A 142,048-nucleotide genomic window follows, 5' to 3' on the forward strand; every position below is an offset into this window, starting at 1 on the left:
CGCAATGCCCCTTGTATCAAACTGCGTCGAAACTTGAGTAGTTTTCTCCTTCCTAGTGCGTTTCCGCCAGTCTAAAGTACATTGACCTTACTGTGTGTCACACTTGCTGGGCACATGATCGAAATGCGTTACTAGTTTTTGTTTATATCCTGTTGGAATTCCGAAATGCAGCTTTCTAAAGCTTTTTCTCTGTCCCTTGTGCAGATGTGCCACTACATGCGGTCCTCCCTCCTGAATCACCTGGTAGGGATCACTAACCTTCCTCCTGCCACCCCTTTAAGTGGTTTCCATTGTAACCCCTGCAGTGCGCCTTCGCTGTGGCATCATCCACCTGGCTTTTCAAACTAAAAACGACCCACGTTGCCTGTTCCCCCTTCCGCTCAAAGACATGCATTGTGTAGGAACGGTGTGTTAATTACCGTAGATTGACTGTCATCTCTTTTTGCATTACATACTGACAGGCAAATATTCTCATAACCGCTGAATTATATTAGGTGTCATATTCACCTTCTCACTGCGATGTATAAGCTATCATGTAAGGTGCAAATTTGACCATTTATTCTGCCACCTTACACATGGAATGCTGTTCTGTTAACAGATGGTAGCCAACGGCTGTAATATTTTTGTATGTATGTTCCCTGAATCTGGTAGCAAAATCCCTGCCGGTCTGTCCCACCTACATCCAATCACAAGATCCACACCCAAGACGTTTTGTACTTGTCTGTCCCCAATCTGCGGAATTACACAAAATCAACCTGAGTTTTTTTTCCTGGCGCAGAAGCCAGCTTTCGTACTTGCCTTTCTGAATGCATTCAGAATTTTTTCGCAATACAGGCCCGAAAGTAGCTAATACAGCCGATTTACTTGCTCTATCAGAGTGGGCGCAGAAAATAGGTTTGAAACTTAACCCATCTAAAACGCAAGAAATCTTATTCGCTGGCAAAAGACTTTTTACCTCTCACTTCAGAGAATCTCTTCCACCATTAATCCTAAACGGCACAGAAACATATAAAAGACTATTTCCTTTCGAGCTTAAAAGGAAGCTCGTAGAGACACTAATAGTCCCCATATTTGACTATGGTGATGCTGTACTCCAAGGACTTCCATACGAAAGCTCATGCAGGCTGGAATGAATGCTTGTGTACGATACATCTGTGTCGCACGCTTTTCCGACCACATCACTCCAACCTACGAACAACTATAATGGCCACGTGGCGATACGATTGGAGACTATCGTACTCCATTGTTGCTCTATCGTCTTCTCGACTACTGCACTCCCTGTTATTTGTCTTAAAGTCTTACGCTACTATCTGAACGGCACAAAAGAAATATTCTATCTCAACAAAACAAATTTCTCTCTGTATCATCACATAGCACTGGCATGTTCCCTACATCATTTTCTGTATCAGAAACCCGAATTGTTAACAAAGCATCAGAGAAATTAAACTCCTACCAAACTTTAAAAAAGATAGCTAAGGTCCACCTCCTATCCCTCCCATATTGCGTGCAGTACACTGCTGTCGGTGCCCCTCCTTTACGGCTTTCCTCTGCTCCTTGTCGGCGAAGTTCTCGTTCTGTTTGCTGTTCTTCCCAACAGCCATTCTCACTGGTGTTTCAATCTTCTCTTCCTTTATCCCTTCCGCTTCTGATTTTACTATATATACACCGTTTCAAATCTACTAAGCCAACCTGTATTTTTCTAAACGGCCTTTACTACTATTATCATTATTATTACTGTGATTTATTATCTCTCTATATAAAAAGCAATGTCTTGACTGACTGACTCAACATAACCCAGCCCAAACAGCTAAGAATAGAAACTTGTAACTTGGAGAAGACGTGGATCTTATATCGTCGGCGTCGTTTAAGAATTTTTTTTTTCTTCGAGATTCCAACTCTAAGGGGGTGAAATAGGGAGGAGGTTTTTTTTTTTTTAAAAAAAAGAAAGTCGCTATTAAAGCAATTTTGAAGCTAGACCTACGATAGTTGGTGTTTGGTTTCTCTGTCAGAAATAAAGAAATACGTGTTTTAACATATTTGAAGATTTAACACTGTGGCGGTGAAATAGTGGGTGAACGCTTTTTTTGAAAATATATCATTCTTAAAGAACTACTAAATTATTTCTAAGCTATACCTCTGAGGAACGGGTTTTTGATTTATTGGTTAAAAAGAAAAGAAAATGTTTTTAGAAATTGAATCCCTAACGTGGTGTATAGGTAACGAAATTTCTTATGAAAATATTTTATTATAAAGCATATTTAAAGCAAAATCTATGAAAATTTGAAATTTACGTTTCAGTTGGAAATAAAAAAAATACGTGCTTCACTCTTTTTGAAAATTCTACACTATCGGGGTGAAATGGGTGATGAAAGCTTATACGGAAACGTTTCATTTTGCAAGCATTTTTGGAGCTAAATCTACTAAAATTTGTATTTGGCTTCTCTGTTAGAACTAAAATACATGCTTGTCACTGTTTTGGGAATTCAACCCCTAAGGGGGTGAAACAGAGTCACAGTGTCTCACCATCGCCCAGCCCCAACCGCTAAGGGTAGAAACTTGAAGTTCGCAGAGAGAGTGTCGATCTTATACGGTAGACACTGTTTCAGTATGGATTGTCCGAAATTCCACTCGCAAGAGGGTGAAATATGGGACGGAAGGTTTTTGCGAAGTATGTCGTTATTAAGGGAATTTTAAAACTAGTACTATGAAAACTGGTATTTGGTTTCTCAGTCAAAAAAGTAAAAAATGCTTGTTTCAGAATTTTTGGAAAGTCAAACAGTGGGTAAAGTTTTTTTGAAAATAGTTAATTACTAAAGAATTACTAAAGGATTTTTAGGCTACATCTTTGACAACTAGTATTTGACTTCTCGGTTAGAAATAAAAAAAAATCGTGTTTCAGTGATTCTGGAAATTCAACCTCTAATAGATGCAATATAGAATGAACATTTTTATGAAAATATTTCGTTACATTAAAAAAATTTAAAACGTCTTGGTTATATATTAGGAAATATACTATTTGGTAGGGGATGAAAGTTGCTATGGAAATATCTCCACCAGAACGCAAAAGGCATGATCAGAAAAAGCTTTGGACTGCAGCTATCAGAATCGCTTTTTGGTCATAACTACACTATGTGATCATAAGCATCGTGGCGCCCTCCATCGGTAATTATGGAGTTCAATATGGTGTTGGCCCACCCTTCCGTTGATGAGAGCTTCCACTCTCGCAGGCATGTGTTGAATCAGGTGCTGGAAGGTTTCTTGGGGAATGGCAGCCCATTTTTCACGGAGTGCTGCACTGAGGAGAGATATCGATGTCAGTAGGTGAAGCCTGACACGAAGTCGGCGTTCCAAAATATCCCACATGTGTTCTGTAGGATTCAGGTCAGGACTCTGTGCAGGTCAGTACGTTACAGGGATGCTATTGTCGTGTAACCACTCCGCCACAGGCCGTGCATCACGAACAGGTGCTCGATCGTGTTGGAAGATGCAATCGCCATCCCCGAGTTACTCTTCAATAGTGGGAAGCAAAAGGGTACTTAAAATATCAGTGCAGGCCTGTGCTGTGATAGTGCCACGCAAAACAACAAGGGATGCAAGCCCGCTCCATGAAAAACACGACCACACCACACCTCAACAACAACGCCTCGGAATTTTACTGTTGGCACTACACCCACTGGCAGATGGCGTTCACCAGGCATTCGACATACGCACACCCTGCCATCGGATCGCCACATTGTGTACCGTGATTCATCATTCCACACAACGTTCAATCGTCCAATTTTTACGCTGCTTACACCAAACGAGGCATCGTTTGGAATTTACTGGCGTGATTTGTGGCTTATGAGCAGCCAATCGACCATGAAATCCAAGTTTTCTCACCTCCCGCCTAACTGTCATAGAATTTGCAGTGGATCCTGATGCAGTTTGGTATTCCTGTGTGATGGTCTGGATAGATGTCTGCCTATTACATATTACGACCCTCTTCAACTGTCGGCGGCCTCTGTCAGTAAACAGGCGAGGTCGGCCTGTACGCTTTTGTGCTGTACGTGTCCCTTCACATTTCCACTTCACTATCACATCGAAAACAGTAGAGCTAGGTAGGGATGTTTAGAAGTGTGGAAATCTCGGTTACAGACGTATGACACAGGTGACACCCAATTATCTGACGACGTTCGAAGTACGTGAGTTCAGCGGAGCGCCCCATTCTGCTCTCTCACGATGTCTAATGACTACTTAGGTCGCTGATGTGGAGTACCTGGCAGTAGGTGGCAGCACAATGCACATAATAAGAAAAACGTATGGTTTTGGGGTGTCCGGATAATTTTGATCAGATAGCTTACATTCGGGAAAGACCATGCCTACATGGCCTTCATTAGTTTGAAAAACTTAAGAGGTGTTGCAATTTGTGAACAACATAAAAATTCGATTAAATAGAAACAAAAACAATCTCCATAGGCGAAACAGTCTTCGCGAGAGAAGCAGAAGGCGCTAAGCTAGTTATTACTATTATTATTGGGAATGTTTTGTAACATCTTTGCTGTGTGTTGTTCCTGGTCAGATGTAAGAGAGGGTCTAAGGCCACAATCTGGTCGATCTAAGTAAGAAATAAATAAAATAAATAAATGCATCTGAAAGGTTCAAGATTCTACTCGATAGAGGAGTTTCAGAAGGTTGTAAATAAGAAACTCTACATAGTTTCGGAAGAACTATCTCTGAGGTCTTGAAGAGACTGAAAACAGATGATAACAACGTACGGTAGTGGTTCGAAAAGTAACGATTCCTCTGTGAGGAAAGGTTTATCAAGAGATCAAAAAGTTACAGGAAGTGCTAACGTACAGTCGTGATGGCCATCGAAGCATTTGTTCCTTTGATTAAATCACTCTGTCGAAACTGGCATAAAAGAAATCGGGGTCCATGTCCAGAAGTCTCTTAATGACAGCCTGCTTGAACGTCGGCATCGATTCTGAAGTATCGATCAGCCAGGTGCTTCTTTAGCGTTTCGAAGAGATGAAAATTGCTTGATGGGAGACACGCAATGTATGGAAGGCGTTACAGCACAAGCAACCGGAAACGGCGGAGCAAAGCGCGAGTAACCGAAGCTGTACGCGATTGGGTGTTGCCGTGGAAACAGCGCCGCACTTTTCGAAAGCAATCCCGAATTGCCTACTGCAACCGTGGTCGAGGAAACTAACCAGAAGCGTACTCTGCATGTCCCAATATATCGTGTCCGTAACTATCCTCGCAATTACCGTTGCTCTGAATTTCTTATTGGAAAAAGACGAGGACTGCTTCCATGAGGTTTTCTGCGACATGAAGCATATAGGTATGATCCCCTTCGGCGATACGGTGCAGGAACAGCTTCCACCTTATATGTAAGTAAGTGCTGGAGAGAGAACCGCAGTCGCTTGTCTTTATTCTCGCCTGTGTGTGACCGTGGTACGCTGGCTGAACATTTCTGGCAGTCCGAAGTGTTGCGCACGCTGTCCACAGCAATGATGTGGGGATTTCGAGGTTGTGTGCGCTCTGCCTCCCATGAATGTCACGATCGGGTTGGATCGGCCATTCGACGTTTCATACGTTGTTGTCTGAGGTGACTGTGCTTGGCAGATGCGACCTTTCCTCGTCTGGCACATCTCTCCATGTTTATCGAATCCTTGGCTCTAAAATACCTGTGACACTACACTCCCTCCGTAAAATTTACATGACGCGATTTATTACGGAGATGGGTATTTTTCTTTAAACGCAGAAACCTTACTGTTCTTCGCACTTCAATCGTCTATTAGTGCATCCATAGCGCCTCCATCATCAAACCGTATTTTGAAGCCCAACGGCAAAGCCACAGCCTTCTACCGGCAGAGTTTTAAAGCTTTGATCGTGTCATCTGTGTAGGTATGGAATTTAATTCCCTCGAGGTACTGATACACCTGTGAGATCTCTTGCTGTTTTACTTACTGAATCATCCACATACAATGGTGTTCAGAATTAAAGCAACAAACCGCTATTTCCCCGTCCTGTGTGTAGTTCACGATATAATAACACAGACTGTCAACCAGATGTCTTTAGGATCGTGTTCTGCACTGAAGACGGCATTCCTCTCAAACGGACAACCACGCCAACCATGACGTCAGGGCACCTTGAAACGAGGTAGTGTTTGCCGCGTAGCCCCATTTCCACAATCGCTGTGTACACAGTCACAGATGGTACAGTGTCGAACAGAGAATATGTCTACCAGACCCTCTGCGGTGGAGGGCCATAGGAAGGAAGGAAGCAGGATAGTCGCACACTGATGTGGCCCGATGGCCTCATGTGAATCCTTATGTTTTTCCTCGGATGTGACGACAGTTTGTAGAGACCGAAACTGTATGCTGAAGAAGAGGGCAGGGTCGACCACGCGCCACTTCAGAACAGAGAACAGTTACATATTTGGCTGTAGCGGCACGACAGTACCGCCTCAGTACTGCACGGCAACCGACGTGTGAGGTCGCAGCATCCAACGGACGTGTTGCATCGAGGCAAACGGTGTGCAGAAGGCGAGAGTGGCCATGATACAGTGAAGCTCTTAACCAGTCCGCCATATCGCTTGCACGATGAAACTTACAGCGTACGGTACATTAAAGGTAAGAAGATGGGTTAGAGCCCTAGCCTGGCATGTATTTTTAACTTATCACGTAAATATTACATGATGTTAGTTCATATCTTCATGATAAACCCACCAATTTCTCTACTAAGCCTAGCATAACTACATTTGTTTTCTCACTTTGTTCAACTGGTAGCACAGACTATCGTTTCATTTATTGTATTTTGATCAAATTAATAAGTTAGTATTCATCTATACTGCTTGTTCTATACAACATGTAGTGTTTTAGTCCGTGCTCCTGAGTAATTATTTTTAAGTGTGTGTATTTTGTCTTTTTTAAAAAAAAATTAAGAGAGAAACTAATTAAAATATGAACTGAAGGGGGTATCATATTTGTGAAGCAGTGGAAGATCCATGACTGAATACTGACAATATTATGAGAAGGACAGACTGTTATTAACCATATAGTGCAGATGTTGAGTCACACACAGGAACAACAAAATTTTTGTTGCGCTATCTTCGCATCTACATCTTCACTATATATTGAGTAGCAATCTCTCCTTTCCATCATACTGTTATCATATTTATTATACATTTAATAAGACTAAGATATGTAGAACCATTGACTGGAAACTGCTGCATGGCACTGTCTACTCTCATAATGTTGTTTAGTGTTTGGGAACTTAACACGCACGTGTTCCCGGGTTCGATTCCCGGCGGGGTCAGGGATTTTCTCTGCTTCGTGATGGCTGGGTGTTGTGTGATGTCCTTAGGTTAGTTAGGTTTAAGTAGTTCTAAGTTCTAGGAGACCGATCACCATGGATGTTAACTCCCATACTGCTCAGAGCCATTTGAACCATTTGGGAACTTAATTTCCTGTATCCAAAGGAAAATTCACTCGAAAACACTATAAAGTTAGAAAAAAAGAGAATAACTAGTCAGTATTTATTATGTTCAGAAAGTGAAATTCCAGTACTTCTGACAGTCACAAAAAAAAGAAAAACACTATTTATAGCTGAATGAGATTTCCACTCTGCAGCTGAGTGTGCGCTGATATGAAACTTCCTGGCAGATTAAAACTGTGTGCCCGACCGAGACTCGAACTCGGGACCTTTGCCTTTCGCGGGCAAGTGCTCTACCATCTGAGCTACCGAACAACGACTCACGCCCGGTACCCACAGCTTTACTTCTGCCATTAACTCGTCTCCTACCTTCCAAACTTTACAGAAGCTCTCCTGCGTCGGGCACACAATTTTAATCTGCCAGGAAGTTTCATATCAGCGCACAATCCGCAGCAGAGTGAAAATCTCATTCTGGAAACATCCCCCAGGCTGTGGCTAAGCCATGTCTTCATAGAAGGGAACATCCAGAGTGGAGTCATCAAAATGCTACCTGGACGGTGGGCCAAAGTTGTTTTCACAGATGAGTCCTGACTTAGTCTGGAGAGTTGTTCTCGGTGGATTCGCATCTAAAGAGAACATGGAACACGATTCATTAACCCAAACACTGTGGAATGGAGGGGGATCCCTAATGGTGTGGCAGGGTTATGTTTATGACGCGAACCCCTCTTCATGTAATTGTACGGGTGAATCGGCAAGCTCCAACTGCTGTCAGTTATCTTGACCACATCTTCGGACCTCATCTGCCGTTGCTGCGAGGTGCTCTGAGCCCAGACTTCGTATTGATGGACGATAATGCTCGACCTCATAGATCACGGGTGGGTGATGTTTTCTTGGAAGATTTTGCACACATGACGTGGCCTGCTCGCTTTCCCGTTTTAAACCTCATAGAGGATGTCTAGGATGCGCTAGGGAGACGGCTTGCATCACGACAGCATCCACCAATCACTCTTCAAACTGCGAGCAGCTGTGCAGGAAGAATGGGCGTTATTGCCTCAACGTGAGACTGACAGTATCACCCAGAGCATGGCCCGTCGTTGTGAAAGCTGTATTGCTGCCAGAGGTGGTCACACCCCCTGCTGAGCACATTAACTGGTTGTCACAATGCGTGTGCAAATCTGTTAAAGTGAAAAGAACAAAGGACATTTTTGTCTACCGTTATGTATGCTACTGTCGTTTACGTGTTGTTTTTTTACCATTGTTTCTGCTTTACCACCACCTCTTTATACTGTCCTGTGGCAAAATATACGCAACCTTGCAAAATTTTCGTTTGTTGCTTTAATTTTGACCAATGTGTCACGTAAAATGACTTCGCTTTTGAGTAATAAACACTCAAAAACCATGCGCAGTTGATTTTTAATCTGTTATAGCCTTAATCCGTGAAGTTACGCATCACGGTATGTGCGAATATATCTTCAGACTGCAATCCGTGTTACACCGAGAATTATCTTCCAGGAAAAACGCAGTCGAAAAATGAAATTCGCTCGGAAAAGCGGGATTCGATTCATGTGGCTGGCTTAGCCGGCGGCCACCATCAGCCCTCATTAAAATGCAAATATAGGCGCCATATCAATGCGCTGTTTTTTGTTGTTGTTCATATAAATCTAAAACCAATACATACTAATTAAACTGAAATAATTAATTGCTTCAAATTGATATCGTATAAAATTAATAAAGCTCAAAACCTGTCATGCGGTATAATACGGTGATGCTGTCGTTACGTCATCGGGAAATATGGTGGAAACTCGTAACCGTGGGCGGGAACTGCTGATTCCATCCTCGTGCGTGTACCAAAAAATACTGGCAGCGTGGGAGAAGCGAACTTCGCATCCAAAATCGCTGTGACAGCTTGGCGTCTACCAGACGTGTAACTGACGTGTGTTTGAATCTGACAATTTTAGTATGGGGTTTGAAACAACGGAAGGTAAAGTTATTCATCTGCTTTAGTTACTGTGCGACGCCATTGTTTTATCTCTTTGCAGTACACTGAGGTCCGATTCTTGGTAATGGTTCAAATGGCTCTGAGCACTATGGGACTTAACATCTATGGTCATCAGTCCTCCAGAACTTAGAGCTACTTAAACCTAACTAACCTAAGGACATCACAGAACACCTAGCCATCACGAGGCAGAGAAAATCCCTGACCCCGCTGGGAATCGAACCCGGGAACCCGGGCGTGGGAAGCGAGAACGCTACCGCACGACCACGAGATGCGGGCGATTCTTGGTAACTGAAAAACATTCACAGCGTGGATTTCATTGTGACATTTATGTCTTCCACGGACTGATTTGGTTGTAAAGGGAAGGATAGTATTGCAAGGGCAATCATACGCCCAAGTTGAAGCGGAAATGGACTTGTTCAGTGCTAAAAGCGTAGATGAACAGCTAGCAGAAAAATATCTTTTCTTTATAATTCACAGAAGTTTCCACATTCTTAAAGATTTTCGATGGTGACAATAATGAGGCGAAATTTTTCTCTTCTTGACGATGAATAACTATCATTCTAAACTAAAAAATGAAATTATCCTTTATTTACGAACAGGCACACAATTCTGGTGACACATAAAAGATTCAAACCTAACAGTTGTCACAGTGTGAGAAGCATGCTATGAAGCGTCCACATCATTTCTGAAACAGATTCATACATTTCAATTATTACCCCCTTTATATAAAAGAGTGTACCATGATCTGAGCAATGACTGGTCGTTGTGTGATGCCCTCAGGTTAGTTAGGTTTAAGTAGTTCTGCGGGACTGATGACGATAGATGTTAAGTCCCGTAGTGCTCAGAGCCATTTGAACCATTTCCTTGTAACCATCTGAGCAGGGATGGAGTTTGGGTGGGCAGACGAGTGCTACTGTGACGCAGTTGTTTTGAGGTTTCACGACGAATGGTTGCTGGGAAGACTTTCTACTTGCTGCTAGTCAGTCTTCGTTTTATCTTCCGCCTTTGTACAGACTGTCTTTGTCTGAGTAGCCGTGCGGAATACGAGTTCTGCAGGAGAGGATGGGGAGGGCAGAAGGGGGGGGGGGGGGGGGGAACACAGCTATCAACCCTTGCCCCTCCATAGTCTCGCTCTTGTCTAGACACTGATATGAATTTTTGATGACAAGCAGCAGTAGCCTACCGAGACAGACGCAGCAACAGGGCAGTAACCGCTTTTGTGACATTTACGAGTTCCTAACCAGGAGCGAATTTTAGTATATCATCTGTGTGCTTTAATAGTTTAGTTTCTTGAGTTTCTGGTGTAAATTTAATATCTAATAGCCACAGTTCTCGCGTTTTCGTTTGCATCGGAACGTAAACAGATTTTATGACATATTACAAGTTCCAGAATGACATGTTCACTCTGCAGTGGTGTACGCTGACATGAATCTTTCCCGGCAGAAAGTAGGAGACGACGTACTGGCGGAAGTGAAGCTCTGAGGACGGGGAGTGAGTCGTGCTTGGGTAGCTCAGTTGGTAGAGCAATTCCCCGCGAAAGGCAAAGGTCCAGAGTTCGAGTCTCGGTCCGGCACAGAGTTTTAATTTGCCAGGAAAGTTTCATATCAGCGCACACTCCGCTGCAGAGTGAAAATCTCATTTTGTAAACATGACCCAGGCTGTGGCTAAGCCATGTCTCCGCAATATCCTTTCTTCCAGGGGTGCTAGTTCTGCAAGGTTTGCAGGAGAGCTTCTGTGAAGTTTTGAAAGTAGGAGACGAGGTACTGGCAGAAGTAAAGCTGTGAGGACGGGGCGTGAGTCGTGCTTGGGTAGCTCAGTTGGTAGAGCACTTGCCTGCGAAAGGCGAAGGTCCCGAGTTCGAGTCTCGATCCGGCACAGAGTTTTAATCTCCCGGGAAATTTTCCTATTACAACTTCCTAATCAGGCGCAAATTATTTAGTTTCACCTGAGTGCTTCAGTAGTTAGGTTTTTGAATATCTGCGTATTACTAGACACAGTTCGTGCGTTTTCGGTCAGGTTCTACAGTAGAGTTGCGCATCACGTGCCGATAATCCGTTTATCTGCATAGTTTAGTTTACCACGGTCTGTAGTATGGACAGGGGCTGCGATTGTTGTGTGCAGATGCGAGCCGAGTTGGTGACACTTAGCTCTCAGCTCCAGGCTGTGATGGCTTCAGTTACGCAGCTTGAGGGTGCAGCGGATGGGCACCACTGTTGTGGGCCGGCCGTGGGGGTCCAACGGACCTCCAGTCAGTCACAGTCTTCCTATCGGCCCTCACCGGAGGCCAGCCCGGTTACTACTCACACTGAGGCTGACTCCTCACCTGTGGCCGGAGCGAAGCAGGCTGCGAAACACTTCCCAGGCGGCCGCACGAAAGGCCTCCGCGGTTTGTCTGACAAACAGGTTCCGGTGCTGTCTGTCGCTGACACTACCGCTGAGCCAGACGCTGTCGCCTGTCCTGTTTCAGTGGAAACCACTCAGCCTGCAAGATCCGGGCAGTCGCAGAGAGTGGGATTATTGGTAGTTGGGGCCTCCAACGTTAGGCGCGTTATGGGGCCCGCTAGGGACTTGGCTGACAAGGAGGGTAAGAGGACCAATGTGCATACCGGGTCCTCCCATTTGCCATGAAGAACGCAGGGTTGCTCACGCCGGTTCCAATGATGAGTGTCACTTTGCATCAGAAGAGATTCTCTCTGGTTTCGAGCTGCTAACAGAAGTGGTAAAGCCGCCAGTCTTGCTTGCAAGATGAAAGCAGAGCTGGCCATTTGCAGCACTGCAGGAGGCGGCTTCACGGCTAGCAGGCGCTGTGTGGCGTGGACTGGGCGGTTTTTTAGGTTAGTGGGTCTCGGGAAAACACAAGAAGGGCTTCAGTCACAAAGGGTTCAGGCTGAACACAGGAAGAACGTAGATACAGGAACCATTGGTATAACAGTTGCAAATTGTCGTAGCTGTGTTGGGAAAGTACCAGAGCTCCAAGCGCTAATAGAAAGCACTGATACTCAAATCGTTATAGGCACTGAAAGCTGACTAAAGCAGGATATAAGCTCAACCAATATTTTTGCGAAGAACCTAACGGTGTTCCGAAAGAATCGGCTAAACACGGTTGGCGGTGGCGTGTTTGTTGCAGTCAGAAGTAGTTTACTTGTCGCGATATTGAAGTAGGTACTTCCTGTGAGTTAGTATGGGCAGAGGTCATTGTTGGCAACAGGAATAAAATAATAATTGGATCCCTTTACCGACTTCCCAATTTAGATGATACAGTTGCTGAAAGGTTCAAAGAAAACTTGAGTTTGATTTCAAACACGTACCCGACTCATACGATAATAGTTGGTGGTGACCTTAGTTTACCCTCGATATGTTGGCGAAAATACATGTTTAATTCTAGAGGTACGCATAAAATATCATCCGAAATGTGCTAAACGCATTCTCTGAAAATAATTTCGAGCAGTTAGTTCATGAGCCCACGCGAATAGTAAACGGTTGTGAGGACACACTTGACCTCATAGTAACAAATAGTCATGAGTTAATAACGAGCACCAAAACCGATTCAGGGATTAGTGAACACTGGGTTGTCGTAGCGAGATTGAATAGTGCAATCCCCAAATCCTCGAAAAATAAGTGGAAAATATACATATTCAAAAAATAAGATAAAAATTCACTTGACGCCTTCCTGAGAGACAATCAGCACTCATTCCAAATTAATAATATAAATTTAGACCAGATGTGGCTTAAATTCAAAGAAATAGTGTCGGCAGCAATTGAGAGGTTTATACCAAATAAATTAACAAACGACGGAGCTGATCCTCCTTGGTACACAAATCGGATTAGAACACTGTTGTAGAAACAACGGAACAAACATGCCAGTTTCAAACAGACGCAAAATTCCCAAGATTGGCGATCTTTTACAGAAGCTCAAAATTTAGCGCGGACTTCAATGCGAGATGCTTATAACAGTTTCCACAACGAAACTTCGTCTCGAAACCTGGCAGAAAATCCAAAGAGATTCTGGTCGTATGTTAAGTATGTTAGCGGCAAGAAAAATCAATGCTTTCTCTGAGCGATATCAGTGGAGATACTATCGAAGACAGTGCTGCCAAAGCAGAGTTACTAAACACAGCCTTCCGAAATGCCTTAACAAAAGAAGACGAAGTAACTATTTCAGTATTCGAATCGAGAACAGCTGCCAACATGAGTAACGTAGAAGTAAATATCCTCGTAGTAGTGAAGCAACTTACATCACTTAATAAAAGCAAGTCTTCTGGTCCAGACGTATACCAATTACGTTCATTTCGGAGTATGCTGATGCATTAGCTCCATACTTAACAATCATATACAACCGTTTGCTCGACGAAAGATTCGCACCCAAAGACTGGAAAGTTGCACAGGTCACACCAATATTCAAGAAAGGTCATAGGAGTAATCCACTAAATTACAGGCCCACATCTTTAACGTCGATATGCAGCAGGATTTTGGAACATATATTGTGTACGAACATTATGAATTACCTCGAAGAAAACGGTCTATTGACACACAGTCAACATGGGTTTAGAGAACATCGTTCCTGTGAAACACAGCCAGCCCTTTATTCACATGAAGTGCTGAGTGCTATTGACAAGGGATTTCAGATCGATTCCGTATTTCTGGATTTCCGGAAGGCTTTTGACACTGTACCACACAAGCGGGTCGTAGTGAAATTGCGTGCTTATGGAAATTCGTCTCAGCTATGTGACTGGATCTGTGATTTCCTGTCAGAGAGGTCACAGTTCGTTGTAATTGACGGAAAGTCATCGAGTAAAACAGAAGTGATTTCTAGCGTTCCCCAAGGTAGTGTTATAGGCCCTCTGCTGTTCCTTGTCTATATAAACGATTCAGGAGAGAATTTGAGTATCCGTCTTCGGTTGTTTGCAGATGACGCTGTCGTTTATCGACTAATAAAGATGACAGCAGATCAGAACAAGCTGCAAAATGATTTAGTAAAAGTATCTGAATGGTGCGAAAACCGGCAGTTGATCCTAAATTACGAAAAGTGTGAGGTCATCCACATGAGTGCTAAAAGAAACTCGTTGAACTTCGGTTACACGATAAATCAATCTAATCTAAAATCCGTAAATTCAACTAAATACCTAGGTATTACGATTACGAACAACTTAAATTGGAAAGAACACGTAGAAAATGTTGTGGGGAAGGCTATTCAAATACTGTGTCTTACTGGCACAACACTTAGAAAATGTAACAGATCTACTAAGTAGACTGCCTACACTACACTTGTCCGTCCTCTGTTAGAACACTGCTGGCGCGGGGTGGGATCCTTACCAGGTAGGACTGACGGAGTACATCGAAAAAGTTCAAAGAAAGGCAGCACGTTTTGTATTATCGCGGAATACGGGAGAGAGTGTCACAGAAATGATACAGGATTTGGGATGGACATCATTAAAAGAAAGAACACTTAGTTTCAAGTCTCTAGAGGAACGGAAAGTTCCTAATGATTGGAAAAGAGCACAGGTAGTCCCAGTCTTCAAAAAGGGGCGTCGAGCAGATGCGCAAAACTATATCTCTGACGTCGATCTGTTGTGTAATTTTAGAACATGTTTTTTGCTCGAGTATCATGTCGTTTTTGGAAACCCAGAATCTACTCTGTAGGAATCAACATGGATTCCAGAAACAGCGATCGTGTGAGACCCAACTCGCTTTATTTGTTCATGACACCCAGAAATTATTAGATACAGGCTCCTAGGTAGATGCTATTTTCCTAGACTTATGGAAGGCGTTCGATACAGTTCCACACTGTCGCCTGATAAACAAAGTAAGAGCTTACGGAATATCAAACCAGCTGTGTGCCTGGGTTGAAGAGTTTTTAGCAAACAGAACAGAGCATGTTGTTATCAATGGAGAGACGTCTACAGACGTTAAAGTAACCTCTGGCGTGCCACAGGGGAGTCTTATGAAACCATTGCTTTTCACAATATATATAAATAACCTAGTAGATAGTGTCGGAAGTTCCATGCGGCTTTTCGCGGATGATGCTGTAGTACACAGAGACGTTGCAGCATTAGAAAATTGTAGCGAAATGCAGGAATATCTGCAGCGGATAGGCACTTGGTGTAGGGAGTGGCAACTGACCCTTAACATAGACAAATGTAATGCATTGTGAATACATAGAAAGAAGGATCCTTTATTGTATGATTATATGATAGCGGAACAAACACTGGTAGCAGTTACTTCTGTTAAATATCTGGGAGTACGCGTACGGAACGATTTGAAGTGGAATGATCATATAAAATTAATTGTTGGTAAGGCGGGTACCAGGTTGAGATTCATTGGGAGAGTCCTTAGAAAATGTAGTCCATCAACAAAGGAGGTGGCTTACAAAACACTCGTTCGACCTATACTTGAGTATTGCTCATCAGTGTGGGATCCGTACCAGATCTGGTTGACGGAGGAGATAGAGAAGATCCAAAGAAGAGCGGCGCGTTTCGTCACAGGGTTATTTGGAAACCGTGATAGCGTTACGGAGATGTTTAGTCAACTCAAGTGGCAGACTCTGCAAGAGAGGCGCTCTGCATCGCGGTGTAGCTTGCTGTCCAGGTTTCGAGAGGGTGCGTTTCTGGATGAGGTATCGAATATACTGCTTCCCCCTACTTATACCTCCCGTGGAGATCACGAATGTAAAATTAGAGAGATTCGAGCGCGCACGGAGGCTTTCAGACAGTCGTTCTTCCCGCGAACCATACGTGACTGGAACAGAAAAGGGAGGTAATGACAGTGGCACGTAAAGTGCCCTCCGCCACACACCGTTGGGTGGCTTGCGGAGTATGAATGTAGATGTAGATGTAGAAAGGCGTTTTTCCTTGTGACGGAATCTTCTCACGAAATTCCTATCACCAACTTTCTCCTCCGGATGTGAAAATATTTTGTTGACACCCACCTACATAGGGAGGAACGATCACCACGATAAAATAAAGGAAATCAGAGCTCGTTCGGAAAGATATAGGTGTTCATTCTTTCGGCGCTCTATACGAGATTGGAATAATAGAGAATTGTGAAGGTGGTTCGATGAACCCTCGGCCAGGCACTTAAATGTGATTTGCAGAGTATCCATGTAGATGTAGATGTAGATGTGGATGTATGCGTGGCACATCTGGTTGTCGTATTTCTTGAAAAAGAATAATATAACTGACGCACATGGCTCGTTGCCCTACATATATAAAGTAATTTAAATTTTCAGCGTCTAGCACATTTTGGACGTTGCTGTCGAAACATGGAACCGTCGCCTTACATAGACTAGCCAGTCAGCAGTCACCCCTTCGGAACCAGAATGAATTTTCATTCTACAGTGGACTGTGCGCCAATTTGAAACTTCCTGAGAGTGTGTGCAGGTCCCGGACTCGAACCTGGGACCTTTTCCTCAGTTGACGGAGCACATTCCCACCAAAGGCGAAGGTCTCAGGTTCAAGACCCACTCCAGCGACCAGTTTTAATCACTTAAAGAATCTGTTACTGAAAAATAGTCTGGCCAGTCACATTAATCTGTCCTCCTGTCAAAAGCCTGAATAACCAGATTTTGCTGCGCAAACTGCTACGAGACGTGCAGGGAGACAGTCAGTGAGGTTCTGGAAGGTACCGACAGGGGTGTGCAGCCACGCCGAATCCAGTGCCGTGGGTCAGCTGCCCTTCGTTTCTCGATTGAGGATCCATGGTGCGAACTTATCGATTGGGTTAAAATGCGAGAAGTGTGGTGGCCGTGGCAGTATGGTGAACTCATCCTGGTGCTCTTCGAACCATACGTGTACACTGCTGTGTGACTTGTTGCATTGTCCTGCTGGTAGATGTCATCGTGCTGAGAAAAAGACAAACTCCATGTAGGGGCAGGCGTGCTCCCCAAGGATAGATGCATATTTGTGTCCCTACACTGTGCCGTAGATAACCCAGCGAATGACACGAATACGCTCCACAGACCATAATGCTCCTTCCTCAGTCCTGGACCTTCCCGACGAATGTTGCAGGGCGTATGCTTTTAGACGTTTCATTCCGTCCATGCCAATGGCCGTCTGTCCGATGGACTATACAACGAGATGTATCTGAAAACGCACTTGTTGCGATTCATTGTCAAATGGCTCTCAGCACTATTGGACTTAACTTCTAAGGTCAAAAGTCCCCTAGAACTTAGAGCTACTTAAACCTACCTAACCTAAGGAGGTTGGTGTTGACAGATGTGAAAATTACCGAACTTGCAGTTTAATAAGACACAGCTGCAAAATACTAACGCGAATTCTTTACAGACGAATGGAAAAACTGGTACAAGCTGGCCTCGGGGAAGATCAGTTTGGATTCCGTAGAAATGTTGGAACACGTGAGGCAATACTGACCTTACGACTTATCTTAGAAGAAAGATTAAGAAAAGGCAAACCTACGTTTCTAGCATTTGTAGACTTAGAGAAAGCTTTTGACTGGAATACTCTTTTTCAAATTCTAAAGGTGGCAGGGGTAAAATACAGGGAGCGAAAGGCTATTTACAATTTGTACAGAAACCAGATGGCAGTTATAAGAGTTGAGGGACATGAAAGGGAAGCAGTGGTTGAGAAGGGAGTGAGACAGGATTGTAGCCTCTCCCCGATGATATTCAATCTGTATATTGAGCAAGCAGTAAAGGAAACAAAAGAAAAATTCGGAGTAAGTATTAAAACCCATTGAGAAGAAATAAAAACTTTGAAGTTCGCCGATGACATTGTAATTCTGTCAGAGACAGGAAAGGACTTGAAAGAGCAATTGAACGGAATGGACAGTGTCTTGAACGGAGGATATAAGATTAACATCAACAAAAGCAAAACGAGGACAATGGAATGTAGTCGAATTAAATAGGGTGATGCTGAGGGAATTAGATTAGGAAATGAGACACTTAAAGTAGTAAAGGAGTTTTGCTACTTGGGGAGCAAAATATCTGATGATGGTCGAAGTAGAGAGGATATAAAATGTAGACTGGCAATGGCAAGGAAAGCGTTTCTGAAGAAGAGAAATTTGTTAACATCAAGTATAGATTTAAGTGTCAGAAAGTCGTTTCTGAAAGTATTTGTATGGAGTGTAGCCATGTATGGAAGTGAAACATGAACGATAAATAGTTTGGACAAGAAGAGAATAGAAGCTTTTGAAATGTGGTGCTACAGAAGAATGCTGAAGATTAAATGGGTAGATCACATAACTAATGAGGAAGTATTGAATAGGATTGGGGAGAAGAGACGTTTGTGGCACAACTTTACCAGAAGAAGGGATCGGTTGGTAGGACATGTTCTGAGGCATCAAGGGATCACAAATTTGGCATTGGAGGGCAGCGTGGAGGGTAAAAATCGTAGAGGGAGACCAAGAGATGAATACACTAAGCAGGTTCAGAAGGATGTGGGTTGCAGTAAGTACTGGGAGATGAAGAAGCTTGCACAGGATAGAGTAGCATGGAGAGCTGCATGAAACCAGTCTCAGGACTGAAGACAACAACAACAACAACAACAACCTAAGGACATCACACACATTCATGCCCGAGGCAGGGTTCGAACCTGCGACCGTAGCGGTCGCGCTGTTCCAGACTGAAGCGCCTAGAACCGCTCGCCCACACCGGCCGGCCATTTATTGTCACTAACAGTATTCCGTATTAGTCCGTTATGATATGGACTCCACCCACTTAAACAATATTCAAGGATGGACCGGACGAGTGTTTCGTAACCAATCACCTTTGTAGAATGCTGCCATTTTCTGAGTATCTTACCAATGAACGGAAGTGTACCGCATGAGACTGTATTGTTATTCCATTTAATATCCCTGTAAGTTGTTACAGCCAGGAACTCCAATCGTACCTGAATGATTTTTGCAGATGATAGGATACTACATTTTTTGAACGTCTCAAACAATCAGCGTCAGCGTCGTGTTTCTAAAAACCAGTAACAATCAGTTATGTCTGTGACTGATATTCATGTAAACTGACATAAAACAACGCTACCAGACGTTTTTCCCTTTTGTTTATATAAATCTTCCAAATTTGTGTTAGAAACAAGAGATATGTATCGCATCTTATTAAAATAAAGTGCATATTTAAGGTTCTGCAGTGCAGTAATTCTTAACAAGTAATTGACGATGAAAAAATTAGAAATGGGCGTTCTCGTTGGATATTAAGCAGTCTGATTTGTTGCGAATGGTGCATTAAGTGTTTTCATTGGGGGAGAGAAAGGGGGGGGGGAGATCCAGTGCGCAGACAAGTGGAGAAATCTGGCACTGTCTCATATGTCAAAGGAACAAATTGATAGAGGAATAACAAGGAAAGATGTCACCCTTCAGGCGCATCTGGGAATGAAGTATGTAGGATTATGAGGGGTGAGTGGCGTTGGAAAATTGCCACTGCGGAGATTGTAGGAAGAAAGAGAACGCAGCTGTAGTTTCGACCAAAAAACCAGGTTTCATTAGTAGTCAGAGCTGAGTGGAGGGTTAAACTGCTAAGGAGCAGAAACAACAGATATCAGTTGTGTTTCAGAAAACCTACTTAGACAAAGATGTTGAGGGAGGTACTGCTGCTGGGTAGTAGTCACGGACGAGATGTGGGTACAGAGTGCGAGATAACCAGAGTCTTCAAATCTACTGCAAGGCTTAAAAAACGTAGGGGCTCTACGTAAGGAAATCATAGAGGAGGATCAAGTAGTAGCAGCTGGCGAGGCGGGCAACAGTATGTACCAGGCCAGGGTGAACAGTATGGACCAGGACAGGGTAAACAGTATGGTCAAGACAGGGTGAACAGTATAGACTAGGACAGGGTGATCAGTATTGACCAGGACTGGGTGAACAGTATGTAAAAGGACAGGGTGAACAGTATGGACCAGGACAGGGTGAACAGTATGGACAAGGACAGGGTGAACAGTACAGACCAGGACAGGGTGAACAGTACAGACCAGGACAGGGTGAAAAGTATGGACCAGAACAGGGTGAACAGTATGGACAAGGACAGGGTGAACAGTATGGACCAGAACAGGGTGAACAGTATGGACCAGGTCAGGGTGAACAGTATGGACCAGGACAAGGTGAACAGTATGGACCAGGACAGGAAGAACAGTATGGACCAGGACAGGGTGAACAGTATGGACCAGGACAGGGTGAACAGTATGTAAAAGGACAGGGTGAACAGTATGGACCAGGACAGGGTGAACAGTATGGACCAGGACAAGGTGAACAGTATGGACCAGGACAGGAAGAACAGTATGGACCAGGACAGGGTGAACAGTATGGACCAGGACAGGGTGAACAGTATGGACCAGGGCAGGGTGAACAGTATGGACCAGGACAGGGTAAACAGTATGGACCAGGATAGGGTGAACAGTATGGACCAGGACAAGATGAACAGTATGGACCAGGACAGGGTGAACAGTATGGACCAGGACAGGGTGAACAGTATGGACCAGGACAGGGTGGACAGTATGTAAAAGGACAGGGTGAACAGTACAGACCAGGACAGGGTGAACAGTACAGACCAGGACAAGGTGAACAGTATGGAACAGGACAGGGTGAACAGTATGGACCAGGCCAGGGTGAACAGTATGGACCAGGACGGGGTGAACAGTATGCACCGGAACAGGGTGAACAGTATGGACCAGGACAGGGTGAACAGTATGGACCAGGACAGGCTGGACAGTATGTAAAAGGACAGGGTGAACAGTATGGGCCAGGACAGGGTGAACAGTATGGACCAGGACAGGGTAAACAGTATGGACCAGGACAGGGTGAACAGTATGACTAACGAGAGGGTGAACAGTATGGACCAGGACAGGGTGAACAGTATGGACCAGGACAGGGTGAACAGTATGGACCAGGACAGGGTGGACAGTATGTAAAAGGACAGGGTGAACAGTGTGGACCAGGACAGGGTGAACAGTATACACCAGGATAGGGTGAACAGTATGGACCAGGACAGGTGAACAGTATGGACCAGGACAGGGTGAACAGTATTGACCAGGACAGGGTGAACAGTATGGACCACGATAGGGTGAACAGTATGGACCAGGACAGGGTGAAGAGTATGGACCAGGACAGGGTGAACAGTATGGACCAGGACAGGGTCAACAGTATGGACCAGGACAGGGTGAACAGTATGGACCAGGATAGGGTGAACAGTATGGAACAGGACAAAGTGAACAATATGGACCAGGACAGGGTAAACAGTATGGACCAGGACAGGGTGAACAGTATGGACCAGGGCAGGGTGGACAGTATATAAAAGAAAAGGGTGAACAGTATGGACCAGGACAGGGTGAACAGTATGGACCAGGACAGGGTGAACAGTATGGACCAGGAGAGGGTGAACAGTATGGACCAGGACAGGGTTAACAGTATGGACCAGGACGGGGTGAACAGTATGGACCAGCACAGGGTGAACAGTATGGACCAGGACGGGGTGAACAGTATGCACCGGAACAGGGTGAACAGTATGGACCAGGACAGGGTGAACAGTATGGACCAGGACAGGCTGGACAGTATGTAAAAGGACAGGGTGAACAGTATGGGCCAGGACAGGGTGAACAGTATGGACCAGGACAGGGTAAACAGTATGGACCAGGACAGGGTGAACAGTATGACTAACGAGAGGGTGAACAGTATGGACCAGGACAGGGTGAACAGTATGGACCAGGACAGGGTGAACAGTATGGACCAGGACAGGGTGGACAGTATGTAAAAGGACAGGGTGAACAGTGTGGACCAGGACAGGGTGAACAGTATACACCAGGATAGGGTGAACAGTATGGACCAGGACAGGTGAACAGTATGGACCAGGACAGGGTGAACAGTATTGACCAGGACAGGGTGAACAGTATGGACCACGATAGGGTGAACAGTATGGGCCAGGACACAGTGAACAGTATGGACCAGGACACGGTGAACAGTATGGACCAGGACAGGGTGAACAGTATGGACCAGGACAGGGTGGACAGTAAGTAAAAGGACAGGGTGAACAGTATGGGCCAGGACAGGGTGAACAGTATGGACCAGGACAGGGTGAACAGTATGGACCAGGACAGGGTGAACAGTATGACTAGCGACAGGGTGAACAGTATGGAACAGGACAGGGTAAACAGTATGGACCAGGACAGGGTGAACAGTATGGACCGGGACAGAGTGAACAGTATGGACCAGGACAGGGTAAACAGTATAGACCAGGACAAGGTGAACAGTATGGACAAGGACAGGGTGAACAGTATGGACCAGGACTGGGTGAACAGTATAGACCAGGACAGGGTGAACAGTATGGACCAGGACAGGGTGATCAGTATGGACCAGGACAGGGTGAACAGTATGGAGCAGGACAGGGTGAACAGTATGGACCAGGACAGGGTGAACAGTATGGACCAGGACAGGGTGAACAGTATGGACCAGGACAGGGTGAACAGTATGGACCAGGACAGGGTGAACAGTATGGACCAGGACAAGGTGAACCGTATGGACCAGAACACGGTGAACAGTATGGACCAGGACAGGGTGGACAGTATGTAAAAGGACAGGGTGAACAGTACAGACCAGGACAGGGTGAACAGTACATACCAGGACAGGGTGAACAGTATGGACCAGGACAGGGTGAACAGTATGGACCAGGCCAGGGTGAACAGTATGGACCAGGACAAGGTGAACCGTATGGACCAGGACAGGAAGAACAGTATGGACCAGGACAGGGTGAACAGTATGGACCAGGACAGAGTGAACCGTATGGACCAGGACAGGAAGAACAGTATGGACCAGGACATGGTGAACAGTATGGACCAGGACAGGGTGGACAGTATGTAAAAGAATAGGGTGAACAGTATGGACCAGGACAGGGTGAACAGTATGGACCAGGACAGGGTGAACAGTATGGACCAGGAGAGGGTGAACAGTATCGACCAGGACAGGGTTAACAGTATGGACCAGGACAGGGTGAACAGTATGGACCAGGACAGGGTGAACAGTATGGACCAGGACAGGGTGAACAGTATGGACCGGGACAGGGTGAACAGTATGGACCAGGACAGGGTGAACAGTATGGACCGGGACAGGGTGAACAGTATGGACCAGGACAGGGTGAACAGTATGAACCAGGACAGGGTGAACAGTAAAGACCAGGACAGGGTGAACAGTATTGACAAAGACAGGGTGAACAGTATGGACCAGGATAGGGTGAACAGTATGGGACAGGACACGGTGAACAGTATAGACCAGGACAGGGTGAACAGTATGGACCAGGACAGGGTGAACAGTATGGACCAGGACAGGGTGGACAGTATGTAAAAGGACAGAGTGAACTGTATGGGCCAGGACAGGGTGAACAGTATGGACCAGGACAGGGTGAACAGTATGGACCAGGACAAAGTGAACAGTATGGACCAGGACAGGGTGAATAGTATGAACCAGGGCAGGGTGAACAGTATACACCAGGACAGGGTGAACATTATGGACCCAGACAGGGTGAACAGTATGGAACAGGACAGGGTGAAAAGTATGGACCAGGACAGGGTGAAAAGAATGGACCAGGAAAGGGTGAAATGTATGGACCAGGACAGGGTGAACAGTATGGACCAGGACAGGGTGAACAGTACGGACCAGGACGGGGTGAAGAGTATGGACCACGAGAGGGTGAAGAGTATGGACCAGGACAGGGTGAACAGAATAGACCAGGACAGGGTGAACAGTATGGACCAGGACACGGTAAACAGTATGGACCAGGACAGGGTGAACAGTACGGACCAGGACAGGGTGAACAGTATACACCAGGGCAGGGTGAACACTATTGATCAGGACATGGTGAAAGTATGGAACCAGGACAGTGTGAACAGTATGGACCAGGACAGGGTGAACAGTATGGACCAGGACAGTGTGAACAATATGGACCAGGACAGGGTAAACAGTATGACTAACGACAGGGTGAACAGTATGGACCAGGACAGGGTCAACGGTATGGACCAGGAGAGGGTGAACAGTATGGAGCAGGACAGGGTGAACGGTATACACCAGGACAGTATGAACAGTATGTACCAGGCCAGTGTGAACAGTATACATCTGGACAGGGTGAACAGTATGGTCCAGGACAGGGTAAACAGTATGGACCAGGACAGGGTGAGCAATATGGACCAGGACAGGATGAACAGTATATGCCAGGACAGGGTGATCAGTATGGATCACGACAGGGTGAACAGTATGGACCAGGATAATGTGAACAGTATGGACTAGGACAGGGTGAACAGTATACGCCAGGACAGGGTGAAAAGTTTGGACCAGGACAGGGTGAACAGTATGGACCAGGACAGGGTAAACAGTATGGACCAGGACAGGGTGAACAGTTTACATAAGGACAGGGTGAAGAGTATGGACCAGGAAAGGGTGAACAGTATGGACCAGGACAGGGTGAACAGTATACACCAAGACAGGGTGAACAGTATGGACCAAGACAGGGTGAACAGTATAGACCAGGAAATTGTAGAGAGTATGGTCCAGGACAGGGTGAACAGTATGGACCAGGACAGCGTCAACAGTGTGGAACAGGACAGGGTAAACAGTATTGACCAGGACAGGGTGATCAGTATGGAAGAGGACAGGGTGAACAGTATAGACCAGGATGGGGTGAACAGTATAGACCAATACAGGGTGAACAGTGTGGACCAGGACAGAGTGAACAGTATGGACCAGGACAGGGTGAACAGTATGAACCAGGACAGGATGAACAGTATTGACCAGGACAGGGTGAACAGTATGGACCAGGACAGAGTGAACAGTATGGACCAGGACAGAGTGAACAGTATGAACCAGGACAGGGTGAACAGTATACACCAGGACAGGGTGAAAAGTTTGGACCAGGACAGGATGAACAGTATGGACCAGGACAGGGTAAACAGTATGGACCAGGACAGGGTGAACAGTTTACATAAGGACAGGGTGAAGAGTATGGACCAGGAAAGGGTGAACAGTATGGACCAGGACATTGTGAAGATATGGTCCAGGACAGGGTGAACAGTATGGTCCAGGACAGGTAGAACAGTATGGACCAGGAAAGGGTGGACAGTATACACCAGGACAGGGTGAACAGTATGGACCAGGACAGGGTGAACACTATAGACCAGGAAATTGTAGAGAGTATGGTCCAGGACAGGGTGAACAGTATGGACCAGGACAGCATCAACAGTGTGGAACAGGACAGGGTAAACAGTATGAAGCAGGACAGGGTGATCAGTATGGAGCACGACAGGGTGAACAGTATGGACCAGGATGGGGTGAACAGTATAGACCAGGACAGGGTGAACAGTGTGGACCAGGACAGAGTGAACAGTATGGACCAGGACAGGGTGAACAGTATGAACCAGGACAGGGTGAACAGTATTGACCAGGACAGGGTGAACAGTATGGACCAGGACAGAGTGAACAGTATCGACCAGGACAGAGTGAACAGTATGAACCAGGACAGGGTGAACAGTATACACCAGGACAGGGTGAAATGTTTGGACCAGGACAGGATGAACAGTATGGACCAGGACAGGGTAAACAGTATGGACCAGGACAGGGTGAACAGTTTACATAAGGACAGGGTGAAGAGTATGGACCAGGAAAGGGTGAACAGTATGGACCAGGACATTGTGAAGATATGGTCCAGGACAGGGTGAACAGTATGGTCCAGGACAGCTAGAACAGTATGGACCAGGACAGGGTGAACATTATGCACCAGTACAGGGAGAATAGTATGGACCAGGACAGGGTGAACAGTATGGACCAGGAAAGGGTGGACAGTATACACCAGGACAGGGTGAACAGTATGGACCAGGACAGGGTGAACACTATAGACCAGGAAATTGTAGAGAGTATGGTCCAGGACAGTGTGAACTGTATGGACCAGGACAGCATCAACAGTGTGGAACAGGACAGGGTAAACAGTATGGAGCAGGACAGGGTGATCAGTATGGAGCACGACAGGGTGAACAGTATGGACCAGGACAGGGTGAACAGTATAGACCAGGACAGGGTGAACAGTGTGGACCAGGACGGGGTGAACAGTATGGACCAGCACAGGGTGAACAGTATGGACCAGGACGGGGTGAACAGTATGCACCGGAACAGGGTGAACAGTATGGACCAGGACAGGGTGAACAGTATGGACCAGGACAGGCTGGACAGTATGTAAAAGGACAGGGTGAACAGTATGGGCCAGGACAGGGTGAACAGTATGGACCAGGACAGGGTAAACAGTATGGACCAGGACAGGGTGAACAGTATGACTAACGAGAGGGTGAACAGTATGGACCAGGACAGGGTGAACAGTATGGACCAGGACAGGGTGAACAGTATGGACCAGGACAGGGTGGACAGTATGTAAAAGGACAGGGTGAACAGTGTGGACCAGGACAGGGTGAACAGTATACACCAGGATAGGGTGAACAGTATGGACCAGGACAGGTGAACAGTATGGACCAGGACAGGGTGAACAGTATTGACCAGGACAGGGTGAACAGTATGGACCACGATAGGGTGAACAGTATGGGCCAGGACACAGTGAACAGTATGGACCAGGACACGGTGAACAGTATGGACCAGGACAGGGTGAACAGTATGGACCAGGACAGGGTGGACAGTAAGTAAAAGGACAGGGTGAACAGTATGGGCCAGGACAGGGTGAACAGTATGGACCAGGACAGGGTGAACAGTATGGACCAGGACAGGGTGAACAGTATGACTAGCGACAGGGTGAACAGTATGGAACAGGACAGGGTAAACAGTATGGACCAGGACAGGGTGAACAGTATGGACCGGGACAGAGTGAACAGTATGGACCAGGACAGGGTAAACAGTATAGACCAGGACAAGGTGAACAGTATGGACAAGGACAGGGTGAACAGTATGGACCAGGACTGGGTGAACAGTATAGACCAGGACAGGGTGAACAGTATGGACCAGGACAGGGTGATCAGTATGGACCAGGACAGGGTGAACAGTATGGAGCAGGACAGGGTGAACAGTATGGACCAGGACAGGGTGAACAGTATGGACCAGGACAGGGTGAACAGTATGGACCAGGACAGGGTGAACAGTATGGACCAGGACAGGGTGAACAGTATGGACCAGGACAAGGTGAACCGTATGGACCAGAACACGGTGAACAGTATGGACCAGGACAGGGTGGACAGTATGTAAAAGGACAGGGTGAACAGTACAGACCAGGACAGGGTGAACAGTACATACCAGGACAGGGTGAACAGTATGGACCAGGACAGGGTGAACAGTATGGACCAGGCCAGGGTGAACAGTATGGACCAGGACAAGGTGAACCGTATGGACCAGGACAGGAAGAACAGTATGGACCAGGACAGGGTGAACAGTATGGACCAGGACAGAGTGAACCGTATGGACCAGGACAGGAAGAACAGTATGGACCAGGACATGGTGAACAGTATGGACCAGGACAGGGTGGACAGTATGTAAAAGAATAGGGTGAACAGTATGGACCAGGACAGGGTGAACAGTATGGACCAGGACAGGGTGAACAGTATGGACCAGGAGAGGGTGAACAGTATCGACCAGGACAGGGTTAACAGTATGGACCAGGACAGGGTGAACAGTATGGACCAGGACAGGGTGAACAGTATGGACCAGGACAGGGTGAACAGTATGGACCGGGACAGGGTGAACAGTATGGACCAGGACAGGGTGAACAGTATGGACCGGGACAGGGTGAACAGTATGGACCAGGACAGGGTGAACAGTATGAACCAGGACAGGGTGAACAGTAAAGACCAGGACAGGGTGAACAGTATTGACAAAGACAGGGTGAACAGTATGGACCAGGATAGGGTGAACAGTATGGGACAGGACACGGTGAACAGTATAGACCAGGACAGGGTGAACAGTATGGACCAGGACAGGGTGAACAGTATGGACCAGGACAGGGTGGACAGTATGTAAAAGGACAGAGTGAACTGTATGGGCCAGGACAGGGTGAACAGTATGGACCAGGACAGGGTGAACAGTATGGACCAGGACAAAGTGAACAGTATGGACCAGGACAGGGTGAATAGTATGAACCAGGGCAGGGTGAACAGTATACACCAGGACAGGGTGAACATTATGGACCCAGACAGGGTGAACAGTATGGAACAGGACAGGGTGAAAAGTATGGACCAGGACAGGGTGAAAAGAATGGACCAGGAAAGGGTGAAATGTATGGACCAGGACAGGGTGAACAGTATGGACCAGGACAGGGTGAACAGTACGGACCAGGACGGGGTGAAGAGTATGGACCACGAGAGGGTGAAGAGTATGGACCAGGACAGGGTGAACAGAATAGACCAGGACAGGGTGAACAGTATGGACCAGGACACGGTAAACAGTATGGACCAGGACAGGGTGAACAGTACGGACCAGGACAGGGTGAACAGTATACACCAGGGCAGGGTGAACACTATTGATCAGGACATGGTGAAAGTATGGAACCAGGACAGTGTGAACAGTATGGACCAGGACAGGGTGAACAGTATGGACCAGGACAGTGTGAACAATATGGACCAGGACAGGGTAAACAGTATGACTAACGACAGGGTGAACAGTATGGACCAGGACAGGGTCAACGGTATGGACCAGGAGAGGGTGAACAGTATGGAGCAGGACAGGGTGAACGGTATACACCAGGACAGTATGAACAGTATGTACCAGGCCAGTGTGAACAGTATACATCTGGACAGGGTGAACAGTATGGTCCAGGACAGGGTAAACAGTATGGACCAGGACAGGGTGAGCAATATGGACCAGGACAGGATGAACAGTATATGCCAGGACAGGGTGATCAGTATGGATCACGACAGGGTGAACAGTATGGACCAGGATAATGTGAACAGTATGGACTAGGACAGGGTGAACAGTATACGCCAGGACAGGGTGAAAAGTTTGGACCAGGACAGGGTGAACAGTATGGACCAGGACAGGGTAAACAGTATGGACCAGGACAGGGTGAACAGTTTACATAAGGACAGGGTGAAGAGTATGGACCAGGAAAGGGTGAACAGTATGGACCAGGACAGGGTGAACAGTATACACCAAGACAGGGTGAACAGTATGGACCAAGACAGGGTGAACAGTATAGACCAGGAAATTGTAGAGAGTATGGTCCAGGACAGGGTGAACAGTATGGACCAGGACAGCGTCAACAGTGTGGAACAGGACAGGGTAAACAGTATTGACCAGGACAGGGTGATCAGTATGGAAGAGGACAGGGTGAACAGTATAGACCAGGATGGGGTGAACAGTATAGACCAATACAGGGTGAACAGTGTGGACCAGGACAGAGTGAACAGTATGGACCAGGACAGGGTGAACAGTATGAACCAGGACAGGATGAACAGTATTGACCAGGACAGGGTGAACAGTATGGACCAGGACAGAGTGAACAGTATGGACCAGGACAGAGTGAACAGTATGAACCAGGACAGGGTGAACAGTATACACCAGGACAGGGTGAAAAGTTTGGACCAGGACAGGATGAACAGTATGGACCAGGACAGGGTAAACAGTATGGACCAGGACAGGGTGAACAGTTTACATAAGGACAGGGTGAAGAGTATGGACCAGGAAAGGGTGAACAGTATGGACCAGGACATTGTGAAGATATGGTCCAGGACAGGGTGAACAGTATGGTCCAGGACAGGTAGAACAGTATGGACCAGGAAAGGGTGGACAGTATACACCAGGACAGGGTGAACAGTATGGACCAGGACAGGGTGAACACTATAGACCAGGAAATTGTAGAGAGTATGGTCCAGGACAGGGTGAACAGTATGGACCAGGACAGCATCAACAGTGTGGAACAGGACAGGGTAAACAGTATGAAGCAGGACAGGGTGATCAGTATGGAGCACGACAGGGTGAACAGTATGGACCAGGATGGGGTGAACAGTATAGACCAGGACAGGGTGAACAGTGTGGACCAGGACAGAGTGAACAGTATGGACCAGGACAGGGTGAACAGTATGAACCAGGACAGGGTGAACAGTATTGACCAGGACAGGGTGAACAGTATGGACCAGGACAGAGTGAACAGTATCGACCAGGACAGAGTGAACAGTATGAACCAGGACAGGGTGAACAGTATACACCAGGACAGGGTGAAATGTTTGGACCAGGACAGGATGAACAGTATGGACCAGGACAGGGTAAACAGTATGGACCAGGACAGGGTGAACAGTTTACATAAGGACAGGGTGAAGAGTATGGACCAGGAAAGGGTGAACAGTATGGACCAGGACATTGTGAAGATATGGTCCAGGACAGGGTGAACAGTATGGTCCAGGACAGCTAGAACAGTATGGACCAGGACAGGGTGAACATTATGCACCAGTACAGGGAGAATAGTATGGACCAGGACAGGGTGAACAGTATGGACCAGGAAAGGGTGGACAGTATACACCAGGACAGGGTGAACAGTATGGACCAGGACAGGGTGAACACTATAGACCAGGAAATTGTAGAGAGTATGGTCCAGGACAGTGTGAACTGTATGGACCAGGACAGCATCAACAGTGTGGAACAGGACAGGGTAAACAGTATGGAGCAGGACAGGGTGATCAGTATGGAGCACGACAGGGTGAACAGTATGGACCAGGACAGGGTGAACAGTATAGACCAGGACAGGGTGAACAGTGTGGACCAGGACAGAGTGAACAGTATGGACCAGGACAGGGTGAACAGTAAGAACCAGGACAGGGTGAACAGTATTGACCAGGACAGGGTGAACAGAATCGACCAGGACAGTGTGAACAGTATGGATCAGGACAATGTGAACATTATGGACCAAGACAGGGTGAACAGTGTGGAGCAGGACAGGGTGAACAGTATGGACCAGGGCAGGGTGAACAGTAAACACAAGGACAGGGTGAACAGTATGGACCAGGACAGGGTAAACAGTATACACCAGGACAGGGTGAACAGTATGTACCAGGAGAAGGTGAACAGTATTGACAAGGACAGGGTGAAAAGTATGGACCAAGACAGGGTAAACAGTATGGACCAGGATGGGGTGAACAGTATGGACCAAGACAGGGTGAACAGTATGGACCAGCACAGGGTGAACAGTATGGACCAGGACATTGTGAGGAGTGTGGTCCAGGACAGGGTGAACAATATGGACCAGGACACGTTGAACAATATGGACCAGGACAGGGTGAACAGTATGGAATAGGACAGGGTGAACAGTATGGACCAGGACAGGGTGGACAGTATGTAAAAGGACAGGGTGAACAGTATGGACCAGGACAGGGTGAACAGTATAGACCAGGAAATTGAGAAGAGAATGGTCCAGGACAGGATGAACACTATGGACCAGGACAGCGTCAACAGTATGGAACAGGACAGGGTGAACAGTATGGACCAGGACAGGGTGAACAATATGGACCAGGACAGGGTGAACAGTATGGACCAGGACAGGGTGCACAGTATGGACCAGGACAGGGTGGACAGTATGTAAATGGACAGGGTGAACTGTATGGGCCAGGACAGGGTGAACAGTATGGACCAGGACTGGGTGAACAGTATGGACCAGGACAGGGTGAACAGTACGACTAATGACAGGGTGAACAGTATGGACCAGGACAGGGTGAACAGTATGGACCAGGACAGGGTGAAAAGTATGGACCGGGACAGGGTGAACAGTATGGACCAGGATAGGGTGAACAGTATGGACCAGGACAAGGTGAACAGTATGGACAAGGACAGGGTGAACAGTATGGACCAGGAATGGCTGAACAGTATAGACCAGGACAGGATGAACAGTATGGACCAGGACAGGGTGAACAGTATGGACCAGGACAGGGTGAACAGTATGGACCAGGACAGGGTGAACAGTATGGACCAGGACAGGGTGAACAGTATGGACCAGGACAAGGTGAACAGTATAGACCAGGACAGGGTGAACTGTATGGACCAGGATAGGGAGAACAGTATGGACCAGGACAGGGTGAAAGGTATGGACCAGGACAGGGTGAACAGTATGGACCAGGAGAGGGTGAACAGTATGGACCAGGACAGGGTTAACAGTATGGACCAGGACGGGGTGAACAGTATGGACCAGCACAGGGTGAACAGTATGGACCAGGACGGGGTGAACAGTATGGACCGGAACAGGGTGAACAGTATGGACCAGGACAGGGTGAACAGTATGGACCAGGACAGGCTGGACAGTATGTAAAAGGACAGGGTGAACAGTATGGGCCAGGACAGGGTGAACAGTATGGACCAGGACAGGGTAAACAGTATGGACCAGGACAGGGTGAACAGTATGACTAACGAGAGGGTGAACAGTATGGACCAGGACAGGGTGAACAGTATGGACCAGGACAGGGTGAACAGTATGGACCAGGACAGGGTGGACAGTATGTAAAAGGACAGGGTGAACAGTATGGACCAGGACAGGGTGAACAGTATACACCAGGATAGGGTGAACAGTATGGACCAGGACAGGTGAACAGTATGGACCAGGACAGGGTGAACAGTATTGACCAGGACAGGGTGAACAGTATGGACCAGGATAGGGTGAACAGTATGGGCCAGGACACAGTGAACAGTATGGACCAGGACATGGTGAACAGTATGGACCAGGACAGGGTGAACAGTATGGACCAGGACAGGGTGGACAGTAAGTAAAAGGACAGGGTGAACAGTATGGGCCAGGACAGGGTGAACAGTATGGACCAGGACAGGGTGAACAGTATGGACCAGGACAGGGTGAACAGTATGACTAGCGACAGGGTGAACAGTATGGAACAGGACAGGGTAAACAGTATGGACCAGGACAGGGTGAACAGTATGGACCGGGACAGAGTAAACAGTATGGACCAGGACAGGGTAAACAGTATAGACCAGGACAAGGTGAACAGTATGGACAAGGACAGGGTGAACAGTATGGACCAGGACTGGGTGAACAGTATAGACCAGGACAGGGTGAACAGTATGGACCAGGACAGGGTGATCAGTATGGACCAGGACAGGGTGAACAGTATGGAGCAGGACAGGGTGAACAGTATGGACCAGGACAGGGTGAACAGTATGGACCAGGACAGGGTGAACAGTATGGACCAGGACAGGGTGAACAGTATGGACCAGGACAGGGTGAACAGTATGGACCAGGACAAGGTGAACCGTATGGACCAGAACACGGTGAACAGTATGGACCAGGACAGGGTGGACAGTATGTAAAAGGACAGGGTGAACAGTACAGACCAGGACAGGGTGAACAGTACATACCAGGACAGGGTGAACAGTATGGACCAGGACAGGGTGAACAGTATGGACCAGGCCAGGGTGAACAGTATGGACCAGGACAAGGTGAACCATATGGAACAGGACAGGAAGAACAGTATGGACCAGGACAGGGTGAACAGTATGGACCAGGACAGAGTGAACTGTATGGACCAGGACAGGAAGAACAGTATGGACCAGGACATGGTGAACAGTATGGACCAGGACAGGGTGGACAGTATGTAAAAGAACAGGGTGAACAGTATGGACCAGGACAGGGTGAACAGTATGGACCAGGACAGGGTGAACAGTATTGACCAGGAGAGGGTGAACAGTATGGACCAGGACAGGGTTAACAGTATGGTCCAGGACAGGGTGAACAGTATGGACCAGGACAGGGTGAACAGTATGGACCAGGACAGGGTGAACAGTATGGACCGGGACAGGGTGAACAGTATGGACCAGGACAGGGTGAACAGTATGGACTGGGACAGGGTGAACAGTATGGACCAGGACAGGGTGAACAGTATGGACCAGGACAGGGTGAACAGTAAAGACCAGGACAGGGTGAAGAGTATTGACAAGGACAGGGTGAACAGTATGGACCAGGATAGGGTGAACAGTGTGGGACAGGACACGGTGAACAGTATAGACCAGGACAGGGTGAACAGTATGGACCAGGACAGGGTGAACAGTATGGACCAGGACAGGGTGGACAGTATGTAAAAGGACAGAGTGAACTGTATGGGCCAGGACAGGGTGAACAGTATGGACCAGGACAGGGTGAACAGTATGGACCAGGACAAAGTGAACAGTATGGACCAGGACAGGGTGAATAGTATGAACCAGGGCAGGGTGAACAGTATACACCAGGACAGGGTGAACATTATGGACCCAGACAGGGTGAACAGTATGGAACAGGACAGGGTGAAAAGTATGGACCAGGACAGGGTGAAAAGAATGGACCAGGAAAGGGTGAAATGTATGGACCAGGACAGGGTGAACAGTATGGACCAGGACAGGGTGAACAGTACGGACCAGGACGGGGTGAAGAGTATGGACCACGAGAGGGTGAAGAGTATGGACCAGGACAGGGTGAACAGAATAGACCAGGACAGGGTGAACAGTATGGACCAGGACACAGTAAACAGTATGGACCAGGACAGGGTGAACAGTATGGACCAGGACAGGGTGAACAGTATACATCTGGACAGGGTGAACAGTATGGTCCAGGACAGGGTAAACAGTATGGACCAGGACAGGGTGAGCAATATGGACCAGGACAGGATGAACAGTATATGCCAGGACAGGGTGATCAGTATGGATCACGACAGGGTGAACAGTATGGACCAGGATAATGTGAACAGTATGGACTAGGACAGGGTCAAAAGTATACGCCAGGACAGGGTGAAAAGTTTGGACCAGGACAGGGTGAACAGTATGGACCAGGACAGGGTAAACAGTATGGACCAGGACAGGGTGAACAGTTTACATAAGGACAGGGTGAAGAGTATGGACCAGGAAAGGGTGAACAGTATGGACCAGGACATTGTGAAGATATGGTCCAGGGCAGGGTGAACAGTATGGATCAGGACAGGTAGAACACTATGGACCAGGACAGGGTGAACATTATGCACCAGTACAGGGTGAATAGTATGGACCAGGACAGGGTGAACAGTATGGACCAGGACAGGGTGAACAGTATACACAAAGACAGGGTGAACAGTATGGACCAAGACAGGGTGAACAGTATAGACCAGGAAATTGTAGAGAGTATGGTCCAGGACAGGGTGAACAGTATGGACCAGGACAGCGTCAACAGTGTGGAACAGGACAGGGTAAACAGTATTGACCAGGACAGGGTGATCAGTATGGAACAGGACAGGGTTAACAGTATGGACCAGGATGGGGTGAACAGTATAGACCAGGACAGGGTGAACAGTGTGGACCAGGACAGAGTGAACAGTATGGACCAGGACAGGGTGAACAGTATGAACCAGGACAGGGTGAACAGTATTGACCAGGACAGGGTGAACAGTATTTACCAGGACAGGGTGAACAGTATGGACCAGGACAGAGTGAACAGTATGGACCAGGACAGAGTGAACAGTATGAACCAGGACAGGGTGAACAGTATACACCAGGACAGGGTGAAAAGTTTGGACCAGGACAGGATGAACAGTATGGACCAGGACAGTGTAAACAGTATGGACCAGGACAGGGTGAACAGTTTACATAAGGACAGGGTGAAGAGTATGGACAAGGAAAGGGTGAACAGTATGGACCAGGACATTGTGAAGATATGGTCCAGGACAGGGTGAACAGTATGGTCCAGGACAGGAGGAACAGTATGGACCAGGAAAGGGTGGACAGTATACACCAGGACAGGGTGAACAGTATGGACCAGGACAGGGTGAACACTATAGACCAGGAAATTGTAGAGAGTATGGTCCAGGACAGGGTGAACAGTATGGATTAGGACAGCATCAACAGTGTGGAACAGGACAGGGTAAACAGTATGGAGCAGGACAGGGTGAACAGTGTGGACCAGGACAGAGTGAACAGTATGGACCAGGACAGGGTGAACAGTATGAACCAGGACAGAGTGAACAGTATCGACCAGGACAGAGTGAACAGTATGAACCAGGACAGGGTGAACAGTATACACCAGGACAGGGTGAAAAGTTTGGACCAGGACAGGATGAACAGTATGGACCAGGACAGGGTAAACAGTATGGACCAGGACAGGGTGAACAGTTTACATAAGGACAGGGTGAAGAGTATGGACCAGGAAAGGGTGAACAGTATGGACCAGGACATTGTGAAGATATGGTCCAGGACAGGGTGAACAGTATGGTCCAGGACAGGTAGAACAGTATGGTCCAGGACAGGGTGAACATTATGCACCAGTACAGGGAGAATAGTATGGACCAGAACAGGGTGAACAGTATGGACCAGGAAAGGGTGGACAGTATACACCAGGACAGGGTGAACAGTATGGACCAGGACAGGGTGAACACTATAGACCAGGAAATTGTAGAGAGTATGGTCCAGGACAGTGTGAACTGTATGGACCAGGACAGCATCAACAGTGTGGAACAGGACAGGGTAAACAGTATGGAGCAGGACAGGGTGATCAGTATGGAGCACGACAGGGTGAACAGTATGGACCAGGACAGGGTGAACAGTATATACCAGGACAGGGTGAACAGTGTGGACCAGGACAGAGTGAACAGTATGGACCAGGACAGGGTGAACAGTAAGAACCAGGACAGGGTGAACAGTATTGACCAGGACAGGGTGAACAGAATCGACCAGGACAGGGTGAACAGTATGGATCAGGACAATGTGAACATTATGGACCAAGACAGGGTGAACAGTGTGGAGCAGGACAGGGTGAACAGTATGGACCAGGGCAGGGTGAACAGTAAACACACGGACAGGGTGAACAGTATGGACCAGGACAGGGTAAACAGTATACACCAGGACAGGGTGAACAGTATGTACCAGGAGAAGGTGAACAGTATTGACAAGGACAGGGTGAAAAGTATGGACCAAGACAGGGTAAACAGTATGGACCAGGATGGGGTGAACAGTATGGACCAAGACAGGGTGAACAGTATGGACCAGCACAGGGTGAACAGTATGGACCAGGACATTGTGAGGAGTGTGGTCCAGGACAGGGTGAACAATATGGACCAGGACACGTTGAACAATATGGACCAGGACAGGGTGAACAGTATGGAATAGGACAGGGTGAACAGTATGGACCAGGACAGGGTGGACAGTATGTAAAAGGACAGGGTGAACAGTATGGACCAGGACAGGGTGAACAGTATAGACCAGGAAATTGAGAAGAGAATGGTCCAGGACAGGATGAACACTATGGACCAGGACAGCGTCAACAGTATGGAACAGGACAGGGTGAACAGTATGGACCAGGACAGGGTGAACAATATGGACCAGGACAGGGTGAACAGTATGGACCAGGACAGGGTGCACAGTATGGGCCAGGAAAGGGTGGACAGTATGGAAATGGACAGGGTGAACTGTATGGGCCAGGACAGGGTGAACAGTATGGACCAGGACTGGGTGAACAGTATGGACCAGGACAGGGTGAACAGTATGACTAATGACAGGGTGAACAGTATGGACCAGGACAGGGTGAACAGTATGGACCAGGACAGGGTGATCAGTATGGACCAGGATAGGGTGAACAGTATGGACCAGGACAAGGTGAACAGTATGGACAAGGACAGGGTGAACAGTATGGACCAGGAATGGCTGAACAGTATAGACCAGGACAGGATGAACAGTATGGACCAGGACAGGGTGAACAGTATGGACCAGGACAGGGTGAACAGTATGGACCAGGACAGGGTGAACAGTATGGACGAGGACAGGGTGAACAGTATGGACCAGGACAAGGTGAACAGTATAGACCAGGACAGGGTGAACTGTATGGACCAGGATAGGGAGAACAGTATGGACCAGGACAGGGTGAAAGGTATGGACCAGGACAGGGTGAACAGTATGGACCAGAACAAAATGAACAGTATGAACCAGGACAGGGTGAACTGTATGCACCAGGACAGGGTGAACAGTATGAACCAGGACAAGGTGAACAGTATGTACCAGGACAGGGTTAACTGTATGGACCAGGAGAGGGTGAACAGTATGGACCAGGACAGGGTGAGAAGTATGTACCAGGACTGGTGAACAGTATGGACCAGAACAAAGTGAACAGTATGGACCAGGACACGGTAAACAGTATGGACCAGGACAGGGTGGACAGTATGGACAAGGACTGGGCGAACAGTATACACCAGGACAGAGTGAACAGTATGGATCAGGACATGGTGTACAGTATGTACCAGGAGAGTATGAACAGTATGGACCAGGGCAGGGTGAATTGTATGGACCAGGACAGGGCGAACAGTATGACTAATGACAGGGTGAACAGTATGGACTGGGACAGGTTCAACAGTATGGACCAGGAGAGGGTGAACAGTATGGACCAGGACAGGGAGAACAGTATACAGCCGGACAGTATGAACAGTATGTACCAGGCCAGTGTGAACAGTATACACCAGGACAGGGTGAACAGTAAGACCAGGACAGGGTAAACAGTATGGACCAGGACAGTGTGAACAGTATGGACCAGGACAGGATGAACAGTATATTCCAGGACAGGGTGATCAGTATAGATCACGACAGGTTGAACAGCATGGACCAAGATAAGGTGAAAAGTATGGACCAGGACAGGGTGAGCAGTATACGCCAGGACAGGGTGAAAAGTTTGGACCAGGACAGGGTGAACAGTATGGACCAGGACAAGGTGAACAGTATGGACGAGGACAGGGTGAACAGTTTACATAAGGACAGGGTGAACAGTATGGACCAGGAAAGGGTGAACAGTATGAACCAGGACAGGGTGAACACTATGGACCAGGAAAGGGTGAACAGTATGGACCAGGACAGGGTGTACAGTATGGACCAGGAGAAGGTGAACAGTATGGACCAGGACAGGATGAACAGTATGGACCAGGAGAGGTTGAACAATATGAACCAGGACAGGGTAAACAGTATACACCAGGACAGGGTGAACAGTATGGACCAGGACAGGGTAAACAGTATGGACCAGGACAGGGTGAACAGTATGGACCAGGGCAGGGTCAACAGTATTCACCATGACAGGGTGAACAGTATTGACCAGGACAGGGTGAACAGTATGGATCAGGACAGGGTGAACAGTATGGACCAAGACAGATTGAACAGTATGGAGCAGGACAGGGTGAACAGTATGGACCAGGACAGGGTGAACAGTAAAGACAAGGACAGGGTGAACAGTATGGACCAGGACAGGGTAAACAGTATACACCAGGACAGGGTGAACAGTATGGACCGGGAGAAGGTGAACAGTGTTGAACAGGACAGGGTGAACAGTATGGACCAGTACAGGGTAAACAGTATGGACCAGGACAGGGTGAACAGTATGGACCAAGACAGGGTGAACAGTATGGAACAGCACAGGGTGATCAGTATGGATCAGGACATTGTGAAGAGTGTGGTCCAGGGAAGGGTGAACAGTATGGACCACGACAGGCTCAAAAGTATGGAACAGGACAGGGTGAACAGTAAGGACCACGACAGGGTCATCAGTATAAACCAGGACAGGGTGAAAAGTATGGACCAGGACGGGGTGAACAGTATGGACCAGGACAGGGTGAACAGTGTGGACCAGGACAGAGTGAACAGTATGGACCAGGACAGGGTGAACAGTGTGAACCAGGACAGGGTGTACAGTATGGACCTGTAAAGGGTGAACAGTATGAACCGATACAGGGTGAACAGTATGGACCAGGACAGGGTGAAAAATATTGACCATTACAGGGTGAAAAGTATGGACCAGGACAGGGTGAAAAGTATGGATCAGGACAGCGTGAACAGTATGGACCAAGACAGGGTGAACTGTATGGACCAGGAGAGGGTGAACAGTATGGATCAGGACAGGGTGAATAGTATGAACCAGGACAGGGTGAACAGTATACACCTGGACAGGGTGAACAGTATGGACCCAGACAGGGTGAACAGTATGGACCAGGACAGGGTGAAAAGTATGGACCAGGACAGGGTGAAAAAATGGACCAGGAAAGTGTGAAACGTATGGACCAGAACAGGGTGAACAGTATGGTCCAGGACAGGGTGAACAGTACGGACCAGGACGGGATGAAGAGTATGGACCAGAAGAGGGTGAAGAGTATGGACCAGGATAGGGTGAATAGAATAGACCAGGACAGGGTGAACAGTATGGACCAGGACACAGTAAACAGTATGGACCAGGACAGGGTGAACAGTACGGACCACGACAGGGTGAAAAGTATACACCAGGACACGGTGAATAGTATGGACCAGGACAGGGTTAACAGTATACACCAGGACCGCGTGAACAGTATGTACCAGGACAGTGTGAACAATATGGACCGGGACAGGGTGAACAGTATGGACCAGGAGAGGGCGTACAGTATGACTAACGACAGGGTGAACAGTATGGACCAGGACGGGGTCAACAGTATGGACCAGGACAGGGTGAACAGTATGGACCAGGACAGGGTGAACAGTTTACATAAGGACAGGGTGAAGAGTATGGACCAGGAAAGGGTTAACAGTATGGACCAGGACATTGTAAAGATATGGTCCAGGACAGGGTGAACAGTATGGACCAGGATAGGTAGAACAGTATGGACCAGGACAGGGTGAACATTATGCACCAGTACAGGGTGAGTAGTATGGACCAGGACAGGGTGAACAGTATGGACCAGGACAGGGTGAACAGTATACACCAGGACAGGGTGAACAGTATGGACCAGGACAGGGTGAACAGTATAGACCAGAAAATTGTAAAGACTATGGTCCAGGACAGGGTGAACAGTATGGACTAGGACAGCGTCAACAGTGTGGAACAGGACAGGGTGAAAAGTATGGACCAGGACAGGGTGATCAGTATGGAGCAGGACAGGTTGAACAGTATGGACCAGGATAAGGTGAACAGTATGGACCAGGAAAGGGTGAATAGTATACGCCAGGACAGGGTGAAAAGTTTGGACCAGGACAGGGTGAACAGTATGGACCAGGACAGGGTGAACAGTATGGACCAGGACAGGGTGACCGGTTTACATAAGGACAGGGTGAAGAGTATGGACCAGGAAAGGCTGAACAGTATGGACCAGGACATTGTGAAGATATGGTCCAGGACAGGGTGAACAGTATGGACTTGGACAGGTAGAACAGTATGGACCAGGACAGGGTGAACATTATGCACCAGTACAGGGTGAATAGTATGGACCAGGACAGGGTGAACAGTATGAACCAGGACAGGGTGAACAGTATACGCCAGGACAGAGTGAACAGTATGGATCAGGACATGGTGTACAGTATGTACCAGGACAGTATGAACAGTATGGACCAGGGCAGGGTGAATAGTATGGACCAGGACAGGGCGAACAGTATGACTAATGACAGGGTGAACAGTATGGACCAGGACAGGGGCAACAGTATGGACCAGGAGAGGGTGAACAGTATGGACCAGGACAGGGTGAACAGTATACAGTCTGACAGTATGAACAGTATGTACCAGACCAGTGTGAACAGTATACACCAGGACAGGGTGAACAGTATGACCAGGACAAGGTAAACAGTATGGACCAGGACAGTGTAAACAGTATGGACCAGGACAGGATGAACAGTATATGCCAGGACAGGGTGATCAGTATAGATCACGACAGTTTGAACTGTATGGACCAGGATAAGGTGAACAGTATGGACCAAGACAGGTTGAACAGTATACGCCAGGACAGGGTGTAAAGTTTGGACCAGGACAGGGTGAACAGTATGGACCAGGACATGGTGAACAGTATGGACGAGGACAGGGTGAACAGTTTACATAAGGACAGGGTGAACAGTATGGACCAGGAAAGGGTGAACAGTATGGACCAGGACAGGGTGAACAGTATGGACCAGGACATTGTGAACAGTATGGACCAGGAGAGGGTGGACAGTATACACCAGGACAGGGTGAACAGTATGGACCAGGACAGAGTGAACACTATAGACCAGGAAATTGTAGAGAGTATGGTCCAGGACAGGGTGAACAGTATGGACCAGGACAGCGTCAACAGTGTGGAACAGGACAGGGTAAACAGTATGGACCTTGACAGGGTGATCAGTATGGAGCACGACAGGGTGAACAGTATGGACCAGGACGGGGTGAACAGTATAGAGCAGGACAGGGTGAACAGTGTGGACCAGGACAGAGTGAACAGTATGGACCAGGACAGGGTGAACAGTATAAACAAGGACAGGGTGAACAGTATTGACCAGGACAGGGTGAACAGTATGGACCAAGACAGGGTAAACAGTATGGACCATGATGGGGTGAACAGTATGGACCAAGACAGGTTGAACTGTATGGTCCAGCACAGGGTGAACAATATGGACCAGGACACGGTGAACAATATGGACCAGGACAGGGTGAACAGTATGGAATAGGACAGGGTGAACAGTATGGACCAGGACAGGGTGGACAGTATGTAAAAGGACAGGGTGAACAGTATGGTCCAGGACAGTATGAACAGTATACACCAGGACAGGGTGAACAGTATGGACCAGGACAGGGTGAACAGTATAGACCAGGAAATTGTGAAGAGTATGTTCCAGGACAGGGTGAACACTATGGACCAGGACAGCGTCAACAGTATGGAACAGGACAGGGTGAACAGTATGGACCAGGACAGGGTGAACAATATGGACCAGGACAGGGTGAACATATGGACCAGGACAGCGTGAACAGTATGGACCAGGACAGGGTGGACAGTTTGTAAAAGGACAGGGTGAACTGTATGGGCCAGGACAGGGTGAACAGTATGGACCAGGACTGGGTGAACAGTATGGACCAGGACAGGGTGAACAGTACGACTAATGACAGGGTGAACAGTATGGACCAGGACACGGTGAACATTATGGACCAGGACAGGGTGAAAAGTATGGACTGGGACAGGGTGAACAGTATGGACCAGGATAGGGTGAACAGTATGGACCAGGAAAAGGTGAACAGTATGGACCAGGACAGGGTGAACAGTATGGACCAGGAATGGGTGAACAGTATAGACCAGGACAGGATGAACAGTATGGACCAGGACAGGGTCAACAGTCTGGACCAGGACAGGGTGAACAGTATGGACCAGGACAGGGTGAACAGTATGGACCAGGACAGGGTGAACAGTATGGACCAGGACAGGGTGAACAGTATGGACCAAGACAAGGTGAACAGTATAGACCAGGACAGGGTGAACTGTATGGACCAGGATAGGGAGAACAGTATGGACCAGGACAGGGTGAAAGGTATGGACCAGGACAGGGTGAACAGTATGGACCAGAAAAAAATGAACAGTATGGACCAGGACAGGGTGAACTGTATGGACCAGGACAGGGTGAACTGTATGGACCAGGACAGGGTGAACAGTATACACCAGGACAGGGTGAACACTATGGATCAGGACATGGTGAACAGTATGGACCAGGACAGGGTGAAAGGTATGGACCAAGACAGGGTGAACAGTATGGACAAGGACTGGGCGAACAGTATACACCAGGACAGAGTGAACAGTATGGATCAGGACATGGTGTACAGTATGTACCAGGACAGTATGAACAGTATGGACCAGGGCAGGGTGAATAGTATGGACTAGGACAGGGCGAACAGTATGACTAATGACAGGGTGAACAGTATGGACCAGGACAGGGTCAACAGTATGGACCAGGAGAGGGTGAACAGTATGGACCAGGACAGGGTGAACAGTATATAGCAGGACAGTATGAACAGTATGTACCAGGCCAGTGTGAACAGTATACACCAGGACAGGGTGAACAGTAAGACCAGGACAGGGTAAACAGTATGGACCAGGACAGTGTGAACAGTATGAACCAGGACAGGGTGAACAGTATACGCCAGGACAGGGTGAAAAGTTTGGACCTGGACAGGGTGAACAGTATGGAGCAGGACAGGGTAAACAGTATGGACCAGGACAGGGTGAACAGTATACCCCAGGACAGGGTGAACAGTATGGACCAGGACAGGGTGAACAGTGTGGACCAGGACAGGGTGAACAGTATATAGCAGGACAGTATGAACAGTATGTACCAGGCCAGTGTGAACAGTATACACCAGGACAGGGTGAACAGTAAGACCAGGACAGGGTAAACAGTATGGACCAGGACAGGGTTAACTGTATGGACCAGGACAGGGTGAACAGTATGGACCAGGACAGGGTGAACAGTATGGACCAAGACAGGGTGAACAGTATGGACCAGGATTAGGTGAACAGTACAGACCAGGACGGTGTGAACTGTATGGACCAGGATAGGGAGAACAGTATGGACCAGGACAGGGTGAAAGGTATGGACCAGGACAGGGTGAACAGTATGGACCAGAACAAAATGAACAGTATGGACCAGGACAGGGTGAACTGTATGGACAAGGACTGGGCGAACAGTATACACCAGGACAGAGTGAACAGTATGGACCAGGACAGGGTGAACAGTATGGACCAGGACAGGGCGAACAGTATGACTAATGACAGGGTGAACAGTATGGACCAGGACAGGGTCAACAGTATGGACCAGGAGAGGGTGAACAGTATGGACCAGGACAGGGTGAACAGTATACAGTCTGACAGTATGAACAGTATGTACCAGGCCAGTGTGAACAGTATACACCAGGACAGGGTGAACAGTATGACCAGGACAAGGTAAACAGTATGGACCAGGACAGTGTGAACAGTATGGACCAGGACAGGATAAACAGTATATTCCAGGACAGGGTGATCAGTATAGATCACGACAGGTTGAACATTATGGACCAGGATAAGGTGAACAGTATGGACCAGGACAGGGTGAACAGTATATGCCAGGACAGGGTGAAAAGTTTGGACCAGGACAGGGTGAACAGTATGGACCAGGACATGGTGAACAGTATGGACGAGGACAAGGTGAACAGTTTACATAAGGACAGGGTGAACAGTATGGACCAGGAAAGGGTGTACAGTATGGACTAGGACAGGGTGAACAGTATGGACCAGGACAGGGTGAACAGTGTGGACCAGGACAGAGTGAACAGTATGGACCAGGACATGGTGAACAGTATGAACCAGGACAGGGTGAACACTATGGACCAGGAAAGGGTGAACAGTATGGACCAGGACAGGGTGAACAGTATGGACCACTAGAAGGTGAACAGTATGGACCAGGACAGGATGAACTCTATAGACCAGGAGAGGTTGAACAATATGAACCAGGACAGGGTAAACAGTATACACCAGGACAGGGTGCAAAGTATGGACCAGGACAGGATAAACAGTATGGACCAGGACAGGGTGAACAGTATGGACCAGGACAGGGTCAACAGTATTGACCAGGACAGGGTGAACAGTACGGACCAGGACAGGGTGAACAGTATGGATCAGGACAGTGTGAACAATTTGGATCAAGACAGGGTGAACAGTATGGAGCAGGACAGGGTGAACAGTATGGACCAGGACAGGGTGAACAGTAAAGACAAGGACAGGGTGAACAGTATGGACCAGGACAGGGTAAACAGTATACACCAGGACAGGGTGAACAGTATGGACCGGGAGAAGGTGAACAGTGTTGACCAGGACAGGGTAAACAGTATGGACCAGTACAGGGTAAACACTATGGATCAGGACAGGGTGAACAGTATGGACCAAGACAGGGTGAAGAGTATGGACCAGCACAGGGTGATCAGTATGGATCAGGACATTGTGAAGAGTGTGGTCCAGGAAAGGGTGAACAGTATGGACCAGGACAGGGTCAACAGTATGGAACAGGACAGGGTGAACAGTGTGGACCGGGACAGGGTGAACAGTATGGACCAGGACAGGGTGAACAGTGTGAACCAGGACAGGGTGAACAGTATGGACCAGGAAAGGGTGAACAGTATGAACCAATACAGGGTGAACAGTATGGACCAGGACAGGGTGAAAAGTATTGACCAAGACAGGGTGAACTGTATGGACCAGGACAGGGTGAAAAGTATGGATCAGGTCAGCATGAACAGTATGGACCAAGACAGGGTGAACTGCTTGGTCCAGGAGAGGGTGAACAGTATGGACCAGGAGAGGGTGAATAGTATGAACCAGGACAGCGTGAACAGTATACACCAGGACACGGTGAATAATATGGACCAGGACAGGGTGAACAGTATACACCAGGACAGGGTGAACAGTATGGACCAGGACAGGGTGAACAGTATAGACCAGGAAATTGTAAAGAGTATGGTCCAGGACAGGGTGAACAGTATGGACCAGGACAGCGTCAACAGTGTAGAACAGGACAGGGTGAACAGTATGAACCAGGACAGGGTGATCAGTATGGAGCAGGACAGGGTGAACAGTATGGACCAGGACGGGGTGAACAGTATGGACCAGGACAGGGTGAACAGTGTGGACCAGGACAGGGTGAAAAGAATGGACCAGGAAAGGGTGAAATGTATGGACCAGGACAGGGTGAACAGTATGGTCCAGGACAGGGTGAACAGTACGGACCAGGACAGGGTGAAGAGTATGGACCAGGATAGGGTGAAGAGTATGGACCAGGACAGGGTGAACAGAATAGCCCAGGACAGGGTGAACAGTATGGACCAGGACACTGTAAACAGTATGGACCAGGACAGGGTGAACAGTATGGACCAGGCAAGGTGAACAGTATGGACCAGGACGGGCGAACAGTATACACCAGGACATAGTGAACAGTATGGATCATGACATGGTGAACAGTATGGACCACGACAGGGTGAAAAGTATACACCAGAACACGGTGAATAGAATGGACCAGGACAGGGTGAACAGTATACACCAGGACCGCGTGAACAGTATGTACCAGGACAGTGTGAACAACATGGACCAGGACAGGGTGAACAGTATGGACGAGGACAGGTAGAACAGTATGGACCATGACAGGGTGAACATTATGCACCAGTACAGGGTGAATAGTATGGACCAGGACAGGGTGAAAAGTATGGACCAGGACAGGGTGAACAGTATACACCAGGACAGGGTGAACAGTATGGACCAGGACAGGGTGAACAGTATAGACCAGAAAATTGTAAAGAGTATGGGCCAGGACAGGGTGAACAGTATGGACCAGGACAGTGTCAACAGTGTGGAACAGGACAGGGTGAACAGTATGGACCAGGACAGGGTGATCAGTATGGAGCAGGACAGGTTGAACAGTATGGACCTGGATAAGGTGAACAGTATGGACCAGGACAGGGTGAGCAGTATACGCCAAGACAGGGTGAAAAGTTTGGACCAGGACAGGGTGAACAGTATGGACCAGGACAGGGTGAACAGTATGGACCAGGACAGGGTGAACAGAATAGACCAGGAGAGGGTGAACAGTATGGGCCAGGACACGGTAAACAGTATGGACCAGGACAGGGTGAACAGTATGGACAAGGACAGGGTGAACAGTATGGACCAGGAATGGGTGAACAGTATAGACCAGGACAGGATGAACAGTATGGACCAGGACAGGGTCAACAGTTTGGACCAGGACAGGGTGAACAGTATGGACCAGGACAGGGTGATCAGTATGGACCAGGACAGGGTGAACAGTATGGACCAGGACAGGGTGAACAGTATGGACCAAGAGAAGGTGAACAGTATAGACCAGGACAGGGTGAACTGTATGGACCAGGATAGGGAGAACAGTATGGACCTGGACAGGGTGAAAGGTATGGACCAGGACAGGGTGAACAGTATGGACCAGAACAAAATGAACAGTATGGACCAGGATAGTGTGAACAGTATGGACCAGGACAGGATAAACAGTATATTCCAGGTCAGGGTGATCAGTATAGATCACGACAGGTTGAACAGTATGGACCAGGATAAGGTGAACAGTATGGACCAGGACAGGGTGAACAGTATATGCCAGGACAGGGTGAAAAGTTTGGACCAGGACAGGGTGAACAGTATGGACCAGGACATGGTGAACAGTATGGACGAGGACAGGGTGAACAGTTTACATAAGGACAGGGTGAACAGTATGGACCAGGAAAGGGTGTACAGTATGGACTAGGACAGGGTGAACAGTATGGACCAGGACAGGCTGAACAGTGTGGACCATGACAGAGTGAACAGTATGGACCAGGACATGGTGAACAGTATGAACCAGGACAGGGTGAACACTATGGACCAGGAAAGGGTAACAGTATGGACCAGGACAGGGTGAACAGTATGGACCAGTAGAAGGTGAACAGTATGGACCAGGACAGGATGAACTCTATAGACCAGGAGAGGTTGAACAATATGAACCAGGACAGGGTAAACAGTATACACCAGGACAGGGTGCACAGTATGGACCAGGACAGGATAAACAGTATGGACCAGGACAGGGTGAACAGTATGGACCAGGACAGGGTCAACAGTATTGACCAGGACAGGGTGAACAGTACGGACCAGGACAGGGTGAACAGTATGGATCAGGACAGTGTGAACAATTTGGATCAAGACAGGGTGAACAGTATGGAGCAGGACAGGGTGAACAGTATGGACCAGGACAGGGTGAACAGTAAAGACAAGGACAGGGTGAACAGTATGGACCAGGACAGGGTAAACAGTATACACCAGGACAGGGTGAACAGTATGGACCGGGAGAAGGTGAACAGTGTTGACCAGGACAGGGTAAACAGTATGGACCAGTACAGGGTAAACACTATGGATCAGGACAGGGTGAACAGTATGGACCAAGACAGGGTGAAGAGTATGGACCAGCACAGGGTGATCAGTATGGATCAGGACATTGTGAAGAGTGTGGTCCAGGAAAGGGTGAACAGTATGGACCAGGACAGGGTCAACAGTATGGAACAGGACAGGGTGAACAGTGTGGACCGGGACAGGGTGAACAGTATGGACCAGGACAGGGTGAACAGTGTGAACCAGGACAGGGTGAACAGTATGGACCAGGAAAGGGTGAACAGTATGAACCAATACAGGGTGAACAGTATGGACCAGGACAGGGTGAAAAGTATTGACCAAGACAGGGTGAACTGTATGGACCAGGACAGGGTGAAAAGTATGGATCAGGTCAGCATGAACAGTATGGACCAAGACAGGGTGAACTGTTTGGTCCAGGAGAGGGTGAACAGTATGGACCAGGAGAGGGTGAATAGTATGAACCAGGACAGCGTGAACAGTATACACCAGGACACGGTGAATAATATGGACCAGGACAGGGTGAACAGTATACACCAGGACAGGGTGAACAGTATGGACCAGGACAGGGTGAACAGTATAGACCAGGAAATTGTAAAGAGTATGGTCCAGGACAGGGTGAACAGTATGGACCAGGACAGCGTCAACAGTGTAGAACAGGACAGGGTGAACAGTATGAACCAGGACAGGGTGATCAGTATGGAGCAGGACAGGGTGAACAGTATGGACCAGGACGGGGTGAACAGTATGGACCAGGACAGGGTGAACAGTGTGGACCAGGACAGGGTGAAAAGAATGGACCAGGAAAGGGTGAAATGTATGGACCAGGACAGGGTGAACAGTATGGTCCAGGACAGGGTGAACAGTACGGACCAGGACAGGGTGAAAAGTATGGACCAGGATAGGGTGAAGAGTATGGACCAGGACAGGGTGAACAGAATAGACCAGGACAGGGTGAACAGTATGGACCAGGACACTGTAAACAGTATGGACCAGGACAGGGTGAACAGTGTGGACCAGGCAAGGTGAACAGTATGGACCAGGACGGGCGAACAGTATACACCAGGACATAGTGAACAGTATGGATCATGACATGGTGAACAGTATGGACCACGACAGGGTGAAAAGTATACACCAGAACACGGTGAATAGAATGGACCAGGACAGGGTGAACAGTATACACCAGGACCGCGTGAACAGTATGTACCAGGACAGTGTGAACAACATGGACCAGGACAGGGTGAACAGTATGGACGAGGACAGGTAGAACAGTATGGACCATGACAGGGTGAACATTATGCACCAGTACAGGGTGAACAGTATGGACCAGGACAGGGTGAACAGTATAGACCAGAAAATTGTAAAGAGTATGGGCCAGGACAGGGTGAACAGTATGGACCAGGACAGTGTCAACAGTGTGGAACAGGACAGGGTGAACAGTATGGACCAGGACAGGGTGATCAGTATGGAGCAGGACAGGTTGAACAGTATGGACCTGGATAAGGTGAACAGTATGGACCAGGACAGGGTGAGCAGTATACGCCAAGACAGGGTGAAAAGTTTGGACCAGGACAGGGTGAACAGTATGGACCAGGACAGGGTGAACAGTATGGACCAGGACAGGGTGAACAGAATAGACCAGGAGAGGGTGAACAGTATGGGCCAGGACACGGTAAACAGTATGGACCAGGACAGGGTGAACAGTATGGACAAGGACAGGGTGAACAGTATGGACCAGGAATGGGTGAACAGTATAGACCAGGACAGGATGAACAGTATGGACCAGGACAGGGTCAACAGTTTGGACCAGGACAGGGTGAACAGTATGGACCAGGACAGGGTGATCAGTATGGACCAGGACAGGGTGAACAGTATGGACCAGGACAGGGTGAACAGTATGGACCAAGAGAAGGTGAACAGTATAGACCAGGACAGGGTGAACTGTATGGACCAGGATAGGGAGAACAGTATGGACCTGGACAGGGTGAAAGGTATGGACCAGGACAGGGTGAACAGTATGGACCAGAACAAAATGAACAGTATGGACCAGGACATAGTGAACTGTATGGACCAGGACAGGGTGAACAGTATGGACCAGGACAAGGTGAACAGTATGGACCAGGACAGGGTTAACTGTATGGACCAGGAGGGTGAACAGTATGGACCAGGACAGGGTGAGAAGTATGTACCAGGACAGGTGAACAGTGTGGACCAGAACAAAGTGAACAGTATGGACCAGGACACGGTAAACAGTATGGACCAGGACAGGGTGAACAGTATGGACCAGGACAGGTTGAACAGTATACACCAGGACAGGCTGAACACTATGGATCAGGACATGGTGAATAGTATGGACCAGGACAGGGTGAAAGGTATGGACCAGGGCAGGGTGAACAGTATGGACAAGGACTGGGCGGACAGTATACACCAGGACAGAGTGAACAGTATGGATCAGGACATGGTGGACAGTATGTACCAGGACAGTATAAACACTATGGACCAGGGCAGGGTGAATAGTATGGACCAGGACAGGGCGAACAGTATGACTAATGACAGGGTGAACAGTATTTACCAGGACAGGGTCAACAGTATGGACCAGGAGAGGGTGAACAGTATGGACCAGGACAGGGTGAACAGTATGCAGCCTGACAGTATGAACAGTATGTACCAGGCCAGTGTGAACAGTATACACCAGGACAGGGTGAACAGTAAGACCAGGACAGGGTAAACAGTATGGACCAGGACAGTGTGAACAGTATGGACCAGGACAGGGTAAACAGTATACGCCATTACAGGGTGAAAAGTTTGGACCAGGACCGGGTGAACAGTATGGACCAGGAAAGGGTGAACAGTATGGACCAGGACAGGCTGAACAGTATGGACCAGGACAGGGTGAACAGTGTGGATCAGGACAGAGTGAACAGTATGGACCAGGACATGGTGAACAGTATGGACCAGGACAGGGTGAACAGTATGGACCAGGACAGGGTGAACAGTATGGACCAAGAGAAGGTGAACAGTATAGACCAGGACAGGGTGAACTGTATGGACCAGGATAGGGAGAACAGTATGGACCTGGACAGGGTGAAAGGTATGGACCAGGACAGGGTGAACAGTATGGACCAGAACAAAATGAACAGTATGGACCAGGACATAGTGAACTGTATGGACCAGGACAGGGTGAACAGTATGGACCAGGACAAGGTGAACAGTATGGACCAGGACAGGGTTAACTGTATGGACCAGGAGGGTGAACAGTATGGACCAGGACAGGGTGAGAAGTATGTACCAGGACAGGTGAACAGTGTGGACCAGAACAAAGTGAACAGTATGGACCAGGACACGGTAAACAGTATGGACCAGGACAGGGTGAACAGTATGGACCAGGACAGGGTGAACAGTATACACCAGGACAGGGTGAACACTATGGATCAGGACATGGTGAACAGTATGGACCAGGACAGGGTGAAAGGTATGGACCAGGGCAGGGTGAACAGTATGGACAAGGACTGGGCGGACAGTATACACCAGGACAGAGTGAACAGTATGGATCAGGACATGGTGGACAGTATGTACCAGGACAGTATAAACACTATGGACCAGGGCAGGGTGAATAGTATGGACCAGGACAGGGCGAACAGTATGACTAATGACAGGGTGAACAGTATTTACCAGGACAGGGTCAACAGTATGGACCAGGAGAGGGTGAACAGTATGGACCAGGACAGGGTGAACAGTATGCAGCCTGACAGTATGAACAGTATGTACCAGGCCAGTGTGAACAGTATACACCAGGACAGGGTGAACAGTAAGACCAGGACAGGGTAAACAGTATGGACCAGGACAGTGTGAACAGTATGGACCAGGACAGGGTAAACAGTATACGCCATTACAGGGTGAAAAGTTTGGACCAGGACCGGGTGAACAGTATGGACCAGGACAGGGTGAACAGTATGCACGAGAACAGGGTGAACAGTTTACATAAGGACAGGGTGAACAGTATGGACCAGGAAAGGGTGAACAGTATGGACCAGGACAGGCTGAACAGTATGGACCAGGACAGGGTGAACAGTGTGGATCAGGACAGAGTGAACAGTATGGACCAGGACATGGTGAACAGTATGAACCAGGACAGGGTGAACACTATGGACCAGGAAAGGGTGAACAGTATGGACCAGGACAGGGTGAACAGTATGGACCAGGAGAAGGTAAACAGTATGGACCAGGACAGGATGAACAGTATGGACCAGGAGAGGTTGAACAATATGAACCAGGACAGGGTAAACAGTATACACCAGGACAGGGTGAACAGTATGGACCAGGACAGGATAAACAGTATGGACCAGGACAGGTTGAACAAAATGGACCAGGACCGGGTCAACACTAATGACCATGACAGGGTGAACAGTATGGACCAGGACAGGGTGAACAGTATGGATCAGGACAGGGTGAACAATTTGGACCAAGACAGGGTGAACAGTATGGAGCAGGACAGGGTGAACAGTATGGACCATTACAGGGTGAACAGTAAAGACAAGGACAGGGTAAACAGTATGGACCAGGACAGGGTAAACAGTGTACACCAGGACAGGGTGAACAGTATGGACCGGGAGAAGGTGAACAGTGTTGACCAGGACAGGGTGAACAGTATGGACCAGTACAGGGTAAACAGTATGGACCAGGACTGGGTGAACAGTATGGACCAAGACAGGGTGACGAGTATGGACCAGCACAGGGTGATGAGTATGGATCAGGACATTGTGAAGAGTGTGGTCCAGGAAAGGGTGAACAGTATGGACCAGGACAGGGTCAACAGTATTGAACAGGACAGGGTGAACAGTAAGGACCACGACAGGGTCATCAATATGGACCAGGACAGGGTGAAAAGTATGGACCAGGACAGGGTGAACAGTATGGACCAGGACAGGGTAAACAGTGTGGACCGGGACAGGGTGAACAGTATGGACCAGGACAGGGTGAACAGTGTGAACCAGGACAGGGTGAACAGTATGGACCAGGACAGGGTGAAAAGTATTGACCAAGACAGGGTGAACTGTATGGACCAGGACAGGGTGAAAAGTATGGATCAGGACAGCATGAACAGTATGTACCAAGACAGGGTGAACTGTTTGGTCCAGGAGAAGGTGAACAGTATGGACCAGGAGAGGGTGAATAGTATGAACCAGGACAGGGTGAACTGTATACACCAGGACAGGGTGAACAGTATGTACCAAGACGGGGTGAAGAATATGGACCAGAAGAGGGTGAAGAGTATGGACCACGACAGGGTGAACAGTATACACCAGGACACGGTGAATAATATGGACCAGGACAGGGTGAACAGCATACACCAAGACAGGGTGAACAGTATGGACCAGGACAGGGTGAACAGTATAGACCAGGAAATTGTAAAGAGTATGGTCCAGGACATGGTGAACGGTATGGACCAGGACAGCGTCAACAGTGTAGAACAGGACAGGGTGAACAGTATGGACCAGGACAGGGTGATCAGTATGGAGCAGGACAGGGTGAACAGTATGGACCAGGACGGGGTGAACAGTATGGACCAGGACAGGGTGAACAGTGTGGACCAGGACAGGGTGAAAAGAATGTACCAGGAAAGGGTGAAATGTATTGACCAGGACAGGGTGAACAGTATGGACCAGGACAGGGTGAACAGTACGGACCAGGACGGGGTGAAGAGTATGGACCAGGAAATGGTGAAGAGTATGGACCAGGACAGGGTGAACAGAATAGACCAGAACAGGGTGAACAGTATGGACCAGGACACGGTAAACAGTATGGACCAGGACAGGGTGAACAGTATGGACCAGGACAGGGTGAACAGTATGGACCAGGACGGGCGAACAGTATACACCAGGACATAGTGAACAGTATGGATCATGACATGGTGAACAGTATGGACCACGACAGGGTGAAAAGTATACACCAGGACACGGTGAATAGTATGGACCAGGACAGGGTGAACAGTATACACCAGGACCGCGTGAACAGTATGTACCAGGACAGTGTGAACAATATGGACCAGTACAGGGTGAACAGTATGGACCAGGACAGGTAGAACAGTATGGACCACGACAGGGTGAACATTATGCACCAGTACAGGGTGAATAGTATGGACCAGGACAGGGTGAAAGGTATGGACCAGGACTGGGTGAACAGTATACACCAGGACAGGGTGAACAGTATGGACCAGGACAGGGTGAAAGGTATGGACCAGGACAGGGTGAACAGTATGGACAAGGACTGGGCGAACAGTATACACCAGGACAGAGTGAACAGTATGGATTAGGACATGGTGGACAGTATGTACCAGGACAGTATGAAGAGTATGGACCAGGGCAGGGTGAACAGTATGGACCAGGGCAGGGTGAACAGTATGGACCAGGACAAGGTGAACAGTATAGACCAGGACAGTGTGAACTGTATGGACCAGGATAGGGAGAACAGTATGGACCAGGACAGGGTGAAAGGTATGGACCACGACAGGGTGAACAGTATGGACTAGAACAAAATTAACAGTATGGACCAGGACAGGGTGAACTGTATGGACCAGGACAGGGTGAACAGTATGGACCAGGACAAGGTGAACAGTATGGACCAGGACAGGGTTAACTGTATGGACCAGGAGAGGGTGAACAGTATGGACCAGGACAGGGTGAGAAGTATGTACCAGGACAGGTGAACAGTATGGACCAGAACAAAGTGAACAGTATGGACCAGGACACGGTAAACAGTATGGACCAGGACAGGGTGAACAGTATGGACCAGGACAGGGTGAACAGTATACACCAGGACAGGGTGAACACTATGGGTCAGGACATGGTGAACAGTATGGACCAGGACAGGGTGAAAGGTATGGACCAGGACAGGGTGAACAGTATGGACAAGGACTAGGCGGACAGTATACACCAGGACAGAGTGAACAGTATGGATCAGGACATGGTGGACAGTATGTACCAGGACAGTATGAACAGTATGGACCAGGGCAGGGTGAATAGTATGGACCAGGACAGGGCGAACAGTATGACTAATGACAGGGTGAACAGTATGGACCAGGACAGGGTCAACAGTATGGACCAGGAGAGGGTGAACAGTATGGACCAGGACAGGGTGAACAGTATGCAGCCTGACAGTATGAACAGTATGTACCAGGCCAGTGTGAACAGTATACAGCAGGACAAGGTGAACAGTAAGACCAGGACAGGGTAAACAGTATGGACCAGGACAGTGTGAACAGTATGGACCAGGACAGGGTAAACAGTATACGCCATTACAGGGTGAAAAGTTTGGACCAGGACAGGGTGAACAGTATGGACCAGGACAGGGTGAACAGTATGCACGAGGACAGGGTGAACAGTTTATATAAGGACCGGGCGAACAGTATGGACCAGGAAAGGGTGAACAGTATGGACCAGGACAGGGTGAACATTATGGACCAGGACAGGGTGAACAGTGTGGATCAGGACAGAGTGAACAGTATGGACCAGGACATGGTGAACAGTATGTACCAGGACAGGGTGAACACTATGGACCAGGAAAGGGTGAACAGTATGGACCAGGACAGGGTGAACAGTATGGACCAAGAGAAGGTGAACAGTATGGACCAGGACAGGATGAACAGTATGGACCAGGAGAGGTTGAACAATATGATCCAGGACAGGGTAAACAGTATACACCAGGACAGGGTTAACAGTATGGACCAGGACAGGATAAACAGTATGGACCAGGGCAGGGTGAACAAAATGGACCAGGACAGGGTCAACAGTAATGACCAGGACAGGGTGAACAGTATGGACCAGGACAGGGTGAACAGTATGGATCAGGACAGGGTGAACAATTTGGACCAAGACAGGGTGAACAGTATGGAGCAGGACAGGGTGAACAGTATGGACCATTAGAGGGTGAACAGTAAAGACAAAGACAGGGTGAACAGTATGGACCAGGACAGGTTAAACAGTATACACCAGGACAGGGTGAACAGTATGGACCGGGAGAAGGTGAACAGTGTTGACCAGGACAGGGTGAACAGTATGGACCAGTACAGGGGAAACAGTATGGACCAGGACAGGGTGAACAGTATGGACCAAGACAGGTTGAAGAGTATGGACCAGCACAGGGTGATCAGTATGGATCAGGACATTGTGAAGAGTGTGGTCCAGGGAAGGGTGAACAGTATGGACCAGGACAGGGTCAACAGTATGGAACAGGACAGGGTGAACAGTAAGGACCACGACAGGGTCATCAGTATGGACCAGGACAGGGTGAAAAGTGTGGACCAGGACGGGGTGAACAGTATGGACCAGGACAGGGTAAACAGTGTGGACCGGGACAGGGTGAACAGTATGGACCAGGACAGGGTGAACAGTGTGAACCAGGACAGGGTGAACAGTATGGACCAGGAAAGGGTGAACAGTATGAACCAATACAGGGTGAACAGTATGGACCAGGACAGGGTGAAAAGTATTGACCAAGACAGGGTGAACTGTGTGGACCAGGACAGGGTGAAAAGTATGGATCAGGACAGCATGAACAGTATGGACCAAGACAGGGTGAACTGTTTCGTCCAGGAGAGGGTGAACAGTATGGACCAGGAGAGGGTGAATAGTATGAACCAGGACAGGGTGAACTGTATACACCAGGACAGGGTGAACAGTATGGACCAAGACGGGGTGAAGAATATGGACCAGAAGAGGGTGAAGAGTATGGACCACGACAGGGTGAACAGTATACACCAGGACACGGTGAATAATATGGACCAGGACAGGGTGAACAGTATACACCAGGACAGGGTGAACAGTATGGACCAGGACAGGGTGAACAGTATAGACCAGGAAATTGTAAAGAGTATGGTCCAGGACAGGGTGAACAGTATGGACCAGGACAGCGTCAACAGTGTAGAACAGGACAGGGTGAACAGTATGGACCAGGACAGGGTGATCAGTATGGAGCAGGACAGGGTGAACAGTATGGACCAGGACGGGGTGAACAGTATGGACCAGGACAGGGTGAACAGTGTGGACCAGGACAGGGTGAAAAGAATGTACCAGGAAAGGGTGAAATGTATTGACGAGGACAGGGTGAACAGTATGGACCAGGACAGGGTGAACAGTACGGACCAGGACGGGGTGAAGAGTATGGACCAGGAAAGGGTGAAGAGTATGGACCAGGACAGGGTGAACAGAATAGACCAGGAGAGGGTGAACAGTATGGGCCAGGACACGGGAAACAGTATGGACCAGGACAGGGTGAACAGTATGGACCAGGACAGGGTGAACAGTATGGACCAGGACGGGCGAACAGTATACACCAGGACATAGTGAACAGTATGGATCATGACATGGTGAACAGTATGGACCACGACAGGGTGAAAAGTATACACCAGGACACGGTGAATAGTATGGACCAGGAGAGGGTGAACAGTATACACCAGGACCGCGTGAACAGTATGTACCAGGACAGTGTGAACAATATGGACCAGGACAGGATGAACAGTATTGACCAGGACACGGTGAACAGTATACACCAGGACAGGGTGAACAGTATGGACCAGGACAGGTAGAACAGTATGGACCATGACAGGGTGAACATTATGCACCAGTACAGGGTGAATAGTATGGACCAGGACAGGGTGAAAAGTATGGACCAGGACTGGGTGAACAGTATACACCAGGACAGGGTGAACAGTATGGACCAGGACAGGGTGAAAGGTATGGACCACGACAGTGTGAACAGTATGGACCAGAACAAAATGAACAGTATGGACCAGGACAGGGTGAACTGTATGGACCAGGACAGGGTGAACAGTATGGACCAGGACAAGGTGAACAGTATGGACCAGGACAGGGTTCACTGTATGGACCAGGAGAGGGTGAACAGTATGGGTCAGGACATGGTGAACAGTATGGACCAGGACAGGGTGAACGGTATGGACCGGGACAGGGTGAACAGTATGGACAAGGACTGGGCGAACAGTATACACCAGGACAGAGTGAACAGTATGGATCAGGACATGGTGGACAGTATGTACCAGGACAGTATGAACAGTATGGACCAGGGCAGGGTGAATAGTATGGACCAGGACAGGGCGAACAGTATGACTAATGACAGGGTGAACAGTATGGACCAGGACAGGGTCAACAGTATGGACCAGGAGAGGGTGAACAGTATGGACCAGGACAGGGTGAACAGTATGCAGCCTGACAGTATGAACAGTATGTACCAGGCCAGTGTGAACAGTATACAGCAGGACAAGGTGAACAGTAAGACCAGGACAGGGTAAACAGTATGGACCAGGACAGTGTGAACAGTATGGACCAGGACAGGGTAAACAGTATACGCCATTACAGGGTGAAAAGTTTGGACCAGGACAGGGTGAACAGTATGGACCAGGACAGGGTGAACAGTATGCACGAGGACAGGGTGAACAGTTTACATAAGGACAGGGTGAACAGTATGGACCAGGAAAGGGTGAACAGTATGGACCAGGACAGGGTGAACAGTATGGACCAGGACAGGGTGAACAGTGTGGATCAGGACAGAGGGAACAGTATGGACCAGGACATGGTGAACAGTATGACTAGTGACAGGGTGAACACTATGGACCAGGAAAGGGTGAACAGTATGGACCAGGACAGGGTGAACAGTATGGACCAGGAGAAGGTGAACAGTATGGACCAGGACAGGATAAACAGTATGGACCAGGGCAGGGTGAACAAAATGGACCAGGACAGGGTCAACAGTAATGACCAGGACAGGGTGAACAGTATGGACCAGGACAGGGTGAACAGTATGGATCGGGACAGGGTGAACAATTTGGACCAAGACAGGGTGAACAGTATGGAGCAGGACAGGGTGAACAGTATGGACCATTAAAGGGTGAACTGTAAAGACAAAGACAGGGTGAACAGTATGGACCAGGACAGGTTATACAGTATACACCAGGACAGGGTGAACAGTATGGACCGGGAGAAGGTGAACAGTGTTGACCAGGACAGGGTGAACAGTATGGACCAGTACAGGGTAAACAGTATGAACCAGGACAGGGTGAACAGTATGGACCAAGACAGGGTGAAGAGTATGGACCAGCACAGGGTGATCAGTATGGATCAGGACATTGTGAAGAGTGTGGTCCAGGGAAGGGTGAACAGAATGACCAGGACAGGGTCAACAGTATGGAACAGGACAGGGTGAACAGTAAGGACCACGACAGGGTCATCAGTATGGACCAGGACAGGGTGAAAAGTATGGACCAGAACGGGGTGAACAGTATGGACCAGGACAGTGTAAACAGTGTATACCGGGACAGGGTGAACAGTATGGACCAGGTCAGGGTGAACAGTGTGAACCAGGACAGGGTGAACAGTATGGACCAGGAAAGGGTGAACAGTATGAACCAATACAGGGTGAACAGTATGGACCAGGACAGGGTGAAAAGTATTGACCAAGACAGGGTGAACTGTATGGACCAGGACAGGGTGAAAAGTATGGATCAGGACAGCATGAACAGTATGGAGCAAGACAGGGTGAACTGTTTGGTCCAGGAGAGGGTGAACAGTATGGACCAGGAGAGGGTGAATAGTATGAACCAGGACAGGGTGAACTGTATACACCAGGACAGGGTGAACAGTATGGACCAAGACGGGGTGAAGAATATGGACCAGAAGAGGGTGAAGAGTATGGACCACGACAGGGTGAACAGTATACACCAGGACACGGTGAATAATATGGACCAGGACAGGGTGAACACTATACACCAGGACAGGGTGAACAGTATGGACCAGGACAGGGTGAACTGTATAGACCAGGAAATTGTAAAGAGTATGGTCCAGGACAGGGTGAACAGTATGGACCAGGACAGCGTCAACAGTGTAGAACAGGACAGGGTGAACAGTATGGACCAGGACAGGGTGATCAGTATGGACCAGGAATGGGTGAACAGTATGGACCAGGACGGGGTAAACAGTATGGACCAGGACAGGGTGAACAGTGTGGACCAGGACAGGGTGAAAAGAATGTACCACGAAAGGGTGAAATGTATTGACCAGGACAGGGTGAACAGTATGGACCAGGACAGGGTGAACAGTACGGACCAGGACGGGGTGAAGAGTATGGACCAGGAAAGGGTGAAGAGTATGGACCAGGACAGGGTGAACAGAATAGACCAGGACAGGGTGAACAGTATGGACCAGGACACGGTAAACAGTATGGACCAGGACAGGGTGAACAGTATGGACCAGGACAGGTGAACAGTATGGACCAGGACGGGCGAACAGTATACTCCAGGACATAGTGAACAGTATGGATCATGACATGGTGAACAGTATGGACCACGACAGGGTGAAAAGTATACACCAGGACACGGTGAATAGTATGGACCAGGACAGGGTGAACAGTATACACCAGGACCGCGTGAACAGTATGTACCAGGACAGTGTGAACAATATGGACCAGGACAGGATGAACAGTATTGACCAGGACACGGTGAACAGTATACACCAGGACAGGGTGAACAGTATGGACCAGGACAGGTAGAACAGTATGGACCATGACAGGGTGAACATTATGCACCAGTACAGGGTGAATAGTATGGACCAGGACAGGGTGAAAAGTATGGACCAGGACTGGGTGAACAGTATACACCAGGACAGGGTGAACAGTATGGACCAGGACAGGGTGAAAGGTATGGACCACGACAGGGTGAACAGTATGGACCAGAACAAAATGAACAGTATGGACCAGGACAGGGTGAACTTTATGGACCAGGACAGGGTGAACAGTATGGACCAGGACAAGGTGAACAGTATGGACCAGGACAGGGTTAACTGTATGGACCAGGAGAGGGTGAACAGTATGGACCAGTACAGGGTGAGAAGTATGTACCAGGACAGGTGAACAGTATGGACCAGAACAAAGTGAACAGTATGGACCAGGACACGGTAAACAGTATGGTCCAGGACAGGGTGAACAGTATGGACCAGGACAGGGTGAACAGTACACACCAGGACAGGGTGAACACTATGAGTCAGGACATGGTGAACAGTATGGACCAGGACAGGGTGAAAGGTATGGACCAGGACAGGGTGAACAGTATGGACAAGGACTGGGCGAACAGTATACACCAGGACAGAGTGAACAGTATGGATCAGGACATGGTGGACAGTATGTACCAGGACAGTATGAAGAGTATGGACCAGGGCAGGGTGAACAGTATGGACCAGGACAGGGTGAACAGTATGGAGCAGGACAAGGTGAACAGTATAGACCAGGACAGTGTGAACTGTATGGACCAGGATAGGGAGAACAGTATGGACCAGGACAGGGTGAAAGGTATGGACCACGACAGGGTGAACAGTATGGACCAGAACAAAATTAACAGTATGGACCAGGACAGGGTGAACTGTATGGACCAGGACAGGGTGAACAGTATGGACCAGGACAAGGAGAACAGTATGGACCAGGACAGGGTTAACTGTATGGACCAGGAGAGGGTGAACAGTATGGACCAGGACAGGGTGAGAAGTATGTACCAGGACAGGAGAACAGTATGGACCAGAACAAAGTGAACAGTATGGACCAGGACACGGTAAACAGTATGGACCAGGACAGGGTGAACAGTATGGACCAGGACAGGGTGAACAGTATACACCAGGACAGGGTGAACACTATGGGTCAGGACATGGTGAACAGTATGGACCAGGACAGGGTGAAAGGTATGGACCAGGACAGGGTGAACAGTATGGACAAGGACTGGGCCAACAGTATACACCAGGACAGAGTGAACAGTATGGATCAGGACATGGTGGACAGTATGTACCAGGACAGTATGAACAGTATGGACCAGGGCAGGGTGAATAGTATGGACCAGGACAGGGCGAACAGTATGACTAATGACAAGGTGAACAGTATGGACCAGGACAGGGTCAACAGTATGGACCAGGAGAGGGTGAACAGTATGGACCAGGACAGGGTGAACAGTATGCAGCCTGACAGTATGAACAGTATGTACCAGGCCAGTGTGAACAGTATACAGCAGGACAAGGTGAACAGTAAGACCAGGACAGGGTAAACAGTATGGACCAGTACAGTGTGAACAGTATGGACCAGGACAGGGTAAACAGTATACGCCATTACAGGGTGAAAAGTTTGGACCAGGACAGGGTGAACAGTATGGACCAGGACAGGGTGAACAGTATGCACGAGGACAGGGTGAACAGTTTACATAAGGACAGGGTGAACAGTATGGACCAGGAAAGGGTGAACAGTATGGACCAGGACAGGGTGAACAGTATGGACCAGGACAGGGTGAACAGTGTGGATCAGGACAGAGTGAACAGTATGGACCAGGACATGGTGAACAGTATGAACCAGGACAGGGTGAACACTATGGACCAGGAAAGGGTGAACAGTATGGACCAGGACAGGGTGAACAGTATGGACCAGGAGAAGGTGAACAGTATGGACCAGGACAGGATGAACAGTATGGACCAGGAGAGGTTGAACAATATGAACCAGGACAGGGTAAAAAGTATACACCAGGACAGGGTGAACAGTATGGACCAGGACAGGGTGAACAGTATGGACCAGGACAGGGTCAACAGTATTGACCAGGACAGGGTGAACAGTATGGAGCAGGACAGGGTGAACAGTATGGACCAGGACAGGGTGAACAGTATACAGCCTGACAGTATGAACAGTATGTACCAGGCCAGTGTGAACAGTATACACCAGGACAAGGTGAACAGTAAGACCAGGACAGGGTAAACAGTATGGACCAGGACAGTGTGAACAGTATGGACCAGGACAGGATGAACAGTATATTCCAGGACAGGGTGATCAGTATAGATCACAACAGGTTGAACAGTATGGACCAGGGTAAGGTGAACGGTATGGACCAGGACAGGGTGAACAGTATACGCCATTACAGGGTGAAAAGTTTGGACCAGGACAGGGTGAACAGTATGGACCAGGACAGCTTGAACAGTATGGACGAGGACAGGGTGAACAGTTTACATAAGGACAGGGTGAACAGTATGGACCAGGAAAGGATGAACAGTATGGACCAGGACATGGTGAACAGTATGGACCAGGACATTGTGAAAGGTATGGACAGGACAGGGTGAACAGTATGGACAAGGACTGGGCGAACAGTATACACCAGGACAGAGTGAACAGTATGGATCAGGACATGGTGGACAGTATGTACCAGGACAGTATGAAGAGTATGGACCAGGGCAGGGTGAACAGTATGGACCAGGACAGGGTGAACAGTATGGACCAGGACAAGGTGAACAGTATAGACCAGGACAGTGTGAACTGTATGGACCAGGATAGGGAGAACATTATGGACCAGGACAGGGTGAAAGGTATGGACCACGACAGGGTGAACAGTATGGACCAGAACAAAATGAACAGTATGGACCAGGACAGGGTGAACTGTATGGACCAGGACAGGGTGAACAGAATGGACCAGGACAAGGTGAACAGTATGGACCAGGACAGGGTTAACTGTATGGACCAGGAGAGGGTGAACAGTATGGACCAGGACAGGGTGAGAAGTATGTACCAGGACAGGTGAACCGTATGGACCAGAACAAAGTGAACAGTATGGACCAGGACACGGTAAACAGTATGGACCAGGACAGGGTGAACAGTATGGACCAGGACAGGGTGAACAGTATACACCAGGACAGGGTGAACACTATGGGTCAGGACATGGTGAACAGTATGGACCAGGACAGGGTGAAAGGTATGGACCAGGACAGGGTGAACAGTATGGACAAGGACTGGGCCAACAGTATACACCAGGACAGAGTGAACAGTATGGATCAGGACATGGTGGACAGTATGTACCAGTACAGTATGAACAGTATGGACCAGGGCAGGGTGAATAGTATGGACCAGGACAGGGCGAACAGTATGACTAATGACAGGGTGAACAGTATGGACCAGGACAGGGTCAACAGTATGGACCAGGAGAGGGTGAACAGTATGGACCAGGACAGGGTGAACAGTATGCAGCCTGACAGTATGAACAGTATGTACCAGGCCAGTGTGAACAGTATACAGCAGGACAAGGTGAACAGTAAGACCAGGAGAGGGTAAACAGTATGGACCAGTACAGTGTGAACAGTATGGACCAGGACAGGGTAAACAGTATACGCCATTACAGGGTGAAAAGTTTGGACCAGGACAGGGTGAACAGTATGGACCAGGACAGGGTGAACAGATTGCACGAGGACAGGGTGAACAGTTTACATAAGGACAGGGTGAACAGTATGGACCAGGAAAGGGTGAACAGTATGGACCAGGAGAGGGTGAACAGTATGGACCAGGACAGGGTCAACAGTATTGACCAGAACAGGGTGAACAGTATGGAGCAGGACAGGGTGAACAGTATGGACCAGGACAGGGTGAACAGTATACAGCCTGACAGTATGAACAGTATGTACCAGGCCAGTGTGAACAGTATACACCAGGACAGGGTGAACAGTAAGACCAGGACAGGGTAAACAGTATGGACCAGGACAGTGTGAACAGTATGGACCAGGACAGGATGAACAGTATATTCCAGGACAGGGTGATCAGTATAGATCACAACAGGTTGAACAGTATGGACCAGGGTAAGGTGAACAGTATGGACCAGGACAGGGTGAACAGTATACGCCATTACAGGGTGAAAAGTTTGGACTAGGACAGGGTGAACAGTATGGACCAGGACAGGGTGAACAGTATGGACGAGGACAGGGTGAACAGTTTACATAAGGACAGGGTAAACAGTATGGACCAGGAAAGGGTGAACAGTATGGATCAGGACAGGGTGAACAGTATGGACCAGGACAGGGTGAACAGTGTGGATGAGGACAGAGTGAACAGTATGGACCAGGACATGGTGAACATTATGAACCAGCACAGGGTGAACACTATGGACCAGGAAAGGGTGAAGAGTGTGGACCAGGACAGGGTGAACAGTATGGACCAGGAGAAGGTGAACAGCATGGACCAGGACAGGATGAACAGTATGGATCAGGAGAGGTTGAACAATATGAACCAGGACAGGGTAAACAGTATACACCAGGACAGGGTGAACAGTATGGACCAGGACAGGATAAACAGTATGGACCAGGACAGGGTGAACAGTATGGACCAGGACAGGGTCAACAGTATTGACCAGGGCAGGGTGAACAGTATGGACCAGGACAGGGTGAACAGTATGGATCAGGACAGGGTGAACAGTCTGGACCAAGACAGGGTGAACAGTATGGAGCAGGACAGGGTGAACAGTATGGACCAGGACAGGGTGAACAGTAAAGACAAGGACAGGGTGAACAGTATGGACCAGAACTGGGTAAACACTAAACACCAGGACAGGGTGAACAGTATGGACTGGGAGAAGGTGAACAGTGTTGACCAGGACAGGGTGAACAGTATGGACCAGTACAGGGTAAACAGTATGGACCAGGACAGGGTGAACAGTATGGACAAAGACAGGGTGAACAGTATGGACCAGCATAGGGTGATCAGTATGGATCAGGACATTGTGAAGAGTGTGGTCCTGGAAAGGGTGAACATTATGGACCAGGACAGGGTCAACAGTATAGAACAGGACAGGGTGAACAGTAAGGACCACGACAGGGTCATCAGTATGGACCAGGACAGGGTGAAAAGTATGGACCAGGACGGGGTGAACAGTATGGACCAGGACAGGGTGAACAGTGTGGACCAGGACAGGCTGAACAGTATGGACCAGGACAGGGTGAACAGTGTGAACCAGGACAGGGTGAACAGTAGGGACCAGGAAAGGGTGAACAGTATGAACCAATACAGGGTGAACAGTATGGACCAGGACAGGGTGAAAAGTATTGACCAGGACAGGGTGAACAGTATGGAACAGGACAGGGTTAAAAGTATGGATCAGGACAGCATGAACAGTATGGACCAAGACAGGGTGAACTGTATGGACCAGGAGAGGGTGAACAGTATACACCAGGACAGGGTGAACAGTATGGACCCAGACAGGGTGAACAGTATGGACCAGGACAGGGTGAAAAATATGGACCAGGAGAGGGTGAAAAGAATGGACCAGGAAAGGGTGAAATGTATGTACCAGGACACGGTGAATAGTATTGACCAGGACAGGGTGAACAGTATACACCAGGACAGGGTGAACAGTATGGACCAGGACAGGGTGAACAGTATAGTCCAGGAAATTGTAAAGAGTATGGTCCAGGACAGGGTGAACAGTATGAACCAGGACAGCATCAACAGTGTGGAACAGGACAGGGTGAACAGTATGGACCAGGACAGGGTGATCAGTATGGAGCAGGACAGGGTGAACAGTATGGACCAGGACGGGGTGAACAGTATGGACCAGGACAGGGTGAACAGTGTGGACCAAGACAGGGTGAAAAGAATGGACCAGGAAAGGGTGAAGAGTATGGACCAGGACAGGGTGAACAGAGTAGACCAGGACTGGGTGAACAGTATGGACCAGGACACGGTAAACAGTATGGATCAGGACAGGGTGAACAGTCTGGACCAAGACAGGGTGAACAGTATGGATCATGACATGGTGAACAGTATGGACCACGACAGGGTGAAAAGTATACACCAGGACACGGTGAATAGTATGGACCAGCACAGGGTGAACAGTATACACCAGGACCGCGTGAACAGTATGTACCAGGACAGTGTGAACAATATGGACCAGGACAGAGTGAACAGTATGGACCAGGACAGGGCGAACAGCATGAGTAACGACAGGGTGAACAGTATGGACCAGGACGGGGTCAACAGTATGGACCAGGACAGGGTGAACAGTATATACCAGGACAGGGTGAACAGTTTACATAAGGACAGGGTGAAGAGTATGGACCAGGAAAGGGTGAACAGTATGGACTAGGACATTGTGAAGATATGGTCCAGGACAGGGTGAACAGTATGGTCCAGGACAGGTAGAACAGTATGGACCAGGACAGGGTGAACATTATGCACCAGTTCAGGGTGAATAGTATGGACCAGGACAGGGTGAACAGTATGGACTAGGACAGGGTGAACAGTATACACCAGGAGAGGGTGAACATTATGGGCCAGGACAGGGTGAACAGCATAGACCAGAAAATTGTAAAGAGTATTGTCCAGGACAGGGTGAACAGTATGGACCAGGACAGCATCAACAGTGTGGAACAGGACAGGGTGAACAGTATGGAGCAGGTCAGTGTGATCGGTATGGAGCAGGACAGGTTGAACAGTATGGACCAGGATAAGGTGAACAGTATGGATCAGGACAGGGTGAACAGTATACGCCAAGACAGGGTGAAAAGTTTGGACCAGGACAGGGTGAACAGTATGGACCAGGACAGGGTGAACAGTATGGACCAGGACAGGGTGAACAGTTTACATAAGGACAGGGTGAAGAGTATCGACCAGGAAAGGGTGAACAGTATGGACCAGGACATTGTGAAGATATGGCCCAGGACAGCGTGAACAGTATGGACCAGGACAGGTAGAACAGTATGAACAAGGACAGGATGAACATTATGCACCAGTACAGGGTGAATAGTATGGACCAGAACAGGGTGAACAGTATAGATCAGGACAGGGTGAACAGTATACACCAGGACAGGTTGAACAGTATGGACCAGGACAGGGTGAACAGTATAGACCAGAAAATTGTATAGAGTATGGTCCAGGACAGGGTGAACTGTGTGGACCAGGACAGCGTCAACAGTGTGGAACAGGACAGGGTGAACAGTATGGACCAGGACAGTATGATCGGTATGGAGCAGGACAGGGTGAACAGTATGGACCAGGACAGGGTGAACAGTGTGTACCAGGACAGAGTGAACAGTATGGACCAGGACGGGGTGAACAGTATGAACCAGAACAGGGTGAACAGTATGAACCAGGACAGGGTGAACAGTATGGACCAGGACAGGGTGAACAGTAAGGACCAGAACAAAATGAACCGCATGGACCAGGACAGGGTGATCTGCATGGACCAGGACAGGGTGAACAGTATGGACCAGGACAAGGTGAACAGTATGGACCAGGATAGGGTTAACTGTATGGACCAGGAGAGGGTGAACAGTATGGACCAGGACAGGGTGAGAAGTATGTACCAGGACAGGTGAACAGTATGGACCACAACAAAGTGAACAGTATGGACCAGGACACGGTAAACAGTATGGACCAGGACAGGGTGAACAGTATGGACCAGGACAGGATGAACAGTATATTCCAGGACAGGTTGATCAGTATGGATCACGACAGGTTGAACAGTATGGACCAGGATAAGGTGAACAGTATGGACCAGGACAGGGTGAACAGTATACGCCAGGACAGGGTGAAACGTTTGGACCAGGACAGGGTGAACAGTATGGATCAGGACAGGGTGAACAAATATGGACGAGGACAGGGTGAACAGTTTACATAAGGACAGGGTGGACAGTATGGACCAGGAAAGGGTGAACAGTATGGACCAGGACAGGGTGAACAGTGTGGACCATGTCAGAGTGAACAGTATGGACCAGGACATGGTGAACAGTATGAACCAGGTCAGGGTGAACACTATGGACCAGGAAAGGGTGAACAGTATGGACAAGGACAGGGTGAACGGTATGGACCAGGAGAAGGTGAACAGTATGGACCAAGACAGGGTGAACAGTATGGAGCAGGACAGGGTGAACAGTGTGGACCAGGACAGAGTGAACAGTATGGACCAGGACAGGGTGAACAGTATATTCCAGGACAGGGTGATCAGTATCGATCGCTACAGGTTGATCAGTATGGACCAGGATAAGGTGAACAGTATGGACCAGGACAGGGTGAACAGTATACGCCAGGACAGGGTGAAAAGTTTGGACCAGGACAGGGTGAACAGTATGGATCAGGACAGGGTGAGCAGTATGGACGCGGACAGGGTGAACAGTTTACATAAGGACAGGATTAACAGTATGGACCAGGAGAGGTTGAACAATATGAAACAGGACAGGGTAAACAGTATACACCAAGACAGGGTGAACAGTATGAACCAGGGCAGGATAAACAGTATGGACCAGGACAGGGTGAACAGTATGGAGCAGGACAGGGTGAACAGTATTGACCAGGACAGGGTGAACAGTATGGACCAGGACAGGGTGAACAGTATGGACCAGGACAGGGTGAACAGTATGGACCAAGACAGGGTGAACAGTATGGACAAGGACAAGGTGAACAGTATAGACCAGGACAGGGTGAACTGTATGGACCAGGATAGGGAGAACAGTATGGACCAGGACAGGGTGAAAGTTATGGACCAGGACAGGGTGAACAGTATGGACCAGAACAAAATGAACAGTATGGACCAGGACAGGGTGAACTGTATGGACCAGGAGAGGGTGAACAGTATGGACCAGGACATGGTGAGAAGTATGTACCAGGACAGGTGAACAGTATGGACCAGAACAAAGTGAATAGTATGGACCAGGACACGGTAAACAGTATGGACCAGGACAGGGTGAACAGTATGGACCAGGACAGGATGAACAGTATATTCCAGGACAGGGTGATCAGTATGGATCACGACAGGTTGAACAGTATGGACCAGGATAAGGTGAACAGTATGGACCAGGACAGGGTGAACAGTATACGCCAGGACAGGGTGAAAAGTTTTGACCAGGACAGTGTGAACAATATGGATCAGGACAGGGTGAACAGTATGGACGAGGACAGGGTGAACAGTATTGACCAGGACAGGGTGAACAGTATCGACCAGGACAGGGTGAACAGTATGGATCAGGACAATGTGAACATTATGGACCAAGACAGGGTGAACAGTGTGGAGCAGGACAGGGTGAACAGTATGGAACAGGGCAGGGTGAACAGTAAACACAAGGACAGGGTTAACAGTATGGACCAGGACAGGGTAAACAGTATACACCAGGACAGGGTGAACAGTATGGACCAGGAGAAGGTGAACAGTATTGACCAGGACAGGGTGAACAGTATGGACCAAGTCAGGGTAAACAGTATGGACCAGGATAGGGTGAACAGTATGGACCAAGACAGGGTGAACAGTATGGACCAGCACAGGGTGAACAGAATGGACCAGGACATTGTGAAGAGTGTGGTCCAGGACAGGGTGAACAATATGGACCAGGGCACAGTGAACAATATGGACCAGGGCAGGGTGGACAGTATGTAAAAGGACAGGGTGAACAGTATGGACCAGGAAAGGGTGAACAGTATACACCAGGACAGGCTGAACAGTATAGACCAGGACAGGGTGAACAGTATAGACCAGGAAATTGTGAAGAGTATGGTCCAGGACAGGGTGAACAGTATGGACCAGGACAGCGTCAACATTATGGAAAGGGGAGGGTGAGCAGTATGGACCAGGACAGGGTGAACAATATGGACCAGGGCAGGGTGAACAGTATGGACCAGAACAGGGTGAACCGTATGGACCAGGACAGGGTGGACAGTATGTAAAAGGACAGGGTGAACTGTATGGGCCAGGACAGGGTGAACAGTATGGACCAGGACTGGGGGAACAGTATGGACCAGGACAGGGTGAACAGTACGAGTAATGACAGGGTGAACAGAATGGACTAGGACAGGGTGAACAGTATGGACCAGGACAGGGTGAACAGTATGGACCAGGACAGGGTGAAAAGTACGGACCAGGACAAGGTGAACAATATGGAGGAGGACAGGGTGAACAGTTTACATAAGGACAGGATGAACAGTATGGACCAGGAGAGGTTGAACAATATGAAACAGGACAGGGTAAACAGTATACACCAGGACAGGGTGAACAGTATGAACCAGGACAGGATTAACAGTATGGACCAGGACAGGGTGAACAGTATGGACCAGGACAGGGTGAACAGTATTGACCAGGACAGGGTGAACAGTATGGACCAGGACAGGGTGAACAGTATGGACAAGGACAAGGTGAACAGTATAGACCAGGAGAGGGTGAACTGTATGGACCAGGATAGGGAGAACAGTATGGCCCAGGACAGGGTGAAAGGTATGGACCAGGACAGGGTGAACAGTATGGACCAGAACAAAATGAAGAGTATGGACCAGGACAGGGTGAACTGTATGGACCAGGACAGGGTGAACAGTATGGACCAGGACAAGGTGAACAGTATGGACCAGGATAGGGTTAACTGTATGGACCAGGAGAGGGTGAACAGTATGGACCAGGACAGGGTGAGAAGTATGTACGAGGACAGGTGAACAGTATGGACCAGAACAAAGTGAACAGTATGGACCAGGACACGGTAAACAGTATGGACCAGGACAGGGTGAACAGTATGGACCAGGATAGCATGAACAGTATATTCCAGCACAGGGTGATCAGTATGGATCACGACAGGTTGAACAGTATGGACCAGGATAAGGTGAACAGTATGGACCAGGACAGGGTGAACAGTATACGCCAGGACAGGGTGAAAAGTTTTGCCCAGGACAGGGTGAACAATATGGATCAGGCCAGGGTGAATATTATGGACGAGGACGGGGTGAACAGTTTACATAAGTACAGGGTGAACAGTATGGACCAGGAAAGGGTGAACAGTATGGACCAGGACAGGGTGAACAGTGTGGACCAGGTCAGAGTGAACAGTATGGACCAGGACATGGTGAACAGTATGAACCAGGACAGGGTGAACACTATGGACCAGGAAAGGGTGAACAGTTTGGACAAGGACAGGGTGACCAGTATGGACCAGGAGAAGGTGAACAGTATGGACCAAGACAGGGTGAACAGTATGGAGCAGGACAGGGTGAACAGTGTGGACCAGGACAGAGTGAACAGTATGGACCAGGACAGGGTGAACAGTATATTCCAGGACAGGGTGATCAGTATGGATCACTACAGGTTGAACAGTATGGAGCAGGATAAGGTGAACAGTATGGATCAGGACAGGGTGAACAGTATACGCCAGGACAGGGTGAAAAGTTTGGACCAGGACAGGGTGAACAGTATGGATCAGGACAGGGTGAACAGTATGGACGAGGACAGGGTGAACAGTTTACATAAGGACAGGATGAACAGTATGGACCAGGAGAGGTTGAACAATATGAAACAGGACAGGGTAAACAGTATACACCAGGACAGAGTGAACAGTATTAACCAGGACAGGATAAACAGTATGGACCACGACAGGGTGAACAGTATGGACCAGGACAGGGTGAACAGTATTGACCAGGATAGGGTGAACAGTATGATCCAGGACAGGGTGAACAGTATGGATCAGGACAGGGTGAACAGTATGGACCAAGACAGGTTGAACAGTATGGAGGAGGACAGGGTGAACAGTATATACCAGGAAAGGGTGAACAGTAAAGACAAGGACAGGGTGAACAGTATGGACCAGGACAGGGTAAACAGTACACACCAGGACAGGGTGAACAGTATGGACCGGGAGAATGTGAACACTATTGACCAGGACAGGGTGAACAGTATGGACCAGGACAGGGTGAGCAGTATGGACCAGGACAGGGTGAACAGTGTGGACCACGACAGAGTGAACAGTATGGACCAGGACAGGGTGAACAGTATGAACCAGGGCAGGGTGAACAGTATGAACCAGGACAGGGTGAACAGTATTGACCAGGACAGGGTGAACAGTATCGAACAGGACAGGGTGAACAGTATGGATCAGGACAATGTGAACATTATGGACCAAGACAGGGTGAACAGTGTGGAGCTGGACAGGGTGAACAGTATGGAACAGGGCAGGGTGAACAGTAAACACAAGGACAGGGTGAACAGTGTGGAACACGACAGGGTGAACAGTATGAACCAGTACAGGGTGAACAGAATGGACCAGGACATTGTGAAGAGTGTGGTCCAGGACAGGGTGAACAATATGGACCAGGACACAGTGAACAATATGGACCAGGACAGGGTGAACAGTATGGAATAGGACAGGGTGAACAATATGGACCAGGGCAGGGTGGACAGTATGTAAAAGTACAGGGTGAACAGTATGGACCAGGAAAGGGTGAACAGTATACACCAGGACAGGGTGAACAGTATACACCAGGACAGGGTGAACAGTATAGACCAGGAAATTGTGAAGAGTATGGTCCAGGACAGGGTGAACAGTATGGACCAGGACAGCGTCAACATTATGGAACAGGACAGGGTGAACAGTATGGACCAGGACAGGGTGAACAATATGGACCAGGACAGGGTGAACAGTATGGACCAGAACAGGGTGAACAGTATGGACCAGGACAGGGTGGACAGTATGTAAAAGGACAGGGTGAACTGTATGGGCCAGGACAGGGTGAACGGTATGGATCAGGACTGGGGGAACAGTATGGACCAGGACAGGGTGAACAGTACGACTAATGACAGGGTGAACAGTATGGACTAGGACAGGGTGAACAGTATGGACCAGGACAGGGTGAACAGTATGGACCAGGACAGGTTGAAAAGTATGGACCGGGACAGGGTGAACAGTATGGACCAGGACAGGGTGAACAGTATGGACCAGGACAGGGTGAACAGTATGGACCAGAATAGGGAGAACAGTATGGACCAGGACAGGGTGAAAGGTATGGACCAGGACAGGGTGAACAGTATGGACCAGAACAAAATGAACAGTATGGACCAAGACAGGGTGAACTGTATGGACCAGGACAGGGTGAACAGTATGGACCAGGACAAGATGAACACTATGGACCAGGACAGGGTTAATTGTATGGACCAGGAGAGGGGGAACAGTATGGACCAGGACAGGGTGAGATGTATGTACCAGGACAGGTGAACAGTATGGACCAGAACAAAGTGAACCGTATGGACCAGGTCACGGTAAACAGTATGGTATAGGACAAGGTGAACAGTATGGATTAGGACAGGGTGAACATTATTCACCACGACAGGGTGAACACTATGTATCAGGACATGGTGAACAGAATGGACCAGGACAGGGTGAAAGGTATCGACCAGGACAGGGTGAACAGTATGGACAAGGACGGGGCGAACAGTATACACCAAGACAGAGTGAACAGTATGGATCAGGACATGGTGTACAGTATGTTCCAGGACAGTATGAACAGTATGGACCAGGGCAAGGTGAATAGTATGGACCAGGACAGGGCGAACAGTATGACTAATGACAGGGTGAACAGTATGGACCAGGAGAGGGTTAACGGTATGGACCAGGAGAGGGTGAACAGTATGGACCAGGACAGGGTGAACAGTATACAGCAGGACAATATGAACAGTATGTACCAGGCCAGTGTGAACAGTATACACCAGGACAGGGTGAACTGTAAGACCAGGACAGGGTAAACAGTATGGACCAGGACAGGGTGAACAGTATGGACCAGGACAGGATGAACAGTATATTCCAGGACAGGGTGATCAGTATGGATCACGACAGGTTGAACAGTATGGACCAGGATAAGGTGAACTGTATGGACCAGGACAGGGTGAACAGTATACGCCAGGACAGGGTGAAAAGTTTGGACCAGGACAGGGTGAACAGTATGGACCAGGAAAGGGTGAACAATATGGACCAGGACAGGGTGAACAGTATGGACCAGTATAGGGTGAACAGTGAGGACCAGGTCAGAGTGAACAGTATGGACCAGGACATGGGGAACAGTATGAACCAGGACAGGGTGAACACTATGGACCAGGAAAGGGTGAACAGTATGGACAAGGAGAGGGTGAACAGTATAGACCAGGAGAAGGTGAACAGTATCGACCATGACAGGATGAACAGTATGGACCAGGAGAGGTTGAACAATATGAACCAGGACAGGGTAAATAGTATACACCAGGACAGGGTGAACAGTATGGACCAGGACAGGGTGAACAGTGTGGACCAGGACAGGGTGAACTGTAGGGACCAGGACAGGGTGAACAGTGTGAACCAGGACATAGTGAACAGTATGGACCAAGAAAGGGTGAACAGTATGAACCAATACAGGGTGAACAGTATGGACCAGGACAGGGTGAACAGTATTGACCAGGACAGGGTGAAGAGTATGGTCGAGGACAGGGTGAACAGTAGGGATCAGAACAGGGTGAACAGTATGGACCAAGACAGGGTGTACAGCATGGACCAGGAGGAGGTGAACACTATTGACCAGGACAGGGTGAACAGTATGGACCAGCACAGGGTGAACAGTATGGACCAGGACGGGGTGAACAGTATGGACCAAGATAGAGTGAACAGTATGGACCAGCACAGGGTGAACAGTATGGAGCAGGATAGGGTGAACAGTATGGACCAGGACAGTGTGAACCGTATGGTCCAGGACAGGATGAACAGTATGGACAAGGGCAGGGCGAACAGTATAGACCAGGACAGAGAGAACAGTATGGACCAGGACAGGGTGAACAGTATGGATCAGGACAGGGTGTACACTATGGACTAGGACATGGTGAACAGTATGGACCTGGAGAGGGTGAAAAGTATGGACCAGGACTGGGTGAACAGTATGGACGAGGACAGGGTGAACAGTATGTAAGAGGACAGTGTGAACAGTATGGACCAGGACAATGTGAATAGTTTGGACCGGGACAGGTTGAACATTATGGACCTGGACAGGTTGAACAGTAACTACGATGACAGGGTGAAGAGTATGGATCAGGACAGGGTGAACAGTATGGACCAGGACAGGGTGAACGGTATGGACCAGGACAAGGTCAACAGTATGGACCAGGATAGGGTGAACGGTATGGCCTATTACAGGGTGAACAGTATACACGAGGACAGCGTGAACAGTATGTACCAGGACAGTGTGAACACTATAAACCAGGACAGGATGAACATTATTGACCAGGACAGGGTGAACAGTATGGTCCAGGACAGGGTGAACAGTATGAATCAGGACAGGGTGAACAGTATGGACCAAGACAGGGTGAACAGTATTGAGGAGGACAGGGTGAACAGTATATACCAGGACAGGGTGAACAGTAAAGACAAGGACAGGGTGAACAGTATGGACCAGGGCAGGGTAAACAGTATACACCAGGACAGGGTGAACAGTATGGACCGGAAGAATGTGAACACTATTGACCAGGACAGGGTGAACAGTATGGACCAGGACAGGTTGAGCAGTATGGACCAGGACAGGGTGAACAGTGTGGACCAGGACAGAGTGAACAGTATGGACCAGGACAGGGTGAACAGTATGAACCAGGACAGGGTGAACAGTATGAACCAGGACAGGGTGAACGGTATTGACCAGGACAGGGTGAACAGTATCGACCAGGACAGGGTGAACAGTATGGATCAGGACAATGTGAACATTATGGACCAAGACAGGGTGAACAGTGTGGAGCAGGACAGGGTGAACAGTATGGAACAGGGCAGGGTGAACAGTAAACACAAGGACAGGGTGAACAGTATGGACCAGGACAGGGTAAACAGTATACACCAGGACAGGGTGAACAGTATGGACCAGGAGAAGGTGAACAGTATTGACCAGGACAGGGTGAAAAGTATGGACCAAGACAGGGTACACAGTATGGACCAGGATAGGGTGAACAGTATGGACCAAGACAGGGTGAGCAGTATGGACCAGCACAGGGTGAACAGAATGGACCAGGACAGGGTGAACAATATGGACCAGGACAGGGTAAACAGTACACACCAGGACAGGGTGAACAGTATGGACCGGGACAGGGTGAACAGTGTGGACCACGACAGAGTGAACAGTATGGACCAGGACAGGGTGAACAGTATGAACCAGGGCAGGGTGAACAGTATGAACCAGGACAGGGTGAACAGTATTGACCAGGACAGGGTGAACAGTATCGAACAGGACAGGGTGAACAGTAAACACAAGGACAGGGTGAACAGTGTGGACCAGGACTGGGTAAACAGTATACACCAGGACAGGGTGAACAGTATATACCAGGACAGGGTGAACAGTAAAGACAAGGACAGGGTGAACAGTATGGACCAGGACAGGGTAAACAGTACACACCAGGACAGGGTGAACAGTATGGACCGGGAGAATGTGAACACTATTGACCAGGACAGGGTGAACAGTATGGACCAGGACAGGGTGAGCAGCATGGACCAGGAAAGGGTTAACAGTGTGGACCACGACAGAGTGAACAGTATGGACCAGGACAGGGTGAACAGTATGAACCAGGGCAGGGTGAACAGTATGAACCAGGACAGGGTGAACAGTATTGACCAGGACAGGGTGAACAGTATCGAACAGGACAGGGTGAACAGTAAACACAAGGACAGGGTGAACAGTGTGGACCAGGACTGGGTAAACAGTATACACCAGGACAGGGTGAACAGTATGGACCAGGAGAAGGTGAACAGTATTGACCAGGACAGGGTGAACAGTATGGACCAAGACAGGGTAAACAGTATGGACCAGGATAGGGTGAACAGTATGGACCAAGACAGGGTGAACAGTATGGACCAGCACAGGGTGAACAGAATGGACCAGGACATTGTGAAGAGTGTGGTCCAGGACAGGGTGAACAATATGGACCAGGACACAGTGAACAATATGGACCAGGACAGGGTGAACAGTATGGAATAGGACAGGGTGAACAATATGGACCAGGGCAGAGTGGACAGTATGTAAAAGTACAGGGTGAACAGTATGGACCAGGAAAGGGTGAACAGTATACACCAGGACAGGGTGAACAGTATACACCAGGACAGGGTGAACAGTATAGACCAGGAAATTGTGAAGAGTATGGTCCAGGACAGGGTGAACAGTATGGACCAGGACAGCGTCAACATTATGGAACAGGACAGGGTGAACAGTATGGACCAGGACAGGGTGAACAATATGGACCAGGACAGGGTGAACAGTATGGACCAGAACAGGGCGAACAGTATGGACCAGGACAGGGTGGACAGTATGTAAAAGGACAGGGTGAACTGTATGGGCCAGGACAGGGTGAACGGTATGGATATGGACTGGGGGAACAGTATGGACCAGGACAGGGTGAACAGTACGACTAATGACAGGGTGAACAGTATGGACTAGGACAGGGTGAACAGTATGGACCAGGACAGGGTGAACAGTATGGACCAGGACAGGGTGAAAAGTATGGACCGGGACAGGGTGAACAGTATGGACCAGGACAGGGTGAACAGTATGGACCAGGACAGGGTGAACAGTATGGACCAGAATAGGGAGAACAGTATGGACCAGGACAGGGTGAAAGGTATGGACCAGGACAGGGTGAACAGTATGGACCAGAACAAAATGAACAGTATGGACCAGGACAGGGTGAACTGTATGGACCAGGACAGGGTGAACAGTATGGACCAGGACAAGATGAACAGTATGGACCAGGACAGGGTTAATTGTATGGACCAGGAGAGGGTGAACAGTATGGACCAGGACAGGGTGAGAAGTATGTACCAGGACAGGTGAACAGTATGGACCAGAACAAAGTGAACAGTATGGACCAGGTCACGGTAAACAGTATGGATTAGGGCAAGGTGAACAGTATGGATTAGGACAGGGTGAACAGTATACACCACGAGAGGGTTAACACTATGTATCAGGACATGGTGAACAGAATGGACCAGGACAGGGTGAAAGGTATCGAGCAGGACAGGGTGAACAGTATGGACAAGGACGGGGCGAACAGTATACACCAAGACAGAGTGAACAGTATGGATCAGGACATGGTGTACAGTATGTTCCAGGACAGTATGAACAGTATGGACCAGGGCAAGGTGAATAGTATGGACCAGGACAGGGCGAACAGTATGACTAATGACAGGGTGAACAGTATGGACCAGGAGAGGGTTAACAGTATGGACCAGGAGAGGGTGAACAGTATGGACCAGGACAGGGTGAACAGTATACAGCAGGACAATATGAACAGTATGTACCAGGCCAGTGTGAACAGTATACACCAGGACAGGGTGAACAGTAAGACCAGGACAAGGTAAACAGTATGGACCAGGACAGGGTGAACAGTATGGACCAGGACAGGATGAACAGTATATTCCAGGACAGGGTGATCAGTATGGATCACGACAGGTTGAACAGTATGGACCAGGATAAGGTGAACTGTATGGACCAGGACAGGGTGAACAGTATACGCCAGGACAGGGTGAAAAGTTTGGACAAGGACAGGGTGAACAGTATGGACCAGGAAAGGGTGAACAATATGGACCAGGACAGGGTGAACAGTATGGACCAGTACAGGGTGAACAGTGTTGACCAGGTCAGAGTGAACAGTATGGACCAGGACATGGTGAACAGTATGAACCAGGACAGGGTGAACACCATGGACCAGGAAAGGGTGAACAGTATGGACAAGGACAGGGTGAACAGTATAGACCAGGAGAAGGTGAACAGTATCGACCATGACAGGATGAACAGTATGGACCAGGAGAGGTTGAACAATATGAACCAGGACAGGGTAAATAGTATACACCAGGACAGGGTGAACAGTATGGACCAGGACAGGGTGAACAGTGTGGACCAGGACAGGGTGAACTGTAGGGACCAGGACAGGGTGAACAGTGTGAACCAGGACATGGTGAACAGTATGGACCAAGAAAGGGTGAAGAGTATGAACCAATACAGGGTGAACAGTATGGACCAGGACAGGGTGAACAGTATTGACCAGGACAGGGTGAACAGTATGGTCGAGGACAGGGTGAACAGTAGGGATCAGAACAGGGTGAACAGTATGGACCAAGACAGGGTGTACAGCATGGACCAGGAGGAGGTGAACACTATTTACCAGGACAGGGTGAACAGTATGGACCAGCACAGGGTGAACAGTATGGACCAGGACGGGGTGAACAGTATGGACCAAGATAGAGTGAACAGTATGGACCAGCACAGGGTGAACAGTATGGAGCAGGACAGGGTGAACAGTATGGACCAGGACAGTGTGAACCGTATGGACCAGGACAGGATGAACAGTATAGACAAGGGCAGGGCGAACAGTATAGACCAGGACAGAGAGAACAGTATGGACCAGGACAGGGTGAACAGTATGGATCAGGACAGGGTGTACACTATGGACTAGGTAATGGTGAACAGTATGGACCTGGAGAGGGTGAAAAGTATGGACCCGGACTGGGTAAACAGTATGGACCAGGACAGGGTGAACAGTATGTAAGAGGACAGTGTGAACAGTATGGACCAGGACAATGTGAACAGTTTGGACCGGGACAGGTTGAACATTATGGACCTGGACAGGTTGAACAGTATGTACGATGACAGGGTGAACAGTAGGGATCAGGACAGGGTGAACAGTATGGACCAGGACAGGGTGAACGGTATGAACCAGGACAGGGTCAACAGTATGGACCAGGATAGGGTGAACGGTATGGACTATTACAGGGTGAACAGTATACACCAGGACAGCGTGAACAGTATGTACCAGGACAGTGTGAACACTATAAACCAGGACAGGATGAACATTATTGACCAGGACAGGGTGAACAGAATGGACCAGGACAGGGTGAACAGTATGGACCAGGAATGGGAGAACAGTATGGACCAGGACAAGGGGAACATTATGGACCAGGACAGGGTGAACTGTATGGACCAGGACAGGGTGAACAGTATGGATGTAGACAGGGTGAGCAGTATACACCAAGACAGGTTGAACAGTATGTACCAGGATAGGATGAACAGTAGGTACCAGGTTAGGTTGAACAGTATGGACCAGTACAGGGTGAACACTATGGACAAGGATAGGGTGAACAGTATGGACCACGACAGGGTGAAGAGTATGGACCACGACAGGCTGAACAGTATACACCAGGACAGCATGAGCAGTATGTACTAGGACAGTGTGAACAGTATACACCAAGACAGGGTGAACAGTATGGACCAGGACAGGCTGAACAGTTTACACCAGGAAAGGGTGAACAGATTCTACCAGGACAGGGTGAACAGTATGGACCAGGACAAGGTGAACAGTATGGACAAGGACAGGGTGAACAGTATGGACCAGGAGAGGTTGAAAAGTATAGACCATGACAGGGTGAACAGTATACACCAGGACAGGGTGAACAGTACAGACCAAGAAAGGCGAACAGTATGGACCAGTACAAGGTGAACAGTATACACCAGGACAGGGTGAACAGCATGGACGAGGACAGGGTGAACAGTATACACCAGGACAGGGTGAACAGTATGGACCAGGACAGGGTGAACAGTATGGAGCAGTACAGGTTGAACAATAAGGACCAGGACAGGGTGAACAATATAGACCAGGACAGGGTGAACAGTATAAACCAGGACAGGTTGAACAGTTTGGACCGCGATAGGGTGAACATTCGGCACCGAGACAGGGTGAACAGTATGGACCAGGACAGGGTGAACAGTATGGATCAGGAGAAGGTGGACAGTATACACCAGGACAGCTTGGACAGTATGGATCAGGACATGGTGAACAGTATGGACCAGAACAGGGTGAACAGTATGGAACCAGGACTGGGTGAACAGTATGGACCAGGACAGGGTCAACAGTATGGACCAGGATAGGGTGAACGGTATGGACCAGGACAGGGTGAACAGTATACACCAGGACAGCGTGAACAGTATGTACCAGGACAGTGTGAACACTATACACCAGGACAGGGTGAACATTATTGACCAGGACAGGGTGAAAAGTGTGGACCAGGACAGGGTGAACAGTATGGACCAGAACAGGGTGAACAGTATGGACCAGGACAGGGTGAACAGTATGGTCCAGGACAGGGTGAACAGTATGGATCAGGACAGGGTGAACAGTATGGACCAAGACAGGGTGAACAGTACGGAGGAGGACAGGGTGAACAGTATGGACCAGGATAGGGTTATCTGTATGGACCAGGAGAGGGTGAACAGTATGGACCAGGACAGGGTGAGAAGTATGTACCAGGACAGGTGAACAGTACGGACCAGAACAAAGTGAACAGTATGGACCAGGACACGGTAAACAGTATGGACCAGGACAGGGTGAACAGTATGGACCAGGATAGGATGAACAGTACATTCCAGGACAGGGTGATCAGTATGGATCACGACAGGTTGAACAGTATGGACCAGGATAAGGTGAACAGTATGGACCAGGACAGGGTGAACAGTATACGCTAGGACAGGGTGAAAAGTTTTGCCCAGGACAGGGTGAACAATATGGATCAGGCCAGGGTGAATATTATGGACGAGGACGGGGTGAACAGTTTACATAAGTACAGGGTGAACAGTATGGACCAGGAAAGGGTGAACAGTATGGACCAGGACAGGGTGAACAGTGTGGACCAGGTCAGAGTGAACAGTATGGACCAGGACATGGTGAACAGTATGAACCAGGACAGGGTGAACACTATGGACCAGGAAAGGGTGAACAGTATGGACAAGGACAGGGTGAACAGTATGGACCAGGAGAAGGTGAACAGTATGGACCAAGACAGGGTGAACAGTATGGAGCAGGACAGGGTGAACAGTGTGCACCAGGACAGAGTGAACAGTATGGACCAGGACAGGGTGAACAGTATATTCCAGGACAGGGTGATCAGTATGGATCACTACAGGTTGAACAGTATGGACCAGGATAAGGTGAACAGTATGGATCAGGACAGGGTGAACAGTATACGCCAGGACAGGGTGAAAAGTTTGGACCAGGACAGGGTGAACAGTATGGATCAGGACAGGGTGAACAGTATGGACGAGGACAGGGTGAACAGTTTACATAAGGACAGGATGAACAGTATGGACCAGGAGAGGTTGAACAATATGAAACAGGACAGGGTAAACAGTATACACCAGGACAGGGTGAACAGTATGAACCAGGACAGGATAAACAGTATGGACCAGGACAGGGTGGACAGTATGGACCAGGACAGGGTGAACAGTATTGACCAGGACAGGGTGAACAGTATGATCCAGGACAGTATGGATCAGGACAGGGTGAACAGTATGGACCAAGACAGGTTGAACAGTATGGAGGAGGACAGGGTGAACAGTATATACCAGGACAGGGTGAACAGTAAAGACAAGGACAGGGTGAACAGTATGGACCAGGACAGGGTAAACACTACACACCAGGACAGGGTGAACAGTATGGACCGGGAGAATGTGAACACTATTGACCAGGACAGGGTGAACAGTATGGACCAGGACAGGGTGAGCAGCATGGACCAGGACAGGGTGAACAGTGTGGACCACGACAGAGTGAACAGTATGGACCAGGACAGGGTGAACAGTATGAACCAGGACAGGGTGAACAGTATGAACCAGGACAGGGTGAACAGTATTGACCAGGACAGGGTGAACAGTATCGAACAGGACAGGGTGAACAGTAAACACAAGGACAGGGTGAACAGTGTGGACCAGGACTGGGTAAACAGTATACACCAGGACAGGGTGAACAGTATGGACCAGGAGAAGGTGAACAGTATTGACCAGGACAGGGTGAACAGTATGGACCAAGACAGGGTAAACAGTATGGACCAGGATAGGGTGAACAGTATGGACCAAGACAGGGTGAACAGTATGGACCAGCACAGGGTGAACAGAATGGACCAGGAAATTGTGAAGAGTATGGTCCAGGACAGGGTGAACAGTATGGACCAGGACAGCGTCAACATTATGGAACAGGACAGGGTGAACAGTATGGACCAGGACAGGGTGAACAATATGGACCAGGACAGGGTGAACAGTATGGACCAGAACAGGGTGAACAGTATGGACCAGGACAGGGTGGACAGTATGTAAAAGGACAGGGTGAACTGTATGGGCCAGGACAGGGTGAACGGTATGGATCAGGACTGGGGGAACAGTATGGACCAGGACAGGGTGAACAGTACGACTAATGACAGGGTGAACAGTATGGACTAGGACAGGGTGAACAGTATGGACCAGGACAGGGTGAACAGTATGGACCAGGACAGGGTGAAAAGTATGGACCGGGACAGGGTGAACAGTATGGACCAGGACAGGGTGAACAGTATGGACCAGGACAGGGTGAACAGTATGGACCAGAATAGGGAGAGCAGTATGGACCAGGACAGGGTGAAAGGTATGGACCAGGACAGGGTGAACAGTATGGACCAGAACAAAATGAACAGTATGGACCAGGACAGGGTGAACTGTATGGACCAGGACAGGGTGAACAGTATGGACCAGGACAAGATGAACAGTATGGACCAGGACAGGGTTAATTGTATGGACCAGGAGAGGGTGAACAGTATGGACCAGGACAGGGTGAGAAGTATGTACCAGGACAGGTGAACAGTATGGACCAGAACAAAGTGAACAGTATGGACCAGGTCACGGTAAACAGTATGGATTAGGACAAGGTGAACAGTATGGATTAGGACAGGGTGAACAGTATACACCACGAGAGGGTGAACACTATGTATCAGGACATGGTGAACAGAATGGACCAGGACAGGGTGAAAGGTATCGACCAGGACAGGGTGAACAGTATGGACAAGGACGGGGCGAACAGTATACACCAAGACAGAGTGAACAGTATGGATCAGGACATGGTGTACAGTATGTTCCAGGACAGTATGAACAGTATGGACCAGGGCAAGGTGAATAGTATGGACCAGGACAGGGCGAACAGTATGACTAATGAAAGGGTGAACGGTATGGACCAGGAGAGGGTTAACAGTATGGACCAGGAGAGGGTGAACAGTATGGACCAGGACAGGGTGAACAGTATACAGCAGGACAATATGAACAGTATGTACCAGGCCAGTGTGAACAGTATACACCAGGACAGGGTGAACAGTAAGACCAGGACAGGGTAAACAGTATGGACCAGGACAGGGTGAACAGTATGGACCAGGACAGGATGAACAGTATATTCCAGGTCAGGGTGATCAGTATGGATCACGACAGGTTGAACAGTATGGACCAGGATAAGGTGAACTGTATGGACCAGGACAGGGTGAACAGTATACGCCAGGACAGGGTGAAAAGTTTGGACAAGGACAGGGTGAACAGTATGGACCAGGAAAGGGTGAACAATATGGACCAGGACAGGGTGAACAGTATGGACCAGTACAGAGTGAACAGTGCGGACCAGGTCAGAGTGAACAGTATGGACCAGGACATGGTGAACAGTATGAACCAGGACAGGGTGAACACCATGGACCAGGAAAGGGTGAACAGTATGGACAAGGACAGGGTGAACAGTATAGACCAGGAGAAGGTGAACAGTATCGACCATGACAGGATGAACAGTATGGACCAGGAGAGGTTGAACAATATGAACCAGGACAGGGTAAATAGTATACACCAGGACAGGGTGAACAGTATGGACCAGGACAGGGTGAACAGTGTGGACCAGGACAGGGTGAACTGTAGGGACCAGGACAGGGTGAACAGTGTGAACCAGGACATGGTGAACAGTATGGACCAAGAAAGGGTGAACAGTATGAACCAATACAGGGTGAACAGTATGGACCAGGACAGGGTGAACAGTATTGACCAGGACAGGGTGAACAGTATGGTCGAGGACAGGGTGAACAGTAGGGATCAGAACAGGGTGAACAGTATGGACCAAGACAGGGTGTACAGCATGGACCAGGAGGAGGTGAACACTATTTACCAGGACAGGGTGAACAGTATGGACCAGCACAGGGTGAACAGTATGGACCAGGACGGGGTGAACAGTATGGACCAAGATAGAGTGAACAGTATGGACCAGCACAGGGTGAACAGTATGGAGCAGGACAGGGTGAACAGTATGGACCAGGACAGTGTGAACCGTATGGACCAGGACAGGATGAACAGTATGGACAAGGGCAGGGCGAACAGTATAGACCAGGACAGAGAGAACAGTATGGACCAGGACAGGGTGAACAGTATGGATCAGGACAGGGTGTACACTATGGACTAGGACATGGTGAACAGTATGGACCTGGAGAGGGTGAAAAGTATGGACCTGGACTGGGTGAACAGTATGGACCAGGACAGGGTGAACAGTATGTAAGAGGACAGTGTGAACAGTATGGACCAGGACAATGTGAACAGTTTGGACCGGGACAGGTTGAACATTATGGACCTGGACAGGTTGAACAGTATGTACGATGACAGGGTGAACAGTAGGGATCAGGACAGGGTGAACAGTATGGACCAGGACAGGGTGAACGGTATGAACCAGGACAGGGTCAACAGTATGGACCAGGATAGGGTGAACGGTATGGACTATTACAGGGTGAACAGTATACACCAGGACAGCGTGAACAGTATGTACCAGGACAGTGTGAACACTATAAACCAGGACAGGATGAACATTATTGACCAGGACAGGGTGAACAGAATGGACCAGGACAGGGTGAACAGTATGGACCAGGAATGGGAGAACAGTATGGACCAGGACAAGGGGAACATTATGGACCAGGACAGGGTGAACTGTATGGACCAGGACAGGGTGAACAGTATGGATGTAGACAGGGTGAGCAGTATACACCAAGACAGGTTGAACAGTATGTACCAGGATAGGATGAACAGTAGGTACCAGGTTAGGTTGAACAGTATGGACCAGTACAGGGTGAACAGTATGGACAATGACAGGGTGAACAGTATGGACCACGACAGGGTGAAGAGTATGGACCACGACAGGCTGAACAGTATACACCAGGACAGCATGAGCAGTATGTACTAGGACAGTGTGAACAGTATACACCAAGACAGGGTGAACAGTATGGACCAGGACAGGCTGAACAGTTTAAACCAGGAAAGGGTGAACAGATTGTACCAGGACACTGTGAACAGTATGGACCAGGACAAGGTGAACAGTATGGACAAGGACAGGGTGAACAGTATGGACCAGGAGAGGTTGAAAGGTATAGACCATGACAGGGTGAACAGTACAGACCAAGAAAGGCGAACAGTATGGACCAGTACAAGGTGAACAGTATACACCAGGACAGGGTGAACAGCATGGACGAGGACAGGGTGAACAGTATACACCAGGACAGGGTGAACAGTATGGACCAGGACAGGGTGAACAGTATGGAGCAGTACAGGTTGAACAATAAGGACCAGGACAGGGTGAACAATATAGACCAGGACAGGGTGAACAGTATGAACCAGGACAGGTTGAACAGTTTGGACCACGATAGGGTGAACATTCGGCACCGAGACAGGGTGAACAGTATGGACCAGGACAGGGTGAACAGTATGGATCAGGAGAAGGTGGACAGTATACACCAGGACAGCTTGAACAGTATGGATCAGGACATGGTGAACAGTATGGACCAGAACAGGGTGAACAGTATGGACCAGGACTGGGTGAACAGTATGGACCAGGACAGGGTCAACAGTATGGACCAGGATAGGGTGAACGGTATGGACCAGGACAGGGTGAACAGTATACACCAGGACAGCGTGAACAGTATGTACCAGGACAGTGTGAACACTATACACCAGGACAGGGTGAACATTATTGACCAGGACAGGGTGAACAGTATGGACCAGTACAGGGTGAACAGTATGGACCAGGAATGGGAGAACAGTATGGACCAGGACAAGGGGAACATTATGGACCAGGACAGGGTGAACAGTATGGACCAGGACAGGATGAACAGTAAGGACCAGGGGCGGGTGAAAAGATTGTACCAGGAATGGGTGAACAGTAGGGACCACCACAGGGTGAACAGAACACACCAGGACAGGGTGAACAGTATGGACCAGTACAGGGTGAACAGTATGGACCAGGACAGGGTGAAAAGTGTGGACCAGGACAGGGTGAACAGTATGGACCAGGACACGGTGAACAGTATGGACCAGGAAAGGGTGAACAGTATGTGCGAGGACAGGGTGAACAGTATGGACCAGGACAGGTTGAACAGTATGGACTAGGACAGGGTGAACAGTATACACCAGGACAGCGTGAGCGGTATGTTCCAGAACAGTGTGAACAGTATACATCAGGACAGGGTGATCAGTATGGACCAGGACAGACTGAACAGTTTACACCAGGAAAGGGTGAACAGATTGGACCAGGACAGGGTGAACAGTATGGATCAGGACAAGGTGAACAGCATGGACCAGGCCAGGGTGAACAGTATACACCAGAACAGGATGAACAGTATGGTCCAGGACAGGGTGAACAGTATGGAGCAGGACAGGTTGAACATTAAGGACCAGGACAGGGTGAACAATATAGACCAGAACTGGATGAACAGTATGGACCAGGACAGGTTGAACAGTATGGACCAGGACAGGGTGAACAGTCGGGATCAGGACAGGGTGAACAGTATGGACCAGGACAGGGTGAACAGTATGGATCAGGAGAAGGTGGACAGTATACACCAGGACAGCATGAATAGTATGGGTCAGGACATGGTGAACAGTATGGACCAGTATAGGGTGAACAGTATGGACAAGGACAGGGTGAACGGTATGGACCAGGACAAGGTCAACAGTATGGACCAGGACAGGGTGAACGGTATGGACCAGGAGATGGTGAACAGTATACACCAGGACAGAGTGAACAGTATGTACCAGGACAGTGTGAACAGTATACACCAGGACAGGGTGAACAGTATGGACCAGGACAGGGTGAACAGTATGGACCAGGACAGGGTGAACAGTATGGACCAGGACAGGGTGAACTGTATAGACCAGGACATTGTGAACAGTATGGACCAGGACAGGGTGAACAGTATGGAACAGGACAGGGTGAACAGTAGGGACCAGAACAGGGTGAACAGTATGGACCAGTACAGGGTGAACAGTATGGACCAGGACAGGGTGAACAGTATGGACCACGACAGAGTGAAGAGTATGGACCGCGACAGGGTGAACAGTATACACCAGGACAGGGTGAACAGTATGGACCAGGACAGGGTGTGCAGTATGGACCAAGAGAGGATGAACAGTATGGTCCAGGGAAGGGTGAACAGTATGTGCGAGGACAGGGTGAACAGTATGGACCAGGACAGGGTGAACAGTATGTACGAGGACGGGGTGAACGGTATGGACCAGGACAGGGTGAACAGTATGGACCAGGACAGGGTGAATAGTATGGACCACGACAGGGTGAAGAGTATGGACCACAACAGGGTGAACAGTATACACCAGGACAGCGTGAGCAGTATGTACTAGGACAGTGTGAACAGTATACACCAAGACAGGGTGAACAGTATGGACCAGGACAGGCTGAACAGTTTAAACCAGGAAAGGGTGAACAGATTGGACCAGGACAGGGTGAACAGTATGGACCAGGACAAGGTGAACAGTATGAACAAGGACAGGGTGAACAGTATGGACCAGGAGAGGTTGAAGAGTATAGACCATGACAGGGTGAACAGTATACACCAGGACAGGGTGAACAGTACAGACCAAGAAAGGCGAACAGTATGGACCAGTAAAGGGTGAACAGTATACACCAGGACAGGGTGAACAGCATGGACCAGGACAGGGTGAACAGTATACACCAGGACAGGCCGAACAGTATAGACCAGGACAGGGTGAACAGTATGGAGCAGGACAGGCTGAACAATAAGGACCAGGACAGGGTGAACAATATAGACCAGGACAGAGTGAACAGTATGAACCAGGACAGGTTGAACAGTTTGGACCACGACAGGGTGAACATTCGGGACCAAGACAGGGTGAACAGTATGGACCAGGACTGGGTGAACAGTATGGATCAGGAGAAGGTGGACAGTATACACCAGGACAGCTTGAACAGTATGGATCAGGACATGGTGAACAGTATGGACAAGAACAGGGTGAACAGTATGGACCAGGACAGGGTGAACGGTATGGACCAGGACAGGGTCAACAGTATGGACCAGGATAGGGTGAATGGTATGGACCAGCACAGGGTGAACAGTATACACCAGGACAGCGTGAGCAGTATGTACCAGGACAGTGTGGACACTATACACCAGGACAGGGTGAACATTATTGACCAGGACAGGGTGAACAGTATGGACCAGGACAGGGTGAACAGTATAGACCAGGAATGTGAGAACAGTATGGACCAGGACAAGGGGAACATTATGGACCAGGACAGGGTGAACAGTATGGACCAGTACGGGATGAACAATAAGGACCAGGGAGGGTGAAAAGTTTATGCCAGGAAAGGGTGAACCGTAGGGACCACCACAGGGTGAACAGAACACACCAGGACAGGGTGAACAGTATGGACCAGTACAGGGTGAACAGTATGGACCAGGACAGGGTGAAAAGTGTGGACCAGGACAGGGTGAACAGTATGGACCAGGACACGGTGAACAGTATGGACCAGGACTGGGTGAACAGTATGAACCAGGACAGGGTGTACAGTATGTAAGAGGACAGTGTGAACAGTATGGACCAGGACAGGATGAACAGTATGGACCAGGACACGGTGAACAGTATACACCAGGACAGGGTGAACAGTATGGACCAGGACAGGGTGAACAGTGTCGACCAGGACAGAGTGAACAGTATGGACCAGGACAGGGTGAACAGTATGGACCAGGACTGGGTGTACCGTATGGACCAGGGCAGTGTGTACAGAATGTAAGAGGACAGTGTGAACTGTATGGACCAGGACAGGGTGAACAGTATGGACCAGGACAGGGTGAACAGTATGGACGAAGACAGGGTGAACAGTATACACCAAAACAGGGCGAACAGTATGGACCAGGACACGGTGAACAGTATGGACCCGGACAGGGTGAACGGTATGGACAAGGACAGGGTGAAAAGTATGGACGAAGACAGGGTGAACAGTATACACCAAGACAGGGTGAACAGTATGGACATGGATAGGGTGAACAGTAGGGACCAGGTTAGGGTGAACAGTATGGACCAGTGCAGGGTGAACAGTATGGACAAGGACAGGGTGATCAGTATGGACCACGACAGGGTGAAAAGTACGGACCACGACAGGTTGAACAGTATACACCAGTACAGGGTGAACAGTATGGACTAGGAGTGGGTGTACAGTATGGACCAGGACAGGGTGAACAGTATGGACCAGGACAGGGTGAACAGTATGTGCGAGGACAGGGTGAACAGTATGGACCAGGACAGGTTGAACAGTATGGACTAGGACAGGGTGAACAGTATACACCAGGACAGCGTGAGCAGTATGTACCAGAACAGTGTGAACAGTATACACCAGGACAGTGTGAACAGTATGGACCAGGACAGACTGAACAGTTTACACCAGGAAAGGGTGAACAGATTGGACCAGGACAGGGTGAACAGTATGGATCAGGACAAGGTGAACAGCATGGACCAGGACAGGGTGAACAGTAAAAAACCAGGACAGGATGAACAGTATGGACCAGGACAGGGTGAACAGTATGGAGCAGGACAGGTTGAACATTAAGGACCAGGACAGGGTGAACAATATAGACCAGAACTGGATGAACAGTATGGACCAGGACAGGTTGAACAGTATGGACCAGGACAGGGTGAACAGTCGGGACCAAGACAGGGTGAACAGTATGGACCAGGACAGGGTGAACAGTATGGACCAGGACAGGGTGTGCAGTATGGACCAAGACAGGATGAACAGTATGGTCCAGGGAAGGGTGAACAGTATGTGCGAGGACAGGGTGAACAGTATGGACCAGGACAGGGTGAACAGTATGTACGAGGACGGGGTGAACGGTATGGACCAGGACAGGGTGAACAGTATGGACCAGGTCAGGGTGAATAGTATGGACCACGACAGGGTGAAGAGTATGGACCACGACAGGGTGAACAGTATACACCAGGACAGCGTGAGCAGTATGTACTAGGACAGTGTGAACAGTATACACCAAGACAGGGTGAACAGTATGGACCAGGACAGGCTGAACAGTTTAAACCAGGAAAGGGTGAACAGATTGGACCAGGACAGGGTGAACAGTATGGACCAGGACAAGGTGAACAGTATGAACAAGGACAGGGTGAACAGTATGGACCAGGAGAGGTTGAAGAGTATAGACCATGACAGGGTGAATAGTATACACCAGGACAGGGTGAACAGTACAGACCAAGAAAGGCGAACAGTATGGACCAGTAAAGGGTGAACAGTATACACCAGGACAGGGTGAACAACATGGACCAGGACAGGGTGAACAGTATACACCAGGACAGGGTGAACAGTATGGACCAGGACAGGGTGAACAGTATGGAGCAGGACAGGCTGAACAATAAGGACCAGGACAGGGTGAACAATATAGACCAGGACAGAGTGAACAGTATGAACCAGGACAGGTTGAACAGTTTGGACCACGACAGGGTGAACATTCGGGACCAAGACAGGGTGAACAGTATGGACCAGGACTGGGTGAACAGTATGGATCAGGAGAAGGTGGACAGTATACACCAGGACAGCTTGAACAGTATGGATCAGGGCATGGTGAACAGTATGGACAAGAACAGGGTGAACAGTATGGACCAGGACAGGGTGAACGGTATGGACCAGGACAGGGTCAACAGTATGGACCAGGATAGGGTGAATGGTATGGACCAGCACAGGGTGAACAGTATACACCAGGACAGCGTGAACAGTATGTACCAGGACAGTGTGGACACTATACACCAGGACAGGTTGAACATTATTGACCAGGACAGGGTGAACAGTATGGACCAGGACAGGGTGAACAGTATGGACCAGGAATGTGAGAACAGTATGGACCAGGACAAGGGGAACATTATGGACCAGGAAAGGGTGAACAGTATGGACCAGGACAGGGTGAACAGTATAGACCAGGACATTGTGAACAGTATGGACCAGGACAGGGTGAACCGTATGGAACAGGACAGGGTGAACAGTAGGGACAAGAACAGGGTGAACAGTATGGACCAGTACAGGGTGAACAGTATGGACCAGGACAGGGTGAACAGTATACACCAGGACAGGGTGAACAGTATGGACCAGGACAGGGTGTGCAGTATGGACTAGGACAGGATGAACTGTATGGTCCAGGGAAGGGTGAACAGTATGTGCGAGGACAGGGTGCACAGAATGGACCAGAACAGGGTGAACAGTATGTACGAGGATGGGGTGAACGGTATGGACCAGGACAGGGTGAACAGTATGGACCAGGACAGGGTGAACAGTATGGACCACGACAGGGTGAAGAGTATGGACCACGACAGGGTGAACAGTATACACCAGGACAGCGTGAGCAGTATGTACTAGGACAGTGTGAACAGTATACACCAAGACAGGGTGAACAGTATGGACCAGGACAGGCTGAACAGTTTAAACCAGGAAAGGGTGAACAGATTGGACCAGGACAGGGTGAACAGTATGGACCAGGACAAGGTGAACAGTATGGACACGGACAGGGTGAACAGTATACACCAGGACAGCGTGAACAGTATGTACCAGGACAGTGTGAACACTATACACCAGGACAGGGTGAACATTATTGACCAGGACAGGGTGAACAGTATGGACCAGGACAGGGTGAACAGTATGGACCAGGAATGTGAGAACAGTATGGACCAGGACATTGGAACATTATGGATCAGGACAGGGTGAACAGTATGGACCAGGACAGGATGAACAGTAAGGACCAATGGAGGGTGAAAAGTTTGTGCCAGGAAAGGTTGAACAGTAGGGACCACAACAGGGTGAACAGAACACACCAGGACAGGGTGAACAGTATGGACCAGTACAGGGTGAACAGAACACACCAGGACAGGGTGAACAGTATTCACCCATACAGGGTGAAAAGTATGGACCAGGACAGGGTGAACAGTGTCGACCAGGACAGTGTGAACAGTATGGACCAGGACAGGGTGAACAGTATGGACCAGGACTGGGTGTACCGTATGGACCAGGACAGGGTGTACAGAATGTAAGAGGACAGTGTGAACTGTATGGACCAGGACAGGGTGAACAGTATGGACCAGGACAGGAAGAACAGTATGCACGAAGACAGGGTGAACAGTATACACCAAAACAGGGCGAATAGTAAGGACCAGGACACGGTGAACAGTATGGACCTGGACAGGGTAAACGGTATGGACCAGGACAGGGTGAAAAGTATGGACGAAGACAGGGTGAACAGTATACACCAAGACAGGGTGAACAGTATGGACCAGGAGAGGGTGTACAGTATGGACCAGGACAGGGTGTACAGTATGGACCAGGACAGGGTGAACAGTATGTGCGAGGACACTGTGAACAGTATGGACCAGGACAGGTTGATCAGTATGGACTAGGACAGGGTGAACAGTATACACCAGGACAGCGTGAGCAGTATGTACCAGAACAGTGTGAACAGTATACACCAGGACAGGGTGAACAGCATGGACCAGGACAGACTGAACAGTTTACACCAGGAAAGGGTGAACAGATTGGACCAGGACAGGGTGAACAGTATGGATCAGGACAAGGTGAACAGCATGGACCAGGACAGGGTGAACTGTATACACCAGGACAGGATGAACAGTATGGACCAGGACAGGGTGAACAGTATGGAGCAGGACAGGTTGAACATTAAGGACCAGGACAGGGTGAACAATATAGACCAGAACTGGATCAACATTATGGACCAGGACAGGTTGAACAGTATGGAACAGGACAGGGTGAGCAGTCGGGACCAAGACAGGGTGAACAGTATGGACCAGGACAGGGTGAACAGTATGGATCAGGAGAAGGTGGACAGTATACACCAGGACAGCTTGAACGGTATGGATCAGGACATGGTGAACAGTATGGACCAGTACAGGGTGAACAGTATGGACCAGGACAGGGTGAACAGTATTGATCAGGACAAGGTCAACAGTATGGACCAGGACAGGGTGTACGGTATGGACCAGGAGATGGTGAACAGTATACACCAGGACAGAGTGAACAGTATGTACCAGGACAGTGTGAACAGTATACACCAGGACAGGGTGAACAGTATGGACGAGGACAGGGTGAACAGTATGGACCAGGACAGGGTGAACAGTATGGACCAGGACAGGGTGAACAGTATAGACCATTACATTGTGAACGATACGGACCAGGACAGGGTGAACAGTATGGAACAGGACAGGGTGAACAGTAGGGACCAGAACAGGGTGAACAGTATGGACCAGTACAGGGTGAACAGTATGGACCAGGACAGGGTGAACAGTATGGACCACGACAGGGTGAAGTGTATGGACCGCGACAGGGTGAACAGTATACACCAGGACAGGGTGAACAGTTTGGACCAGGACAGGGTGTGCAGTATGGACCAGGACAGGATGAACAGTATGGTCCAGGGAAGGGTGAACAGTATGTGCGAGGACAGGGTGAACAGTATGGACCAGGACAGGGTGAACAGTATGTACGAGGACGGGGTGAACGGTATGGACCAGGACAGGGTGAACAGTATGGACCAGGACAGGGTGAACAGTATGGACCACGACAGGGTTAAGAGTATGGACCACGACAGGGTGAACAGTATACAACAGGACAGCGTGAGCAGTATGTACTAGGACAGTGTGAACAGTATACACCAAGATAGGGTGAACAGTATGGACCAGGACAGGCTGAACAGTTTAAACCAGGAAAGGGTGAACAGATTGGACCAGGACAGGGTGAACAGTATGGACCAGGAGAAGGTGAACAGTATGGACATGGACAGGGTGAACAGTATGGACCAGGAGAGGTTGAAGAGTATAGACCATGACAGGGTGAACAGTATACACCAGGACAGGGTGAACAGTACAGACCAAGAAATGCGAACAGTATGGACCAGTACAGGGTGAACAGTATACACCAGGACAGGGTGAACAGCATGGACCAGGACAGGGTGAACAGTATACACCAGGACAAGGTGAACAGTATGGACAAGGACAGGTTGAACAGTTTGGAGCAGGACAGTATGGAGCAGGACAGGTTGAACAATAAGGACCAGGACAGGGTGAACAATATAGACCAGGACAGGGTGAACAGTATGAACCAGGACAGGTTGAACAGTTTGGACCACGACAGGGTGAACATTCGGGACCGAGACAGGGTGAACAGTATGGACCAGGACAGGGTGAACAGTATGGATCAGGAGAAGGTGGACAGTATACACCAGGACAGCTTGAACAGTATGGATCAAGAAATGGTGAACAGTATGAACCAGAACAGGGTGAACAGTATGGACCAGGACAGGGTGAACGGTATGGACCAGGACAGGGTCAACAGTATGGACCAGGATAGGGTGAACAGTATACACAAGGACAGCGTGAACAGTATGTACCAGGACAATGTGAACACTATACACCAGGACAGGGTGAACATTATTGACCAGGACAGGGTGAACAGTATGAACCAGGACAGGGTGAACAGTATGGACCAGGAATGTGAGAACAGTATGGACCTGGACAAGGGGAACATTATCTACCACGACAGGGTGAACAGTATGGACCAGGACAGGATGAACAGTAAGGACCAGGGGACGGTGAAAAGTTTGTACCAGGAATGGGTGAACAGTAGAGACCACCACAGGGTGGACAGAACACAGCAGGACAGGGTGAACAGTATGAACCAGTACAGGGTGAACAGTATGGACCAGGACAGGGTGAAAAGTGTGGACCAGGACAGGGTGAACAGTATGGACCAGGACACGGTGAACAGTATGGACCAGGACTGGGTGAACAGTATGAACCAGGACAGGGTGTACAGTATGTAAGAGGACAGTGTGAACAGTATGGACCAGGACAGGATGAACAGTATGGACCAGGACACGGTGAACAGTATACACCAGGACAGGGTGAACAGTATGGACCAGGACAGGGTGAACAGTGTGGACCAGGACAGAGTGAACAGTATGGACCATGACAGGATGAACAGTATGGACCAGGACTGGGTGTACCGTATGGACCAGGACAGGGTGCACAGAATGCAAGAGGACAGTGTGAACTGTATGGACCAGGACAGGGTGAACAGTATGGACCAGGACAGGGTGAACAGTATGGACGAAGACAGGGTGAACAGTATACACCAAAACAGGGCGAACAGTATGGACCAGGACAGGGTGAACAGTATGGACCCGGACAGGGTGAACGGTATATACCAGGACAGGGTGAAAAGTATGGACGAAGACAGGGTGAACAGTATACACCAAGACCTGGTGAACAGTATGGACATGGATAGTGTGAACAGTAGGGACCAGGTTAGGGTGAACAGTATGGACCAGTGCAGGGTGAACAGTATGGACAAGGACAGGGTGATCAGTATGGACCACGACAGGGTGAAGAGTATGGACCACGACAGGTTGAACAGTATACACCAGGACAGGGTGAACAGTATGGACCAGGAAAGGGTGTACAGTGTGGACCAGGACAGGGTGAACAGTATGGACAAGGACAGGGTGAACAGTATGTGCGAGGACAGGGTGAACAGTATGGACCAGGACAGGTTGAACAGTATGGACTAGGACAGGGTGAACAGTATACACCAGGACAGCGTGAGCAGTATGTACCAGAGCAGTGTGAACAGTATACACCAGGACAGGGTGAACAGTATGGACCAGGACAGACTGAACAGTTTACACCAGGAAAGGGTGAACAGATTGGACCAGGACAGGGTGAACAGTATGGATCAGGACAAGGTGAACAGCATGGACCAGGACAGGGTGAACAGTATACACCAGGACAGGATGAACAGTATGGACCAGGACAGGGTGAACAGTATGGAGCAGGACAGGTTGAACATTAAGGACCAGGACAGGGTGAACAATATAGACCAGAACTGGATGAACAGTATGGACCAGGACAGGTTGAACAGTATGGACCAGGACAGGGTGAACAGTCGGGACCAAGACAGGGTGAACAGTATGGACCAGGACAGGGTGAACAGTATGGATCAGGAGAAGGTGGACAGTATACACCAGGACAGCTTGAACAGTATGGATCAGGACATGGTGAACAGTATGGACCAGTACAGGGTGAACAGTATGGACCAGGACAGGGTGAACGGTATGGACCAGGACAGGGTGAATAGTATGGACCAGAAGAGGGTGAACAGTATAGACCAGGACATTGTGAACAGTATGGACCAGGACAGGGTGAACAGTATGGAACAGGACAGGGTGAACAGTGAGGCCCAGAACAGGGTGAACAGTATGGACCAGTACAGGGTGAACAGTATGGACCAGGACAGGGTGAACAGTATGGACCACGACAGGGTGAAGAGTATGGACCGCGACAGGGTGAACAGTATACACCAGGACAGTGTGAGCAGTACGTACTAGGACAGTGTGAACAGTATACACCAAGACAGGGTGAACAGTATGGACCAGGACAGGCTGAACAGTCTAAACCAGGAAAGGGTGAACAGATTGGACCAGGACAGGGTGAACAGTATGGACCAGGACAAGGTGAACAGTATGGACAAGGACAGGGTGAACAGTATGGACCAGGAGAGGTTGAAGAGTATACACCATGACAGGGTGAACAGTATACACCAGGACAGGGTGAACAGTACAGACCAAGAAAGGCGAACAGCATGGACCAGTACAGGGTGAACAGTATACACCAGGAGAGGGTGGACAACATGGACCAGGACAGGGTGAACAGTATACACGAGGACAGGGTGAACAGTATGGACCAGGACAGGGTGAACAGTATGGAGCAGGACAGGTTGAACAATAAGGACCAGGACAGGGTGAACAATATAGACCAGGACAGGGTGAACAGTATGAACCAGGACAGGTTGAACAGTTTGGACTACGACAGGGTGAACATTCGGGACCGAGACAGGGTGAACAGTATGGACCAGGACAGGGTGAACAGTATGGATCAGGAGAAGGTGGACAGTATACACCAGGACAGCTTGAACAGTATGGATCAGAACATGGTGAACAGTATGGACCAGAACAGGGTGAACAGTATGGAACAGGACAGGGTGAACGGTATGGACCAGGACAGGGTCAACAGTATGGACCAGGATAGGGTGAACGGTATGGACCAGGACAGGGTGAACAGTATACACCAGGACAGCGTGAACAGTATGTACCAGGACAGTGCGAACACCATACACCAGGACAGGGTGAACATTATTGACCAGGACAGGGTGAACAGTATGGACCAGGACAGGGTGAACAGTATGGACCAGGAATGTGAGAACAGTATGGACCAGGACAAGGGGAACAGTATGAACCAGGACAGGGTGTACAGTATGTAAGAGGACAGTGTGAACAGTATGGACCAGGACAGGATGAACAGTATGGACCAGGACACGGTGAACAGTATACACCAGGACAGGGTGAACAGTATGGACCAGGACAGGGTGAACAGTGTGGACCAGGACAGAGTGAACAGTATGGACCATGACAGGATGAACAGTATGGACCAGGACTGGGTGTACCGTATGGACCAGGACAGGGTGCACAGAATGTAAGAGGACAGTGTGAACTGTATGGACCAGGACAGGGTGAACAGTATGGACCAGGACAGGGTGAACAGTATGGACGAAGACAGGGTGAACAGTATACACCAAAACAGGGCGAACAGTATGGACCAGGACAGGGTGAACAGTATGGACCCGGACAGGGTGAACGGTATATACCAGGACAGGGTGAAAAGTATGGACGAAGACAGGGTGAACAGTATACACCAAGACTGGGTGAACAGTATGGACATGGATAGTGTGAACAGTAGGGACCAGGTTAGGGTGAACAGTATGGACCAGTGCAGGGTGAACAGTATGGACAAGGACAGGGTGATCAGTATGGACCACGACAGGGTGAAGAGTATGGACCACGACAGGTTGAACAGTATACACCAGGACAGGGTGAACAGTATGGACCAGGAAAGGGTGTACAGTGTGGACCAGGACAGGGTGAACAGTATGGACAAGGACAGGGTGAACAGTATGTGCGAGGACAGGGTGAACAGTATGGACCAGGACAGGTTGAACAGTATGGACTAGGACAGGGTGAACAGTATACACCAGGACAGCGTGAGCAGTATGTACCAGAGCAGTGTGAACAGTATACACCAGGACAGGGTGAACAGTATGGACCAGGACAGACTGAACAGTTTACACCAGGAAAGGGTGAACAGATTGGACCAGGACAGGGTGAACAGTATGGATCAGGACAAGGTGAACAGCATGGACCAGGACTGGGTGAACAGTATACACCAGGACTGGATGAACAGTATGGGCCAGGACAGGGTGACAGTATGGAGCAGGACAGGTTGAACATTAAGGACCAGGACAGGGTGAGCAATATAGACCAGAAGTGGATGAACAGTATAGACCAGGACAGGTTTAACAGTATGGACCATTACAGGGTGAACAGTCGGGACCAAGACAGGGTGAACAGCATGGACCAGGACAGGGTGAACAGTATGGATCAGGAGGAGGTGGACAGTATACACCAGGACAGCTTGAACAGTATGGATCAGGACATAGTGAACAGTATGGACCAGTACAGGGTGAACAGTATGGACCAGGACAGGGTGAACGGTATGGACCAGGACAAGGTCAACAGTATGGACCAGGACAGGGTGAATGGTATGGACCAAGAGATGGTGAACAGTATACACCAGGACAGAGTGAAAAGTATGTACCAGGACAGTGTGAACAGTATACACCAGGACAGGGTGAACAGTATGGACCAGGACAGGGTGAACAGTATGGACCAGGACAGGGTGAACAGTATGGACCAGCACAGGGTGAACAGTATAGACCAGGACATTGTGAACAGTATGGACCAGGACAGGGTGAACAGTATGGAACAGGACATTGTGTACAGTAGGGACCAGAACAGGGTGAACAGTATGGATCAGTACAGTGTGAACAGTATGGACCAGGACAGGGTGAACAGTATGGACCACGACAGGGTGAAGAGTATGGACTGTGACAGGGTGAACAGTATACACCACTGCAGGGTGAACAGTATGGACCAGGACAGGGTGTGCAGTATGGACCAGGACAGGATGAACAGTATGGTCCAGGGAAGGGTGAACAGTATGTGCGAATACAGGGTGAACAGTATGGACCAGGACAGGGTGAACAGTATGTACGAGGACGGGGTGAACGGTATGGACCAGGACAGGGTGAACAGTATGGACCAGGACAGGGTGAAAAGTATGGACGAAGACAGGGTGAACAGTATGGACCAGGACAGGTTTTACAGTATGGACCACGACAGGGTGAAGAGTATAGGCCATGATAGGGTGAACAGTATACACCAGGAGAGGGTGAACAGTATGGACCAGAAGAGGCTGTACAGTATGGACCAGGACAGGGTGAACAGTATGGACCAGGACAGGGTGAACGGTATGGACCGGGACAGGGTCAACAGTATGGACCAGAACAGGGTGAACGGTATGGACCAGGACAGGGTGAACAGTATACACCAGGACAGCGTGAAGAGTATGGACCAGGACAGAGTGAACAGTATGGACCAGGAGAGGATGAACAGCATGGACCAGGACAGGGTGAACAGTGTAGACCAGGACATTGTGAACAGTATGGACCAGGACAGGGTGAACAGTATGGAACAGGACAGGGTGAACAGTATGGACAAGGACAGGGTGAACAGTATAGACCAGGACAGAGAGACCAGTATGGACGAGGACATGGAGAACTGTATGGATCACGACAGGGTGAACGGTATGGACCAAGAGAGGATGAAAAGTAAAGACCAGAACTGGGTGAACAGTATGGACCAGGAAAGGGTGAACAGTATATACGAGGACAGGGTGAACAGTATGTACCAGGACACTATGAACAGTATGGACCAGGACAGGGTGAACAGTATGGACCTGGACAGGGTGAGAAGTATGTTCAAGGACAGGGTGAACAGTATGGACCGGGACAGGGTGAACAGTATGGACCAGTACAGGGTGAACAGTATGGACCAGGACAGGGTGAACAGTATGGACCACGACAAAGTGAAGAGTATGGACCACGACAGGTTGAACAGTATACACCAGGACAGGGTGAACAGTATGGACCAGGACAGGGTGAACAGTATGGACCAGGACAGGGTGATCAGTATGTGCGAGGACAGGGTGAACTGTATGGACCAGGACAGGTTGAACAGTATGGACCGGGTCAGGGTGAACAATATGGACCAGGGCAGGGTGAACAGTATACACCAGGACAGCGTGAGCAGTATGGACCAGGACAGGGTGAACAGTATACACCACGACAGGGTGAACAGTATGGATCAGGACAGGATGAACAGTATTGACCAGGACACGGTGAACAGTATACACCAGGATAGGGTGAACAGTATGGATCAGGACAGGGTGAACAGTGTGGACCAGGACAGAGTGAACAGTATGGAACAGGACAGGGTGAACAGTATGGACCAGGACATTGTGAACGGTATGGACCAGGACAGGGTGAACAGAATGTACCAGGACAGGATGAACAGTATGGACCACGACAGAGTGAACAGTATGGACCTGGACAGGGTTAACAGTATGAACCAGGACAGGGTGAACAGTATGGACCAGGACAGGGTGGAAAGTATACACCAGGAAAGGGTGAACAGATTGGACTGGGGCGGGGCGAACAGTATGGACCAGGAGAGGGTGAACAGTATGGACCTGGACTGGGTGAACAGTATGGGCCAGGACAGGGTGAACAGTATGGACCAGGACAGGGTGAACAGTGTACACCAGGACAGCGTGTGCAAGATGTACCAGGACATCGTGAACAGTATACACCAGGACAGGGTGAACAGTATGAACCAGGACAGTGTGAACAGTATTGACCAGGACTGGGTGAAAAGTATGGACCAGGACAGGGTGAACAGTATGTACGAGGACAGGGTGAACAGTATGGACCAGGACAGGATGAACAGTATGGACCAGGACAGGGTGAGCAGTGTAGACCAGGACATTGTGAACAGTATGGACCAGACAGGGGAAACAGTATGGATCAGGGCACTGTGAACAGTATGGACAAGGACAGGGTGAACGGTATAGACCAGGACAGAGAGACCAGTAGGGACCAGGACATGGTGAACAGTATGGATCAGGACAGGGTGAACGGTATGGACCAGGAGAGGAAGAAAAGTATGGACCAGAACTGGGTGAACAGTATGGCCCAGAAAGGGTGAACAGTATATATGAGGACAGGCTGAACAGTATGTACCAGGACATTGTGAACAGTATGGACCAGGACAGGGTGAACAGTATGGACCTGGACAGTGTGAGCAGTATGTACAAGGACAGGGTGAACAGTATGGACCGGGACAGGGTGAACAGTATGGACCAGTACAGAGTGAACAGTATGGACCAGGACAGGGTGAACAGTATGGACCACGACAAAGTGAAGAGTATGGACCACGACAGGGTGAACTGTATACACGAGGACAGGGTGAACAGTATGGACCAGGACAGGGTGAACAGTATGGACTAGGACAGGGTGATCAGTATGCCCGAGGACAGGGTGAACTGTATGGACCAGGACAGGTTGAACAGTATGGACCGGGTCAGGGTGGACAATATGGACCAGGACAGGGTGAACAGTATACACCAAGACAGCGTGAGCAGTATGTACCAGGACAGTGTGAACAGTATACACCAGGACAGGGTGAACAGTATGGATCAGGACAAGGTAAACAGTATGGACAAGGACATAGTGGACAGTATGGACCAGAATAAAGTAATGAACATGGACCAGGACAGGGTGAACAGTATACAGCAGGACAGGGTGAACAGTATGGACCAGGACAAGCGAACAGTATGGACCAGGACAGGGTGAACAGTATACACCAGGACAGGGTGAACAGTATGGACCAGGACAGGATGAACAGTATTGACCAGGACACGGTGAACAGTATACACCAGGACAGGGTGAACAGTATGGATCAGGACAGGGTGAACAGTGTGGACCAGGACAGATTGAACAGTATGGAACAGGACAGGGTGAACAGTATGGACCAGGACATTGTGAACAGTATGGACCAGGACAGGGTGAACAGAATGTACCAGGACAGGATGAACAGTATGGACCAGGACAGAGTGAACAGTATGGACCAGGACAGGGTTAAAAGTATGAACCAGGACAGGGTGAACAGTATGGACCAGGACAGGGTGGACAGTATACACCAGGAAAGGGTGAACAGATTGGATGGGACAGGGCGAACAGTATGGACCAGGAGAGGGTGAACAGTAGGGACCTGGACTGGGTGAACAGTATGAACCAGGACAGGGTGAACAGTATGGACCAGGACAGGGTGAACAGTGTACACCAGGACAGCGTGTGCAAGATGTAACAGGACATCGTGAACAGTATACACCAGGACAGGGTGAACAGTATGAACCAGGACAGTGTGAAGAGTATTGACCAGGACAGGGTGAACAGTATGAACCAGGACAGGGTGAACAGTATGAACCAGGACAGGTTGAACAGTATGTGCGAGGACTGTGTGAACAGTATGGATCAGTACAGGGTGAACAGTATACAACAGGACAGGGTGAACAGTATGCACCAGGACAGGATGAACAGTATGGACCAGGACACGGTGAACAGTATACACCAGTACAGGGTGAACAGTATGGATCTGGACAGGGTGAACAGTGCGGACCAGGCCAGGGTGAACAGTATGGAACAGGACAGGGTGAACAGTATGGACCAGGACAGGATGAACTGTATGGACCAGAACAGGGTGAACAGAATAGACCAGGCCAGGCTAAACAGTATACTCCAGGACAGGGTGAACGGTATGGACCAGGACAGGGTGAAGAGTATACACCAGGACACGGTGAGCAGTATGGACCAGGACAGGGTGAACAGTATGGACCAGGACAGGGTGAACAGTATGGTCCAGGACAGGGTGAACAGTATGGACCAGGACAGGGTGAACAGTATGGACCAGGGCAGGGTGAACAGTATGGACCAGGACAGGATGAACAGTATGGACCAGGACAGGGTGAACAGCATGGACCATTGCAGGGTTAATAGTATGGACTAGGACAGGGTGAACAGTATGGACCAGGACAGGGTGAACAGTATGGACCAGAACAGGGTGAACAGTTTGGAGCAGGACAGGGTGAGCAGTATGGACTAAGACAGGGTGATCAGTATGGACCAGGATAGGGTGAACTGAATGTACCAGGACAGGGTGAACTGTATGGACCAGGACAGGGTGAACAGTATGGTCCAGGACAGGGTGAGCAGTATGGACCAGGACAGGATGAACAGTATGGACCAGGACAGGGTGAACAGTATGGACCAGGACAAGGTGAATAGTATGGACTAGGACAGGGTGAACAGTATGGACCAGGACAGGGTGAACAGTATGAACCAGGACAGGGTGAACAGTATGGACCAGGACAGGGTGAACAGAATGGACCATGACAGGGTGAGCAGTATGTTCCAGGACAGTGTGAACAGTATGGACCAGGACATAGTGATCAGAATGGACCAGGACAGGGTGAGCAGTATGGACCAGGACAGGATGAACAGTATGGACCAGGACACGGTGGACAGTATGGACAAGGGCAGGGTGAACAGTATGGACCAGGACAGAGTGAACAGTATGGACCAGGACAGGGTGAACAGTATGGACGAAGACAGGGTGAACAGTATACACCAGGTCAGGGTGCACAGTGTGGACCAGGACAGGGTGAACAGTCGGGACCAGGACAGGGTGAACAGTATGGACCAGTACAGGGTGAACAGTATGGACCAGGACAGGGTGAACAGTATGGACCACGACATGGTGAAGAGTATGGACCACGACAGGGTGAACAGTATACACCAGGACAGGGTGAACAGTATGGACCAGAACAGGGTGTACAGTATGGACCAGGGCAGCGTGAACAGTATGGTCCAGGACAGGGTGACCAGTATGTGCGAGGACAGGGTGAGCAGTATGGACCAGGACAGGGTGAACAGTATGTACGAGGACAGGGTGAACAGTATGGACCAGGACAGGGTGAACAATATGGACCAGGACAGGGTGAACAGTATGGAACAGGACAGGGTGAACAGTGTGGACCAAGACAGGGTGAACAGTATGGACCAGGACAGGGTGAACAGTATGGACCAGGACACGGTGAACAGTATGTACCAGGACAGTGTGAACAGTATACACAAGGACAGGGTGAAGAGTATGGACCAGGACAGGGTGGACAGTATACACCATGAAAGTGTGAACAGATTGGACCAGGACAGGGTGAACAGTATGGTCCAGGAGAGGGTGAACAGTATGTACCAGGATTCGGTGAACAGTATGGACCAGGACAGGGTGAACAGTATGGACCAGGACAGGGTGAACACCTGAACACCAGGGCAGCGTGAGCAGTATGTACCATTACATCGTGAACAGTATACACCAGGACTGTGTGAACAGTATGGACCGGGACAGGCTTAACAGTTTACCCCAGTTAAGGTTGAACAGATTGGACCAGGACAAGGTGAACAATATGGACCAGGAGAAGGTGAACAGTATGGACCAGGACAGGGTGAACAGTACATACAAGGACAGGGTGAACAGTATGGACCAGGACATGGTGAAAAGTATGGACCAGGACAGGGTGGACAGTATACACCAGGTAAGGGTAAACTGATTGGACCAGGACAGTTTGAACAGTATGGACCAGGAGAGGCTGAAAAGTATGGACCAGGACTGCGTGAACAGTAAGGACCAAGGACAGGGTGAACAGTATGGACCAGGACAGGGTGAACAGTGTACACCAGGACAACTTTAGCAGTATGTGCCAGGACATCGTGTACAGTATACACCAGGACTGGGTGAACAGTATGGACCAGGACAGGTTGAACAGTTTACTCCAGGAACGGGTGAACAGATTGGAGCAGGACAGGGTGAACAATATGGACCAGGAGAAGGTGAAGAGTATGAACCAGGACAGGGGAACAGTATATACCAAGAGAGGGTGAAGAGTATGGACCAGTACTGGGTGAACAGTATACACCAGGACAGAGTAAACAGTATAGACCAGGACAGGCGACGAGTATGGACCAGGACAGGGTGAACAGTATACACCAGGACAGGGTGAACATTATGGACCGGGACAGGGTGATCAGTATACATCAGGACAGGGTGAACAGTATGGACCAGGACAGGTTGAACAGTGTGGAGCAGGTATAGGGAGAACAATATGGACGATGACAGGGTGAACAGTATGGAGCAGGACATGGTGAACAGTATGGACCACGACAGGCTGAACAGTTGGGACCAGGACAGGGTGAAGAGTATGTACCAGGACAGGGTGAAAAGTATGGACCAGGAGAAGGTGAACAGTATACACCAGGACAGCTTGAACAGTATGGATCAAGACATGGTGAACAATATGGACCAGAACAGGGTGAACAGAATGGACCAGGACAGGGCGTACGGGTTGGAACAGGACAGGGTGAACAGTATGGACCAGGACAGGGTGAATAGTATGGACCAGGACAGGGTGAACAGTATACACCAGGACAGCGTGAACAGTATGTACCAGGACAGTGTGAACACTATACACCAGGACAAGGTGAACATTATGGACCAGGACAGGGAGTACAGTATGGACCAGGAGAGGGTGAACAGAATGGATCAGGACAGGGTGAACAGTATGGCCCAGGACAGAGTGACCACTATGGACGAGGCAGGGTGAACAGTATGGACCAGGACAGGGTGAACAGTATGGACCAGGACAGGGTGAACACTATACACTAGGACAGCGTGAGCAGTATGTACCAAGACAGTGTGAACAGTATACACTGTGACTGGGTGAACAGTATGGACCAGAACAGCCTGAACAGATTACACCAGGAAAGGGCGAACGGATTGGACCAGGATAGGGTGAACAATATGGACCAGGACAAGGTGAACAGTATGGACCAGGACAGGGTGAATAGTATAGACCAGGACAGGGTGGACAGTATACACCAGGAAAGGCTGAACAGATTGGACCTTGACAGGGTGAACAGTATGGACCAAGAGAGGGTGAACAGTATCTACCATGACTGGGTGAACAGTATGGACCAGGACAGGGTGAAGAGTATGGACCAGGACAGGGTGAACAGTATACACCAGGACAGTGTGAGCAGTATGTACCAGGACAGTGTGAACAGTATACACCAGGACTGGGTGAACAGTATGGACCAGGACAGCCTGAACAGTTTACACCAGGAAAGGGCGAACGGATTGGACCAGGACAGGGTGAACAATATGGACCAGGACAAGGTGAACAGTATGGACCAGGACAGGGTGGTCAGTATGGACCAGGACATGGTGAAGAGTATGGAACAGGGAAGGGTGAACAGTATACACCAGGACAGGGTGATGAGTATGGACCAGGACAGGGTGAACAGTATGGACCAGGACAGGGTGAACAGTATGGAGCAGGTATAGGGTGAACAATATGGACCATGACAGGGTGAACAGTATGGACCAGGACAGGGTGAACAGTATGTACCAAGACAGGGTGAACAGTTTGGACCAAGAGAGGTGAACAGTATACACCAGGACAGCGTGAACAGTGGGGATCAGGACATGGTGAACAGTATGGACCAGAACAGAGTGAAGAGAACAGGGAGAACTGTATGGACCTGGACAGGGTGAACAGTATGGACCAGGACAGGGTGAACAGTATGGACCAGGACTGGGTGAACAGTATGGACCAGGACAGGGAGAACTGTATGGACCTGGACAGGGTGAACAGTATGGACCAGGACAGGGTGAACAGTATGGACCAGGACTGGGTGAACAGTATGGACCAGGACAGGGTGAACAGTGTGGACCAGGACAGGGTGAACAGTATGTACAAGGACAGGGTGAGCAGTATTGACCAGGAGAGGTTGAACTGTATGTCCCAGGACAGGGTGAAGCGTATGGACCAGGACATTGTGAACAGTATGGACCAGGACAGGGTGAACATTATGGACCAGGACAGGGTGAGTAGTATGGACCAGGACAGGGTGAGTAGTATGGACCAGGACAGGGTGAACAGTATGAACTAGGACAGGGTGAACAGTATGGACCAGGACAGGGTGAACAGTATGGACCAGGACAGGGGGAACTGTATGGACCAGGACAGGGTGAACAATATGGACCAGGACAGGGTGAACAGTATTGCTGGTGACTTGGGTATGATAGCTTTCTTAAATAGTGACACCAATGTGCACTTTGTTGAGTTGTTTGCATGTTCGTGATCAACCTAAGCACTCTGTCAAGCATGTTAATGGTATGATGAAAATAACACAGATATTGGCTGCCTTCGCACCAAGTACCCCAGAACCTGTTGGAATGAAAGATGGGTGAGGTTTCACCTGACATGAGCCTCACTTCAACACAGCAGGGAAATGAAGACTGGTTTAGCTCCTCAGGGATAGGATCTCTTGTGGTCAAGCTCCGGTTCTTATAGGCAGGAGTGCCAGGGCTCTTTAAGGCTCCATACAGAGACTAACAGCTTAAACATCATCAGCCTCCAAACGACTTTCATGAAGAGAGCGACCAGCAGTAGAGGCGGGAAGAGGAAAGCATACAAGAGGAAAGCATACAAGAGGAAAGCCACAGCACCACAACATGTGGAGGGGACACAGCACCAACAAAGTTCTAAGGCAAACTGTGAAACAGTGCAGAACGCACAGATTCGTTAACATTGCTGTACCGAAGTTTATGAAGTGTAAATGGCAAAATGACTGAAATAGCAGTGCTCCTAAAAGCTACCCTTAAGAGATTTTCAGTGCTTTGCAAAAAAACGAAAAAACATAGTATCCTACCAATATAATATCAGTGAGTCACAGTTGGAGTCTCTAAACTCATACAAATACATGGGTGTAATGCTTAATAGGGACATAACAAGGAACGATCACATAGGCTGACTCGTGGAAATTTGCAGTTGTTGGACTTCAGTTTATTGGTAAAATTATAGGGAAATGCAGTGAATATACAAAGGAGATTGCTTACAAATCACTCATGCGACCCAGTATAGAGTATTGCTCAAGTGTGTTGGACCCGTACCAAGCAAGACTAACAGAAGAAAGACTAAAGGAACAAGGAGAAATTGTGGATTGATAAGCTCCTTCTTTTCTTAATTCTGTAGATGTGGTGAACGATAGTGAAACACACTCTAATACAAAAAAAGGATGGAGCATGAAGGAATTATCCGAGTTGGACGGAAATCAATAGATGTGATGTATACGAGGGGCGTTTGAAAAGTCCGTGCAAAGTCCGAGAGATGGCATCACCGGCGCGTATCGAGGTCATGTTTAGTTAGTAGCATCTTTGGTGAGTAAGCACACCAAGTTTCAACTGTATTGGTTTATTTCTTTGTATCTGGCATTCGTGTGAATCAAGGAAGTGAAGTGACTGTCAAAAAATGGACGAAGAAGAATTTCGTGTGGTGATTGAAAATGACCTGCGTCGAAACAAGCCCTCGGAGTAGACAACATTCCATTAGAACTACTGACGGCTTTGAGAGAGCCAGTCATGACAAAACTCTACCAGCTGGTGAGCAAGATATATGAGACAGGCGAAATACCCTCAGACTTCAAGAAGAATATAATAATTCCAATCCCAAAGAAAGGAGATGTTGACATATGTGAAAATTACCGAACTATCAGTTTAATCAGTCATGGCTGCAAAATACTAACGCGAATTCTTTACAGACGAATGGAAAGACTGGTAGATGCGGATCTCGGGGAGGATCAGTTTGGATTCCGTAGAAATGTTGGAACACGTGAGGCAATACTGACCTTACGACTTATCTTAAGAAAAGGCAAACCTACGTTTCTAGCATTTGTAGACTTAGAGAAAGCTTTTGACAATGTTGACTGGAATACTCTCTTTCAAATTCTGAAGGTGGCAGGGGTAAAATATAGGGAGCGAAAGGCTATTTACAATTTGTACAGAAACAAGATGGCAGTCATAAGAGTCGAGGGGCATGAAAGGGAAGCAGTGGTTGGGAAAGGAGTGAGACAGGGTTGTAGCTTCTGCCCGATGTTATTCAGTCTGTATATTGAGTAAGCAGTAAAGGAAAAAAGAAAAATTCGGAGTAGGTATTACAATTCATGGAGAAGAAGTGAAAACTTTGAAGTTCGCCGATGACATTGTAATTCTGTCAGAGACAGGAAAGGACTTGGAAGAGCAGTTGAACGGAATGGACAGTGTCTTGAAAGGACGATATAAGATGAACATCAACAAAAGCAAAACGAGGATAATGGAATGTAGTCGAATTAAATCGGGTGATGCTGAAGGAATTAGATTAGGAAATGAGACACTTAAAGTAGTAAAGGAGTTTTGCTATTTAGGAAGTAAAATTACTGATGATGGTCGAAGTAGAGAGGATACAAAATGTAGACTGGCAATGGCAAGGAAAGCGTTTCTGAAGAAGAGAAATTTGTTAACATCGAATATAGATTTATGTATCAGGAAGTCGTTTCTGAAAGTATTTGTATGGAGTGTAGCCATGTATGGAAGTGAAACATGGACGATAACTAGTTTGGACAAGAAGAGAATAGAAGCTTTCGAAATGTGGTGCTACAGAAGAATGCTGAAGATTAGATGGGTAGATCACGTAACTAATGAGGAGGTATTGATTAGGATTGGGGAGAAGAGAAGTTTGTGGCACAATTTGACTAGAAGAAGGGATCGGTTGGTAGGACCTGTGTTGAGGCATCAAGGGATCACAGATTTGGCATTGGAGGGCAGCGAGGAGGGTAAAAATCGTAGAGGGAGACCAAGAGATGAATACACTAAGCAGATTCAGAAGGATGGAGGTTGCAGTAGGTACTGGGAGATGAAGAAGCTTGCACAGTATAGACTAGCATGGAGAGCTGCATCAAACCAGTCTCAGGACTGAAGACAACAACAACAACAACAACGATTAAAAATTACTTTATGAAAGGCAAAACGCCTCAGGAGACTAAAGAGAAGCTTGATAAACATTACGGTGACTCTGGACCTTCGATTAGAACAGTATGTAAGTGGTTACAAAATTTCCGGAGTGGCCATATGGTCACAAGTGATGCTGATCGTTCTGAACGCCCTGTGGAGGTTACGACTCCAGAAATCATCGATAAAATCCATGATATGGTGATGGATGATAGAAGAGTTAAGCTGCGTGAGATTGCTAGTGCTGTGGGCATCTCGAATGAACGGGTACATAATGTTTTGCATTTTGCATGCGCAAGATGGGTTCCGCGATTGCTCACACTTGACCAAAAACGGGATAGTGTGAAGTGTTGCAAGGATGGTTTGCAGCTGTGCAGGAAGAATTAGCAGGACCTTAAGCGTTGTTTCGTCAGTGTGGATGAAACATGGATACATTACTATACTCCTGAGACCAAAGAACAATATAAACAATAGGTTACCAAGGGCGAATCTGCACTAAAATGGCGAAGACTATTCCTTCGGCCGGAAAGGTTATGGCGACAGTCTTTTCATATTCGCAAGTGATAATCTTCATCGACTATCTGGAAAAAGGTAAAACTATTACAGATGCAAATTATTCGTCTCGATTGGACCGTTTGAAAGACGAGCTGTAAGAAACACGCCGCCGATTGGACCGCAAAAAGTCGTTTACCATCACGACACTGCACCAGATCACACGTCAGCAGTTGTGGTCGCAAAATTAATGGAAATAGGATTACAACTCGTTTCACATCCCCCCTGTTCTCCAGACTTGGCTCCCTTGGACTACTATTTGTTCCCCAATTTGAAGGAATTGCTGGCGGGACAAAGATTTTATTCAAACAACGTGATTGCAGCATCTAATAGCTATTTTGCAGACTTGGAAAACTCCTATTATTCGGAAGGGATCAACAAATTAGAACAGCGTTGGACGAAATGTATAAGTCTAAAAGAAGGAAATGTCGAAAAATAAAAAGGTTTTAATTTTTGCACGGACTTTTCAAACGCCCCTCGTATGTACAGACAAACAAATTATTACAGTTTTAGAAAAATTGGACAATTTATTCAAGAGAAAGACGTTCAGAAATTGAGCAAGTCAATAAGGAGTAGGGTGACCTCTGGCCGTTATGCAAGCTTTTATTCGACTTGGCACTGATTGACGGATTTGTTGGCTGTCCTCCTGAGCGATATCTGGCCAAATTCTGTACAGTTGGCGCGTTAGATTGTAAAAATTTTGAGCTGGGTGGGGTACCTGCCCGTAACATTCCAAACAATCTCAATTCGCGAGAGATTCGGCGACCGTGCTGGCGGAAGTGGGCTTTGGCAAGCACGAAGACAGCAGCAGAAAACCTCGCCGTGTGTGGACGGGCGTTATCTTCCTGAAATGAAAGCCAAGGATAGCTTGCCATGAAAGGTAACAAAACGGGACACAGAGTATCGGCGACGTACCGCTGTGCTGACAGTGAGGCAGCTGAGATCCAAACGGGTCCTGCTACGAAAAGAGATGGCACTCCAGACCATCACTCGTGGATGTGGCGCCGTATGGCGGGCGACACGGTGGTCTCCCACTGCAGTCCGGGGCGTTGCCAGACAGCGTCGAGGCTCAGCTGGAAGCAGGACTCGTCATTGATGGCAATTCTACTCCAGTCAATGGAATTCCAGGCCGAAGACATGTGTGGAGACATCCTGGACTGCAGCGGGATACCAACCTGCCTGTCACCCACCATCCGGCCGGACATCCAGAAATGGTGGTTTGGGGCGCCGTTTCTTTTCACAGCAGGACCCCTTTGGCTCTCATTTGGAGCGTCTTCACAGCACAGTGGCAGGTCGACGATATCCTACGCCCCGTTTTGTTGCCCTTCATTTCAAACCATCCTGGGCTTACATTTCAGCAAGATAATACCCGCCCACACAGCCTCGTGCTTGCCAAACCATAACTTGGCGGTAAGTCCATTTCTGGGCCATTTTTGTCTAATTTACGAACTTAACCCCTCAACCGTGGTAAGAGAATAATTCAGTTAACTGGACTCATACACAATTGTGCCCTGTCTCTCTCTGAGCCCTCTCTGTCGCTCCCTCGCCCTCTCGCCCCTCCCTGCCGCTGGCCTAGTGTTATTAGGTCGTCCAGAATCGTCTGAGTATGGAAGCTTTAAGAGCCAGCAGCTGTGAACCGCGGTGTTGGGGGAATAGAACGCACTGCTGCAGGAACACCTTATCAACGTCATGGCCAGCATGGGAGCTTGTTGTCGAGCATGAGGAAACATTTAGAAATTAGCGTGTCTCTCGAATTCGTGAGGGACTGTCTTCCGCAACTGTTACACGACTTTTTATGTTATTTGAACTCTACTGGCGAGTGAAAAGTAACTTGTTTGGACTATTTAATTGATTGAGAATTTTGGCAAAATTTAGTGTATCAGTAACATTTATTTTACCAAAGAAAACATAAATTACACTAAACGAGTTATAGACTGAATTCCCTAAACAACTAAGAGATGATTAAAGACTCCACTTGGTGCCCCCTGGTTGGCAAAGACAGTCCAACTAGGTGATCAGTGAGTCAAGTACTGTGGCACTAAAAATGTGGATAACGCAAGCAGAATTGATTTGACGCTGAGCAGACTTTGATTGATCAAATCTACTGAAGTTTTTCTACATAGATGCAGCTGAGGGCAAGTGACGATTGAGATCTGTACGCCCTGACAGTGCCACAGTGGCAGTACGTTACCCTGTGTACTTCGTGCGGCGATGTAACTTGCAGCTGGCGAGATGTGTGCGGCGGAGGAGGTGAGACGTACAGGCGGCACCTGTGAGTCGATCGCGGCCACAAAAGAAATGCAAAAATCTCACGGTCTAGCGATCAGGCAAACAGATCCCAATTTACCCTCTACCAGAGCCCTGATGTCACGGTAGAATCCAGTGTGTGACACACCTGTTCGCTGGTCTTACCAGCTCACTTATACGACAGAGCACACAAGGATACCAAACGTTAAGACCGGTAAACCAAAAACGAATAAGTGTGTCCTCGGCAATCGAGTAGTCAGAGACGTTTGAAGGCACAGTGACAGTACAGTAAGAACTTCACCACAGGCTCCCGACTCTAAACTACTCGCACGTCAAGTCAGTCCCAGGACAGGCCCCAAGCACCACCAACACATGCCAGAGCTTTGACCGCAAGTGCTTACCAGACCAAAGTCTCGCACCCTAGTGCTTCCCACCTACCCAGAAAAAAATTCCGTTTTCCCACAAAGTGCACAAAGGACACCGTCTTGAGCCAATCACGTGGCTCTAGAGGCGCTAAATCTCCCATCCCACATGACAGCGCAAACTCATGTCGAACCGGGGCAAGAGCTAAGAAACCCGCGTCTCTGAAAAATGAAAGAAACCACCAATTATTGGCTTTTTAAGTTTTTGCAGAGGGGAAAAAGATGATTTTCTCCAAAGTCATGTCTCGTCCCATGGCAACAAGTGAACAGATACAATCTCAAAGATCTTTATCTAAATCGCCTGTGCTTTGAGGTTGTTAGTCCTAGCTATGAGGTGTAATAAAGATTCCATCTCTAAACGTTCCTTAGATGCCAGAGTTTTCTTATACAACAGGAGCAGCAAAGGGAATTGGCTCACTGGCCTTCTTGCAGTATTGGTGAACACGAAAACAGCTAAACTTCTATTACTTGTGGCTCTGCACACACTGCATGGTTTATGACTTCACTGTGTAGACGTGTTCCTCCAGCCCGTCACACCTGCCCAGGCTTCAGTTGGCGCTGCAGCAGGTATCACGGCATTGTTCTGCTGGAGCCCTGCCTTGACGAGGGGCTGCCCTGTCAGCCCTGTTCGGCTGTGGCCTTGTCCGGCAAGATTTACTGAGGGTTGGGCTCACTGCCAATTGCTTTGAACTCCCAACAAACCGTTTCTACTAGCTAAGAATCATAAAAATACCTCATGCTTTTAGAGCCCTTCCAGGCTCCATCAACGTCTGCTGAGGTTGTTAACTTTCTGGAGTGTCACTCAAGGTGCGTCAGGTTGTAATAAAATCTTTAATAAATTTCTGTACGAGAAAAACAGATGAAGGAGTAATTTGTCCTCTATCATAAGTTAAACTGAGGATGAATAGAAGATCTTCTATTTACACCAAATGTCATATGTTTCACAAATCAGTGGCTTGATTTCTTACTTTGAGGACCGTGTGAGGTTCGAATATTTCTAACGCCTCAATATTGTTTGCATTAGCAAAACGGATTTCGCAAAATTAAACAGCAGGTAGGTCCCGATTAATTACTACAATTCATAGTGATCTCAGTGAGACAGCCGTAATGGTGGACAAAAAGGCATATCCCAAGCCGGTTATTCGCTTTCATACAAACAAACTCACGCTCACTTCCACTGTAAAACCTGTCAATAACATGCCGAGGGTATTAGTTGTACAAAACAAAAGAATATGACACAATGTTTGAACGAAAATGAGTGATTATTCTCACTTAAGGAAACTTACACTGATACATGCGTCTTAACAGATCGTGGCTGGGAGAAGGAGAGATAACGAGGAAACTGACAAGATAAAAGACACATATCACTTTACAATGATAACTTATTTTCTAAACTGGTTACTTCAGACTTGGCGCATTATGACTGCATGTTTCACACGCATGTATCTTTTTTTCATCACAAATAACACATGTACAGTGAGACTATTGTATTTGCTGTAAAAACAGTTTTATTATAACACAAAACAGAAAAAATTAGTAAGATGTTGTTATAGTATCTGTATGCTATATATGTAGTTTTAGAAGCACTTAAAGGAAATTTCATTAATTTTACACGATAGATAAATTTAGTCTGTTTTCATGTATAGTAGAAGAATGGCGTGAATTAGAAACGATGAGGCAACATCTGGTAGCGAGTTCGTTCGCAATAAACTACAGTTCGTGAAGAAAAAATGATAAGTCTTTGCTGTGTCATTGGGTCGCCTGCGGCTTTTCGGAAAGGGGAGATTCGGAACGAAATCTGATCAACATTGCGACTCTAAATGAAGTATGTGCATAAGAGTAGCGATGAAAGTGAAAGGCAAGTCGTCCAACTGCCGTAAAACGGAAATGCTTGCAACAGCGTTGGAACATGCCATTTACTTTTGTATTACCGAGGAAACGATCATTAGATTACAAGATTGAGTCGCTGCCCTCACTCTGGAGAACTATTCTCAGACGCTAACTGATAGAGACAAATTAGTTCTGACAGTGAACCAATCACTTTAAATTGCTTCTCACGCAACGTCTTGTACCTTCTCATTTCTTTTTCTCTTTATTTCTCTCTTTTTCTTTCCGATGTCACTTTACAAGTCTACCGGGACCGCTTGTTAAAATGTCAGATACGAATATTCATGAGACGCACTGCCCTCCTTTATTTCGTTATCGACCTCTCGAAGGAACAGGGTCCCCACCGTCGGTTTTCTGTTATTTTTGTCATCGTCCTCCGCTCCTTTCTTTTTTTGTCTCCACCCTACTCGGCGCTAATAACACAAGTCGGGCAGACCACTCACTCCGCCTCCGGCCGTGGCGTGAGACTCCCCCGGGCGCTTCAGCGCGGGGCAGCGAGCGAGTAAGGTACATTTGATAAATTAAGCGTGCGCGGCGGTAGTGCGGGCGGCCGCCAGAAGAGAGCAGCACGGGCGCCGGCGCGGCATTGTTAAGTGGCACGCGAGCTTAATCTGCGGGCGGCGCGCCAGCGAAACAGGGGAAACACTAATCCGGCTTGTAGCGCTGCTGCTGCCACCTGTGCGCCCGAGTTTGAAGCTCATCACGAGCGCGGCGGCGCTGGTGGCGGCGGCGGCGGCGGCGGTGGCGGTGGCGGCGCGTCGATAGTAATTACCGGCTGAGCGCAGTAAACAAAGCGAGCGACCACAGGCCGGCCATTAGGCGACCGCAGCGCGGCTGCCGCCGGTACAGTCTGGCGCACGAGTGCGCGAAACACGTGCGCTCGCCGCGCGGGGTCGATACGGCGGCAGCGGGCGTCCGAAAAAAGTAAAAAAAAAAAAAAAAAAAAAGATATGCGCGCTCCGTGCGAAATTACATTCATTTCACAAAGTGCGCGGCGCTGTTTAATATTCTTTAACGTTTTTCTCCCTCTTTTATTTCTTTTTGCAACGTCACAGAAAGAAGTTAAAACACGACACAGCTGGATTGCTCTGTCCCCCCCTCCTCCTTTCCACTGCCGGAGTACAAAGTGGCATCGACTAACACGGTAATACGACACTTTGCAGTCCATCTTCCTGGACAGATCGCTACGCCGTCTGCGTGTAAACACCTCTTTGTTCACGTAGGTAAACTAATTTGAGACAACAGCTCGTTGGCATTGTGTTGCTAGAAGCAGTGTGGTTTAAGAGGACCCGCGTGTAAACATCATTATTTACTTATTCATAGAATGACGCAATATCAAGTGTACCGGAAGGAAGGGTACCCGAACTACTATTACAATATACAGTATACAGCGTGCTCCCATGGCCGTACCATGTACAGAGGTGAATGTGCGGTTTGGTCAAAGGTGCTTCCATCCCCCCCTCGCCCTCAGAGAAAGGTACCTTACTGAATTTTTCGTTCTTCACATATTCAGGAAATTTTCTTATTTGTAAAGTAGGTTTCATAAAAATTAAGCGTTACTGAAAAATATAAAATTTTTCTTAAAAGAGCTATACAACTCAAAAATATTGCACACAGTCAATGAAATGTGTCATTGCACTAAATAAAAAACTGTATAAGAAAAACGTAAAACAAAATCTGTGACTTAATGTTTATGGGAGCAACAGTATTTTTGTATGTTGAATCACGAAGGACAGGTTTTATTTCCAGCGCATAAATTATTAATATGCAAAAATTATTAATTCCAAATAAAAGAGAAAGGGCTACAGTCAAGTGCTGGAACCACATTCCTTTCTACAAATTGAGTTTTGAGTATAATATTATTTTACATTGCGTTTGTGAGTACCTCACAGTTCACATTTTACTGAAGTCAGAATGTTCAAATGTGTGTGAAGTCTTATGGGACTTAACTGCTAAGGTCACCAGTCCCTAACCTCTCACACTACTTAAGCTAAGTTATTCTAAGGACAAACACACACACCCATGCCCGAGGCAGGGCTCGAACCTCCGCCGGGACCAGTCGCACAGTCCGTGACCGCTCGGCTAATCCCGCGCGGCAGTGAAGTCAGATTTAGCAGTTGTATCGTATGCCATTCACAAGATAACGGAGTTTGACAATCTGTTATACTCGACCATAAGTAGCTTTTTTATTAACTTTAGTTTGTTGAAACTGCATTGATAAGATGCTGCTGCTGTTGGAATAGTCAAAAACATCCTTAAAGTTATTTCGATGTTTGGGTAAACATTTCGTGATCCACAGAAAAACAAAAACTTCAAAATATCCATGTGCTCTGGTATAAAACATTCTCGGACTTCTCGTAGTGCCAGTCGATGGTGAAACCTCGAGCTTTCGACGATTGCCTCCATCGCCTTCATCAGGAGCAACTGATTGTCAATACTGTCGCTGTGGATGAATATCTCTGGCTCTTCTCTGCATCGAGAGCTCACTCCCGTGTACTACTAAGATTATATCTACTGTCACACTTGAATATCTTCTCACACATTCTTATTTCTCAACCAGATGCTCTTCCCACTGGAATTTGAAAGCTGCTACTTCGTTAACTAGACCAGCTGTATCGATATTTCTGTTACGTTCCAAATTCTGTTTGTTATACGTGAGGTCTGTTTGCAGGTTTACTTACTATTGTATCAAAAACTTTGAAGCACTCTGGCTTAAACAGATTCACTCCAGTCCTCAGTTGACAGTGACTAACAAATGTCAGAGGCCTTCGGTTAAATAGCGCACTTCAGGACCATCTCATCAAATTTTGAAGACCTACAGTATAGTAGTAAAACAAAAACTCCGCTCCTGTACATGAGCTACACTGTGCACTCGCATTAAAGTGACCACTTGTCAAAAGCCTGAATATCTACCTTTCACGTCGTGGACGACTGCGAGACTTGGAGGAAAAGAGCCAGTGAGGCTCTGGGAATTACCACCAGGGATGTGAAGCCATGCCGATCCCTGTGCCGTGGCCAGCTGTCCCAGGTTTCTCAGTTGAGAATAAATGGCGTGAACAGCCCAACCGGGGGCGTCCCTCAGATTCTTGACTGGGTATGAAACCACGGAGTTTGGCGGCCAAGTGAGTGTGGAAAACTCATTCTGGTGCTCTACAAGCAACGCAAGCACACTGTGAGTTGTGTGACACATTGCATTGTCCTGCAGATGGATGCCATCATGGTGAGGAAAAACAAACCACATGCAGCAGTGGAAATGGCCCCCAACGACAGATGCATACTTTCATTGATCCATTGGGTTTTCCAGAGTAATGAGACCATCTAGGCAATGCCATGAAAACATCTGTCACATACTAACGCCCCCTCCCCTGGCCTGAGCCCTTCTGACAACTGGTGCAGCACCATACAAACCAATGGCCATCTGTAAGATGGAGCATAAAACGTGACTCTTCTGAAGAGTCGACCTGTCGTCAGTGGACGTCCTGGGGTGCAAGTCCCAGCCCCGGTCGCCAGTGAACAGTAGTCAGCGGGGCTGCGTGGACCAGCCGCCTGCTTTGGACACCCGTGTTCACTCAATGGTCATTTAGTAGATGCTGTTGGTAGCTGCTCTGTTCACGTGGGCAGTCAGTTGCTTAATAGTTGCACGACTGTTCACCCGTATACATCTCTGTGACCATCAGTCACTCGCGTCATGTATGGCCTGTGGTGCACACTGTTGCCTCATTGCCTGGTTTGAATAGCCCCATTTTGCCAGGCATGGTGTACTTTAACCACAACAGCAGGTGAAGAGTTTACAAACATAGCTGTTTCGGAAATTCTTCCACCCTTGGTCCAAATGCCAATGATCATTTCCTTTTGGACGTCATGTAAAATGCACCGTTTCCAAATTACGAACTTGACTGCGGTGTTTTCCCCTCTACCTGCTCTATATGCCTTCTACTGTATTCAAACATTATGAATCACCTCGAAGAGAACGATCTATTGACACGTAATCAGCATGGCTTCAGAAAACATCGCTCTTGTGCAACGCAGCTAGCTCTTTATTCGCACGAAGTAATGGCCGCTATAGACAGGGGATCTCAAGTTGATTCCGTATTGCTAGATTTCCGGAAAGCTTTTGACACCGTTCCTCACAAGCGACTTCTAATCAAGCTGTGGAGCTATGGGGTATCGTCTCAGTTGTGCGACTGGATTCGTGATTTCCTGTCAGGAAAGAGGGAAATATCCTCAGTACAAATCATATAGGCTGCAGTGCATCCCGCACCAGCGAAAACAGTAAGCTGTAATGCTTACAGCATCAGCAAAACATATAAACGTCGCTTTTCTAGGACAAGTATTAACGCAGAATAATTTCTCAGGCTCTGGCTCAACATCAATCAACACTACAAAAAGGATCCATATTTTTGTTCCATTCTACATTTGCTGAAAAACTGCTCGTATTTGACCACCACAATAATATTTCAGGGCTTTGTAAATTTCACAAACCAATTCTTCTTTCACCTTGAAGGGAATCAATATACTGACGAAATCCACAGACAGCACTTTACATACTCAGCTATAAAGAACAAAAAAAAGACATATGTCATCAATATTAACATAGATCTTACCACTTCAGACGCTCGCCGCGGACAGACTGACCTGCGCTCCTACCAAGGGTGCTTCCGTATACAAAACGGAAGTGACCAGAGGGGCAGCTTCCTATACCAACATGACAAGGGACGGACAGGACAGTACTAAGGATAGAAACCTCTTTGCTTCTAGAAAGCGTAGCTACCTGTTCCGACGTTGGTCCTACTGCTCTCTAGCAGACAGGCTTGTCTGCTACCATCAAGCATGCAACTAGAAATACATTTGCTCATTCATTCTTTCACACAGAAGGGAAGGGGGATGACAGTATCTTATCATATACAGTATATAAAAGAAAGCAGATGTAGGTTCCGTATGAGACTGTGTGACATGAATTACATATATGAATTAGATATAAACTGTGTTTTAAAGTGTAGTAGTGTGACAGATCGTTCTTGTTTATGTGGAAAAGTAACACTGCTCAGTCTCCTCCCAGATAGTCAGAAACACCACAGTGAATTTAGAAGAGGAATTTGTGCCGTAAATGGCAACAGATTTAAGAAATTAACATGAAAGGAATCCAACAGAGACCTTTCAATGTCAGGGATCCAACAGTTTGTTGGTAGATTTGTGGAGGTACGTGGCTTTAGGTGTCTATGGGCAGCTCATGCAATTCGTGTAAATAACTGGCTGCTGAGTTACGTAAACGGTGATGGCGCCTGGTGGTGACCCATAAGGGCTCCATTTACATCAGGCGAATTTGGTCCCTGATACTTCAACGTGCGTTCACTACAATGCTTTTGAAAGCAATGTGGCACAGTTCTGGCTCTGAAACAAGGACAATTATACTGCTGTCGGGGAAGACATCAAGTATGAAGGGATGCAGGTGGTTCACAGCTGTCACTGTGTCTTAGATTACTACCACAGGTCCGATGCAAGTGTAGGAGAATGTCTCCCGTAGCATAATACTGGTGATACTGCTCCCACCAGCCTGCATCCTTGGTGCGCTGCATGTTCTGAACTGCTGCTCACCTCGATGACAGCCTTTGTGCAAACTACCATCGACTTTATGTAGCAGAAATATGATTTACCCAAAGAGCCGACACATCTCCATTGGTCGACGGTCGAATTCCGATTGTTCCGTGCTCACTGCAATCGTAATTGGTGTCGTTAACATGTGTGGCCAGTTGTGGAGCTCCATGTTCAAGAGTGTATGATGAACAGTGGCCTCGAAAACATTTTTAGCGGCACCACCGTTCAGGATAGGGACAGTTAGTTTTGTGCGATATTCAGAGCATGAGTTACAGCCAGCTGCAGGCTGGGTTGCAGTGAGGTACGCATAGCAGCAAACAGAGGCCACAGCACAGTAGAAGTGCCGCAGAGGGCGCACACAGCAGTGTCCACGGCGCAAGTCACAGGCAGAAGGGGGCCAATGGCCAACCCAAGTGATATGCGTACGAGACGCGTGGCCACGCACCTGCCAAAACAGGGGCAGACGGCCGAGTATAGATGGGTGCCGCTTTCTAATGAGATTCGTTCGAGTGTGGCAGCTCTCCTGGACGGCGGGGCGTGTCACACCACCGGGCTACATGCAGCAACAGATGCGGTGCCAGGGTCCCAGACCACAGCAGGATAGTGGATCGATCCTCTGAGGCCAATGCGGGTCCGCAGCCAGCCAACGGCGGGTCACTCTTCAGCTCGGAACCGCGGGCAGTCGTTTTGGCTCCCGACACACTCCAGAGACTTCCCGAGGTGAGGGCTGCACATTTGGAGGCTGGATAGTGGGTGCTTGTTCGTCGAAGTGATCTCAGCCATACTGGCGAGGAGAAGGACGCAGCTGGACGCCCGCAGCTCACACTGACCAGTGTTGAGTCGGCTGCTGGCGCAGACATCCTGGCATCATCGAAACTCAGCGGGCCGGCCAAGGCCGACACTACACAGCGTTGCATTGCACAGGCTGCTGGGGTGCTTCCTTAGCATTGCGGCGCCCAGTGACTCAGACTGAGGTCAATGGAGCACTGCAGTGGAAGCAAATAAATCATTTGGAAAGTTGTTGTCGAGTTTTAATACGGCACCTCCTGGCAGCCACCAGCTACATTTGATGTCTTCCCACTACATTTGGTCATCCTGATACATTCTGTGGCAGAAGCTGCCACAACACACTTGTGAATGCACCAACATTGTGCTCTTTTGACAGAGATACCATGGATTACTCCCTACACTATTAGATTACTCTCTACACTATTAGATTACTCCCTACACTATTAGATTACTCCCTACACTATTAGATTACTCCCTACACTATTAGATTACTCTCTACACTATTAGATTACTCCCTACACTATTAGATTACTCCCTACACTATTAGATTACTCTCTACACTATTAGATTACTCCCTACACTATTAGATTACTCTCTACACTATTAGATTACTCCCTACACCATTAGATTACTCTCTACACTATTAGATTACTCTCTACACTATTAGATTACTCCCTACACTATTAGATTACTCCCTACACTATTAGATTACTCTCTACACTATTAGATTACTCCCTACACTATTAGATTACTCTCTACACTATTAGATTACTCCCTACACTATTAGATTACTCTCTACACTATTAGATTACTCCCTACACTATTAGATTACTCTCTACACTATTAGATTACTCCCTACACTATTAGATTACTCTCTACACTATTAGATTACTCTCTACACTATTAGATTACTCTCTACACTATTAGATTACTCCCTACATTATTAGATTACTCCCTACACTATTAGATTACTCTCTACACTATTAGATTACTCCCTACACTATTAGATTACTCTCTACGCTATTAGATTACTCTCTACACTATTAGATTACTCCCTACACTATTAGATTATTCTTTACACTATTAGATTACTCTCTACACTATTAGATTACTCCATACACTATTAGATTACTCTCTACACTATTAGATTACTCCCTACACTATTAGATTACTCTCTACACTATTAGATTACTCCCTACACCATTAGATTACTCTCTACACTATTAGATTACTCTCTACACTATTAGATTACTCCCTACACTATTAGATTACTCCCTACACTATTAGATTACTCTCTACACTATTAGATTACTCCCTACACTATTAGATTACTCTCTACACTATTAGATTACTCCCTACACCATTAGATTACTCTCTACACTATTAGATTACTCTCTACACTATTAGATTACTCCCTACACTATTAGATTACTCCCTACACTATTAGATTACTCTCTACACTATTAGATTACTCTCTACATTATTAGATTACTCCCTACACTATTAGATTACTCCCTACACTATTAGATTACTCTCTACACTATTAGATTACTCCCTACACTATTAGATTACTCTCTACACTATTAGATTACTCCCTACACTATTAGATTACTCTCTACACTATTAGATTACTCCCTACACTATTAGATTACTCCCTACACTATTAGATTACTCCCTACACTATTAGATTACTCTCTACACTATTAGATTACTCCCTACACTATTAGATTACTCCCTACACTATTAGATTACTCTCTACACTATTAGATTACTCCCTACACTATTAGATTACTCTCTACACTATTAGATTACTCCCTACACCATTAGATTACTCTCTACACTATTAGATTACTCTCTACACTATTAGATTACTCCCTACACTATTAGATTACTCCCTACACTATTAGATTACTCTCTACACTATTAGATTACTCCCTACACTATTAGATTACTCTCTACACTATTAGATTACTCCCTACACTATTAGATTACTCTCTACACTATTAGATTACTCCCTACACTATTAGATTACTCTCTACACTATTAGATTACTCCCTACACTATTAGATTACTCTCTACACTATTAGATTACTCTCTACACTATTAGATTACTCTCTACACTATTAGATTACTCCCTACACTATTAGATTACTCCCTACACTATTAGATTACTCTCTACACTATTAGATTACTCCCTACACTATTAGATTACTCTCTACGCTATTAGATTACTCTCTACACTATTAGATTACTCCCTACACTATTAGATTATTCTTTACACTATTAGATTACTCTCTACACTATTAGATTACTCCATACACTATTAGATTACTCTCTACACTATTAGATTACTCCCTACACTATTAGATTACTCTCTACACTATTAGATTACTCCCTACACCATTAGATTACTCTCTACACTATTAGATTACTCTCTACACTATTAGATTACTCCCTACACTATTAGATTACTCCCTACACTATTAGATTACTCTCTACACTATTAGATTACTCCCTACACTATTAGATTACTCTCTACACTATTATATTACTCCCTACACCATTAGATTACTCTCTACACTATTAGATTACTCTCTACACTATTAGATTACTCCCTACACTATTAGATTACTCCCTACACTATTAGATTACTCTCTACACTATTAGATTACTCCTTACACTATTAGATTACTCTCTACACTATTAGATTACTCCCTACACTATTAGATTACTCTCTACACTATTAGATTACTCCCTACACTATTAGATTACTCTCTACACTATTAGATTACTCCCTACACTATTAGATTACTCTCTACACTATTAGATTACTCCCTACACTATTAGATTACTCTCTACACTATTAGATTACTCCTTACACTATTAGATTACTCTCTACATTATTAGATTACTCCCTACACTATTAGATTACTCCCTACACTATTAGATTACTCTCTACACTATTAGATTACTCCCTACACTATTAGATTACTCTCTACACTATTAGATTACTCCCTACACTATTAGATTACTCTCTACACTATTAGATTACTCCCTACACTATTAGATTACTCTCTACACTATTAGATTACTCCCTACACTATTAGATTACTCTCTACACTATTAGATTACTCCCTACACCATTAGATTACTCTCTACACTATTAGATTACTCTCTACACTATTAGATTACTCCCTACACTATTAGATTACGCCCTACACTATTAGATTACTCTCTACACTATTAGATTACTGCCTACACTATTAGATTACTCCCTACACTATTAGATAACTCTCTACACTATTAGATTACTCCGTACACTATTAGATTACTCTCTACACTATTAGATTACTCTCTACACTATTAGATTACTCCCTACACTATTAGATTACTCTCTACACTATTAGATTACTCCCTACACCATTAGATTACTCTCTACACTATTAGATTACTCCCTACACTATTAGATTACTCTCTACACTATTAGATTACTCCCTACACTATTAGATTACTCTCTACACTATTAGATTACTCCCTACACTATTAGATTACTCTCTACACTATTAGATTACTCCCTACACTATTAGATTACTCTCTACACTATTAGATTACTCTCTACACTATTAGATTACTCCCTACACTATTAGATTACTCTCTACACTATTAGATTACTCCCTACACTATTAGATTACTCCCTACACTCTTAGATTACTCCCTACACTATTAGATTACTCTCTACACCATTAGATTACTCCCTACACTATTAGATTACTCTCTACACTATTAGATTACTCCCTACACTATTAGATTACTCTCTACACTATTAGAATACTCCCTACACTATTAGATTACTCCCTACACTATTAGATTACTCCCTACACTATTAGATTACTCTCTACACTATTAGATTACTCTCTACACTATTAGATTACTCCCTACACTATTAGATTACTCTCTACACTTTTAGATTACTCCCTACACTATTAGATTACTCTCTACACTATTAGATTACTCCCTACACTATTAGATTACTCCCTACACTATTAGATTACTCCCTACACTATTAGATTACTCTCTACACTATTAGATTACTCCCTACACTATTAGATTACTCCCTACACTATTAGATTACTCTCTACACTATTATATTACTCCATACACTATTAGATTACTCTCTACACTATTAGATTACTCTCTACACTATTAGGTTACTCAATACACTATTAGATTACTCTCTACACTATTAGATTACTCCCTACACTATTAGATTAATCTCCACACTATTAGATTACTCCCTACACTATTAGATTACTCTCTACCCTATTAGATTACTCCCTACACTATTAGATTACTCCCTACACTATTAGATTACTCTCTACACTATTAGATTACTCTTTACACTATTAGTTTACTCCCTACACTATTAGATTACTCCCTACACTATTAGATTACTCCCTACACTATTAGATTACTTCCTACACTATTAGATTACTCTCTACACTATTATATTACTCTCTACACTATTAGGTTACTCTCTACACTATTAGATTACTCCCTACACTATTAGATTACTCTCTACACTATTAGATTACTCCCTACACTATTAGATTACTTCCTACACTATTAGATTACTCCCTACACTATTAGATTACTTCCTACACTATTAAATTACTCTCTACACTATTAGATTACTCCCTACACTATTAGATTACTCTCTACACTATTAGATTACTCCCTACACTATTAGATTACTCTCTACACTATTAGATTACTCCCTACACTATTAGATTACTCTCTACACTATTAGATTACTCCCTACACTATTAGATTACTCTCTACACTATTAGATTACTCCCTACACTATTAGATTACTCTCTACACTATTAGATTACTCTCTACACTATTAGATTACTCCCTACACTATTAGATTACTCTCTACACTATTAGATTACTCCCTACATTATTAGATTACTCTCTACACTATTAGATTACTCCCTACACTATTAGATTACTTCCTACACTATTAGATTACTCTCTACACTATTAGATTACTTTCTACACTATTAGATTACTCCCTACACTATTAGATTACTCCCTACACTATTAGATTACTCTCTACACTATTAGATTACTTCCTACACTATTAGATTACTCCCTACACTATTAGATTACTCCCTACACTATTAGATTACTCTCTACACTATTAGATTACTCCCTACACTATTAGATTACTCTCTACACTATTAGATTACTCCCTACACTATTAGATTACTCTCTACACTATTAGATTACTCCCTACACTATTAGATTACTCTCTACACTATTAGATTACTCCCTACACTATTAGATTACTCTCTACACTATTAGATCACTCTCTACACTATTAGATTACTCCCTACACTATTAGATCACTCTCTGCACTATTAGATTACTCCCTACACTATTAGATTACTTCCTACACTATTAGATTACTCCCTACACTATTAGATTACTATCTACACTATTAGATTACTCCCTACACTATTAGATTACTCTCTACACTATTAGATCACTCCCTACACTATTAGATTACTCTCTACACTATTAGATTACTCCCTACACTATTACATTACTCTCTACACTATTAGATTACTCCCTACACCATTAGATTACTCTCTACACTATTAGATTACTCCCTACACTATTAGATTACTCTCTACACTATTAGATTACTCCCTAAACTATTAGATTACTCTCTACACTATTAGATTACTCTCTACACTATTAGATTACTCCCAACACTATTAGATTACTCCCTACACTATTAGATTACTCCCTATACTATTAGATTACTCAATACACTATTAGATTACTCCCTACACTATTAGATTACTCTCTACACTATTAGATTACTCCCTACACTATTAGATTACTCCCTACACTATTAGATTACTCTCTACACTATTAGATTACTCCCTACACTATTAGATTACTCTCTACATTATTAGATTACTCTCTACACTATTAGATTACTCCCTACACTATTAGATCACTCTCTACACTATTAGATTACTCCCTACACAATTAGATTAATCTCTACACTATTAGATTACTCTCTACACTATTAGATTACTCCCTACACTATTAGATTACTCTCTACACTATTAGATTACTCCCTACACTATTAGATTACTCTCTATACTATTAGATTACTCCCTACACTATTAGATTACTCTCTACACTATTAGATTACTCCCTACACTATTAGATTACTCCCTACACTATTAGATTGCTCCCTACACTATTAGATTACTCCCTACACTATTAGATTACTCCCTACACTATTAGGTTACTCCCTACACTATTAGATTACTCTCTACAATATTAGATTACTCCCTACACTATTAGATTACTCTCTACACTATTATATTACTCCCTACACTATTAGATTACTCTCTACACTATTAGATTACTCCCTACACTATTAGATTACTCTGTACACTATTAGATTACTCCCTACTTTATTAGATTACTCCCTACACTATTAGATTGCTCCCTACACTATTAGATTACTCCTTACACTATTAGATTACTCCCTACACTATTAGATTACTCCCTACACTATTAGATTACTCTCTACACTATTAGATTACTCTCTACACTTTTAGATTACTCCCTACACTATTAGATTACTCTCTACACTATTAGTTTACTCTCTACACTATTAGATTACTCCCTACACCATTAGATCACTCTCTACACTATTAGATTACTCCCTACACTATTAGATTACTCTCTACACTATTAGATTACTCTCTACACTATTAGATTACTCCCTACACTATTAGATTACTCCCTACACTATTAGATTACTCCCTACACTATTAGATTACTCCCTACACTATTAGATTACTCCCTACACTATTAGATTACTCCCTACACTATTAGATTGCTCCCTACACTATTAGATTACTCCCTACTTTATTAGATTACTCCCTACACTATTAGATTACTCCCTACACTATTAGATTACTTCCTACACTATTAGATTACTCTCTACACTATTAGATTACTCCCTACACTATTAGATTACTCTCTACACGATTAGATTACTCTCTACACTATTAGATTACTCCCTACAGTATTAGATCACTCTCTACACTATTAGATTATTCCCTACACTATTAGATTACTCCCTACACTATTAGATTACTCTCTACACCATTAGATTACTCCCTACACTATTAGATTACTCTCTACACTATTAGATTACTCCCTACACTATTAGATTACTCTCTACACTATTAGAATACTCCCTACACTATTAGATTACTCTCTACACTATTAGATTACTCCCTACACTATTAGATTACTCTCTACACTATTAGATTACTCTCTACACTATTAGATTACTCCCTACACTATTAGATTACTCTCTACACTTTTAGATTACTCCCTACACTATTAGATTACTCTCTACACTATTAGATTACTCCCTACACTATTAGATTACTCCCTACACTATTAGATTACTCCCTACACTATTAGATTACTCTCTACACTATTAGATTACTCCCTACACTATTAGATTACTCCCTACACTATTAGATTACTCTCTACACTATTATATTACTCCATACACTATTAGATTACTCTCTACACTATTAGATTACTCTCTACACTATTAGGCTACTCAATACACTATTAGATTACTCTCTACACTATTAGATTACTCCCTACACTATTAGATTAATCTCCACACTATTAGATTACTCCCTACACTATTAGATTACTCTCTACCCTATTAGATTACTCCCTACACTATTAGATTACTCCCTACACTATTAGATTACTCTCTACACTATTAGATTACTCTCTACACTATTAGTTTACTCCCTACACTATTAGATTACTCCCTACACTATTAGATTACTCCCTACACTATTAGATTACTTCCTACACTATTAGATTACTCTCTACACTATTATATTACTCTCTACACTATTAGGTTACTCTCTACACTATTAGATTACTCCCTACACTATTAGATTACTCTCTACACTATTAGATTACTCCCTACACTATTAGATTACTTCCTACACTATTAGATTACTCCCTACACTATTAGATTACTTCCTACACTATTAAATTACTCTCTACACTATTAGATTACTCCCTACACTATTAGATTACTCTCTACACTATTAGATTACTCCCTACACTATTAGATTACTTCCTATACTATTAGATTACTCCCTACACTATTAGATTACTTCCTACACTATTAAATTACTCTCTACACTATTAGATTACTCCCTACACTATTAGATTACTCTCTACACTATTAGATTACTCCCTACACTATTAGATTACTCTCTACACTATTAGATTACTCCCTACACTATTAGATTACTCTCTACACTATTAGATTACTCCCTACACTATTAGATTACTCTCTACACTATTAGATTACTCCCTACACTATTAGATTACTTCCTACACTATTAGATTACTCTCTACACTATTAGATTACTCTCTACACTATTAGATTACTCCGTACACTATTAGATTACTCCCTACACTATTAGATTACTCTCTACACTATTAGATTACTTCCTACACTATTAGATTACTCCCTACACTATTAGATTACTCCCTACACTATTAGATTACTCTCTACACTATTAGATTACTCCCTACACTATTAGATTACTCTCTACACTATTAGATTACTCCCTACACTATTAGATTACTCTCTACACTATTAGATTACTCCCTACACTATTAGATTACTCTCTACACTATTAGATTACTCTCTACACTATTAGATTACTCTCTACACTATTAGATCACTCTCTACACTATTAGATTACTCCCTACACTATTAGATCACTCTCTACACTATTAGATTACTCCCTACACTATTAGATTACTTCCTACACTATTAGATTACTCCCTACACTATTAGATTACTATCTACACTATTAGATTACTCCCTACACTATTAGATTACTCTCTACACTATTAGATCACTCCCTACACTATTAGATTTCTCTCTACACTATTAGATTACTCCCTACACTATTACATTACTCTCTACACTATTAGATTACTCCCTACACCATTAGATTACTCTCTACACTATTAGATTACTCCCTACACTATTAGATTACTCTCTACACTATTAGATTACTCCCTAAACTATTAGATTACTCTCTACACTATTAGATTACTCTCTACACTATTAGATTACTCCCAACACTATTAGATTACTCCCTACACTATTAGATTACTCCCTATACTATTAGATTACTCAATACACTATTAGATTACTCCCTACACTATTAGATTACTCTCTACACTATTAGATTACTCCCTACACTATTAGATTACTCCCTACACTATTAGATTACTCTCTACACTATTAGATTACTCCCTACACTATTAGATTACTCTCTACATTATTAGATTACTCTCTACACTATTAGATTACTCCCTACACTATTAGATCACTCTCTACACTATTAGATTACTCCCTACACAATTAGATTAATCTCTACACTATTAGATTACTCTCTACACTATTAGATTACTCCCTACACTATTAGATTACTCTCTACACTATTAGATTACTCCCTACACTATTAGATTACTCTCTATACTATTAGATTACTCCCTACACTATTAGATTACTCTCTACACTATTAGATTACTCCCTACACTATTAGATTACTCCCTACACTATTAGATTGCTCCCTACACTATTAGATTACTCCCTACACTATTAGATTACTCCCTACACTATTAGATTACTCCCTACACTATTAGATTACTCTCTACAATATTAGATTACTCCCTACACTATTAGATTACTCTCTACACTATTATATTACTCCCTACACTACTAGATTACTCTCTACACTATTAGATTACTCCCTACACTATTAGATTACTCTGTACACTATTAGATTACTCCCTACTTTATTAGATTACTCCCTACACTATTAGATTGCTCCCTACACTATTAGATTACTCCTTACACTATTAGATTACTCCCTACACTATTAGATTACTCCCTACACTATTAGATTACTCTCTACACTATTAGATTACTCTCTACACTTTTAGATTACTCCCTACACTATTAGATTACTCTCTACACTATTAGTTTACTCTCTACACTATTAGATTACTCCCTACACCATTAGATCACTCTCTACACTATTAGATTACTCCCTACACTATTAGATTACTCTCTACACTATTAGATTACTCTCTACACTATTAGATTACTCCCTACACTATTAGATTACTCCCTACACTATTAGATTACTCCCTACACTATTAGATTACTCCCTACACTATTAGATTACTCCCTACACTATTAGATTACTCCCTACACTATTAGATTGCTCCCTACACTATTAGATTACTCCCTACTTTATTAGATTACTCCCTACACTATTAGATTACTCCCTACACTATCAGATTACTTCCTACACTATTAGATTACTCTCTACACTATTAGATTACTCCCTACACTATTAGATTACTCTCTACACTATTAGATTACTCTCTACACTATTAGATTACTCCCTACACTATTAGATCACTGTCTACACTATTAGATTATTCCCTACACTATTAGATTACTCTCTACACTATTACATTACTCTCTACACTATTAGATTACTCTCTACACTATTAGATTACTCCCTACACTATTAGATTACTCTATACACTATTAGATTACTCCCTACACTATTAGATTACTCCCTACACTATTAGATTACTCTCTACACTATTAGATTACTCCCTACACTATTAGACTACTCTCTACACTATTAGATTACTCTCTACACTATTAGATTACTCCCTACACTATTAGATTACTCTCTACACTATTAGATTACTCCCTACACTATTAGATTACTCTCTACACTATTAGATTACTCCCTACACTATTAGATTACTCTCTACACTATTAGATTACTTCCTTCACTATTAGATTACTCCCTACACTATTAGATTACTCTCTACACTATTAGATCACTCTCTACACTATTAGATTACTCCCTACACTATTAGATTACTCTCTACACTATTAGATTACTCCCTACACTATTAGATTACTCCCTACACTATTAGATTACTCTCTACACTATTATATTACTCCATACACTATTAGATTACTCTGTACACTATTAGATTACTCTGTACACTATTAGGTTACTCCCTAGACTATTAGATTACTCTCTACACTATTAGATTACTCCCTATACTATTAGATTACTCAATACACTATTAGATTACTCCCTACACTATTAGATTACTCTCTACACTATTAGATTACTCCCTACACTATTAGATTACTCCCTACACTATTAGATTACTCTCTACACTATTAGATTACTCCCTACACTATTAGATTACTCTCTACATTATTAGATTACTCTCTACACTATTAGATTACTCCCTACACTATTAGATCACTCTCTACACTATTAGATTACTCTATACACTATTAGATTACTCCCTACACTATTAGATTACTCCCTACACTATTAGATTACTCTCTACACTATTAGATTACTCCCTACACTATTAGACTACTCTCTACACTATTAGATTACTCTCTACACTATTAGATTACTCCCTACACTATTAGATTACTCTCTACACTATTAGATCACTCCCTACACTATTAGATTACTCCCTACACTATTAGATTGCTCCCTACACTATTAGATTACTCCCTACACTATTAGATTACTCCCTACTCTATTAGATTACTCCCTACACTATTAGATTACTCTCTACAAAATTAGATTACTCCCTACACTATTAGATTACTCTCTACACTATTATATTACTCCCTACACTATTAGATTACTCTCTACACTATTAGATTACTCCCTACACTATTAGATTACACTGTACACTATTAGATTACTCCCTACTTTATTAGATTACTCCCTACACTATTAGATTGCTCCCTACACTATTAGATTACTCCTTACACTATTAGATTACTCCCTACACTATTAGATTACTCCCTACACTATTAGATTACTCTCTACACTATTAGATTACTCTCTACACTTTTAGATTACTCCCTACACTATTAGATTACTCTCTACACTATTAGTTTACTCTCTACACTATTAGATTACTCCCTACACCATTAGATCACTCTCTACACTATTAGATTACTCCCTACACTATTAGATTACTCTCTACACTATTAGATTACTCTCTACACTATTAGATTACTCCCTACACTATTAGATTACTCCCTACACTATTAGATTACTCCCTACACTATTAGATTACTCCCTACACTATTAGATTACTCCCTACACTATTAGATTACTCCCTACACTATTATATTGCTCCCTACACTATTAGATTACTCCCTACTTTATTAGATTACTCCCTACACTATTAGATTACTCCCTACACTATTAGATTACTTCCTACACTATTAGATTACTCTCTACACTATTAGATTACTCCCTACACTATTAGATTACTCTCTACACTATTAGATTACTCTCTACACTATTAGATTACTCCCTACACTATTAGATCACTCTCTACACTATTAGATTATTCCCTACACTATTAGATTACTCTCTACACTATTACATTAATCTCTACACTATTAGATTACTCTCTACACTATTAGATTACTCCCTACACTATTAGATTACTCTATACACTATTAGATTACTCCCTACACTATTAGATTACTCCCTACACTATTAGATTACTCTCTACACTATTAGATTACTCCCTACACTATTAGACTACTCTCTACACTATTAGATTACTCTCTACACTATTAGATTACTCCCTACACTATTAGATTACTCTCTACACTATTAGATTACTCCCTACACTATTAGATTACTCTCTACACTATTAGATTACTCCCTACACTATTAGATTACTCTCTACACTATTAGATTACTTCCTTCACTATTAGATTACTCCCTACACTATTAGATTACTCTCTACACTATTAGATCACTCTCTACACTATTAGATTACTCCCTACACTATTAGATTACTCTCTACACTATTAGATTACTCCCTACACTATTAGATTACTCCCTACACTATTAGATTACTCTCTACACTATTATATTACTCCATACACTATTAGATTACTCTCTACACTATTAGATTACTCTGTACACTATTAGGTTACTCCCTAGACTATTAGATTACTCTCTACACTATTAGATTACTCCCTACACTATTAGATTACTCTCTACACTATTAGATTACGCCCTACACTATTAGATTACTTCCTACACTAATAGATTACTCCCTACACTATTAGAATACTTCCTACACTATTAAATTACTCTCTACACTATTAGATTACTCCCTACACTATTAGATTACTCTCTACACTATTAGATTACTCCCTACACTATTAGATTACTCTCTACACTATTAGATTACTCCCTACAATATTAGATTACTCTCTACACTATTAGATTACTCCCTACACTATTAGATTACTCTCTACACTATTAGATTACTCCCTACACTATTAGATTACTCTCTACACTATTAGGTTACTCTCTACACTATTAGATTACTCCCTACACTATTAGATTACTCTCTACACTATTAGATTACTCCCTACACTATTAGATTACTCTCTACACTATTAGATTACTCCCTACACTATTAGATTACTCTCTACACTATTGGATTACTCTCTACACTATTAGATTACTCTCTACACTATTAGATTACTCCCTACACTATTAGATTACTCCCTACACTATTAGATTACTCTCTACACTATTAGTTTACTTCCTACACTATTAGATTACTCCCTACACTATTAGATTACTCCCTACACTATTAGATTACTCTCTACACTATTAGATTACTCCGTACACTATTAGATTACTCTCTACACTATTAGATTACTCCCTACACTATTAGATTACTCTCTACACTACTAGATTACTCCCTACACTATTAGATTACTCTCTACACTATTAGATTACTCTCTACACTATTAGATTACTCTCTACACTATTAGATCACTCTCTACACTATTAGATTACTCTCTACACTATTATATTACTCCATACACTATTAGATTACTCTCTACACTATTAGATTACGCCCTACACTATTAGATTACTTCCTACACTAATAGATTACTCCCTACACTATTAGAATACTTCCTACACTATTAAATTACTCTCTACACTATTAGATTACTCCCTACACTATTAGACTACTCTCTACACTATTAGATTACTCTCTACACTATTAGATTACTACCTACACTATTAGATTACTCTCTACACTATTAGATTACTCCCTACACTATTAGATTACTCACTACACTATTAGATTACTCCCTACACTATTAGATTACTCTCTACACTATTAGATTACTCTCTACACTATTAGATTACTCTCTACACTATTAGATTACTCCCTACACTATTAGATTACTCTCTACACTATTAGATTACTCCCTACATTATTAGATTACTCTCTACACTATTAGATTACTCTCTACACTATTAGATTACTCTCTACACTATTAGATCACTCTCTACACTATTAGATTACTCCCTACACTATTAGATCACTCTCTACACTATTAGATTACTCCCTACACTATTAGATTACTTCCTACACTATTAGATTACTCCCTACACTATTAGATTACTCTCTACACTATTAGATTACTCCCTACACTATTAGATTACTCCCTACACTATTAGATTACTCCCTACACTATTAGATTACTCCCTACACTATTAGATTACTCTCTACACTATTATATTACTCCATACACTATTAGATTACTCCCTACACTATTAGATTACTCTCTACACTATTAGTTTACTCCCTACACTATTAGATTACTCCCTACACTATTAGATTACTCTCTACACTATTAGATTACTCCCTACACTATTAGATTACTCTCTACACTATTAGATTACTCCCTACACTATTATATTACTCTCTACACTATTAGATTACTCCCTACACTATTAGTTTACTCTCTACACTATTAGATTACTCTCTACACTATTAGATTACTCCCTACACAATTAGATTACTCTCTACACTATTAGATTACTCCCTACACTATTAGATTACTCTCTACACTATTAGATTACTCTCTACACTATTAGATTACTCCCTACACTATTAGATTACTCCCTACACTATTAGATTACTCCCTACACTATTAGATTACTCTCTACACTATTAGATTACTCCCTACACTATTAGATTACTCTCTACACTATTAGATTACTCCCTACACTATTAGATTACTCCCTACACTATTAGATTACTCTCTACACTATTAGATTACTCCCTACACTATTAGATTACTCTCTACACTATTAGATTACTCCCTACACTATTAGATTACTCTCTACACTATTAGATTACTCCCTACACTATTAGATTACTCTCTACACTATTAGATTACTTCCTACACTATTAGATTACTCTCTACACTATTAGATTACTCCCTACACTATTAGATTACTCTCTACACTATTAGATTACTCCCTACACTATTAGATTACTCTCTACACTATTAGATTACTCCCTACACTATTAGATTACTCTCTACACTATTAGATTACTCTCTACACTATTAGATTACTCCCTACACTATTAGATTACTCCCTACACTATTAGTTTACTCTCTACACTATTAGATTACTCCCTACACTATTAGATTACTCTCTACACTATTAGATTACTCTCTACACTATTAGATTACTCCCTACACTATTAGATTACTCCCTACACTATTAGATTACTCCCTACACTATTAGATTACTCCCTACACTATTAGATTACTCTCTACACTATTAGATTACTCCCTACACTATTAGATTACTCCCTACACTATTAGATTACTCTCTACACTATTATATTACTCCATACACTATTAGATTACTCTCTACACTATTAGATTACTCCCTACACTATTAGATTACTCTCTACACTATTAGTTTACTCCCTACACTATTAGATTACTCCCTACACTATTAGATTACTCTCTACACTATTAGATTACTCCCTACACTATTAGATTAGTCTCTACACTATTAGATTACTCCCTACACTATTATATTACTCTCTACACTATTAGATTACTCCCTACACTATTAGTTTACTCTCTACACTATTAGATTACTCTCTACACTATTAGATTACTCCCTACACTATTAGATTACTCTCTACACTATTAGATTACTCCCTACACTATTAGATTACTCCCTACACTATTAGATTACTCTCTACACTATTAGATTACTCCCTACACTATTAGATTACTCTCTACACTATTAGATTACTCCCTACACAATTAGATTACTCTCTACACTATTAGAGTACTTCCTACACTATTAGATTACTCTCTACACTATTAGATTACTCCCTACACTATTAGATTACTCTCTACACTATTAGATTACTCCCTACACTATTAGATTACTCCCTACACTATTAGATTACTCTCTACACTATTAGATTACTCCCTACACTATTAGATTACTCCCTACACTATTAGATTACTCTCTACACTATTAGATTACTCCCTACACTATTAGATTACTCCCTACACTATTAGATTACTCGCTACACTATTAGATTACTCCCTACACTATTACATTACTCCTTACACTATTAGATTACTCTCTACACTTTTAGATTACTCCCTAAACTATTAGATTACTCTGTACACTATTAGATTAACCTCTACACTATTAGATTACTCCCTACACAATTAGATTACTCGCTACACTATTAGATTACTCCCTACACTATTACATTACTCCTTACACTATTAGATTACTCTCTACACTTTTAGATTACTCCCTAAACTATTAGATTACTCTGTACACTATTAGATTAATCTCTACACTATTAGATTACTCCCTACACAATTAGATTACTCTCTACACTATTAGATCACTCTCTACACTATTAGATTACTCTCTACACTATTATATTACTCCATACACTATTAGATTACTCTCTACACTATTAGATTACGCCCTACACTATTAGATTACTTCCTACACTAATAGATTACTCCCTACACTATTAGAATACTTCCTACACTATTAAATTACTCTCTACACTATTAGATTACTCCCTACACTATTAGACTACTCTCTACACTATTAGATTACTCTCTACACTATTAGATTACTTCCTACACTATTACATTACTCTCTACACTATTAGATTCCTCCCTACACTATTAGATTACTCTCTACACTATTAGATTACTTCCTACACTATTAGATTACTCCCTACACTATTAGATTACTCCCTACACTATTAGATTACTCTCTACACTATTAGATTACTCCCTACACTTTAGAATACTCTCTACACTATTAGATTACTCCCTACACTATTAGATTACTCTCTACACTATTAGATTACTCCCTACACTATTAGATTACTCTCTACACTATTAGATTACTCCCTACACTATTAGATTACTGTCTACACTATTAGATTACTCTCTACACTATTAGATTACTCCCTACACTATTAGATTGCTCCCTACACTATTAGATTACTCCCTACACTATTAGATTACTCTCTACACTATTAGATTACTCCCTACACTATTAGATTACTCCCTACACTATTAGATTACTCTCTACACTATTAGATTATCCCTACACTATTAGATTACTCTCTACACTATTAGATTACTCTCTACACTATTAGATTACTCTCTACACTATTAGATTACTCCCTACACAGATTACTCTCTACACTATTAGATTACTCCCTACACTATTAGATTACTCTCTACACTATTAGATTACTCCCTACACTATTAGATTGCTTTGTACACTATTAGATTACTCCCTACACTATTAGATTACTCCCTACACT

General features: G+C 46.7%; 30 protein-coding genes across 30 annotated transcripts; all 30 read left to right on the plus strand.

Annotated features, from left to right (window-relative positions):
• Positions 1 to 20,146: 20,146 nt before the first annotated feature.
• Positions 20,147 to 21,185, plus strand: LOC126282481 (uncharacterized). Its single transcript, XM_049982137.1, has 3 exons — positions 20,147 to 20,161; positions 20,256 to 20,736; positions 20,779 to 21,185. The coding sequence occupies exons 1-3, from the start codon at positions 20,147 to 20,149 to the stop codon at positions 21,183 to 21,185; spliced, it is 903 nt and encodes a 300-aa protein (XP_049838094.1).
• Positions 21,186 to 22,207: 1,022 nt separating this feature from the next.
• On the plus strand, positions 22,208 to 23,229 carry LOC126282482 (uncharacterized). Its single transcript, XM_049982138.1, has 2 exons — positions 22,208 to 22,373; positions 22,505 to 23,229. The coding sequence occupies exons 1-2, from the start codon at positions 22,208 to 22,210 to the stop codon at positions 23,227 to 23,229; spliced, it is 891 nt and encodes a 296-aa protein (XP_049838095.1).
• A 3,631-nt stretch (positions 23,230 to 26,860) lies between these two features.
• On the plus strand, positions 26,861 to 27,882 carry LOC126282483 (uncharacterized). The gene is made up of 2 exons (XM_049982139.1): positions 26,861 to 27,026; positions 27,158 to 27,882. The coding sequence occupies exons 1-2, from the start codon at positions 26,861 to 26,863 to the stop codon at positions 27,880 to 27,882; spliced, it is 891 nt and encodes a 296-aa protein (XP_049838096.1).
• A 2,864-nt stretch (positions 27,883 to 30,746) lies between these two features.
• Positions 30,747 to 32,002, plus strand: LOC126282484 (nipped-B-like protein B). Its single transcript, XM_049982141.1, has 2 exons — positions 30,747 to 31,601; positions 31,745 to 32,002. The coding sequence occupies exons 1-2, from the start codon at positions 30,747 to 30,749 to the stop codon at positions 32,000 to 32,002; spliced, it is 1,113 nt and encodes a 370-aa protein (XP_049838098.1).
• A 640-nt stretch (positions 32,003 to 32,642) lies between these two features.
• LOC126282485 (uncharacterized) lies at positions 32,643 to 33,990 on the plus strand. The gene is made up of 3 exons (XM_049982142.1): positions 32,643 to 32,808; positions 32,892 to 33,071; positions 33,203 to 33,990. The coding sequence occupies exons 1-3, from the start codon at positions 32,643 to 32,645 to the stop codon at positions 33,988 to 33,990; spliced, it is 1,134 nt and encodes a 377-aa protein (XP_049838099.1).
• Positions 33,991 to 34,009: 19 nt separating this feature from the next.
• On the plus strand, positions 34,010 to 35,031 carry LOC126282486 (keratin, type I cytoskeletal 9-like). Its single transcript, XM_049982143.1, has 2 exons — positions 34,010 to 34,391; positions 34,523 to 35,031. The coding sequence occupies exons 1-2, from the start codon at positions 34,010 to 34,012 to the stop codon at positions 35,029 to 35,031; spliced, it is 891 nt and encodes a 296-aa protein (XP_049838100.1).
• A 249-nt stretch (positions 35,032 to 35,280) lies between these two features.
• Positions 35,281 to 36,439, plus strand: LOC126282487 (nipped-B-like protein B). The gene is made up of 2 exons (XM_049982144.1): positions 35,281 to 35,895; positions 35,990 to 36,439. The coding sequence occupies exons 1-2, from the start codon at positions 35,281 to 35,283 to the stop codon at positions 36,437 to 36,439; spliced, it is 1,065 nt and encodes a 354-aa protein (XP_049838101.1).
• A 2,365-nt stretch (positions 36,440 to 38,804) lies between these two features.
• LOC126282488 (S-antigen protein-like) lies at positions 38,805 to 39,992 on the plus strand. The gene has a single exon (XM_049982145.1). It carries the CDS (start codon positions 38,805 to 38,807, stop codon positions 39,990 to 39,992), a length of 1,188 nt encoding a protein of 395 aa, XP_049838102.1.
• A 1,473-nt stretch (positions 39,993 to 41,465) lies between these two features.
• Positions 41,466 to 43,053, plus strand: LOC126282489 (nipped-B-like protein B). The gene is made up of 3 exons (XM_049982146.1): positions 41,466 to 41,863; positions 42,055 to 42,583; positions 42,655 to 43,053. Exons 1-3 carry the CDS (start codon positions 41,466 to 41,468, stop codon positions 43,051 to 43,053), a joined length of 1,326 nt encoding a protein of 441 aa, XP_049838103.1.
• A 4,141-nt stretch (positions 43,054 to 47,194) lies between these two features.
• LOC126282490 (S-antigen protein-like) lies at positions 47,195 to 48,331 on the plus strand. The gene has a single exon (XM_049982147.1). The coding sequence runs from the start codon at positions 47,195 to 47,197 to the stop codon at positions 48,329 to 48,331; it is 1,137 nt and encodes a 378-aa protein (XP_049838104.1).
• Positions 48,332 to 48,513: 182 nt separating this feature from the next.
• On the plus strand, positions 48,514 to 49,995 carry LOC126282492 (nipped-B-like protein B). The gene has a single exon (XM_049982148.1). The coding sequence runs from the start codon at positions 48,514 to 48,516 to the stop codon at positions 49,993 to 49,995; it is 1,482 nt and encodes a 493-aa protein (XP_049838105.1).
• A 244-nt stretch (positions 49,996 to 50,239) lies between these two features.
• LOC126282493 (S-antigen protein-like) lies at positions 50,240 to 51,694 on the plus strand. Its single transcript, XM_049982149.1, has one exon. The coding sequence runs from the start codon at positions 50,240 to 50,242 to the stop codon at positions 51,692 to 51,694; it is 1,455 nt and encodes a 484-aa protein (XP_049838106.1).
• A 3,180-nt stretch (positions 51,695 to 54,874) lies between these two features.
• Positions 54,875 to 55,428, plus strand: LOC126282494 (keratin-associated protein 21-1-like). The gene is made up of 2 exons (XM_049982150.1): positions 54,875 to 55,021; positions 55,117 to 55,428. Exons 1-2 carry the CDS (start codon positions 54,875 to 54,877, stop codon positions 55,426 to 55,428), a joined length of 459 nt encoding a protein of 152 aa, XP_049838107.1.
• An 82-nt stretch (positions 55,429 to 55,510) lies between these two features.
• On the plus strand, positions 55,511 to 55,988 carry LOC126282495 (keratin-associated protein 21-1-like). Its single transcript, XM_049982152.1, has 2 exons — positions 55,511 to 55,645; positions 55,725 to 55,988. The coding sequence occupies exons 1-2, from the start codon at positions 55,511 to 55,513 to the stop codon at positions 55,986 to 55,988; spliced, it is 399 nt and encodes a 132-aa protein (XP_049838109.1).
• A 5,311-nt stretch (positions 55,989 to 61,299) lies between these two features.
• On the plus strand, positions 61,300 to 62,552 carry LOC126282496 (nipped-B-like protein B). The gene is made up of 3 exons (XM_049982153.1): positions 61,300 to 61,494; positions 61,590 to 61,782; positions 61,825 to 62,552. The coding sequence occupies exons 1-3, from the start codon at positions 61,300 to 61,302 to the stop codon at positions 62,550 to 62,552; spliced, it is 1,116 nt and encodes a 371-aa protein (XP_049838110.1).
• Positions 62,553 to 69,389: 6,837 nt separating this feature from the next.
• Positions 69,390 to 70,415, plus strand: LOC126282497 (S-antigen protein-like). The gene has a single exon (XM_049982154.1). The coding sequence runs from the start codon at positions 69,390 to 69,392 to the stop codon at positions 70,413 to 70,415; it is 1,026 nt and encodes a 341-aa protein (XP_049838111.1).
• Positions 70,416 to 70,420: 5 nt separating this feature from the next.
• On the plus strand, positions 70,421 to 71,555 carry LOC126282498 (RNA polymerase-associated protein LEO1-like). The gene is made up of 2 exons (XM_049982155.1): positions 70,421 to 71,162; positions 71,341 to 71,555. Exons 1-2 carry the CDS (start codon positions 70,421 to 70,423, stop codon positions 71,553 to 71,555), a joined length of 957 nt encoding a protein of 318 aa, XP_049838112.1.
• A 40-nt stretch (positions 71,556 to 71,595) lies between these two features.
• Positions 71,596 to 72,213, plus strand: LOC126282499 (S-antigen protein-like). Its single transcript, XM_049982156.1, has one exon. The coding sequence runs from the start codon at positions 71,596 to 71,598 to the stop codon at positions 72,211 to 72,213; it is 618 nt and encodes a 205-aa protein (XP_049838113.1).
• Positions 72,214 to 72,218: 5 nt separating this feature from the next.
• Positions 72,219 to 74,338, plus strand: LOC126282500 (S-antigen protein-like). Its single transcript, XM_049982157.1, has 2 exons — positions 72,219 to 73,721; positions 73,769 to 74,338. The coding sequence occupies exons 1-2, from the start codon at positions 72,219 to 72,221 to the stop codon at positions 74,336 to 74,338; spliced, it is 2,073 nt and encodes a 690-aa protein (XP_049838114.1).
• A 2,150-nt stretch (positions 74,339 to 76,488) lies between these two features.
• On the plus strand, positions 76,489 to 78,944 carry LOC126282501 (S-antigen protein-like). Its single transcript, XM_049982158.1, has 2 exons — positions 76,489 to 78,327; positions 78,375 to 78,944. The coding sequence occupies exons 1-2, from the start codon at positions 76,489 to 76,491 to the stop codon at positions 78,942 to 78,944; spliced, it is 2,409 nt and encodes an 802-aa protein (XP_049838115.1).
• Positions 78,945 to 83,085: 4,141 nt separating this feature from the next.
• LOC126282503 (nipped-B-like protein B) lies at positions 83,086 to 84,666 on the plus strand. The gene has a single exon (XM_049982159.1). The coding sequence runs from the start codon at positions 83,086 to 83,088 to the stop codon at positions 84,664 to 84,666; it is 1,581 nt and encodes a 526-aa protein (XP_049838116.1).
• A 4,191-nt stretch (positions 84,667 to 88,857) lies between these two features.
• LOC126282504 (nipped-B-like protein B) lies at positions 88,858 to 90,212 on the plus strand. The gene is made up of 2 exons (XM_049982160.1): positions 88,858 to 90,000; positions 90,048 to 90,212. Exons 1-2 carry the CDS (start codon positions 88,858 to 88,860, stop codon positions 90,210 to 90,212), a joined length of 1,308 nt encoding a protein of 435 aa, XP_049838117.1.
• A 108-nt stretch (positions 90,213 to 90,320) lies between these two features.
• Positions 90,321 to 92,169, plus strand: LOC126282505 (uncharacterized). Its single transcript, XM_049982161.1, has 3 exons — positions 90,321 to 90,935; positions 91,030 to 91,630; positions 91,721 to 92,169. Exons 1-3 carry the CDS (start codon positions 90,321 to 90,323, stop codon positions 92,167 to 92,169), a joined length of 1,665 nt encoding a protein of 554 aa, XP_049838118.1.
• A 14-nt stretch (positions 92,170 to 92,183) lies between these two features.
• LOC126282506 (nipped-B-like protein B) lies at positions 92,184 to 92,851 on the plus strand. Its single transcript, XM_049982163.1, has 2 exons — positions 92,184 to 92,639; positions 92,687 to 92,851. The coding sequence occupies exons 1-2, from the start codon at positions 92,184 to 92,186 to the stop codon at positions 92,849 to 92,851; spliced, it is 621 nt and encodes a 206-aa protein (XP_049838120.1).
• A 108-nt stretch (positions 92,852 to 92,959) lies between these two features.
• Positions 92,960 to 95,360, plus strand: LOC126282507 (uncharacterized). Its single transcript, XM_049982164.1, has 4 exons — positions 92,960 to 93,670; positions 93,718 to 94,270; positions 94,504 to 94,797; positions 94,888 to 95,360. The coding sequence occupies exons 1-4, from the start codon at positions 92,960 to 92,962 to the stop codon at positions 95,358 to 95,360; spliced, it is 2,031 nt and encodes a 676-aa protein (XP_049838121.1).
• A 1,221-nt stretch (positions 95,361 to 96,581) lies between these two features.
• On the plus strand, positions 96,582 to 97,514 carry LOC126282508 (S-antigen protein-like). The gene has a single exon (XM_049982165.1). The coding sequence runs from the start codon at positions 96,582 to 96,584 to the stop codon at positions 97,512 to 97,514; it is 933 nt and encodes a 310-aa protein (XP_049838122.1).
• A 1,817-nt stretch (positions 97,515 to 99,331) lies between these two features.
• On the plus strand, positions 99,332 to 100,009 carry LOC126282509 (S-antigen protein-like). The gene has a single exon (XM_049982166.1). The coding sequence runs from the start codon at positions 99,332 to 99,334 to the stop codon at positions 100,007 to 100,009; it is 678 nt and encodes a 225-aa protein (XP_049838123.1).
• An 18-nt stretch (positions 100,010 to 100,027) lies between these two features.
• Positions 100,028 to 103,740, plus strand: LOC126282510 (GRIP and coiled-coil domain-containing protein-like). The gene is made up of 3 exons (XM_049982167.1): positions 100,028 to 100,210; positions 100,253 to 100,426; positions 100,522 to 103,740. Exons 1-3 carry the CDS (start codon positions 100,028 to 100,030, stop codon positions 103,738 to 103,740), a joined length of 3,576 nt encoding a protein of 1,191 aa, XP_049838124.1.
• A 5-nt stretch (positions 103,741 to 103,745) lies between these two features.
• Positions 103,746 to 105,754, plus strand: LOC126282511 (uncharacterized). Its single transcript, XM_049982168.1, has 5 exons — positions 103,746 to 103,880; positions 103,960 to 104,407; positions 104,474 to 104,766; positions 104,862 to 105,029; positions 105,149 to 105,754. The coding sequence occupies exons 1-5, from the start codon at positions 103,746 to 103,748 to the stop codon at positions 105,752 to 105,754; spliced, it is 1,650 nt and encodes a 549-aa protein (XP_049838125.1).
• Positions 105,755 to 105,782: 28 nt separating this feature from the next.
• Positions 105,783 to 106,945, plus strand: LOC126282512 (uncharacterized). The gene is made up of 3 exons (XM_049982169.1): positions 105,783 to 105,845; positions 105,917 to 106,037; positions 106,176 to 106,945. Exons 1-3 carry the CDS (start codon positions 105,783 to 105,785, stop codon positions 106,943 to 106,945), a joined length of 954 nt encoding a protein of 317 aa, XP_049838126.1.
• The last annotated feature ends 35,103 nt before the right edge of the window (positions 106,946 to 142,048 follow it).

Source organism: Schistocerca gregaria, chromosome 7 (genome assembly GCF_023897955.1).
Source record: "Schistocerca gregaria isolate iqSchGreg1 chromosome 7, iqSchGreg1.2, whole genome shotgun sequence".
In the NCBI taxonomy this organism is placed as follows: domain Eukaryota; kingdom Metazoa; phylum Arthropoda; class Insecta; order Orthoptera; family Acrididae; genus Schistocerca; species Schistocerca gregaria.

Excerpts from the sequence above, each read along its gene's own strand:
- LOC126282481 (XM_049982137.1), top strand. Across the intron at positions 20,737-20,778 it reads ACAGTATGGACCAGGACAGG|GACAAGATGAACAGTATGGA; the intron begins GTAAACAGTATG and ends AGTATGGACCAG.
- LOC126282482 (XM_049982138.1), top strand. The coding sequence starts at position 22,208 with ATGGACCAGGACAGGGTGAACAGTATTGACCAGGACAGGGTGAACAGT. Across the intron at positions 22,374-22,504 it reads GGACCAGGACAGGGTGGACA|GACAGGGTAAACAGTATGGA; the intron begins GTAAGTAAAAGG and ends AGTATGGAACAG.
- LOC126282483 (XM_049982139.1), top strand. The coding sequence starts at position 26,861 with ATGGACCAGGACAGGGTGAACAGTATTGACCAGGACAGGGTGAACAGT. Across the intron at positions 27,027-27,157 it reads GGACCAGGACAGGGTGGACA|GACAGGGTAAACAGTATGGA; the intron begins GTAAGTAAAAGG and ends AGTATGGAACAG.
- LOC126282484 (XM_049982141.1), top strand. The coding sequence starts at position 30,747 with ATGGACCAGGACAGGGTGAACATTATGCACCAGTACAGGGAGAATAGT. Across the intron at positions 31,602-31,744 it reads ACAATATGGACCAGGACAGG|GATGAACACTATGGACCAGG; the intron begins GTGAACAGTATG and ends GGTCCAGGACAG.
- LOC126282485 (XM_049982142.1), top strand. The coding sequence starts at position 32,643 with ATGGGCCAGGACAGGGTGAACAGTATGGACCAGGACAGGGTAAACAGT. Across the intron at positions 32,809-32,891 it reads GGACCAGGACAGGGTGGACA|GACAGGTGAACAGTATGGAC; the intron begins GTATGTAAAAGG and ends AGTATGGACCAG. Across the intron at positions 33,072-33,202 it reads GGACCAGGACAGGGTGGACA|GACAGGGTAAACAGTATGGA; the intron begins GTAAGTAAAAGG and ends AGTATGGAACAG.
- LOC126282486 (XM_049982143.1), top strand. The coding sequence starts at position 34,010 with ATGGACCAGGACAGGGTTAACAGTATGGTCCAGGACAGGGTGAACAGT. Across the intron at positions 34,392-34,522 it reads GGACCAGGACAGGGTGGACA|GGCAGGGTGAACAGTATACA; the intron begins GTATGTAAAAGG and ends AGTATGAACCAG.
- LOC126282487 (XM_049982144.1), top strand. The coding sequence starts at position 35,281 with ATGGACCAGGACAGGGTGAACATTATGCACCAGTACAGGGTGAATAGT. Across the intron at positions 35,896-35,989 it reads ACAGTATGGACCAGGACAGG|GGTGAACAGTATGGTCCAGG; the intron begins GTGAACAGTTTA and ends GGTCCAGGACAG.
- LOC126282488 (XM_049982145.1), top strand. The coding sequence starts at position 38,805 with ATGGACCAGGACAGTGTGAACAGTATGGACCAGGACAGGATGAACAGT.
- LOC126282489 (XM_049982146.1), top strand. The coding sequence starts at position 41,466 with ATGGACCAGGACAGGGTGAACATTATGCACCAGTACAGGGTGAATAGT. Across the intron at positions 41,864-42,054 it reads AACAGTATGACCAGGACAAG|GGTGAACAGTATGGACCAGG; the intron begins GTAAACAGTATG and ends GGACCAGGACAG. Across the intron at positions 42,584-42,654 it reads ACAGTATGGACCAAGACAGG|GGTGAACAATATGGACCAGG; the intron begins GTAAACAGTATG and ends GGTCCAGCACAG.
- LOC126282490 (XM_049982147.1), top strand. The coding sequence starts at position 47,195 with ATGGACCATGACAGGGTGAACATTATGCACCAGTACAGGGTGAATAGT.
- LOC126282492 (XM_049982148.1), top strand. The coding sequence starts at position 48,514 with ATGGACCAGGACAGGATGAACTCTATAGACCAGGAGAGGTTGAACAAT.
- LOC126282493 (XM_049982149.1), top strand. The coding sequence starts at position 50,240 with ATGGACCATGACAGGGTGAACATTATGCACCAGTACAGGGTGAACAGT.
- LOC126282494 (XM_049982150.1), top strand. The coding sequence starts at position 54,875 with ATGGTGAACAGTATGGACCACGACAGGGTGAAAAGTATACACCAGGAC. Across the intron at positions 55,022-55,116 it reads ACAATATGGACCAGTACAGG|GGTGAAAGGTATGGACCAGG; the intron begins GTGAACAGTATG and ends GGACCAGGACAG.
- LOC126282495 (XM_049982152.1), top strand. The coding sequence starts at position 55,511 with ATGGACCAGGACAGGGTGAACTGTATGGACCAGGACAGGGTGAACAGT. Across the intron at positions 55,646-55,724 it reads ACAGTATGGACCAGGACAGG|TATGGACCAGGACAGGGTGA; the intron begins GTGAGAAGTATG and ends CACGGTAAACAG.
- LOC126282496 (XM_049982153.1), top strand. The coding sequence starts at position 61,300 with ATGGTGAACAGTATGGACCACGACAGGGTGAAAAGTATACACCAGGAC. Across the intron at positions 61,495-61,589 it reads ACAGTATACACCAGGACAGG|GGTGAAAAGTATGGACCAGG; the intron begins GTGAACAGTATG and ends GGACCAGGACAG. Across the intron at positions 61,783-61,824 it reads ACAGTATGGACCAGGACAAG|GAGAGGGTGAACAGTATGGA; the intron begins GTGAACAGTATG and ends TGTATGGACCAG.
- LOC126282497 (XM_049982154.1), top strand. The coding sequence starts at position 69,390 with ATGGACGAGGACAGGGTGAACAGTTTACATAAGGACAGGGTGGACAGT.
- LOC126282498 (XM_049982155.1), top strand. The coding sequence starts at position 70,421 with ATGGACCAGAACAAAGTGAATAGTATGGACCAGGACACGGTAAACAGT. Across the intron at positions 71,163-71,340 it reads GGACCAGGGCAGGGTGGACA|GGGAGGGTGAGCAGTATGGA; the intron begins GTATGTAAAAGG and ends CATTATGGAAAG.
- LOC126282499 (XM_049982156.1), top strand. The coding sequence starts at position 71,596 with ATGGACCAGGACAGGGTGAACAGTATGGACCAGGACAGGGTGAAAAGT.
- LOC126282500 (XM_049982157.1), top strand. The coding sequence starts at position 72,219 with ATGGACCAGAACAAAGTGAACAGTATGGACCAGGACACGGTAAACAGT. Across the intron at positions 73,722-73,768 it reads ACAGTATGGAACAGGGCAGG|GGTGAACAGTATGAACCAGT; the intron begins GTGAACAGTAAA and ends GGAACACGACAG.
- LOC126282501 (XM_049982158.1), top strand. The coding sequence starts at position 76,489 with ATGGACCAGGACAATGTGAATAGTTTGGACCGGGACAGGTTGAACATT. Across the intron at positions 78,328-78,374 it reads ACAGTATGGACCAAGACAGG|GGTGAACAGTATGGACCAGC; the intron begins GTAAACAGTATG and ends GGACCAAGACAG.
- LOC126282503 (XM_049982159.1), top strand. The coding sequence starts at position 83,086 with ATGGATCAGGCCAGGGTGAATATTATGGACGAGGACGGGGTGAACAGT.
- LOC126282504 (XM_049982160.1), top strand. The coding sequence starts at position 88,858 with ATGGACCAGGACAGACTGAACAGTTTACACCAGGAAAGGGTGAACAGA. Across the intron at positions 90,001-90,047 it reads ACAGTATACACCAGGACAGC|GGTGAACAGTATGGACCAGG; the intron begins GTGAGCAGTATG and ends ACACCAAGACAG.
- LOC126282505 (XM_049982161.1), top strand. The coding sequence starts at position 90,321 with ATGGACCAGGACAGGGTGAACAGTATACACCAGGACAGGCCGAACAGT. Across the intron at positions 90,936-91,029 it reads ACATTATGGACCAGGACAGG|GGTGAACAGAACACACCAGG; the intron begins GTGAACAGTATG and ends GGACCACCACAG. Across the intron at positions 91,631-91,720 it reads AAAGTATGGACGAAGACAGG|TGCAGGGTGAACAGTATGGA; the intron begins GTGAACAGTATA and ends AGTATGGACCAG.
- LOC126282506 (XM_049982163.1), top strand. The coding sequence starts at position 92,184 with ATGAACAGTATGGACCAGGACAGGGTGAACAGTATGGAGCAGGACAGG. Across the intron at positions 92,640-92,686 it reads ACAGTATACACCAGGACAGC|GGTGAACAGTATGGACCAGG; the intron begins GTGAGCAGTATG and ends ACACCAAGACAG.
- LOC126282507 (XM_049982164.1), top strand. The coding sequence starts at position 92,960 with ATGGACCAGGACAGGGTGAACAGTATACACCAGGACAGGGTGAACAGT. Across the intron at positions 94,271-94,503 it reads ACACTATACACCAGGACAGG|GACAGGGTGAACAGTATGGA; the intron begins GTGAACATTATT and ends AGAACACACCAG. Across the intron at positions 94,798-94,887 it reads ACAGTATGCACGAAGACAGG|GACAGGGTGAAAAGTATGGA; the intron begins GTGAACAGTATA and ends GGTATGGACCAG.
- LOC126282508 (XM_049982165.1), top strand. The coding sequence starts at position 96,582 with ATGGACCAGTACAGGGTGAACAGTATACACCAGGACAGGGTGAACAGC.
- LOC126282509 (XM_049982166.1), top strand. The coding sequence starts at position 99,332 with ATGGACCAGTACAGGGTGAACAGTATACACCAGGAGAGGGTGGACAAC.
- LOC126282510 (XM_049982167.1), top strand. The coding sequence starts at position 100,028 with ATGGACCAGGACAGGATGAACAGTATGGACCAGGACACGGTGAACAGT. Across the intron at positions 100,211-100,252 it reads ACCGTATGGACCAGGACAGG|GACAGGGTGAACAGTATGGA; the intron begins GTGCACAGAATG and ends TGTATGGACCAG. Across the intron at positions 100,427-100,521 it reads AAAGTATGGACGAAGACAGG|GGTGAACAGTATGGACAAGG; the intron begins GTGAACAGTATA and ends GGACCAGTGCAG.
- LOC126282511 (XM_049982168.1), top strand. The coding sequence starts at position 103,746 with ATGGACAAGGACAGGGTGAACGGTATAGACCAGGACAGAGAGACCAGT. Across the intron at positions 104,408-104,473 it reads ACAGTATGGATCAGGACAAG|GACAGGGTGAACAGTATACA; the intron begins GTAAACAGTATG and ends AACATGGACCAG. Across the intron at positions 105,030-105,148 it reads ACAGTATGGACCAGGACAGG|GGTGAACAGTATGAACCAGG; the intron begins GTGAACAGTGTA and ends TGACCAGGACAG.
- LOC126282512 (XM_049982169.1), top strand. The coding sequence starts at position 105,783 with ATGGACCAGGACAGGGTGAACAGTATGGACCAGAACAGGGTGAACAGT. Across the intron at positions 105,846-105,916 it reads ACAGTTTGGAGCAGGACAGG|GGTGAACTGTATGGACCAGG; the intron begins GTGAGCAGTATG and ends GTACCAGGACAG. Across the intron at positions 106,038-106,175 it reads ACAGTATGGACCAGGACAAG|GACAGTGTGAACAGTATGGA; the intron begins GTGAATAGTATG and ends AGTATGTTCCAG.